We start from the raw sequence: 144,179 nt of genomic DNA on the forward strand, positions 1-144,179 counted from the left end.
GTTTTTGTGGTGTTCTTAAAGTACTAATAAAATGAATTGAAATAACTTTAAATAACGATATATTATATTATAAAAAATGATATATTAGTGAAAAAAAATTAATAAATGTTATATTATTAATATTTTAAAAACATAAAATAATATTAGACATACAAATATTATATAAAAGAGAAATGAAGATAATCTTATTGTGCTTCTTTCCCTTGTACACAACAACTTCCAGAGTCCACAACTTGTGCATCATGCACAATATGAGTAACTTGTTCATGTGTAGGTTGGTGCCCCCATAGTGCTTAACGTGCCTCCGTCCATGTGTGTTTGAATTTCCAATGACTATAATTATTTTATTTTTATAAAAAAAGTGTATAATTATTATTATATGTTGGATTTTATACTATATTAAGTTATAAATTTTTATAACCTTTAATAATTTGAGCATATTGGTCTATACTATTTTTTTGGATATTTAAATATGGTTTATAAAATACCTGACAAAAAAAGGTATTTTATGTCTGTTAGTAGAAAAATCATGTCATTTAATTTGAGATGGATGGAGCAGTACAAATTTCAAACAAACAATTATACTCCTTCCGTCCCAAATTGAGTGACACAATTGACTATATTGCATTATTCACAGATATTATTTTGACCATATTTTTCTACTAATAAATAAAAATAAATATTAACATATAAGATGTTGTTGGATTTGTTTCTATGAGTATTTGCAAAATATCAAATTTTTATAATTTTTACTATAATATAATTAAAAATATTAATCGTCAAAATTACGCATCGACATACGTAAAACAGTCAACTGTGTGAGTTAATTTGGGACGGAGGGAGTATCAAATTCTAAACTCACTTTTATACATGAATGTATTCAAAAACAAATAATTTCAGACTCAATCATTGTTAATCATAATTTATTCAAAAATCAACAGACACTAGTGTTTGGAAAGCATCAACAAAATCAAAATGAAAAACTATTGGACTAGAAACGACATAGGAGCTTATAAATTAGATGATTTCTCACCCGACCCCCGTATTTCTTTTCTATCCCCTGAATTTCCATTTTTGCTCTTGGGGGTACTGCGATTTATTTACAAACCGAAGTTTTTTGTCATTCTAAAAAAATTCAGTTTATATGAACCAAAATATTGTGTTCCAAATTTTTTTTCAAGATTTCCTGCATAAATTCTGCATGAGACCCTCAACTTCCACAATTTATTTGAAATAATAAACGATATCTGATTTGAGTAAACGACCACTCGTTTGAAAGCTTAGGGTGTCAAGAATACAAATATAATTTTTGTTTTGAGGGTTAACTATCCAATTGGTTCAGTTTGACCAAATAATGAGTACTGGTACAAAAACAGAGCATAAATTTTTCTCAAACTTGCAGGTAGATTTTCTCATACTGTACTTAATGAAATTTAACAAATCCGGTGTCAATCTTGTTATAACTTTTGTTTTCTTTACACTAAATTAAAAATCATTAGCATAAGAGTTATATTCAGAGAGATATAATAAATTTACCACATGTATCTCTACAACATTTTGCAGAAACGTTTCTCAAACTTGTAAGTAGATTTTTGCATACTATACTTAATGAAATTTAACAATTCCGGTGTCAATCTTGTAGTAAATTTTGTCTCCTTTACACTAGATTAAAAATCATTAGCATACTACTTATATTCAGAGAGCTATGATAAATTTACCACAGTATCTCTACAACATTTTGCAGAAACTTTTCTCAAACTTGTAGGTAGATTTTCTCATACTACACCTAATGAAATTTAACAATTTCGGTGTCAATATTGTATTAAATTTTGTCTTCTTTATACTAGATTAAAAATCATTAGCATACGACATATATTCAGAGAGCTGTGATAAATTTACCACAAGTATCTCTACAACATTTTGCGAAAACTTTTTTCAAACTTATAGGTAGATTTTATCATACTATACTTAATGAAATTTGACAATTCCGGTGTCAATCTTGTAGTAAATTTTGTCTTCTTTACACTAGATTAAAATTTATTAGCATACGAATTATATTCGGAGAGATATGCTAAATCTACCACAGGTAGCTCTACACGAATTTTCACATAAATTTTTCTTCTTTTTGGGGGTATATGTTATTTCAGTTTATATAAACCGAATTTTTTTTCAATGTTTAAAAACTTCGGTTCATAAAAACCGAAGTTTGTTGGCAAAAATTTTTCAAACCGCAAGAGGCAAAATGAGATTTTTGAGGGTATAAAAAAAAGGCGGGGGGTCGGAAGAGAAATGATCTCTAAATTATATCACAGGTATTAAAATTCACTAACAGTGGCGGATTCCAGCCGCTGAACTAAACATGTTAAATTGTTCGTGAAATTATTGTAGAAAATTTATTTGAAATATTAATATTAATGTAGAAAATTTATTTGAAATTAAATATTTAATTTTATTTTATATAATATTGTTAAAATATAAGTGAAATTATTGTGTTAATTATTTCTTGTAAATTTATTTATTCAATTTTTTATGTTCTAGTGACAAATAATGGTCCCTGTATATTTTTAATCAAAAATTAGAAATTTTATTAGGAATATTTAGAGTAATTTAGTAAGTTTGATATCAATTAAGTTTATGATATTATTATATTTTTATGTATAGATTGTTATGTTTTGTTCCTAGCTATAATCTATTTTGTTTCAATTTTTAAGCATATCATCTTTCTATATTTTTTTTTTATAAATTTATTTTAGTGAAATTACAATGAAGGATATAAAACTTGCAACGTGGTTAAAAGTAATAAGGATAAATTAGGAACCTTGGTGGTAATCGATTTTAATATATTAGTAATAAATATCATATTTTCTCTAACTTTTACCCTCATTATCTTAATTGAAAAAGTTTAAATATTAATTGAACATATATATTTTTTTATCATAATTTAACATCTAATTTTACTAAACACTTCAAATTCAATCGGATAACGGGAAAAGATATGGTGCATAAGCCAGCATGCATAAATAACCCAGATTGCTTAGCGTCCCGCAAATTGCTTAGCGCACCCCCATATTTTTTTTTAAAAAATTGATTAATTGAATTTTAGTTTATTGATTAGGGATAATTTTCAGAGTATTATGCATGGTTAAATGTTTTGGTAGTTAGTTTTTAAACTAAAATTATGCCAAAACCATTTCGCTGTGGAATGGTTTCAGAGACCTGTATTCCAAAATCATTTTGTTGTGGAATGGTTTCAGAGGTATATACTCTAAAATCATTAGATATACTTAATCATGCCAAAACCATTTTGCTGTGGAATGGTTTCAGAGGGTTGCACTCCAAAATCATTAAATGTACTTAATAGTTTTTATGTTAATTGTGATAAATTAAACCATAATTAATGTACAAATTTTAGTATGTAATTTTAAATTAAAATATGGCTATATAATCATCCGACACTATTAATTTAAAATGGGTTCTTATAGTATGTACTTCAAAGAAACAAAAATAATTATTTAGGGCGCGCTAGAAATCTGGGAGAGGAAAAAAACATTGGGGGCGCGCTAGAAAAAAAACACTGGGGGCGCGCTAGAAAAAAAACTTTGTGGTGGGGGGGGGGGGCGACTATGCATATGGGGGCGCTAAGTAATCTGAGGTCACGTTAAGCAATTTTCGTTATTTATGCATGATGCATAAGGAAAAAGTTTATGCACCATAATCATTCACATTTACATGTCTTTTGATAGCCAAGTAAAGTAACATAAATTTCAACAAGTCATTGTAGAGTGATTCTTTCTCGACAATTAAATGATTAAAGATGGTGTGCATGTTTCAAATGTTTTTCATCATTTGTTGTCTTGAATGATTAAAACAAAATTTTCTTTTTAGTTACTAAACTACTTTAAGTCTGAACCGTAGTCTGATCTTAATCAAATGGTTAGAATATTTAACCCCACTGCATACAGTCTAGGTCCCACAAACCAATCTACGTCCCACAAACCAATCTCAACTTTGTTCGTCTATGAATTAGTTGACTTTTAAAAGTTTTAAAAATAGGACTAGGACTGACGGTTATCTCAAAAAAAAAAAAATAGGACTGACAGTTATCTTTTTTTATGGACTAACTAGTAGCCTTTTAAATGCACCACCATGGGAGTAATGGAAACCTATACCTACAAATATTTATGGTGGGTAGAATAATTACCGGAGATGGATTGTCTCCGGTGAGAATATCTCGCTCACAAATTCTAATGGGTGTAGGTGTAATTATGAGATACATCAGTCTCCCACCATGCCTTGCATACTTACACGTTTATTTGTTTATTTTATAATATTAAAAAATAAAATTGGTATAAACTTATGACTTGTTGATCCAATTACTTTAGTCTAAAACATTAAACAATAATTAAGCTCTAAGCATGACAACACTAGAGAAGCATTACCAAAACAAACAGAAAGAATAAGCTAAGGTAGAAAATGATACCCTTTTTTCCAAAAAGTAGGGTGTAAATCCAGTTTGAGATATACCATACCATTTCCATGTTTGTCATCATTCAAAACTTGAGTTCATTGTAAGCAAACTAATAACTATAAAAACTTCCATTTGTCATAGCAATTTTAGACTTTTGTCAATCATCACTAAAATAAAACTAGAGATAAGAAAATTTGATTGTTTATCAGAAGACGGCTTTGAGGGACTATATTGACTAGCCTTACAACTTGAAAGACGCTTATTTACTATAACATTCATATAGCAATATAATATAGGATTGTCTACTTTTTTACCTTCTACAACCTCAAAAAGCATTGGCAAACGTCACGTTAGACGGAGCTAATAACATACCACCATAAAAACTTGAAGAACTGATGCTATGTCACTAAAAGTAAAAAGCCATTATGAAGGGTGAACACTCGAAATACAGTAATACATCCATGTAACATAATCCTCACATGTATCGAAAAAATGCAAGCACCACGATACATGAGGGCATGACAGATGGTGTGAACAAAGTCTACAAGGAAATAGATTATTAGTACCAGGCACATCAAATTTATGAGAATTTGAGTCAATATCTAAGAAAGAGGATAGGTAATAGTACATGAGCTAAAGACAGTGCACTATCTCTGGCCCTAAACCTCAGTCACATTCACTCCTCTTCTTCAGCCTCTTCCAGCCAATTAACAAAGGGTTCCAGTGCCTTCACAAAGGTTTGCCTGTACCAGTTCCAAAAAAAGCAACTGTGAGTAACTAACATTAAAATGAGATTTTTTTTTATTAAGCAGAAGCAATGTTCACAAAAATTGCATACCTTCCTTTGGGGTTTGTTCCTTTACGGAACCAATGAAGAATGGTATCTTCAGCCAGCACATCTTGGTCATAGAGAGATCTAATAATCTCAGGGAACAGTTTCATCAGTTTAGCATCCTCATAGCATTGCATCTGTACTTTGTACATCAGTTCCAGCTCAAGTTTTCCACTGGTGCAGAAAGTATTCAACAGTTCTGCCCAAGTTTTTACCTTTATCATAAACAAAGTGATGTCATCAACAACTTCTATTGAGAAAAATATCAAACATATCGGCAAGAAAACTGGGTGCTTTTCTTGATAAGCAATCGGATGGAAAATCCATAAGTTAACATAATCATATTCAAACTGCCCTTAACACCGTTTAAGAACACATTCACCCACCCATAATATGTTACGTTAAGCCCCTCCACAATCAGCAAAACAAAGTACAAACCAATGAACATATTACAGTCAAGGATAATTACGGTTAAGGACGTCATATAGATTGACTCAAGGTTAAATGGAAAACCAATGTACGCAAGGTTAAGGATAGCAAAGGCGTAATTCTAAGAGATACCTTGCGCAGGGCAGCATTTGCATTCTGTTGCTGATTTTTACCAGACCACTGAACAGCATCCATTAAAACATCCCATAAGATCCGCACAATCTCAGTTTCTGGCAACTTAGCATCTCTAACCCGAAGCTTCACAGTCTCAATAACTTCAGATATATCAGCCTCCTCTGTTATCTGTGTTGTTAAAACAGACTTCATTTCCTTCAGTGTCACCTCAAATATTTTCTTTTCATTATACTCTACCAAGGCAGTGAGTCCTTCCTTGCTAAAAAGTTGACAAAGAGGCTGATATAAGTTTCATCAAAATTAACAGAGCAATAAGAAATTATAAAACATTCTACCAGTCTAGTTAAATATTCAGCTGTAAAAAATATAGAATAGCAATTCAATGCTAAAAAGTTGACAAAGAATAGGTAGATACCAGTCTAGTTAAATATTCAACTGTAAAAAAGGACTAATAGAATAGCAATTCAATGACACAAAGTCTTTTATATCAATCACTGCTAGAAATTTCAAGCAGGTAAAAAACAAAAATACTTTGTTGACAAATTAGCAAATGTTTAATCTAAGAAAATGTGATACAGCGCATCCAGAAAATTCTAAACTGTATGATAAAAATAGTACAAAACCACTGGCATTTATAAGGTATATATAACATTGTGATGCAGATCCGGTCTTGTGCAGTTCATTCAGCTCTACTTTGGCAATGGCAGAAAAGAAAAATTGGTTATATGCAGGGATTAAAAACGTCCAACACATCCCCATTCCCCAGAATATTAATTTAGACTTGAATGTCTGCCCTTCTAAAAGGATGCTACACTTAAAATTGCACAGATTCAAGTACCCAAATATTACATTAAAATTAGTCTCAAGTTATCCTACAGAAATGAAGTGTTCACAAAGTGAGTTCATCAAGGCTGCTGGAATTGCCAAATGCGAAATAAACAGAAGAGCCATTGGCCTAGACAAATAAAATAATAAAAAAAAAAACATTTTGAAGCATTATTTGTAAAGATGAAAGATGAATCCATGTCACTAACAAGATTTACCTGAAATGCTCAGAAAAAGACTGGTTAGTTCTTTTTGCAGGGGGGAAAAAGACCAAAAGATTGTCCTCTATTTTCCCACGTTTCAGGATTGAAATAAGATCATCGAGGCTGTTGTCATTCAAATACACCTTAAAGAAGTCCGTTATAAATGTCAGAACTAGCCCTTTGGCAACAAGGTTATCTTTAAGAAGTGGTTGGAACACAGTCTCTGGTGGGAGACCAGATAACTTCTGGGAAAAAGCAAGTGCTGTGAAAATTGCCAACTTTTTCCTCTCATTTTCCTCAAAAAGCTCCAAGGACTGTAGGAATCTTCGCATGACATTTTCAAGGTTCTTGATGAGAAATGGCCTTCTACGCAAAACTTTCTGTATGTAGATCACAGATGGTAAAATGACCTCACGTTTTGCCTCATACTCTATTATGGAATAAGGATGGCGTTCCCCCTCATCAGGCTTGGTAGTTCCAGGTTGTGTGCGGCCCCCAGTGAAAATAACCTACAGTAATGCAACACCAAACAGATAATCAGCTGGCAGTAGAAGATCACAAGGCATTGAGAACATTGAAATTAGATGATGATCTATAATCGATGTTTTAGTACATGGAGTAAGAAAATTGAAGTGTATTCCATGTCCTATTTTTTCCAAAATCTAAGACTATCATAATTGGTCTTATATAATAGGTAAAAAAACCAGCATTAAGGAAAAAAAATGGCCACGATGCTGAATAACATGAAGACTAGCTCCACATCCTCTAGGAGAATGGTATACAAGCAGTGGAGAAATTCTTGTTTTTTCAAAAAAGCCAATATAAAATATAAGTACATGGATTTCAGGCTATGACAGTGCCTAGCAGGTGCTTTAAAAGGAACATATCCTATTAGTGAACAACCCTACTGAAGAGAGAGAGAGAGAGAGAGAGAGAGAGAGGGAGAGAGATAGAGAGAGAGAGAGAGAGAGAGAGAGAGAAGAGAATAGAGGGGGGGCGGAGGAGGAGGAGAGAGTATACGTTACACACAGATCCAGGTTTTCAAATAGCAGAAAACATTTAAGCACCAAACTATAATAGTTATAGTATTAAATTAAATATTACTATATTAGTATTAGTATAGATAGATAGGTAATCAAAGCTTGTATGTCCAAATAACATGAAATATGCATCTAATACTCCTAAAATCAAACATTTCCGAAATGAAACCTATAATTCTGAAATGAACCAAGAAACAAAACACTTTCTACTGGTTTAGGAAGCTTGCCTCAAAAAATGTGTCGCCGTATCTTGAGAAGTTGAGGTCAGAAGATTCAATGCTTTTTGCAATAAGTTCCTATTAACATAAATTACTCAAATCAGTTTTGCAAGTCAATCAAAGCATGACAAATACTATACAAATACCAATATTCGACAAATAAAAAGGATGTAAAATGCAATGATAATATACCAAATCACCAGCATTATCCAAGTAAATCTGGACCACTGCATCAGCAAATGCTGCAGGGTCCAGAGGCGCCGCAATGTTCCGTTTGCGGGTCTTAATCCGCGTGCCACTGGTGGTTAAAAAAAATAAATAATAAGAACCTCAACAGATTATACAGAAATAAAAAATAACACAAAAATAAGCTGCATGGAATAACTATATATCTATATATATGTATACAGACAGGTTGACTGAGAAATTGCATACAATTGAATACACTTTGCATAACATGGTGCAAATAACTTAAGCCATACTCGCAAAGAAAAAAATAATTAAGTGAATTAAGTAAACTATGAGTGCAAAAATGTCATCTTTCGAATTTAATCGACAGAAAGTCCAATACAAATAGTTCATAAATACTACTATTGAGGTTTTTAAATTAAGGAAAAGAGGACAATTGATAAAAAAAGTCTTACCCGAGAGTGGGTTTCTCCTTGGAGCTGCAAGAAAAACAATCAACATAAGGCTTTGTTAAATTAAACATATTTCAGTAAATAACAATAAAATTGAACAGAAATATTTCATGAACTGATATGATATGTAAATCGATTGAAACCAATTGTAATCAGAACTTATAAATCATTAAAAAGCAGTTGAAAGAACATCAAAATATTACTTTTTTTAAAATCAATAGGAATTAGGGTAACCGAGAGGAAACCGATTTTGGATCTAAGAAAACCTAATTGACGATAACCCTATAGATCTAAGAAAACCATGATTGAAAATAATGAAAAAAAAAATCGTTTTTTTCCCGTAAAAATGAATCGGGAATTGTGAAAAAGATCGCATAGCCATGGCCTAGATCGGAAAAATAAGAAATAAAAAAAAAAAAAAAAAAAAAATAATAATAATAATAATAGGAGTGGGAACAAGAAGAAAAAATAGGAAACCTCATAAACTAAGACGAATTGGGATCGGAAGATCGGCGAGGCTTTACTCGGCGGTGGTTGTTGGCGGGGAGAAGATGTAGTAGAGAGAGAAAAGGAGAGAAGAACGAGAAAAAGAAAAAAGAACAGAACTGAGTTCGGTTACGAACACACACAGATATTTATCATCATCAGTGTATATAAATAGTACTTTTTTTTTTACAAAATATTTAATTTTAATTTATTAATGTAATTTTTTTTTCTAACCAATATATTCTCTAGGGCAATTGTCTGGTTATTCAAAATCGCTAAAAACAGTCATTGAACTCAAGTGGTTAATGAGTTTCACTAAAAATGACGGATTTCGGAAGAATCGGAGTTCGATTTCTGTGTGGAACAATTTCTTTGCCAGACTTTCCTTACCTCGCGGCCGAACTTTATATTACTAGAGGGTTATAAATCAAACAAAAAAAAATCGCCAAAAAAAAAATTATAAATCTGCTAACAAACTCACACAATCCATGTTGATAGTATAAAACGGCGTATTGCATAAGCATATATATATTTGACTATATTGAAGTGTCTGAAATATCTCACTGGATTAAACTTAATCCTACACCGCACCAAAGATTAATTGTTGTTGTCCATAAGTTATAATGTTAGACCATTTTAAGTCGAGGTTCAAAATCGAAATCTTTTTAGTAATATTTATCTTTTTTTTGTATAAAAATAATAATTAACTCGTCTGTTAATCAAATGTCTAATTGATATTTTTTGTTTGGAATACCGTCTAATTGATATCAATTTAAAGGATTATTATCCTCCTTTAACTTGTATTACATTATTTTCACATAAGTGTAACATTGATATCAGTTTTCCCTAATTCATGATTATATTTTATATATATGATTTTAACTTTTATGCAAAAAAAAAAATCGTGTTATAAAGTTTTCATCGTTGTTTATTGTTCGTTAATTTTTGTTGAAAATTTGTGGGACACGAAGTTGGTTCTCTCATTACATCCAAAGTTAGAGATATAACTCCTCACTAGTTACTTAAGGGTTCAAGATTCTTACCACCTAAACAGTTTAATGTTGGTAATTTTAATACACTTTAATTGTCGGTAAACCTTTTAAAGAAAATTATGGTAAACCACAATTGTTTATATGTGTGGTTAAAAAATTTAGTTGTCATTAGTTAAACAATTATTTTTTTACCAATAAAAAAAATAAACAATACTTGTCTCATCTTATAAGAGTAGTTCAAGAGTCAAACCACTATGCTTCTAGGCCAACAAAAAAAAAGTTAGGGTGATGCTAATGTTAATGTTAAGGTTAATATTTCTTTAAATGGTATACTAACAAATGCCTCATGGGCACGAGTTAGCTTTTTCCGAAAAGATTCGTAAAAAAAAAAAAAAAAGCTTTTGCCAAAAAGTTGTATGTTGTGAAAATGAGATAGTCTTTCAAAGAAAAGAAAAAGAAAATGAGTTAAGGGTTAAACAAGTTAAGGAGTAAAAAAGATCAATTTTATATTTTTTTACAAAAAAGGATTAGGGTTTAAGTCCTAGTGAAAGAAAAAAATACTAACATTAATAACGAGTTATCATGTTCATGTGTTCGCACGAGTCAATAGTTGTACATCAATTACAGTATATTACATATCTCTTTGGCTAATAAACAAAGCAATTCATATATGTAAAAACAAAAAATACTTAGACAATTATATTATTGACATTGTCTAACATTTTTACACCAACTTATATAAACATGAAAGTACAAACAAACCTACAAATTTCGGAAAATTTATTTATAAACTGCATTTGAAGTGATATTTGTAAGGTTGTCGTCATCATCAACGACTAAAATCTTCAAACCATTTTCGATGTGACTCTTGACACAACAACGTATAACTGACCTTGTGAAAATAATGATTGCGGAAGATACACTCCAACATTTTTCAGTGATTGCCTCCGACTCTTGTTAATAGTCATGACAAATGAAACATCGATAGGAAACTGTCGACGTTGAAATTTGAAAAGAATTCTGACGTCAGATAGCGTTAAGGATAATATAGGAATAAAAACTTTATCACTTATATTGTTTCATGATATTACATTTCCTCATAGAAATAAATAAATATGAGTCTTCATACAAATATATTAGAGTTATGTTATTTGTTACTATAAAGTTGATATAAAGTTGATCATCCCTCCCAAGCACATCAGAAAGAAGTTTAATCATGTCACCGACAACAATTCTCCCCGTCGCCACCATTCTTTTCCATTCCCCACCAATCTTAAATATGGAAAATAACCATATATGAGAATACAATTCCATATGTTCTCACAGTCATCAATAATCTTAATTATAGTATTTTTTTTCTCAAAAGTCTTCTAAATAAACTCTTCATACGGTAGCATCTACGGAATTAATAACACAAAATTTGTGTCAGTAAATACATATATGTAACACAGTTGTATCATAAAATACTCTACTTGTAATAAAACTTACGAAAAACTCTATTGTAACGTCATAAGGAGTTAATTTTTTCTCAAAACTGATGTCATCAAAACCAATTTCACGAGTATATATACGACATGATCAATATCTTCTGGGAGGCCAGATACAAAGACAGACCCAACACATTATTTGGTAAGTTCAATAAGTTAGCTTATAGCTTGTTGAGATTATCCCATAACAAAACAACTAAACAATTACCTAGGAGAAAATATAAAAACAATTGGGGGTTTGCATAACAATTTGGTGTGACACTTTCGAAAGTAAAAGTGAGATTAAATCAATAAAGGTAAAAACGATTAGATCTCTTTGAATCTTCTAATTAAAGTTGCTTGGAAGTACGGTCTATTTTAATTAATTATTCGATTAGTATAACGATGAATTAACAAAATGGTCATGACCAATCTCTTGGCTCATAACCCTCTTCCTCGGTTATGATCCCCTCGTCTCTTAGACGAATTCATAATCGATGAAGGTTTGATTGAGCGTTAATTCCTAAAATCACAACCAACAATTCAATATCTCTAAAGTAATTAAGGGTTGAATAATCATGCTAAATCAAATATCAAACCCTAGTGTCATTGGTGAATTTCTATCTAAAATCATTTAATGTGTGATAAACATGAAAAACATTAAGAACAAGCATGATTAAATGATACTAACTTCGTAATTAATCAAAACAGTACTCAAACACTACACTCAAATATTGCATGGAGTCGAGCAACATTAATTAAATTTATCTAAAAGACATAATCTATGAGTTTAGCAACACATAATATTCAAAGAAATAAACATATAAAAGAAGAAGAAACTAAAACCTCGGAATGAGACAATCTTCCATGGTCTCGTGGCCAAAAAAAGACATTTGGTCAACCAACCAAAACTTGACAACTCATATTAGGTGAGAGAAAATGGCCAATGAAAAGCAAAGAGAAAGAACGCATACAGTTCCATTTTCTCTGTGTTTGTTTTTATTCACAGCTTCCATCTTCTTCAACCTCTTTTTTTGTTTTTTTGTTTTTTAATGGAATTCTTCAACCAATTGAATATGAAGCATTAGCAATGTAAGAAAATAGAAAGTAACACATTGTACTGTACTTCAAAACTATATAATAATTTGTTTAACACCAATATAATAAGTGATAAACCAATTCTATTTGATGGAAAAAACATGACAAACAGTTCAATTTGAGTATGGAAACCATTAGTCCACTCAAAGGTGAAAAACTTTTTATCACTTCTTGCAAAAGTTTCTAAGAATTTCTAAGAACCAAGCTCTATTTAATCATGAAGGAAAAACAACGTTTTGTCTTTATGATTTGCAAGAAAAAATTGTCACAGCTAGAAATATCTTCAGATCAGAAAAAGATAGTGCAGACAGTGATTTTGGAAAGTGTTGTTGTGTTTCCGTCGGGACGGTGGATCTAGGTTGCAGTTGATCTGGATTTGACGAGAACCATCTTTGTCTCTTTCAAGTAAATAAAGATTTTTTTTAAAAAAAAAAAATATATAGACTTGAACATGTTATTCTATGGGTGGATTCTACGGTGAGGGCTCAACTAAATCCTTCACCGGTGTACTACTCATTTTAACCATTGGATTAAATATTCCCATTAGCCATCATCACACGGGATCTAATCTCTCCTCTTTGCATTAACTTTATTTCTCTCCCCTTCAACTTCTGCATTTAAGCAAAGGATGTCTCCATCTCTTATCTAAATCCAAGCTTCTGATACCAATCCAACCTTAAAAAAAAAAATCAGTATTGTTTGGTTTTCTCAATTTCTGTTTCAATTTGATCTCAACTATGGATGATTTTTGTTTGGACTTCTATGGATTTTTTTTTCCTTCAAAATTAAAAATGGAATCTGAATTTCGAAGAATTCCTTACAAAGTCTATTTATCAATTTATCTTAATTCAATAATATTATTAAGGATTAACGTTGCCGAGGAATTCAACTGCTCTAGAATGCAAACCGAAGTCAGTGTTGACTTTTTATGTTGAAGCATTTATGGGTGTTTGAATTGGGACAAAATGAAAGATAAAATTTAGATCTGAAGGCAAAATGAAAAGAATTTGTACGGTTTAACGTGAACTTAAAATTAATTATGTGTAGTGGTGGTGGAATAATCGGAATCAGAGTTCCATCATGGTGCTTGTGCAAGCAAACACAAAGTGAGATTTGGTAGGGGAGAGAAAGAACAGAACGTGGTTGAAGAGAGAATGGATAACATGATCCTGTGTGGTAATGACTAGTGAGAACATGTGGTCTAATTTAATCCAACGATCAAATATAATGGTACACCGGTGAGGGACTTAATTGATCCCTCACCCTAGAAGCCACCTATTCTATGTGTACCTTTTTAATTGGTTGGGACCAAAAATGATGTGTTGGTCCAATGACCACACAAGAATATCTCCCAAAGAATAGTGCCAGCGTCAGTTTTTAGCTTTGATCCATTCCTTAATTTGTTTGTTCCATGAAGCAGAGCTATGGTTCCGTTCCCTTCTTCCTCCGCAGCTTCTGTTTTCGTCTCAATTCCTCCCGTTTCCGGCGTGCTACAGTGCAGCTCCTTTCATTGTTAAAACCAAAGAAACCCAAGTGTGTGCTTTTCTTGTTGGGCCACCACAATCATAAGTCCACGTTCCCTTTTCTTGGGCTACCATTGGCAAAGTCTTTCTCTCTTCTTTACTATTCACAGCCCAACATATTAATATACTCCCTCTTTGTTCATCACTTCACACACTGGACAATGTCTTAGAAAAAGATATAATTGACTCAGTAAACTAAAAATTGAAATTTATTTAAATTAAAATTTATTAAAAAGACTCTGAAAATAGTTACTAATGAGAACTCATCAATAGCCACAAAATTTACATGTTGTATGCCTAGGTATAGCTCTCAGGCTAGTCCAACGCCAAAAAACATTGTAATCGTAGGCTATAGAGACGGCAAATTGCCGTGGATACAGCGAAATAAAGTAGACAGAACAAAACACCCATGGGTATAGGTTTTACAGCCAATACCCACGGATTTTGGACTTTTACCAATAGAATTTTGCAGTAACTATATATCAAGTTTATAGATTTTGTAATTTTCAAATATCATAACGATATTGATTAAATTTGAAAAATTCACATAAATTCACTAAAATCTTCGTCCAATACAATTTTAGAGTTTCTATTCATAATGACATTGCAAAGCCTACTATTGTTGTTGAACCAAACGTTTTTGTTACGGTTCCATTTAAGACGATCTCAGGGAATACACAAGCCTTCAATACCAAATGATTTTGTCGTGTATCTTCAGGAACACGAGTTTGATCTCCATGGTGATGATGATGATCCTACTACTTTTATTGAAGTCACTTCTTGTTCTCATGCTCATCAGCTCATGATTGGATAAATGTCATGCACGACAAATTGTCTTCTATATCATATAATAATATTTGGGATCTCATGGAGCTACTGCTTGTGCTTGGTTGCAAATGGCTTTTGAAAACCAAAATGATCCAAATGGTAAAATTGAAAGGTTCAAGGTCAGACTCGTAGCAAAAGGCTACATCCGGAGAGAAGGGATTGATTATAAAAATAATAGGCTTAAAGACAATTTAGGTTTCACAATGGTCCCTTGAAGAAAAAAAAATCCGGATTGATTCCTTAAAGAAAAAAATGTCTGGATTGGTCTCTTAAAGACATATATGTTTGCCATATTGGTCTTTCCGTTAAATTTTAACTCCAAATATAACAAAAATTCCAATGGTTAAAATTTTAAAAATTAATAAGGTTTTTGGTGGACCACTTACACTTAATGACATCCACAATTCAGTCGACTAAAACTAACATTTTTTTGTAAAAAAATTGACGGAAAGTACCAATTGTCTTTAAGGGACCAATCAAGACCTTTTTTTCTTTAAGGAACCATTGTGAAACTTAAAATGTCTTTAAGGGACCAATAGACTAATTAAGCCAAATAATTATGAATAATCTATATAATATTTAATTTTAATCTAGTCTAATGATCAATTTTGTGAAATTCGTATTCGTTATAATAATATCAATGACTTATGCACCGTAAACTTGAAGGACTTGTGCACGGTAGAGACCGCCATTAGCCAAATACTCATTTAAGCGATCACCAAACATCAAATCCCAAACAACAAACTGCGGAATTTGATGAGCATGATCCAAACTCGAGTAATAAAAAACACTAGTGATGCATAGTATTAGTCAATCTAAAATAGAAAACTATCCTTAAAATTGGAACCCCAAAGAATATATGATGAGCCGATTCGTTCTCACCATAATGAGTCTCAAAGGTAACTTACCCGTAAAAAAACCTCCAATTGCATAGAGGAAATTTTTTATTTTTTCTTATCAAAAGTAGCCAAAATTTCATCTTAAATGAATAAGTGAGATGATCGGGGTTCGAATCAGACCCTACATATATAATGCAAATCAGTTTAGGTGGGAATTTTTTCACATAGCTTTATTAAAAATAATTAGAAATTTGTCAACCATGAGAATCGAACCCGGATCACTTACTTATAATAAAGTTTTTCAACCACTAATGGTGTGTTTGGTTTGAGAGAAAGAAAATTGGAAGAGAGAAAAATACAGATTCCAATGGATGAATTTGGACTAAAGCTAGTCCAAATTGTGCTTCAAATTATGTCATTAAAGTGTTAAACATCTAACAATATTATAATTTGGAACAATTTTTTGATTCACATCTTTGACTCACGTTAATGGTTATAATGTGGTTGCATATTTCTTGCATAATCAATTATCATCGATCAAATTAAAAAAAAAAATTCATAGGACAATTAAGTCTTTGGGCAGAATCAATTTGTTCATAGTGGAATATCAAGTATATATATATTATTCCTCATCCACCACTCATACTAACACCTTTCATAATATTGAAAACTATAAAAAAAAAATTAAAAAAGGGAAATAAAAAATTGTTTGATTGTTTGTACTTTCATGTTTATGTAAGTTTGTGAAAATAAATTAGACAATAAATAATTTTGATTTCTATATGAATTACTTTGTTTTATTAGTCCAAAAAAATAGGATATAATTAATATATAATTTTTGACTCGTGCGAACGCACAAACATGGTGACTAGTAATATAAACTTTTGTTGGTAACCTAATTTGTTTTAAAAATTAAGCAATAAATGGATCAACAAAAAACACAAACCAAATCTATCCTCATTTTCCACGAGATCCAATTTACAATTATAAGGCATTCTTTAATATAGACAAATAAAATTTGTTTTTATTTTTAACTAGCGGTATTCCGCCCTGTCTGTGTGATGTATATTTTTTATTATGTAAAAGAAAAATGTCTTATGTTATGGTGAATTTGTTAATAAAATATTTTTACTGCTCAAATAAAAAAAAATCTTATGTCATGGGTTCGACCCGGAGCATTCCCCGACCCTTCTTCAAGGCTGGTGTCCCGTGTTCGAATAAATCGCTAAATGCGATTAGTTTGTTAATAAAAAATTTTGCTGCTAAAAAAAAGTCAAAAATATTGTTAGTATTATGAAAAGTCAAAGTTTTTTTTATATATATATATATATGGATAGATTAAGCAAGAAAAGGGTCAAAATCAGAAAGCAAGTCAATCCTCAATTTGTCTTAAAAAAAGAAATCTTCAATTTATCGTAAAAAAAAAAAATTAAAAAAAATAAATCCTCATTTTCCACGAGCACATAGGACAGGACTGATCTACTAGTCAATCAATACTCGAGAGTCCTTCTATTTAATTTTTTTTGTAATTTGATTTTTTATTTATTTTTTTAACACTTTGTTCATTTATTTTTTTTCTGTAACACTATGGTCATTTATTATTTTTTATTTGTAATATTTAAGTTATTTATTTTTTATAAATAAATAAGATAAGAACCAAAGTGTTACAAAAAAATGACTAAGGTGCTATAAATAAAAAAAGATAAATGATCAAAGTGTTATAAATAAAAGATAAAAGATTAAAATGTTACAAAAAAAAATAAATGATCAAAGTGTTACCAAATAAAAAATAAGATAAATGACCTGCAGTGTAATTTTGCCTATAATAAATATGTTTGATGCTTAAAAAAAATAAATATGTTTGCTTACAAAGTTACAAGTTACGAGTACTTGTTTTTTTACACAATTACAAAGTATTTAAAAGCATAATAAACATTTGCAAGTTTTTGTTAAAAAAACTTACAAGTATGGGTCTTTCCAAGTATAGTCGGTATTTACAAATATAATAAACCATTACAAGGAGAGTTTTCGTAGAGTTGTCAAATGGGCTAGCCCGACCCAGCCCGACTTGATCCGGTGGGCTATATTATATATATGGATCAGCCTGGTTCGGAAAAATTATTCTTGGACTACATATAGGGTTGGGAACAGGCCAGGCCAGGCCTTGACAGGCCTAAGCCTGGCCTATGAATTTTTTTCAAGCCTGAGCCTGGCCTGCGGCCTATTAAATGTTTTTTTTTTTGGCCTGTCCTGAGCCTTTTAAAGGTCTGGCCTGGCCCTGTAGCCTGTTTAAAAGCCTGTGTTACATTAAAGCTTCTCTATATAGTTTTTTTAAATAGGCTAAACAGGCCTTAAAAAGTTCACATTTAAATTTTTATAATTTCTACAACATTAAGAAAAAACTAATAATATGATTAACACAATAATTAAAAACTAATAAAATAACAACTACGATTATGAAAAATAATAATTATTATAAATAATATTTGTTTATAAGATATAAATAATAATATTATATAAATAATAATTATTATAAACAGGCCGGCCTATCAGGCTTCGTAGGCCTTTTTAGAAGCCTAAGCCTGGCCTATTTATGTAAACAGACCATTTTCAAAGCCTAAGCCTGACATTTTTAATAACCAGGCCAGGCCAGGCCATGCTTATACAGGCCAGGCCGAAGGCCCCTGTAGGCCGCCTGACCTATTCCCAACCCTAACTACATATTTAAGAGTTCGGCCCACATGGGCCATGTGGGCTAATGGGCCAGCCCGCCCCATTTCATTTTTCTCCGTTTATTCAATATTTTTTATGTCACTTTGATGTATTAGTTCTTCACAATTATAAATTTTATTGAGATATAATTGTAGGCAAGTGTAAATAATTTGTATATTATCACTAAATATCAATTAAACTAGAGAGTTTGATTCCTAAAACAAATTAAATCAAATTAATAAATCATAAATTTAATTTTTTTTAAAAAAAAGTTTAGGTAAATATAACCTATTTTATTAAGCTTACATAATTAACTATATTTTTTATAATAACTTTTTAATTAGATGATAATTTTTTATGTTTAATTGATATTATTTTTACAAAAATGCCATTTTTTTTATAAGAACAGTGCTACGGTCACACACTCGGTCACACTCCTTCAAAGACACCCTCTAATAACAAGACACGTCATTATTTTCATTATAATGAGAAACAGGCAACCGTTTGCAAATTCAAACACACATCTGATGACGCAAATCCTCAACTCCGCTGACAAAGCATGAAACATCTCATCCCCATCTAACAATCACTCATTCACTGAATCATATAGTTTTGAATTATGGTCCTGTTCGCGGTTTTTTGTAGTATGAGCGGTGGTCGGAAAAGGTCTTGCAAAAAACAGCGAAGATGACGGAGACCATTGTCAGACCAAACACAACACAATAGAACAATGAAATCTTAAAGCTCGTGGAGGAGGACTCGGACTAGTTGAGGCGGTCTGAAATCTAGAGAGAAGTGAAAGTTTTTAGATAGAGAAAAGTGATCCTCTAAAACTCTTATTATTATTAAGATTTTGATTTTTCTTCTTCACAAACCTTTCAATTTCAACCATGTGATTGCCTCAACCTTCTTCATGTTCTGCAAATTCTTCTCTGTTAAAAAGAATATTATTTACCAAATTTAACAAACACTTATACCAGGTTACATAGAGACCATTGAAAAATAATTAGATCTGAAAAAACACAATGAAAAGTAAATACGGAACCCGTAAATATTTCTGAAACGATTTCAAGGGGCTAACAGTGCATAAGACAAATCTGGGCATGGAGACCGTGTGCAGCAACGTTGAAACATGTAATAGTGTTAGAGTTTTTTTCTATTTTTTTTTTGTTGACAAAAATGTTGTTTCTCAACCGGTTGTACCTAAATGAATAAAAAGAGTGAATGAGGTGGCTATTTTTTATTGGAGTGTGTTGAATGGTGTGACACTATCATCATTCTTTTTTACAATAGGTCAGCCCGGCCCAACCCGATTTTCAAATGGGCTACATGGGTTTGGGCCAAAAAGGCCCAATTGCATTTGGGCCATGTTTTATTGAAGCATGATATGTCCAAGCCCGTGAGCTAATGAGACTGCCCATTAGCCCGACCCTATTTTGACAGCTATAATTACAAGTTCGACCCATTAGCCCGACCCAATTTTGACAGCTCTAACGGCGGTGTAAGTGTACAAATAAAAATAAAGCTTCCGTTTGAGGGGAAGGATAGTGAATTAATGACTCACACTTGAGGGGGAGAATGAGAGATTATTGTGTCAAGTGTGAGGTGAATTAAGTCTCATATTGCTTAGAAAAGTGGAGGTTGAACACTTTATAAGTGATAAACCCATAAACCTAATACTTTAATGCTATGGGTAAATATGTGGTGTCAAACTCACTTTTATAGTTGCTCTGAGCCTAATGTGGACGATCCTCCAACTGCCCCCTCGTAATCCAACATGGTTTTAGGAAGGTTATAGAGTTTAAAATCGCGTTATTGGGTAATTGGTGCCGACGTTTTTAAAATGAAAGGGAATTGGAGACTGTTGGGGTTGATTGCAACGTAAGTCCCACTTTGCTAATAAAGAAAAAAAGGTCAATAAACTTATAGTGGAGAAGTCCCACATCGCTTAGAGAAGTGAAGCAAGGGGGAGCTCAAGGCTATATATAGAGACCTCAAGTTCCTTGTTTCAATGCACCAAACAGTAGCACTTGTAAACACTTTAAATTTATATTTGTGTCTTTTTTCTTTTCTCTTGTGCTCTTGTTTAAGAGTATTTGAGATGTAGTTCAAATATTTACTTTAGAGAGTGTGAGTGTACTGGGTCATGGGGGTTGTTGAGAGTGTAGTCTATGTGTTGTAACAATTTTCACATAGTGTTTATTCTCTGGTTGTCGGTTTTGACAATGGCCGTAGTTTTTCTCCGGTTTTGGAGTTCTACGTTATATTCTCATGTTGTTGATTGCATTCTTTTATTTTCTATATGTCTGTTTTCCCAACAGAGACATGTCTTAGTGCATAAGTATGAGGAGTGCAGATGTGAGATTGAAGTTGGGGTCGGAAGGCTTCAACTTGGTGGAAAGATATAGTTGGTGTTAAAACATAGTCTTAGAATGAGATAGGAAATTGGTTCGACAATTTTCTATTTAGATACGTATGCAATGAGGAGGAGCCTTTTGTTTTGGGATGATCCTTGGTTGGAAGAGGGTATTATTCTTAGGAAACATTTATATTTTTAGAGCCGGGAATTACGATGGGAGAGTTATGTTGTAGAGGATGGGGAGTTGGAGGGAGAGAGGGGGGCGGGGTGGTGGACTTGGAGAAAGTCGTTGTTTGCATGAGAGGAAGAATTGTTAGTTGATTGTTGTACTTTGTTACATAAAGATGTTTTGCAAAATAATGTTTCTGATAGGTGTTATGGAGGACGACTCATTTTGAGTTTTTTTTCTATCAAGCTAGCCTATACGACATTGACTAGACGCGTCCCGTTGAAAGTTTTGGTATTCGTGTGGCACTCTTGGCGAATCGGTTATCAACTAAGAATAATATTGCCAGGAGAGTGCATAATGTTTTTTTTTTCTTCTTTATAACTAATGTCCCTGAGAATATCTTGTAACTTGCTCATTCACTTAAACTCATATTTTGCACTACGTTTTTCTTTATGAAAAATGCTAAACAATACTCCGAGGACATTAATTAAATATAAGCAAATGCTAAATAGTGCCCTCAGACACTTTTTAAGCCCTTAAATAGTAAGTTTTTTATAGAATTTTTATCGGAATGCGTAAAGTCAACGCATTGGAAATTGTAGTGTTTAACTTTTTGAATAAAAAGTTCCTTTAAATTGAATGCTTAAAGAGTGCCCCGGGGGCACTCGTTAGCAAGACCCTTAAATATATTATTATAATTTCTTTATCTTTGAACTTGTATATTTAATACCTTAAAGATTTAAACAACTAGACGATTACTATGCACGGGTCTTATGCGTTGTTTTATACTATAACGTCAAAAAATTATTTGTATAGGTAGTAAATTGATTATTAGCAAAAACATTAACTATTTTGAACCAGAAATAATAAAATACACAAAATAATAAAATGAAAAAAAAATATGAATAGTAACTCAAAATAATAATAATAATAATAATAACAATAACAATTAGTATCACTCATTAAATTAATTAATATAAGTGGGTGAAGTGACTAAATGAAATGTTTTCATTGGTTTAAGTGAGTGATGTGGATTAGGGTTTAGATAGTCAATTGGACAACTATCTAGGATTTATATATATATATATAAATATAGATAGATTAACTTCATAATATTAATTTTATTTTTTATTTTCTTTTGTAGTATGTTTAACTAGTATTCAAGAACACTTTTTTTTTGTCTAAAAAAACAAGAAAAAAAAGTTTTTCTAAATGAATTTTTTTGAACAAAAAAAAAAGTTTTTCTAAATGAATAAAAATGTGTATATTTATTTAATGTGTCATAGACCTACTAGTGCCCTTAGGATACTACTTAGAACTAATTGAAGTGAGTTTTTTTTTATTTTTATTTTTTATTTTTTATTTTTTTATATTAAAAACAACACATTTTATACTTTTTTAAGAGTTTGACTATATAAATTACAAGATAGTTTTACTATATTTGTTTTCTTAAATATTAAATATAAAAATTTCAATTTTTTTAATTTTTAATAAATAAAATTTATTTGTGTCAATTTTTTTTATTAATTAATATATTTAACTAGTTGTGCTTAGTTGAATATGTAGAGGAACAAATTGAACTCTTAGGTTTTTTTAATTAATTAGTTAAATATATTAAAAATTATTTAAATATAAAAATAATTAATTAATATATTTTACAACTAGTTCCGAATAGTAATTGCTTAGCATTTCAGTGACTTAGGGCTTGTTTGGCCCAATTTTTTTTAGAGCTTATGTAAATAGCTTATGCAATTTTTATATACTATTATAAGTTTGTCAAGGTAGTTTATGATAAAATAGTTTATAAAATTACAATATTTACTAGTGTAAACTTAATAAAATCTAATTTATATTACAGAAGCTGTTTGTACAAACCTTAAAAAAATCTGGGCCAAATGTACCCTAAATTTAATTTTGATTAATAAAAAAATGTTTGTCATAATTAGACTGGTAGTACAAAAAAGTTAGCTGCACATTGGATTATTATTATTAGGAAAATGGCACAATCCTCGATCGTCGCAACTCTTAGCCGGCAAGTGTTTAAAAGGAACATTACCTCTATACTCTTCGCTCACTCTTCTTCATCAGTCAGATCTTCTTCTTCTCTTTTCTTCAACCGTAAAATCCATCTCTCTGCTTCTCTCTCTTCTCAAACCACCGCCATGGGTGATACTCCCGTCGCCGTTGATGCTGGTATGGACGCCGTCCAGCGCCGTCTCATGTTCGATGACGAGTACGTTTCTCTTTCCTTCTATATATTGTTGTTGTTTATGTGTCTCTCGATTTCGTTCTATATGTTTGTTGTTTATGTGTCTCATCATCACTCTCGTCTATCTATGTATGTTGAATATGTTGAAGAACAAATTGAACTCTTAGGTTTTTTAATTTGATTAGAGTTGGATTTTAATTGGAAGCAGCTTTTGATTTAGGATTAGTTTTACTGAATTGAAAGATAAAATCTGCAATAATATCTTAAAGTGTAGTATCTCAGCTAATAATAGGTACAAATTAATTGCTCGGCTAACGTAAGCTTGTTTGTGAACTGCACGAGTAAGTATGTAATCATAATTTATTTATTTTAAAATAAATACATCAGGATCCTAACGTAATAGTAAAATTCAAGGGTTGACATTTCCTTCTTGTCGACTTCACAAACAATTTTGTGTTTTTTCCTTCAATTTTCCAGATCTGTTTACATTAGATATTCCTGACTTCCATTTTTACTAGTGCATTATATGTTTCTTCATCTTGCATGGAGTTGGTAATTTTTTTTTTAACTTTCACAGATGCATTTTAGTGGATGAGAATGACCGTGCGGTTGGTCACGAGTCCAAATACAATTGTAAGTCGATCTTCCATTTTGAAATCTTGTTTAGTTTGCAATTGCAAGGATTGGTATTGTTTGTCGGTATTTTTACGTCCGTACTTTGATACCTTGTAATTCACATTGTATTGAAAGAATATACTTATTTTATTTGTTGTGTTTGTATAAGTTGATGTTATGATATAGCTGGGGTGGGTGTATTATCGATTTTTTTTAATTGACAAATGTTATGATATAGCTGTTATTTTGTTGAGGTGGGATTGGATTCTCTCCCTTATCACTACACTACATAAATCTCCTACCCCAACCATCAAACCGACTTTATAAGCAAACTCTAATATGATGATTTGATAAATATGATTAAATAATAAATATATTAGCATTGCTGTTCATAATGTCCATTATTAAAAAAAATACTGGGTACAATTAAAAGGAGTGAAATCTTAACTTATATATTATGTAGATCAGTGAGATCAGTTTGTAATTAGTGATTGTGTTTATTAACTTTAATTTTTGGATTAAACTATCAACTGTGCAGTATATTTCGCATGTTGTGTAGTTCACTCTAATCGCCTTATAAATCTTTGATAATTTTGAATTGTGTTTTCTTGATACAATACTCATAAGTCATACACTCAAACTCATAGCCATGCCTATATAACACAGTATTCAGATAATGCATTTTACGTGTTTGTAAAGTTATCAGCAATTTTTGGTGAACAAATTTTGATGAGAAGAGTAATTAGATTAATAATTATATAGTCTAGAATTTGCGACTGATTTTAATGCAAACAGGCTGCTACTCAGGCCTAAAAGAACTGAAACTTCTAAATTTTATTTATTTAGGGTGTGTTTGGTAACACAAATAAGCTAGCTTATAGCTTATTATATGAGCTTATAAGCTTGTTTCAAAAAATTAGAGGTGTTTGGTAACAAGCTTTTTATACTAGCTTATAACTTTTTTTCAGATGCTATTTCAAGTAGCGTTTGAGCTTTTAGCTTATAGCTTTTTACACTTTATTCCATTTTTACCCTTTAATTTAATAACTACCCACTCTAAAAAAAAAAACTACCCACTATCAATTATGTAATTTTATATTTAATAACCACTTTAAAAGCTAATTTTACCAAACACTTTAATTTCAATAAGCTAGCTTTTCAGCTATCAGCTATAAGCTAGCTTTTCAGCTATCAGCTAGCTTATCAGCTATCAGCTAGCTTATAGCTTATTTTTACCAAACAGACCCTTAGTAGTAGCTTTTGAGTAAATTGATTGTGGGAACCTAAAATGCTAAAATTAAAATGTAAATTTCCGATGCATATGTGGATTTGGACTTCCTGAAGTAAAAATACTGCTCTTGGGAAATATAGAATGTTGGAATTAGATATAATTATTTTTCTTTTGTTAGTGTTGCTCCTACTCTGCCTATAGACCTGGTTCATTCGTTATTTTGACCTTCAACAATTTTATAGGCCACTTGTGGGAAAAGATTGAATCTGAAAATTGGCTGCACAGAGCTTTCAGTGTATTCCTGTTCAACTCAAAGTATGAGTTGCTTCTTCAGGTATGTATCTAGTTTTTAATATGATGTTAACTAGTTTTAATGTAAAGCTATTAATTTCCAAAGCATCATGCAGACTTGTGTTATGTACTGGATTCAGATCACAACAGGAAAGTAAAAGAAAAAAAAAAGAAGATAATTTTTATTGAATAACCATATTGGTACTCTGGGTTAGTGGAATTAGAGAAATGACTAATGAGAGTCCAAATCCTTGCAAAGATGATCCAGGATTTGAGAGTTTGGTCTCTCCTACCCTAAACAAATTGACCGACCAATTTTCGTCCCTTACATTCTGTATCTCTTTTTATAGAGGGTTAAGTTCTAACTAATTACCTAATCTATCAGCTTTCCTAAGTCATAACAACACCTAACTAATGGGAGTTGCTTTCTTAACCCAACTGATGTAAGACTTCCTAATTGGGCCTGTTTCTAACGTATTGGAACCTCATTTGTTGTATCATATCTTTATCCCTATGCCCCAAATTTCATGGCATCACTAGTTTTCATGCATATCTTTATTTCATATTTTTGTTTTAGTGTTTGGTAGACACTGATTAAAGAGTTTTTAGTTTTACATCTGCATTCAAACCACTAGGTGGGATAAAGACCCAGTGCCTAATATTTAAAGGGGAAACAGCTATTTGCAGTTAACTACTTCAGTGCAGCCCTTTTACAATGTAGTTGGTCTCATTTTTTGAAGGTTATGCAAACAAATAATTGAGAGACAATTACATACTAACATCATTTTGTGACTAGTTATTTCAACACTTCCTATTCTGATAACAATTTCATTATTACTTGCACATTGAACTATGTTAATATGATGTACGAACAACTGTAATATTTGATTGCCTCTTTTCCAAATTGTTGTTTTTGTCGTTGAATTTAGATTTAGCTATTACTTTTCTTATTTCCCCCCTTCTGAATGACTATCTGGTGAAAAATTCTCTATGATGATGCATGCCTGTTTTCATGTCTTAGAATCTTGGTTATAATTCTTTTTACTGAGTTAGATTCTTTGTATGTGGTGAAGCAACGATCTGCAACAAAGGTAACATTCCCTCTTGTGTGGACAAACACCTGCTGCAGCCATCCACTGTACCGAGAATCTGAGCTTATTGAAGAGAATGCCCTTGGTACTGTGTGCATATATAGAAAAGACTATGATGTACTTTTTGTTGCAGCTTTTTGTTATTCATTTTTACTCTTTGTATTACCAGGAGTAAGAAATGCAGCTCAGAGGAAGCTTTTGGATGAGCTCGGTATTCCTGCTCAAGATGTACCAGTTGACCAGTTCACCCCATTAGGTCGCATACTGTATAAGGCACCTTCTGATGGCAAATGGGGAGAGCATGAATGTAAGCAAATTTAAATGGTTCAAAGTTTTACTGCAAGCTGATTTTGTTCTTTAAGTATCCAAACTAGTTTTTTTTTTTGTTTTTGTTTTTGGTTTCAATGAGCTGGGGATCGAACCCAAGACCTATAGTGTACTACCTAAACCCCTCACCACTAGACCAAACCTAGTGGCTTAGTATCCAAACTAGGTTTAATGCACAGTAAATTAGGTTTCTTGAGTTTATGGCTGTGGAAGCGACGATTCCTTCAGATAGTGTTGACTTAACTTTTCCCCCTCCTTGATTGCAGTGGATTATTTGCTGTTTATTGTCCGGGATGTTAATGTTAATCCAAATCCTGATGAAGTGGCTGATATCAAATATGTAAACCGTGATCAGTTGAAGGAGCTGTTAAGGAAAGCCGACGCAGGCGAGGAGGGTTTGAAGCTGTCCCCTTGGTTCAGACTAGTTGTGGACAATTTCTTATTTAAATGGTGGGATCATCTTGAGCAAGGGACCCTTGGGGAGGTCATTGACATGAAGACAATTCACAAGTTGACATAAAAGCAGAGATCTTGCAGCATGCTATTAAGGATTGATATTTTCTGAGCAAATGAAATAAAATTGATCCTTTCTGTTGTTTGATAATATAGCCAGAACATGCGCCTGGGTGTATCTTATAATTAGCAGAAAGTTTTGTTGTTAAGTTTAGGATTTTGAGATGTGTGCAAATGTTTAATAATGAACTATTTAAATTGTTCTCTTGATATTAAAGGTGTTACGTGACTTGAATCGTAAGTTTATTATCCTGGCGAACTGTCTGTTGGTGGATTTTTTTTCTTAATATTTTTTTTAATAAACAAAGTACTACCTCCATTTCTAAAATAAATTACTCACTTTGAAGGCTTGAACTACCACAAAGGCTTGAACTACCACCGTTTCTTGGCATGTTCACACTAGATCACACCTAAAGAGCATATGACGAGGATTGAGCAGAGAATGCTTTATAATTTTTTTTCTACCATCTAAAATATTGTTCGTTTCTATTTTTTTCTTTAGAGAGTATTCTTATCTTATCTCCGCAGGTCCCCGTAGTTTCCGTGGGAATCTATTAATATTTTAAAAGATATCAAATTTTTGTTATTTTTAATCAAACTAATTGTACAAACAAATAAAGTTTAATAATAAAATATATATAAAAATTAAGATATTATTGTGAGTCTTGTGACAATAATAAATAACACACATAATTTTTTTATATATTTTTATTTATAATAAATGTTATTTTAATAAAGTGTAAGCGGATAAACTATTCGTGGGGTGGAGGATAAAATCTCGTCTCTATCCTGAAACCTCCATCGGAGGAACTTCTTCTGCCATCTCCATTCCGGCGGGAAAAATTCCCGGCCTTCGGGTATTCAAATAGGACAATCTACATGGAGATCTCGTTTATAGATCAAATTGACACCCTGCTAATGGGATTTGTATTAATTTATTTTGGTCCATATTTTGGTGTATAAATATTTTAAATTTTGTTTTTAGTTATTATTCTAAAAAATTTAATCAAGTTTTAATCTCCAAATATTTTTTCTCATGAATTGTGGTCTCTAGTTTTAAATAAACTCATGCGTGATGTGTATCCTTCAAAATTTTCAATTATTTTTCATTGTCATATTTAATACATTATTAAAACATCTCTTTATAAAAAGTTATATTTTTTTTCTTGACGAAAAATTTAGAATTTGTTAACAAATGATGAATCTAATATGAATTTTTAAGTTTTTGACGCTTAAAAATTCATATTTAATTCATATTTTCTTACAAATTTCCAAATTTTTTATGGGAGAGATTCTTATTTTTTTAAATATTATAAATATGAATATAAAAATTTATTAAGAAAAAGAGTACAAGACTGAAAAGCGGAAACTAAAATCCGCAACGAAAAATATTTGATAACTAAATTTTGCTATGAAATTTATTAGATGGAATAAAATTGAAATTTAGAATTGTACCAAAAAAATAAATTGAAATTTAGAATATATTTATAGTAGTAGAGATTAATGATATATTTCCACATCATTTAATTGATGTGACACATCATGTATTCTTAAATATCATACATGATGTGTTGATATATTAATAGACGCATGTGTAAAATAACTTTACACCGACGTTGTATATAAATTAAATTCTTTATGTGTATGTCAACAAATTACTTTAACCAACAATGAATTGGTCCAAGTCGTAAGAGTTTTGGTCCCCTTAAGCATGTGGTTAAAGATTCTATTCCCGACTCATGTGTATGAAAAAAATTCGGTTGGGAGAAAAGAACTCATCTTGTGTGCCCTAGAGGCGGTGGCGGAACCGGGATTTTTATTTTGGGGGGCCACTAAAAAATATAGTATATAAATTAAATACGAAAATTATATGTATACAAAAAATTGATCATCAATAAATCAAGTTTCATTCAGTCAAAAAATAAATCAAGTTTCATATTTTAAAATAATACTCTATGTGTGTGCCAAGTGACTTGAAATAATCAATAATTGACTTTAAACTAATACTCGCACAATTTGATCATTAAAAACTCGTATGTTTAAGTAAAAAGAAAGTCCATATTTTTAATTGAAAATAATTGTATGTTTTTATAGAAAAAAATAAATAGAAATTGTGCATTTTTTGCATTGATATATACATATAAAATTTAACTTTTTTTAGGAAAAGATTCTTGCTAATGAATTGAGACAATATTTTGTACCAAAGGATTGATTTTCTTTTAAAAAAATAAAAAAGAAACAGAAAAAGCCTCCACCAACTAAGAGGCTGCTGCATTTATCAACTCAGACCAGCAACCACAACTAATATTATTACTCCAAAATAAATATAGGGTCCGTTTGGTGCGCAGGATAGTGAGAGATGATATGATAACATTATCCTATCCCGTTTAAATCGATCGTTTGGTGCACTAATAAGAATAAGAAATGATAACTTTAAGCTATTTGTAATCCTATCATGTTGACCTTTTGTTATTTTTATCCTTAATTTAGGTTGGGTTAGCAACCTGATAGGATTTGGGAAAGCTTTTACGTGTTGTATTCTTTTATTCACGCAATCAACTCCTATTCTCCGACTACGTGCCTCCTGCTCCGACAAACCTCTCTCTCCCATCCCTTCCCCTTTCTTTCTTACGACCTTCTTTCTCCCACAAATTAGTTATTTGCTTTCTTGTATTGATATAATCCCTTGATTTGTTCCCAATTTCATGTATCGATCTGTTCTCTTGTGTTCTCAATTCCCCCCTTTTTTTTTGTTTGATTGTTAATTCCCTACTCAAATTAGTTTGTTTGTTTAATTCCCCATTTTTTTTTATCAGTTTTTCATGTATAGATATGAATTCTCTATTCCTATTTTTCATTTTCAATTCATTCTTTTGATTTAGTTATTCTCTCTACCAACTCTAATTTGAGTAGTTGCATTTGTTTTCTAATGTTAACAGAGCCATCTCTTTGCTTGTCTGCAATTTGCGTTTTTTATCTCCATTTTGTTCCCAAATATTTTCTCAATTTGTGTTCTTTTAATGGGAAATGATTAAAAAAAAAGTTTGTTATTTAAATATAATATGTGTTGCTTAAAAAATTATATATATGTCAGAAATCGCGTACCAATTGTCTATAAAAAAATTGTGAACCAAACACATGACATTATAAAATAATGCTATCCTATTTTTTATCATTTGTGTACCAAACACTTGATATGATAAATGTAATCCTGTAATTATCCTATCCTATCACTATCCAACTTTTTATCATATCCTATCTTTTTCCTATCCAGCACACCAAACGGGTCCTATGGGTATACTAGTATAACTTATATTTGTAATTTTATAAAAATATAAAGGGTATACTAGTAATTTATCATTTTTCGGGGGTGGCCGTGGCCATCCACAGCTACACCCTAGTTCTGCCACTGCCTAGAGGTTACCCGACGGAGATTAGTTATCACTAACGACGGTGAAAACTTAGTATTTAAAAAAATAATAGTGTAATTATACAGTAAAAAAAAACTGTAATAAAAAAATGAAGGGTAAATAGTGTTATACCCCTGTAAAATAGGCGAGTTTTGCGTTACCCCTCGCAAAATATTTTTTTTGAGATTACCCCAATGCAATGTCAAGATTCCTTGCGTTACCCCCCTGACTCAACAAGTGGGCATATGACATGGAAGAATCTTGACGTGGCATGACACGTAGAAATTAATTTATTTTTTATTTATTTTGAATTGCCAACTCAGTAATTATTTATTTTTTAATTAAAAAAAAATGAAAAAAAACTTTTTTCTTTTAAAGAAACTTTTTTTTTACGAACCTAGGTAAAAGAAAGTTGTAATTTTTTTTACAGGGGGTAATGCAAAACTCGCGTATTTTGCAGGGGGGTAACGTAAAACGCAATTTTGCCCAAATTGAAAACTTTCTTCGTTTTTGCCTCAATCCCCTTGGTTTGATAAAAAATTCGGCAACATAAGGCTTAATTTATAAGGTCTTCCTTACTTGACAAGATAATAAAATCAGAATAAAGTGCATAATGTACACTTGGTAACTACTGCACTTAAAGTGCATCATTCATTAGATAGTAATAAGCACATCTAGTGCTTAAGTCATTACAACACCAAAATAAGCACATATAGTGCATACTAATTCATAACACCACCAAAATAAGCACATATAGTGCATAAGTCATAATAAGCACATATAGTGCATAAGTCATTGCAATCTCAAAATAAGCACATATAGTGCATAATGTACACAAAATAAGCACATATAGTCATACGACATTACACAAGTAAGCACTAATTTTTGTTAATATTTTTCCAAGATTTCATGGCTCTATAACAAGTTCCAAGCTTTGTTGAATCTTCTTGTGTTAATATCCCTTCATGCGGCTCTTTAATCACTATAGGTTAGGCAATACTTGAACCAACTCCAACAATTGGTTTTGCTAAAACTTGCTGCATGATCCTTTCACTACTTCTTTTCCTTTTCCCATGATACAATTTCCTCTTCATAGATTTCTGCTTCACAGCCTTGCCCTTCACAACATTGTCTTTGTCATGGTCTGCGTTGTCCTTATTAGCTTCAGCAATGTCTTCAACAGTTACTTCAGGAATTGTTGCCATAACTTCATCAGAGATCTCTTCAAATAGTGACTGACTTGTTGTTGTCTTCCTTTACAAATTGACCTCCATGGTGAAAAACCACACTAAAGGTATCATCAATTTTACTGTGAAACATAAAAATGCAATTTTTTAGTAAGACAATGTCATTATCCCCATTTTTTAACCCCACACGTAAAAACAAAGTATACAAGGGTAACCTACAAACACCACACAACAATACACAATAAACAGAGAATACTCAAAGCTTTGTGAGAATCTGACCCTACCACAAACGGATTTGGATTCAGTGAATTCACTTTGGCTGTGCAGTCACTGCAGTCAAATAAATTTAGACCCTTCACATCATCCAATGCTTTATATACTGCCACGACATCTAATTTACAACTTACAAGGGTAAAACAACATAGTTTGAAAAGTTGAATTTTCATATTAGCATATCATTGTTATAGAGTCCAATAGCTTTAGGTGTTACTTCAATGGATTGCCTTTTTGTTTAAGACGAGGACAATACATCATCTGTGATGTTAAAATCTCCATATTTCTATTCTCTCCATCTGATATGCTTAATTGCAAAAATTATCTAGAAAAGCACTAATTTTGCAGGGTCCAAATTCATTGATTGCAGTGACTGCATAGCCAAAGTGAATTCACTGAATCCAAATCCTACCACAAACACAACAAATCTACTATGTGATTAAAGCTTACAAGACTCAATTTTCAAAAATCGAAACTTACCTCCTCACGGACTCAGTTTTGTTCTTCTTCATCTTCACAGTTTCGTTCTTCTTCTTCGTGGTTTCTTTCTTCGAGTTCGCCGTTTCCTTCTTCTTGGTGTTCGTCGGTTTCATCTTCGTTTTCGTTCCGTTCATATGTAGCGATTGTTCTTCGTTTTCAATTTGGGGGTTAGGGCAAAGCGATTGTTCTTGCGTTACTATGTGATTGCAGTTTTTTTTTTTTGGTTACTCTATTATTATTATTAGTTATTATTATTATTATTAGTTTTTTGGTTACTATTATTATTATTAGTTTTGTTTTCATCTTCGTTTTTTTTTTGTTACTCTATTATTAGTTATTATATATATATATGAGAATTTTTCTTTTTATATATAATAACAACTTTTAGTAAAAAAAAAAAAAATTTTCTTTTAAGTAAGTTCATAAAAATATAACAACTTTTAAGTTTTTTTTTTTTTCATTTTTTTAATTAAAAACCCACATTAATTAATGAGTTGGCAAATAAAAATAAATTAATTTCCACGTGTCATGCCACGTCAAGATTCTTCCCCCACTTGTTGAGTCAGAGGGGGGTAACGCAAAGAATCTTGACATTGCAGGGGGTAATCTCAAAAAAATATTTTGCACTGGTAACCCAAAACTCGCCTATTTTGCAGGGGTATAACACTATTTACCCAAAAATGAATTGTTACTTTCTTTCTTCTCTTCTCTTCAAGTGGGAGGTAGACATTTGTGCTGCTGTTGAATGTTGATAACGTGACTGATCTCTCTCTCTCTCTCTCTTTTTTTCTCTGAAGACAGTGTCAAAATCTATTCGCAGTGTCAACTTTGCAATCCAACCCATTTCCATTCAAATTTACAGATCCATTTTCCATCCTCATCGGTACATACTTCTCTTCATTTTCCGATTCCCATCACCTACAAATTATCTCATAGATCTCGATCGCATCATTTACGATTTCCTTTTTCTTTTCTTCTATATTCATTCACCGTTTCTTTCATTTTCGATTTTGATTACTATACTTCATGTTATCGGCTATTATCTTTATGAACTTTGATGCTTTAGTTCATATAAATTTTATCTTATTATATACTTTTGTAGTTTCCTATATGCAAATGCAAGTTAGTTGTTATACCATATATAGATATGTTTGTATCTGAGTTTGGATTTGCTTTTCACTTACAAAAGTTTTATTAATCTAATCCATCTACCGCCTGTTTGGATTGGTGGATTAATTGAACTTCTCTAATGACATGTGATTTGTGAGACTGTTTGGGAGAACTTACCAAAACAGCTTATTTCAATTTTTATAAGTTTTTTCAATTTATTTTAATAATTTCTCCAATATAAATTATGAAAATAGCTAGTAGTATATGTAAAAACATTTTATCGTTGTTTTATATTTTGCTATAAAAATAGCTTATGTATACATAATAAGCACTTATATCATGATAAGTGCTTGTGGTATAAGCTGTTTATCCTAACAGGCCTTGAGTCTATTATTCTTTGTTTATGAATATGACTTTATATGTTTTCAGTTGTGTATGAAAAAAAAATTGTTTTCCCTATTCAGTTTCTATTTTCAAGGACTTGTTTTTAGTTGAGTCTATTAGTTGTGTATGAAAATCAAGGACCTGTTTGGTTTGAAAAAAATTGTTTTCCCTATTCAGTTTATATTTTCACTTTTAATTGCAAAAGTGTCTATTTTTTCATTTCATTTCTTGTTTTCGAAGATTTATACATGAAACAACAAAAACAAGTTATTTTTCTTCTTGTTTTTGGTGCTTCATGTGCTAATATATGAAAATTGAAAACTAGAAAGAAAATGAGAACAGGATTACTATTTTTGTAATTAAATGAGGGAGCTTATAAAAATTTACGATGCAGTGTAGTTTCAATTTATATGATAAGCTATTGTATTTCAGGATTGTTTTAGTATTTTTTTACTATAAGTGTTTGTGGATTTATTTTTCTTTTCTAAACTAGATCATAATCTTCAATTTGATTTGGGAATCTGAAGTCTGGTTTCTGTTTGTCCTGTTGCAGGTTTCTTGAAATAAATGGCCTTGGTCACCACTGCTGAAGTGTGTGATGCAAACCCACAGTTAATTTTGAGTGGGGAGCTTCGTGCCCTTCAGCCAATTTTTCAGATTTATGGTCGAAGACAGGTCTTTTCCGGACCTATAGTTACCTTGAAGGTGTTTGAAGACAATGTCTTAGTGCGTGAGTTCCTTGAAGAGAAAGGCAACGGAAGAGTGCTTGTTGTGGATGGTGGTGCCAGTTTGCGCTGTGCAATATTGGGTGGCAACCCTGTTGTGCAAGCACAGAACAATGGATGGGCAGGTATTATTGTGAATGGATGTATAAGAGATGTGGATGAGATCAATGGTTGTGATATTGGTGTGAGAGCTCTTGGTTCTCATCCTATGAAAGCCAATAAGAAAGGTATGGGAGAAAAGCATGTTCCCATAACTATTTCTGGGACAAGGATCTGTGATGGGGAATGGCTTTACGCAGACACCGATGGAATTCTTATCTCTCGAACGGAGCTTTCTGTTTGATTGCAATTCATGTGTAAGGCCTGTATTTATTACTGGCAGGAAAGGCATGTCATAGTGTAGTGCTTTCTGTATTTGTGTTCTTGATCCTTGTTTCTTATCTTTCCACAAAATTGTAACGCTATTGGTCCCCATGATAATGAAAGTAGGTTGGAATGTTTGTCCATTTTACACCAACTTTATCTCTGTTTTGAATTGCTGTCATCAGAATTTGCTTTTTTTTTTCTTCTACTTCTCCATAATTCAGTTAGTCGTTGCAACTTGCATCAGTTACTAAGTTTGGGGAGATCTAGATGCAAAATATATACACGGCCAAATTTTGATAAACGATGGTATTTTCTTTTGTTTGCTATAGATGATGTTGCTGTCCAGAAATCTAAAGAGGGAAAGATCGTATCAGTGTGTTATAAATTTGGTATGGCGCATCTCTCCTTGTCTCTTATTTCCAGATAGCAGTATCCTAAGGATTACTGATGGGACATTGGCCAAATTGGCCTGATTAAATGTTATACTGATGAACTTACCCCCAAAATTTGCCATTTTAAATTGTCAAGCCATTGGGAGTAAGTTAGAGGCGAGACATTTGTGTTGTTTGCATGAGGTTACAGTCGTAGGTTTCAGCTTCATTTCGAAATTTTATGCATGACTTTGTATACAATATTACTAATTTTATTGGTATATAAAAATTATACTCCTTTGTAAAGCTATCTTCTTGAAGTAGGGGAGATTTGGCCATATGGTAACGAATGAGGCAACGTGATTCTGCCTCTAACTACTTTGAGCATATAAGAGCATTCACAATGGAGCACTCCATTTTTGAGTACTTAAATGGTCCCACATAAACACATCATCAATTTATTATTTTTTTAATAATAGTACCTAATAGGTACTCAACCCCTCCAATGGAGCATTTCTTAAAAAGTTCTAAAATGGGTCCCATCAATAATTCCACATCATTAAAATTTGAAATTTAATTTAAAATAATATTGTTAAATTTTAAGAATTACATAATTAAAAAATAATTTAAAATAATTAATAAAATGGTAATTTTGAGAGGAGTAGAATCCTTCAATTTGGTTTTGATTTATATGATAGGAGTATTCATTTTTTTTTCAATGGTAAAAAGAAACATACAATGACTACCAACGTGTATATATGGTTGACATTAAATTTTTATGCCAATTTAAAAATTGTGATTTTTTTATTTTTTGAATATATTAAATAAAGTGGGTCCCATAAAAAGAAAAGAGAGAGAGTTCTTATATTAGAAGTGGTACCTATTAGGTACTAAAATGTGTTGTGCTCCGATGGTAGTACCTAATAAGTACTATGAGTACCTAATAGGTACTACACCATTGAAGATGGTCTAATAGAAAAGGTATCAGGTGGGACCTGGATTTGCTACAGTCCAAGAAGTACGCGGTGATGCTATGCATTGTGTTTCTATGCCTATTAAATGTCTGTCCTATTGTACCCATTACGATTTACAGGGTAGAAAGTGAGTCACTCTAACCATTTTTTATTCACCCTCACTATTTGAAGGGTTGCCATTCCTTGTCGGTTGTGCAGCTGTAAAACTCCTAAACAACTCTCGTGCCTGATTCTCAAACTGTACTATTTTTTTTGTAATATATATGGGACAAGTGATCACTTGATCAATCTTCTTTCAAGTTATCCATACATAAGAAATATAAGAAACGAGGCGTCACAATCATATTGAAGGTAGTACAAAAACTAATTGTGTGCTGAGAGTGACTTGATTAACGCTTCTTCTAACAAACAATCATGTCGTGCCATCACGTGCTTCATGTTATCTTTTTTTTTTTTTTTTTTGAATTTACGTGCTTCATGTTATCAAATATCAAGTAATGTGAGACTCTTTGAGCTCTCAGTTGTGTGACTTAGGCACCACTTTTATAAAGTATCGTACTATTTGGATCTTATACGAGCTCTCTGATTTTATTCTTTTTTACTTTTTTTTTTGGTTTTTCACCACCAGTTGAATCTGGTTTGGGGGTCAGTTCTGACATCAAGTGGTTCCAGACTCTTACCAATCGTAGTTGCGGGGGATCGAACCGTGGTCCTCACTACCAAGTTCAGCGTCAATCACCACTGAACCAACCAACGATTATCTGGTTTTATTCTTAAGTTACAATTAAAAAACATCCCAATGGTGTACTGGAATACAGTGTGTTCAATAAAATGCCTGTTAAATTTGCAGTCCAGAACTCAATCACCGGATGTTGCTGTGATGAAAATGCATGCAAGATATGATGGAATTGTTGATAAGGATTGATTCAGTTTATTGGGCATCCGTGATTGATGCTAATGCTCTGGTTAATATGTCACATACTCTCTTTAAGCTAATGACAATGATTAGAATGTTCAAATTCAAGAGCTATTTCTTGAAACAGGCATGGTTAATTGCGGCCATTTGGGCGAATATTGTGTTGTGTGGCTAGAAATTGTAGCATAGTACTAAGGTAACAGAAAGAGAAATCATTGAAACTACTAGCAATCTTTCCTTCACTGATTTGGAATCTCAATCATCTAAAGTTATGCCATTACTAAATATGTATTGGTAACTCATTCCTTTGGTTGGAATCACTGACATAGGTAAATGCTGATTATGTTCTTCTTTTCAAATATATTGTAACCATGGAATCCAATTTATTTTTTTGTTGGGAGATTCTATGGTGCAGTCCCACAATTGACTTCTTTGATGAAGTTGCTGATGTGGTTCAATAAGGAAGTAATGTTGACTTAATCAGTGCCAGATAATATTATACAATGCACATTATTTGCTGTGTATCTCTATGTACCCTCATAGATCAAGTGACACGTGGCATAAAACTAGAAGAGATTAGAACATCAAAATAATTATTTATTCAATAAAAAGGAAATAACAGAATATTAAAAAAAAATTGTACAACAATTTCATAGTCTCCTTCCTCTCATTATCTTTCCCACCACCGCTGCTCCTCCCTCTTTCTCTCATCGTCGCCGCCGATGCCACCTCCCGTCCGCTTCTGCAACTGGGTGTGATGGTTTTTTAACGAATAATTCTTTGTTTCTAAAATCCAGGTTATCAACACAAGTTTGATTATAATGAAGGCTAGTAACTTACATCTGAGTTTTATTTATTTATTTATTGGGTCTACAACTTCCTCGTTTATCTTAAAACCAAGAATCTATTTAACTCCAAAACCCATTTTTTGCCTCATAGTTGAAAAATTGACAAATACATTTTTCAGATTTATTAGTCCAAATACATTCATTATTCAATGAATCTAAAAAGTGAATTTTTGCTTATATTTATGTCCTGAGGGAGTATTTATTTTTAAATTATACTTTATTTATATATCTTTTAAGTCATTAACTTCAACCGAAGTATAGTTTTGAATCAATGATCAGTGTTAAAAGTGCTTCAGTTGAACTGAAGTATAATTTTCATTCAAATACTATATTTAATAGTGTTTCAGTTGAACCGGAGTATAATTTTAAATAAAATTAAACTTTTTTTTATAATTTTTAAATTATTAATTTCAACCGGAGTATAACTATCAGTAAAAGACTAAAGTTAATAGTAATTCAGTTTGATCCGTACTATAATTTTAAGTAAAATTATACTTTATTTATATAATTTTTAAGTCATTAATTTCAATTAGAGGATAATCTTAAGTTAAAGATTAGTATTAATAGTGCTTCAGTTGAATCGCAGTATACTATTTAATTTTAAATCTTACTTTATTTTTGTTTACACTGAAATTTGGTAAACAACCGCTAGTTTAAGTATTTAAACTCGAGAGATCAATTAGTAAATCTCAGGACAATTTTGTGTTTTGTTTGCTTAAGAAAATGTTTGAATGTTCGTCAAAAAGTTCAACAAACACTTAAGAATTAAATCTTGTGCAAATAATAAAGGAAAATGCTAATTCGAATCGCCTCGAAACAGCAGTTTCATGAAAAAAATATCAAGTAAAGCTAAGTAACATTGCTGGAAAGTAAATTGTGTTGGAACAAAATTGATTTAAAAATGTTTGCCCCTAAATCTATTAAGGTTTTGATGATAACAAAGTATTAATATAGAATTGGAAGGACTAAAAATTTATTTTAAGTGTGCAGAACCTAGCTTCAGATAAGCTCTGAAGAAAGCTCAGAAGACAAGGTTTCAGAAGATAATGGTCCTCAGTAGTTACGAGCATCAGAAGATGAAGTCATCAGAACTTCTTAAAGTCTGAGCTTCATCAAACTCTGAAGATCTTCTTGAAGTCTGTGAAGATTCTCATTTGAAGGTCAACTCTCCTACCAATGAAGAAAAGGACCCTTCAACCTTGATCAGAACAGCTAATCTCTTTTTGTCTGTCCACTCTTGAGAACGTGGGATATCAGACTTATTAGCTGAATAAGGAAAGTCTTCTCTGCACATGGTCAAAGTGTCTGAAACTCTTACTCTATTTTGGAAACGACCAAACTGCATCAGACAAGTTGCTTGAAGACAAAGGATATCTTCATCAACGGTCATCTTTGCAACGACTCTTTCTCAGTCCTATATATACTAGAAGAATCAAGTTGCAAAGTAATCAACAATCTTACACGCGCTCGAACAAACTCTGAATTTGTGAATACAAGCTCTGAACCTCTGAACTAGTGTTTTTCACTCTTAGTCCAAATACTTTGTATTCATTGTATTTGCTCATTAAGGTTCTCTTAAGAGCAGTTGTATTCTTTCAACAACTTTATTATCTCTGTTATTTGAGAAGTCTTAAGCTTGTGTGCTTAAGTGAGAAGTCTTAAGCTTGTGTGCTTAAGCATTGTTGTGAAGTCTCTTGCTTGTGTGCTTGAGCATTTGTAATCTTGTGTGATTATAGTGAAATCCCTTGGAAGTGCAAGGGGACTGGACTACTCTCGTTTTGTGAGAGGAACCAGTATAAATTGCTTGTGTGATCTCTCTCTCTCTCCCTTATCTCGTTTTATTGTGTTACTTATCCGCTGCTGTTGTAGTTAAGTTAAGAACTTTGAAAAAGTTTTAACTTGGCTAAAACAGAATTCAACCCCCCCTTCTTGTGTTTTCACACCTTCAATTGGTATATAGAGCACTGGTCTGTTACTTTCACTTAACAGTGAGACAGTAAAGATCTTGTGAGAACACTATGTCTGGAGAAGACGATAGTACTAGAACAACTGGTGAGGCCAGCGGTGCTGGTGGTGGTCCTAGAAATGCTTTTGGTTTTGATTACTTAAGTAATGAATCACATGAACATAGTGGCAATAGAAAAGCCCCTATATTCAATGGTGATGCATCATTATTTGAGTGGTGGAAGGAAAGACTGTATAGCAATATTACTGCTATTGATCATGAGTTGTGGGATTTGGTTGAGTTGGGAGTAGCTTTTGAAAACTTAAATGAACATGGAAGATTGTCCATTGAGCACAGAAAGTTACTCTCACCAGCTAACCTAAAAACGTATACCAAGCATCACAGAGTAAAGGACATTGTTGTTGGTGCTATTAGACATGAAGATTATGTCAGAATAGAAAACAAGTCCACTGCTAAATCTATCTTTGACTCTGTGTGTGCTACCTATGATGGTAATGAAAAGGTTCAAGAGGCTAAGGCTAGTTTCTTGATAAGGCAATATGAACTATTCACCATGCAACAAGATGAAAGCATTGAGACTATGTTTACAAGGTTTCAAATCCTTGTATCTGGTCTTAAAGCTCTTAAGAGGAGTTACTCCACCTATGTCCATGTCCAGAAGATTATGAGGAGTCTTCCTATTGCATGGAGACCTAAGGTCACTGCAATAGAGGAAGCTCAAAATCTCAAGACTCTGAGTCTTGAGGCTCTGATAAGCAATCTCAGAAGCCATGAGATGGTTCTGAATGTTGATTCAGAAGCTAAGAAGAAGTCCAAGTCTGTGGCTTTACAGTCAACTAGGACTCCTTCTAAGGCTCTTAGGACTCAGCTTCTTGACATTGAGGAGGAATCTTCTGCAGATGGTCAAGAGGAGGAAATGGGTGAAGAAGAGTTTGCCTTATTCACTAAGTTTCAGCAATGGAACAGATTTAACAAAAGAAACTTCAGAAGAAATAGCTCAAGAAATTTTGTCAGTAAAAAGGATGATCAGAAGAACTGCTTCAACTGTAAGAAGCCAGGACACTTTATTGCTGACTGTCCAGAAATGTCTGCCAAAGACAAAAGCAAAAGATACAGCTCAAAGAAGCAACAATTTAAGAGCAAGTTGAAAAAGAGTCTGATGGCTACTTTTGAGGAGCTATCATCTGAGGAAGAAGTTGAGGAAGAGGAAGAGGCAAATCTAGCCCTAATGGCTTCAACTGACTCAGATGCAGACCCAGAGGATGAATCATAATCAGATTCAGAAGTTACAGATGACGTATTTTCTGACTGTTCTAAATCTCAACTTATAACTGCTCTTAACAAGGTCATTGAGAAACACCTCAGAGTGTTAAGTAAACAAAAAACTTTACAAGAAAAGCTTAACACTCTGACTGAACAGGAAGGTCATTTTCAAGGTCTATACCAAGAAACTCTGAACAGAGTAAATGATCTTGAAAAGGGCTGTGCTGTGTGTCACAAACCTATTGATGAGCAGGAAATAGCTCTTCAACAGTTTGTGCATCTCAACCTTGGGAAGAGCAAAGCTGCAAATTGAATTTATAATGTCATGAGACATAGAGGAGAAGGACTTGGCTATGAATATGGTAGAACATATTCAAAGCTAAAGACCTTTGCCAAAAAGGTTGGAAAATCTTGGGTTTATTATGTTGTTCCACCAAGTGAAGAGGGAAAGAATTCTGGTACTCTGGGAAATGAGGATGATGATCTGAGAAAATTAGAAGCTGACAGCTCAGAGGAACCAAGTTCCTCAGGATCTGGGAAGAAAAGTTCAGAAGATAGAAGTTATTCAGAACCTGAGAATATTAGTTCAGATGTTCTGAAAACTTCAAAATCTGAGACTTCAACTTCTGGAACCAAAGGAACTTCAGTACCTGAGACAAGTCAATCTAAAAGCTCAGAAGTTTTTAAAAGAAAAAATTCAAACTCCAAACCTCAGAGACAATACAGGACTCAGATTATTTATGATTCTAGAGTCAGTAGATATAACCAATCAGAACAAAGGATTGGTGATAAATACAAATTCTGGAATCATAAACAATCCAAATCCTGGAATAATAACAACTCTCAAACAAAGAAAAAGTTCCAAATGAGTTATTATTCCAAACCAAAATCTTTCTCTAACACTCAACAACATAGTAAGCATTTGTGGACTATCAAGCGTGGACCCAGAAGATGGGTACCAAAAGCTGAAATAATGTACCATTCAGATTTACCAACTAGGAAAAGATATGTCTTGCCTAAAGCATGGAAACAAGTCCAATGCAAAGGAAGAAGGGCTTATGTCCTAGACAAATGGCTGACAGGTTCTCAAGTTACCAATTAGAACTTGAGAAATGAAGAGGAAGAATACTGGGATGACTTTATCATTAACTGTGATGAAGAATTCTACCGCAATGATTAAAGTTGTTTCTCATACAGCCTACCACTCAAGGAAGTATCATGAATCACTCATGGTATCTGGATAGTGGATGTTCAAGGCATATGACTGGTGACAAACAACTATTTTCTAAGTTGACTCTGAAAGAGGGAGGCTCTGTTGGCTTTGGAGGTAACCAAAAAGGAAAGATAATAGGTACAGGTACAGTAGGTAACTCTTCCCTATCTATTAATGATGTTTGGTTAGTAGATGGACTCAAACATAACCTATTGAGCATAAGTCAATTTTGCGACAATGGTTATGTAGTTGTCTTTAATAAGGAATCATGTACTGTAACTAAACAATCTGACAACTCCATTGTATTCAAAGGTCTGAGAAAGAACAATGTTTATAAAATAAATCTTTCTGATTTGAATGAACAAAAAGTGGTGTGTCTTTTGACCTTGAGTGAAGAAAAATGGATCTGGCATAAGAGGTTAGGCCATGCTAACTGGAGGTTAATCTCTAAGCTTAGCAAGCTTGACCTTGTCAGAGGTTTACCAAAAATTAAATATCACTCAAACACACTTTGTGGTTCTTGTCAAAAAGGAAAGATTACAAAATCTTCTTTTAAACCCAAAAACATTGTTTCTACCTCAAGACCATTGGAACTTCTGCACATTGATTTGTTTGGGCCAGTTAACACTGCCTCTATCAATGGAAAGAAGTATGGTTTAGTAATTGTTGATGATTACAGTAGATGGACTTGGGTAAAATTCCTAAGAACAAAAGATGAAGCTTATGATGAGTTTAGCATCTTCTGCAAACAAATTCAAAATGAAAAAGGCTACACTATTTTAAAAGTTAGAAGTGATCATGGTGGAGAATTTGAAAATGAACCTTTTGAAAACTTTTGTGAAAAATATGGCATTTTGCATGAATTCTCTTCTCCTAGAACTCCTCAACAAAATGGGGTTGTAGAAAGAAAAAATAGAACTCTACAAGAAATGGCCAGAACCATGATGCATGAAACTAATGTAGCAAAGTTTTTATGGGCAGAAGCTGTAAACACATCATGTTATGTTCAAAATAGAATCTATATCAGATCTAAATTGAACAAAACTGCTTATGAACTGTTCAAAGGAAGAAAACCTGACATTTCTTATTTTCATCAGTTTGGATGTACTTGTTACATTTTAAACAACAAAGTCCATCTAAAGAAATTTGATGCTAGAGGTTATAAGGGTATCTTTATAGGATATTCTGAACGCTCAAAAGCATACAGACTGTATATTTCTGAAACACATACTGTGGAAGAAACTATGCATGTCAAGTTTGATGACAAAGAGCCTGACCAAGTGTCAGAGCTTGTGGAAGGTTTGTCTAGATTTCAGGTATCAGAGGATCAGTATTCAGATATTCCAAACTATTCAGAACATCCATTCTCTGAAGAACCTTTGAACATGATAATTCCTACAGACTCTGAACATCAAAGGAATGAAGCAGCTGCTGAACCTGCTGTTGATGAGTCTGAAGATGATGAACCCCCTAGAAACACTTTCAAATACAAATCATCACATCCAGAGGAACTGATCTTAGGCAATAAAGATAGTCCAAGAAAGACAAGATCTCAACTAAGAAATGAGGAATCCTTAGTTGGTCTTATTTCAATGATGGAACCTTCAAAAGTTGATGAAGCTCTGAAAGATGATGCTTGGATAGTAGCAATGCAAGAAGAGCTGAATCAATTTCAAAGGAATGATGTATGGACTCTAGTGCCCAAACCTTCACACAAGAACATTATTGGAACAAAATGGGTATTCAGAAACAAGCTGAATGAACAAGGTGAAGTGGTAAGAAACAAGGCTAGATTGGTTGCACAAGGTTATAGTCAGCAAGAGGGGATTGACTATACTGAAACCTTTGCACCAGTAGCTAGACTTGAAGCTATCAGGTTACTTCTATCTTATGCTGTTAATCATGGAATAACTTTGTATCAGATGGATGTTAAAAGTGCCTTCTTAAATGGTTTCATTTCTGAAGAAGTGTATGTTAAGCAACCTCTTGGTTTTGAAGATGTCTCAAACCCAGAACATGTTTTCAGATTGAAGAAATCACTGTATGGTCTGAAACAAGCTCCAAGAGCTTGGTATGATAGACTCAGTAATTTCCTTCTTGAAAAGGGTTTTGAGAAAGGGAAGGTTGACTGCACACTCTTTAGAAAAACAACCAAAGAAGATATTTTAATCATTCAAATATATGTTGATGATATTATTTTTAGTTCAACTAATGCTTCCTTGTGCAAGAATTTCTCTAAGATAATGCAGGATGAATTTGAAATGAGCATGATGGGAGAATTGAAGTTCTTCCTTGGAATTCAAATTAATCAGAAGAAGGAAGGAACTTATGTTCATCAATCAAAATACACCAAAGAACTTCTGAAGAAGTTCAACCTAGATGACTGCAAGATAATGAACACTCCCATGCATTCAACTACCAACATGAGCAAGACAGAAGATGAAGGAAAAGTAGACCAAAAGGTCTACAGAGGTATGATTGGTTCCTTACTCTATCTGACAGCCTCTAGGCCAGATATTTTATTCAGTGTTTGCTTATGTGCAAGATTCCAGTCAGATCCAAGAGAATCTCATCGTACTGCTGTAAAGAGAATCTTTAGGTATCTGAAAGGAACAACTAATCTTGGACTTCTCTATAAGAAATCCAATGATTATGTGCTAAATGGATTTTGTGGTGCTGACTATGCCGGAGATAAAATTGAAAGAAAATCCACAAGTGGCAATTGTCAATTTGTTGGTGAAAACCTTATCTCCTGGGCTAGTAAGAGACAAACTACTATAGCTTTGTCTACAGCAGAAGCAAAATACATTTCAGCAGCTAAGTGTTGCACACAACTACTCTGGTTAAAATATCAGCTAGAAGATTATCAAGTAAACAGTCACAATATTCCTTTATATTGTGATAATACTGCAGCCATTCATCTTTCTAAAATCCTATCCTTCACTCTAGAGCCAAACATATTGAAATTAAACATCATTTCATCAGAGATTATGTTCAGAGAGGCATTATAGATATTAAGTTTGTTGATACTGAAAATCAATGGGCTGACATATTTACTAAAGCCTTACCTGTTGAAAGATTTGATTTTATAAAGAAACATCTGAACATGTTTTCAATCTCTGAATAAATTTTTTTTTTGGCTTCTAAGGTGTAAGAGGTTATGTATCTCAGAACTTCTGGTTCAGAACATCTGAACACATAAGATCTGAAGTACTTAACTCTGATAGAATCTTTTCAACTCAGAGGCTCTGACCTTTCTAAGTGGAAAACGTTCAGTATTCTCTACTGAACAGTTATTCACTAAGTTGGCAGTTACCGAGTAATCTTTTGCACGTGGCTCATGTGTGTCAGGTAGTGGGTGGTTAATGATGACTTTTAGCACTACTACAAAAATGAGTTTTAATAGCGCCCTTTTAATAGCGCTTATTTAAAACACGCTATTAAAACACAAACTGTAGCTTTTATAATAGCGCTTTTAGGAAAACCGCTATTAAAGCCTTCGACCAATGAACTCTATAATATCGCTTTGTAGAGAAACCGCTATTAAAACCCGAAACGCATAGCATTATAATAACGCTTTTAAAAAAATGCTATTAAAGCTTATAACCTGCGCTGGAAAATTAATAAAAAAGTGTGGTGGGTGGGTGTCGAACCCATGACCCCTTGAACCCTTTTTTTTTTTTTTTTAAAAAAAAATATTAAAAATTAAAACAGAAATTATAGAAAAACAAAATCAAAACTGAGATCAAAACTTCAGCGCACTAAAATCAGTTCTTCCACAAAAATCTTGAGCACACGATCTCATCTATAAACCCTAATATCCAAAGGTAACAAAATCATCTTCTTCAATCGAATTCCTTCAAACCCTAAGAATCGAACTCATCTTCCTGCAATCGAATTCTGCAATCGAATCCCTAACCCATAACCCATAAATTATCTTCTCTCCACCATATACGCATCAATTAATCTTTCACAATTCGTACTCGTTTGTCACCGTGCTCGTCACAACGTTCGCGTTGCGCTGTCACAACTCAAACCATCGTTATTAAGGTATGCTTACATTTTAGATGTCTGAGAAAATTTAATTTGCAAAATTGATTCAAGTTAGAAGACATTGTTTTTGTTGGCTGGCTATTTAACTATGACTTTTTCAACTAATATTATATTGGGTGCAATTTTTCTCCCAATTTTGTATCTATCATGTTCTGTTTGTGTTGGGTTCTTGTTTTTGGTGTATCTTAGATTGGTTGGTTTAGGTGTTTTTGTGTTATTTAGCTGCTATATGGAATAGATTTATGTGCTATTTGGCTGGTTGTTTAGGCGTGTTGTGTGTAATTAGGCGATATAATGTTCAAGAATTAACAAGGTTCTAAAACAAAGAGAGATTTGGCAGAGAAGCATGTCGAGGCCATCACCGTAGTAGCACGACAGATTGAGGTTGGAGAAGCTATTGAAAAGGTAACGGAGGAAACAAACTGTTGGATTACATATAGTGAGTAAGAATTGAAGACAATTGGTGATGGATAGAAATTGTTGTTTGTGAAGAAGAAGATTTGAGAGAGTTTATTGTTCTCTTCCTTCTCATTGTGAATACATGAATGAGATGAGTGCCGTCAGCGGTTGTTGTCAAAGCAGGGGTTAAGTACTTACTTAGGTTCACAATCTTTAATAGTATGTGCCCCTGTATTTTTTTCACTTGTTGGTAGAGTTTAGAATTGTTGGTTCAGTGTGTGTGTTTTGTGTGTGATTATTCATTATTTTTGTGGATCCTAGTATTATACTTAGTTTCTTATTCATGGATTTTACAATCTTTTCGATTTCGTGTTAATTATACCAAGTGATTACTGCAAACTTATAAATGGTATTATTTGGAAAAGGTAATTTCTTATTCGTTTGGTAATTTTGATGGATAAGATAGAAATTTGTGACAATAGGCTGAGTCCACCCTTTGAGTTCCCAATCACATCTAGCCCCTCGTTGCAAAAATAATGATAAATAGTTAACTATATGGCTTGGTGTTACTTAAAATTTAGAGTAAAACTAAAATATCTTATCTAAGTTTTTGTTTTGTGGTAAGCAACTGATAACGATGGGTTTAAATTTTTGGCCGTCCTTGAATTTTGCACTGTTCAATAGTAAAAGGGAATTTGTGATTTATCGAAGCTGTTTCTCATTCTTTTGTGTGGTAGAAGCAAAAATATTGTTATATGTCCTATACTTGTCTCATAGACAAAATGAAGTGTGAGAAAGATGAAAGCGAGAGTGTGACAGAAGAGAGAGTGGAAGACATATACCTTTAATTTCCAATTTGGCACACTATAAGGTTTTGTGTTCATGGTTGAGATGTTATGAACTGATTTTTCCTACAAATCTAATTTGGTAATTAGTAAGTAAAGCCATGTAAATGATTTCAAGATAGTTTTGCAGGTTTTGCTTTCTTAGGTGTGGTTTTGTGCATTCATTTTTCAATATGGTGTAACACCCTAACCCATACTACCCTTAAAAACGTAATTTTAAAAACTTTTTAACAAGTGTAAAGGCAGAGTGCCACGCGGTAATTAAAACACAACCATACACATACATATTCATCATGGAATCAAACTAGTGATTAACACATACAAAGTGATGATGAAAAACATCAGACTCACATACAAAAGCTTATCAAAAGTCTAAAAGAAATTGAGTGGGAGAGTTCGGGAACGGAGACATAGACAATCTCCCCCCTCCTTGTCACTCAAGAATCATGAATTCTAATCTCTTACCTTAAGCAAAGATGATGATCCAAGCCTTCTCTTGCTCAAGCTTTCTCTTAGCCAAAACCCTAGCTCTTGCTCTATGGTTTTGCTCTTGCTCTACTCACTCAAAACTCAAGAAATGAAGTTATGAAACTATTCATAAGTTGGACTTGCTACTTATACTCTTTCCCATGGTCATGAACCAAGCCCATTTGGCTTAGGCCCATGCCTCTCACGCCCTTCAAGCCCAAAACCAAGGTTCTCGCGTCTAATAACTTACGTTCGGCTAAATAATTATTCGCCGCTCACTAAAATAATAAAAGCCAATTAATAAATAAAATACATTTAATAAAATATACGAATACGAAAAATGGGTCGTTACAATCCTACCCCCCTTAAAAGAATTTCGCCCTCGAAATTACCTAGAAACAGATCGGGATAAGAATCTCTCATCTTGCTTTCCAACTCCCACGTCGCATTCTCACCAGCCGGTCCTCCCCACACGACTTTCACGGATGCAATCTCTTTGTTTCTCAATCTCTTCACTTCTCTTCCTTCGATTCTCAAAGGCACAGTCTCAATGGTCAAGTCATCCCTCACTTGAACATCGTCCGATTCAATCACGTGTGTCGGATCAGACACATACTTGCGCAACTGTGATACATGAAAAACATCGTGCAAATTCGCCAATGATGGCGGTAATGCAATCCTATACGCAACTTTCCCAACTCGCTTCAAAATCTCAAACGACCCAATAAATCTCGACGTCAACTTTCGCGACTTCAACGCACGTCCTACTCCAGTAGTCGATTTAACTCGTAAGAATACATGATCCCCTTCTTGGAATTCAATGTCCTTCCTCCTCTTATCATGATAACTCTTCTGTCGACTCTGAGATGCTTTCATCTTCTCACGAATCATCCGAATCTTATCTGTTGTTTCTTGTACAATCTCTGGTCCAAGAATTGCACCTTCTCCAGTTTCATACCAACACAGAGGTGTCCTACACCTTCTCCCATACAAAGCCTCAAACGGTGCCATTCCGATACTAGAATGGTAACTGTTGTTGTATGTAAACTCTACCAACGGCAAACAAGAATCCCAATTCACGTTTTGCTCCAAAACACAAGCTCTCAACAAATCCTCTAAGGATTGTATCGTCCTCTCCGACTGACCATCTGTCTGAGGATGATACGCTGAACTCAACCTCAACTTCGTTCCTAAAGCTTCTTGCAAGCTTTCCCAAAATCTAGAAGTAAATCTCGGATCTCTATCCGAAATAATACTTGTTGGAATACCATGTAGCTTCACAATCTGCTCCACATAAATCTCGGCCAACTTAGGCACCAAAGTACCTTTCCTGATAGCAATGAAGTGAGCACACTTCGTCAGACGATCTACCACGATTCCTCCACTTGAAATTATATGCCCTAGGAAACTCACCTCTTTCATCCAAAATTCACACTTAGACAACTTGGCATACAACTTCTTCTCCTTCAAGACTTGTAAAACAATCCTCAAGTGCTCTTCGTGCTCTTCCTCGGATTTTGAGTAAATCAAAATGTCGTCGATGAACACCACCACGAATCTATCCAAAAATGAATGGAAAATTCGGTTCATATACTCCATGAAAACTCCAGGTGCATTGGTCACACCAAACGGCATAACTGAATACTCGTAGTGCCCATACCTCGTCCTAAACGCAGTCTTAGGTATGTCTTCCGTCTTCACTCTAATCTGATGGTATCCAGATCTCAAATCGATCTTACTAAACACACAAGCTCCAACTAGTTGATCCATCAAATCATCTATCCTCGGAAGTGGATATTTATTCTTGATCGTCACTTTGTTCAACTGACGATAGTCTATACATAATCTCATGCTTCCATCTTTCTTCTTCACAAGCAACACCGGCGCTCCCCATGGCGAAACACTCGGTCGAACAAACCTCTTCTCAAGCAGCTCTTCAAGTTGCTTCTTCAACTCATTCAACTCTGACGCTGACATTCGATACGGCGCCATCGATATCGGACTAGTTCCAGGTACTAGGTCGATAGAAAACTCTACCTCTCGCTTTGGAGGCACGTCAGATATATCATCCGGAAACACATCTGGGAATTCACAAACGATCGGTAACTCTTCTATCTTAACTCCTCCTTCGAGTTTCAATGATGCAAACATCATGAACATCTCGGCATGTTCTTTCCACGCTTCCGATACTTCCTTTCCACTCATCAAATGCAAGTTCTCCTCCGGCTTCGGAAAAACAACGGCCTTCTCACGACAGTTGATATGAATTCGATTAAAGATTAACCAATTCATACCAAAAATCACATCCATACCACTAAGTGGAATACACACTAAATCCATACCAAAGTGCCTATCAAAAATGGTTACGGGGCAGTTACGACATACTTGTCGGGTAATCACTGAACCATTAGCAGGAGTTTCTATTTCCATCCTACCCAACATATCCGTTAAAGGAATACTAAGACGCTTCGCACAATCCAAAGAAATAAAAGAATGCGTCGCTCCCGTATCTATAATCGCAATTAAAGGAGTGTCATAGATGAAACACGTACCTCTAATGAGATTGTCCTCAAGGCTAGCATCCTCTCCACTCAAAGCAAACACCTTCCCCATTACCTTCTTCGGCTTCTTGCAGGTTATACTCTTGTGGCCCTCCTCACCACAGTTGAAACAAAACACTCTTGTCCTACACACTTCAGCTTTGTGGCCTAACTTCCCACAATTCAAACACTTGTCCAATTTCTTCAGGCAATCATACGACATATGACCCCTCTCTCCACATTTGTAACAATTCCCATTATTCGGTTTCCTACTTCCACTTGTATTACCCCTACCGCGGTTATCATAAGGTTTTCCGCGCTCTTGTCCTTTCCCTTTTCGGTCATTCGCAGCTTTGTAGTAGTTCACCTTCGCCATACCATCTTCATCACAGATCCTACTCTTGTTCACAAGGGTCGCAAAATCCCTTATCTGCGAAAATCCAATCATATGCTTAATGTCCGGACGCAGACCACTTTCAAACTTCACACACTTGTCGTTCTCCGCTTCCAAAGTGTTGTAATGCGGGCTAAACGCACACAAAGTCTCAAACTTGACGGCATAGTCAGCTACCGTCATATTTCCCTGTTTCAACTCCATGAATTCCACCACCTTCTTATTCTTCACATCCACAGGAAAATACTTAACCAAAAATTCTCTCTTAAACATTGCCCATGGTATAGCCATACCACCGGGTCCTAGCCTCAACTTGGCATTCTTCCACCACACATTCGCTTCCTCACGCAACACATATGTTCCAAGGGTTGTCTTCCCTTCCTCGGAACAATCCATTGCTTCAAAAATTATCTCAAGTTCCTCCAGCCACTTGTAAGCTCCATCCGGGTTGTAACCTCCGGTAAATGTTGGCGGTTTCTGCTTCATGAACCTTTCCAACCTCATCTCTACCTCTCTTCCAGGTTGATGATCTCTAACCACAATGTTGGTAAGTGCGGCCAAAGCTTCCGCAATCTGAGCATTCGTTCTCGCAGCAGCCATGATTCCTGAACGAATCACAACTAGACGTTAGAAAGTACTAACAGTGTTCCCTACACATGCTCATACGGGGAAAAGAAAAGTCCTAATTGGTTCACATGAACCGACCTGCTCTGATACCACTATTGTAACACCCTAACCCATACTACCCTTAAAAACGTAATTTTAAAAACTTTTTAACAAGTGTAAAGGCAGAGTGCCACGCGGTAATTAAAACACAACCATACACATACATATTCATCATGGAATCAAACTAGTGATTAACACATACAAAGTGATGATGAAAAACATCAGACTCACATACAAAAGCTTATCAAAAGTCTAAAAGAAATTGAGTGGGAGAGTTCGGGAACGGAGACATAGACAATCTCCCCCCTCCTTGTCACTCAAGAATCATGAATTCTAATCTCTTACCTTAAGCAAAGATGATGATCCAAGCCTTCTCTTGCTCAAGCTTTCTCTTAGCCAAAACCCTAGCTCTTGCTCTATGGTTTTGCTCTTGCTCTACTCACTCAAAACTCAAGAAATGAAGTTATGAAACTATTCATAAGTTGGACTTGCTACTTATACTCTTTCCCATGGTCATGAACCAAGCCCATTTGGCTTAGGCCCATGCCTCTCACGCCCTTCAAGCCCAAAACCAAGGTTCTCGCGTCTAATAACTTACGTTCGGCTAAATAATTATTCGCCGCTCACTAAAATAATAAAAGCCAATTAATAAATAAAATACATTTAATAAAATATACGAATACGAAAAATGGGTCGTTACATATGGTACATAACTTATCAACACTGCACATCAAGAGTACTACTAGTACAACTATGTGAGGTGATTCATTATACATAATCTCAAGGTAATTTCAATTTTTCTCTGTAATTTAATTTATTGATTTTTTTGACAAACTGTAATTTAATTTTTAAGATTCAACTTTTTGGGTTTTTTTTTTTGTTTTGTTTTTTGTAATGGGTTTGTGTAGGAAGAGGGTTTATTGAAGGACCTCAATTCACAAGGTGACAATGAAGATGTAAAGAGTTACGGTCAGACTTTATAATATGCAGATATTTATAATTATAATTTATAAGTTATCATTAAGGGTTAATTTGTTTGGCAGGGTGGAGGGTAGGATTGAATTTTTCTGCTTTAGGCTGCTCATACATATTAGAGCATAACTTTGGCTTAATTTAATTTATTTGAGATCATTTGGCAAATGTAAAGTACTTTTCTAAAATCTTTTTTGGGAGCTCGAGATTCATTGAGTTTCTCACTTAGAGATGTTTCTGACATTATTTATTGATCACACTTTAATCAGAACAGATGGATTATTCATCGCTTGTACTTTGTTTATTTGATATTTTAGGTGTTGGGGACTTTCATCACTGAATGGGATGAGTGAAAGGCTAATTGTGATATACTGCTTTCAACAAAGGAGTCTGCACGAATGTATGTAGAATGTCTGGCAGAGCTTGCTGTTCATTTAGGCTTCGATGGGTGGCTAGTATATATTTCGTCATCTCTGTGCTTATAAAGTTTCTATTCTTATCTATTTGAAATTTCTATTAATAATCTGTGTATCATTTTCATTGTGGCAGGCTTTAAGAATAGAGCCATAAGATACATGTGTTAAAAGATTGACTAGTTCTATATCACAATATATGGTTTGGTACTTCTTTCTACAATTGATATCTTTTGTACATATGCTCCAGGTCTTGATCTGTCATTCCAGTGGAATAATTGATTAAATTAATAAGAAATTATTAAGTGTAATTATTACTTGTTTTGATCATTTTGGTTTTGTAGATTTGGCTCCAAAGCATATGAATCTTTTGAGTATATTGTTTCAAAAGTGCCCAGTCTAAGGCTTCATGAGCAATCAACGTACACCCAACAAAATGGAGTTCAAGCCAGGTATATGTATTTCCTTTCTAATTTTTGTCCGCATTTCATTAATTTTAGTTTAAACTTTGAACAATTGAAATATATTTTTGAGCAAAAAAGAAGACAATGAATAGGTGTTTATGTATGTCCTACGATGTTTTCTCTCTAGGCCTCTCATGTATCTTTTATACCCCCAAATATTCCAATTTTGCCCTTGCTAAAAACTTCGGTTCGCAAAAACCGAAGTTTTTTCTAGTTCAAATTCAGGGAAAATTCGGTTAACAGAAACCAATTTTTTTTTCAAGGCCAAAAAAATTCGGTTCGTAGCAACCGAAGTTTTTATTGAAGGGCAAAAAAGTAAAATCCAGGGGGGAAGAACCATGGGGGCCTAAAGAGAAAACATTATGTCCTACTGGTGTTTGCTTATTTCTGGTTTTTAACATGTTCAAAATCTGCCTCTGCTGCCTTGTTTCTAGTTTTTTAGTTGACAGTTTTTGCCCTCGACGTTGGATCGCTTATAAGTTGCCTGTCTTGGTGTTTTCTGGTGGTGTTGCGGCTGCTTTTGTCCTCTTGCTATGTGCAGCGACATTGCATTTTTGCTGCTAGTTTTTTATTTTTATTTTGTTGTAATGTCCTATATTGTTTATGAGATTTGTAACTAGTTTTTGGATCAATATATGTTTTGGCCATTTAGTCTTTTATGATTCTAGTGTTATAGTCCAGTCAATATGGAGTCTTTGTTTGTATATGTTTTGGCCACTTAGTCTTATGTGATTCTAGTGTCAATATTAGTGACTAGATTGTGTTGTAACAAATGGATTGTGACTATGTATTTGATTATGATTAATGAAAATCAAAGGTATTTATTTTTTAAATTCCAGAGAATGTCGAAAGCAAAAAAAAATAAAAAATGATGACATACGATAGCGCTTTTTGCACAGACGCTATTAAAAGTTTACCCAGATTATTTTTTAAAAAAGGACATATAATAGCGCATTTGTGACACGGGCGCTCTTAAATATGTACCTATGACAGCGTTTATAGAACAAAGCGCTATTAAAGCTCCGTTTCAAAAGATATCATGGGCAGTGTTAAACAGCATACTATAGCGCGTTTTACTAAAAGCGCTGTTAAAAATGCACATTTGATATCATTTTAAAACGCTATTGTAAGCATCCAGACTTATAATAGCGGTATCAGTAATAGCGCTTTAAAACGCTATTAAAAGTCAAAACAAGTGCTATTAAAGGGGCTTTTTTGTAGTAGTGTAGTATTCAATTTTTTGTCAATAAGCGTAACTTCCCAAATTTGCCATTTTTGTGTTAACTGTACGCATTTAAATAAACTTACACAATACACTTGCACACTTTTCACTCTCACAACCTACACTTTTATTTCTCTCTAAACCTCCAACAAAAATCTTCTTTCTCTCTCGTTAGTTCCTACCCTAACCCTAAACTTCATCATGGCCACTTCTTCTTCAACTCCATCAACTAAGATTCCTCCGTTCATGTTCAAGAATCTTCAAATCGTTGGAAACGAGATGGAATTCCCTGAATCTCAACTCACTCTACTTCCTGAGAAGATGACCGACTTCGAAAGTCTTAAGGCAAATGGATTTGATGTAAAGCCTTACTTTTCTGCTCAAGGTTGGGATAGATACTTTGAGATGCTTAATGGTCCTATCTATCCAAATCTTTTGAAGAAATTCTGGATGAAAGCAAGAGTTTTTACTAGGGCTGAAGCTAAGCAAGAAGAACTTGCAGCTATTGAAAGGGATCCCAGCTTGAAGGGTAAAACCAGAAAAGAAATGGGTTTATTGGAGTTTACTGGTACACAGATTAGGTCAAACGTCTGTGGTATCAATCTCACATTCTCTAAGATTCATTTCAACGCTCTTCTGGGTTTGGAAAACTCTGGGTTGGTCTTAGACAAGTATGAGAAGGATACAAGGTTTAGAGAAGATCTTCTGCATAGGATTTGTGTGGATATGACGCTGAAGGGAAAAGTTAAAGGTTTAACGGATGAGTGCAGAGTTTTATTCAAGATCATTTTGTCCTCTATCAGTCCAAGAGTAGGTGGCACTGATACTATCTCCTGGACTCATCGACATCTGATCTACGTTCTTCTGACTGAAAGGAAAGTAAATCTGGGCGACTATTTCTTTGAGAGGATTTGTGAAGCCATCTTCTTAAGCAAATCTCAGAGGAAAACAACTATTGTTTATCCTAGACTGCTTTCAGATCTTCTCTTTCAAGGTCGCATTGTAGGAAGTCTGAAGAAGTTCTACCCAGAACTTGTGGCTTGCAAGATTACTCCAGAAGTCATGACTGGTAGTTTTCTGACAAAGATGCATCTGATCAACACCAAAGTGGTTCAACCGGCTCAAGAATTTTCAGTTCGTCTTGAAGATAGGTTGTATGTGGATGGTTATCCTCTAATCTCTGAATTGGATGCTGAGCACATCATTCAGGATTATCTGAAGGATCTAAAGGCTGAAGGATTTGATGTCACTAGGGAGATGATTCCAAAGGCTCCAGTGAACATGTACAATCCTAAGAGGAAATCCAAGAGGAAAGCTGATACTCAAGAAGATCAAGTTAAGCTAGATCTTCTTGCTCAGAAGAAAGTTAAGGTTGAGCAATCTATGGCTGAACAGAGAACTAAGAGGAAACACGAAGATGCTGCTGACAAGGTTGCTGAAGCATCATCTAAAAACACAATCATTCTTGATGAGGAGGAAAATGAATCAGATGAGACTCAATCTGATGATGAGACTGAGTCTGATGAAGAAACTCTTGGTGCCAAGCTGCAAAAGAAACAAGTTCCTGACTCCAAAGGTAAGACTCCTAAGTATATCTTTAATGAAGCTGAAATTGGAATAGGTTTTACCAAACCTCTTAGAACTATCCATCCCAAACCCATCAATATTTCATCTTCTGATAACCCCCTATCTGAACTAGAAAAACACCTTAGCCCTGACCCCTTAAATAACCATCCTTTTACTCATGAAACCAACAAATCATTATCACCTCCCAAACCAAAATCACCACCAAATCTACCATCATCTGAACCTCAACCAAATATCTCTCCTGCACCCATTAACTCTCCCACCAAACAAACCTCTCTCAACACATCTCCTGAACCAACCTCTGAACCCAAATCTCCTGAACCAACCTCTGAACCCAAATCTCCTGAACCAACCTCTGAACCAAACTCTCCTGAACCAACTTCTGAACCTAACCCTAACGCAAGTGCTGAACATGTTTCTCCTGAACGTGTTCACACTTGTGCTCCAGGACCTTCAGAGGCAGATGTTGTTATCATTGACAACCCTGCTTCCGAATCACCAAAACACTCTACCATTCCCTATATCTCTCCCACACCCTCTGACCTTTTCGGTAACCTTTCCAATCAGCTTTATAATGATCTTCTTAGGTTGTCCGAGATTAAAAACAGGTTCTTGGTATGTCCCTCTGATGTGGATGCTGAAGTTTCTTCTATCAAGGCCAAGGTCTGTCATGATCTGGATTTGGTTGGCGAAGATATTAAGGCTGTGGTTAATAAGAGGGATCTGGAGGTGGTGAATTTGATGAGAGAAGGTCTTGCACGGGTCAGTCGAAAGAGGTTAACCATGTTTAATCATGAGGAAACTGAGCGTGCCCGGATTGCTGCTGTGACTGCTAGAGAAACTGCTGATGAGGTGCTTCTGAATGTGTTTAAGAATTGCTGGGTGGATTCAAAGCTGTTTAAGAGTTTAGAAGCTCAGATGACTGAATCTGAACGACTTGCTCAAGTCACTGAGGAGATTGCTCAAGAGGCTGCAACTTTGCATCAGGAAGATGTTCTTATGCTTGAGGCTGGTGAATCTTCCTCTGGTATAGCACAGGCTCCAGTGGATGCAGATCAACTACGGGTTTTACAAGAAGCTATTGAGCAACAAAGGGCTGATCATCAGAATCTGGAATCCAAGGTGGACACGCTAGATTCTAAGGTGGACACTCTCAATGACAAATTCGACATCATCATAGCCCTCCTCAAGAAACCCTAGGATTCTAAGCACTTATTATATGTTGTTTAAGTTATTTTTGTTTGTTTTCTTTCTCAACTTCTGAACATTTGGTTTTAACTTGTTTGATTTTAATCTTGGTTTTGTTTATTATGTTCTTGTCTTTATTGTGTGTTTATGCTTTGATTTTATTATCTTTTCATAATTTTGTTACACCTTCTTAATAGACAGAAACACAAGAACAAGAAAAGTTTAAAGAATTTTTTTTATTAATAACTGCATATGCTTGAATACATTGGCAAAAGAAAAACAAAAAGACGACCTAATCCTAGTCAGATGGATAGTACTCAGAAGAAATCTCAGATTTCTCCTCAGCATCATCTGATGATATCTCTATAGGATCTGGGTTCTGCTCTTCTTCTTCTTCTTCTTCTTGTTCCTCTTCAGGAACATACCCAGCCAAGAATTCAGCATAATTCAGCATACTCAGAGTCTGACGAGATGATGATGATCTCAGCTTCTTGTGGCTTCTTCTGGTCTTCTTTATCTTTTTCTTCTCTTTTTCGTTCTTCATCTTTCTTTCTGCGAAACTCAGCGATCCGAACACTAAACCTCTTCATTCTTCTTGATTTTCTTTCTCTGAATATTGTTTGCGTTTTGTTGTGAAGAATGTTTGTCTAACTTGTTCACTATTTATAGCGTTTTTGGCGCTTTGTTTTTTGTTTTGAAATTAATTCACCTTTGTAACAACCAATTTCTATCTTTGACTATCTTGGTTTTCTAACCTTTTTGCTTTTTGATAATGACAAAAGGAGGAGTAGTTACCCATTAATTGATAAGTTGATGAGTTTCAAAAAGCTGAAACCACACTATTGTTTGTTGTGTTATTAAAGTTGTTTTTACAAATACTTATTTTAATGCGGAGACTAAGTATTTTAAAACTGAAAATAAATTCCATAAGTAAGAATAAGTTAAAAGTGCAATTTTAACTTAATCTTATGAGACTTAGGGGGAGAGCTTGCAAACCTCTCGCTCTGAAGAAAAACATGAAATTTGTTTTTATTCTAAACTACTTAAATCTTATACTAAATTAAAATATCATGGATAAAACTTAAAGCTTAGGCTTTATGGAGTATCAATCTTAGGGGGAGCTTGCAAACCTCATAAACCTAAGAGAAACATGATAAGTTAATTTAACAACAATTGTCAATTAATACTTATGTTTGTCATCATCAAAAAGGGGGAGATTGTTGGAACAAAATTGATTTAAAAATGTTTGCCCCTAAATCTATTAAGGTTTTGATGATAACAAAGTATTAATATACAATTGGAAGGACTAAAAATTTATTTTAAGTGTGCAGAACCTAGCTTCAGATAAGCTCTGAAGAAAGCTCAGATGACAAGGTTTCAGAAGATAATGGTCCTCAGTAGTTACGAGCATCAGAAGATGAAGTCATCAGAACTTCTTAAAGTCTGAGCTTCATCAAACTCTGAAGATCTTCTTGAAGTCTGTGAAGATTCTCATTTGAAGGTCAACTCTCCTACCAATGAAGAAAAGGACCCTTCAACCTTGATCAGAACAGCTAATCTCTTTTTGTCTGTCCACTCTTGAGAACGTGGGATATCAGACTTATTAGCTGAATAAGGAAAGTATTCTCTGCACATGGTCAAAGTGTCTGAAACTCTTACTCTATTTTGGAAACGACCAAACTGCATCAGACAAGTTGCTTGAAGACAAAGGATATCTTCATCAACGGTCATCTTTGCAACGACTCTTTCTCAGTCCTATATATACTAGAAGAATCAAGTTGCAAAGTAATCAACAATCTTACACGCGCTCGAACAAACTCTGAATTTGTGAATACAAGCTCTGAACCTCTGAACTAGTGTTTTTCACTCTTAGTCCAAATACTTTGTATTCATTGTATTTGCTCATTAAGGTTCTCTTAAGAGCAGTTGTATTCTTTCAACAACTTTATTATCTCTGTTATTTGAGAAGTCTTAAGCTTGTGTGCTTAAGTGAGAAGTCTTAAGCTTGTGTGCTTGAGCATTGTTGTGAAGTCTCTTGCTTGTGTGCTTGAGCATTTGTAATCTTGTGTGATTATAGTGAAATCCCTTGGAAGTGCAAGGGGACTGGACTACTCTCGTTTTGTAAGAGGAACCAGTATAAATTGCTTGTGTGATCTCTCTCTCTCCCTTATCTCGTTTTATTGTGTTACTTATCCGCTGCTATTGTAGTTAAGTTAAGAACTTTGAAAAAGTTTTAACTTGGCTAAAACACAATTCAACCCCCCCTTCTTGTGTTTTCACACCTTCAAATTGCATTGAATTAAAAGCAATTACAAAGTAAATGGTTCACAAAACATACATCTTCTCTTCAGAATTCCGTTCGTTCGATCGCTGAGTACTTAGAATTTTCAGAGAAAGTTTTGTATAATATTTTGTGACCCCGATTCCTAGCGAAAAACTACTATAAATACTATGGCAAATTGATAACTGCTCCTCGATCATCTGAACGCTCCTCGCTTTGCCACGTATACCCACGTTCTCCACGTTCGAATCTCCTTTCTTCGGCGCGCGCCAATTCTCTATTAGGCCGTTGTTGGTTCTTTTGGGCCTGGATCAACTGACCCTTCGATCTGTTTCACCTTTTCGACGCGCCTCTTGGCGCATTGCCACTCAGGAACCATGCTTCGACGCCTTCGAAACTCCTTTCCGCTTGGACACGCTTGAAGCTTCAAAAAATATTTAAAGGCTTATTTTGACAATATAACCTCAAATAAATATTGGACCCACCAATTGTATTTAATTAATGAATACCAAATTTATGCCCAACAAATTCCCCCCAAAAATGTCATTTTCGATTGTGTCTTTCGAAAGAGAAAGTGGCATTTTTGAAAGTGCAAAGAGATATCTTCTCTTTGTCGTTTCTTTTCTTCTATCTCTTAGGCTGATATCAGAAATTTTGAGATTGGCTCCAATATTTACTCTCTTTTCCACTTTTAAAGGGAACAGGACACTTGTCAACGTAGGAAGTTGAAAGAGTAGTTATTTTTTCTTTTTGGATTCTTTTAATTCCAAAAACAGCGCGCCTCTATATATAGACACTCTCCTTCTTCATTGTTCTTTTTTCAAACCTTTTAACTGTTCATCTTCTTTCTCAACTTTGGCGATTTTTGCTGAGTTTTGCGTTTTCAAACATCTTCAACTTTGAATCGCTACTTTACTTCACTCCATCGTTCCATCTTTTCAAACGATTTCCGTTGAAACTATTCTGCAATCTCGCAATTCCCAATTTCAACCCTAATCACCAACTCTGTAAAACTCTGAACTTCATCAATGGCGTCAAGTTCAAACACTAAGAAGATGATTCCTTATGCTGGAAAGTGGAACACCATCACGCTCTCTACTTATGAAGAGGGTATAGTTCCAGAACCATCACTTAGACTTGATTTGTAGAAGATCTGGGAAAGTCAGGTAATCTTCCCATATTCTATTAATAACCTGATGCATGCTTTTGGTGGGCCTAAACCAGATGAGAAAAACAAAAACCCAAACACCATGTCTATTTTTCCTGTTTACAAACCTTGTGCTCCTAGGGTTTTTATTAGTGAACCTTATAACTTCACTTACATCAAGGCACCTAACAGGGTATTTCGATCAGCCCCCTCTTTAAATGACCAATATATTATTTGGTTAGATAGGGTACAAAACGACAATGCTGATGTTTGGCAAGCTTGTGGTATTTAAGACCTTATTCAACTTTCTAGGACAGGCCTAAAATACCAGCAAGAGATGATTATTGCTGTTTTACACTTCTTTGAGTCTTCTACCAACACTTTTCATTTTGAATGTGGTATGATGACCCCCACCTTGTTTGATGTTGCTGCTATCACTGGCTTGCTACCAATTGGGGATACATATGACCCTTTTAAGGCCTCCGACAACATCAAATTTGACTTCCACAACAAATGTTACTCCAAATACATCCTAGAAAACCAAAAGGATGATGATGAAGTGAGCACTGAAGAGCATGTTGCCTTTTTAACACTTTGGTTATCCTAACATGTGTTCTGCACCCAATCCCTCATTTGAATACATCATCGTTCTTGAGTTTTAGCAGTGGAGAGAACGGTTGAGCCTTACCACTTAGGTTCGAAATAAACCTCCTCAAAAAATTGATTTTACCCAGCAAGGATTCAGCTAAGTACCTAGCAATGTGCTCAACAGTTGACTCACTAGTATCCCCAGCAAACTTAGTATACTTTGGGACTTTCCAACCCCTTGGTAACTCTGTTTGTAACACATACTCAGTTAATACAGAGACAAAATTAGGCCTTCGACATCCTGTGTTCAGGCCATTTTGGGCCAGAATTGTCTCAACTAGATTAGTCAAGTTATTTTGGCCAAGTAGATTATTATTCTGAACCACTCGAACCACCTCATCAGCATCTTGGTTTCTCCTAACCATGACCACTGGAGGGTTTTGATTAACCATTGGAGGATTTTGATTAACCATTGGAGGATTTTGATTAACCTCATATGGGTAATGAGTTTCCTCTTGCACAATTGGTGCTGGTGCTGGGTTTGGTACTGTTTCATTGGCCACATAAGTTGGCCTCTGTTGCACCGGAGTTGCAAACATTGCAGGCAATATTACTTGTGGAGTAAACTGATTTACTCTTGGTGGTGGAGGGGGTGTACAAAAAAAATCAGCAATTCGACTCATTTGAAATGCTAGCATTTGGTAACTTTCACTAGTATTTTGAATTAATGGGTTAAACACAGTGCCAATTTGCTGCGTCAAAAGGTTAACCATTTCATGGTTACTCTCATCCATTTGATGTCTTAAAGACAACACAAAGGCAGTAGTTAATGGTTGGGCAGTTACTCTAGGAGAAGTATACCTATCAGGCTCGAACACTGGCGTACCTTGAAAGCCAGGTGTAGGGGGAGGCCCATACATAGGATTAAGCACTGAAGACACTTTTGGACGTCCATAACCGGCAGTTACAGACGGGAATGCCATAGTTGTTATTGGCATAGTTGGAATGACATCATGAACATTCGAGACTGCAGGACTAGAAACCACCGAAGCAGTAATTGAACTAGTCGTGCTCGAACTCTGTGCGGATGGATCAAATCCTCCACTTGAACTTGCTTCACTACTCATTGCGCTAGAACTTTGGTTCTTATTAGAATTATATATTAGAGTAGTTCTAACCATAACCTAACGACGGTTACGAAAAGAAATCAAGGACTACGGTTAACGGTACTTCAATTGAACAAAAGTATAATTTTAAGTCAAATTATACTTTATTTTAAAATTTTACTTTATTTATTATCAATTTTTTTTTACTTCATTTATATATTTTGTAACTTTTTAAATTTAATCGGAGTATAATCTTAAGTCAAATTATATTATATTTTTAAATTTTACTTTATTTATGAATAAAAATATGAACAAACCAAAAACAATAAAAATATTATAGAAAGTGTAGTTAATAAAAAATATTATAGCAAAAATATAGAAAGATAGGAAAAAGATACACATAAAGATAGGAAAAAAATTTAAATTATTTGTCATCATCAATTTCAATAATATTTTATATTTTCTACCTTTAAATATAATTTAGTAATATGTCATCATTAATTTTAATAATATTTCATAATTTCATATTTCTACCTTTAAATGTAATTTTTATTTCTTGAAAAAATATAGACTTAAAAGTATGAACCACACAATTTAATAACATCAAAGAAGTTGACCAAATCTATGCATAAAGGTGGAATCGCGGTTCGAATCCTGAATACGTAATTTTTTCACCTTGAAAAAGGTAAAATTCCAGTCACCACTAGGTTACTTGACCCAAAATAATAATATAATTTATTTAAAAGTATACACATAACTTAACCACTTGGCAATGATAATTTTCGGTTAAAAATTACACTCTGTGATGATATATGTTATTTCATCCGACCTTAATAATTTTCATTTTATTATATAAATTAAAATTAAGTGCTTACTTTCTATGCAATTTAATTATTCTGAATTAAATGTTCAACTTAAGATTATGCTCCTGATCAACTAAACACACAATTAACCCTAGTCTTTGCCTTAAGGTTATACTCTGATTCAACTGAAGCACTATTAACTCTGGACTATACTCTGGTTGAAGTTATTGGCTTAAAAATTAATTTAGTTAATAATTTTGATAAAGTAAAAATTTAAATTTAGTTAATTAATTAAAATATAATTTTGATATTTTAAAAACTTTAAAATTAAAAGTCGAACCTGAGTATAATTTTTAAATCATTTTATTTTGAGAAAAAAGAATATGCACTGACAGTGTAAAATAATTTTACATTATCAACCAATACCAACCATGTTTTCTGCCACATCACCCCACTTTACCTCATTTTTTTGATATTGGATGACAAAATAATAGTTGTTTATTAGACGATCGTGTAAAAATATTTTACACCGTCAATGCATATCCATTAAACTCTCTTATTTTACATAATATTATATGAGTTTAAAGAGTACGCACCGTCAGTGTAAATTAATTTTACACTGACAACCAATAAGAATGAAGCATTCTTCCACATCATATTAAGAAAGTAGGATTTAGTGGGGTGATGTGGTGGAAAATATGATTGATATTGGTTGACGGTGTAAAATTATTTTACACTGTCAATGCATATTCTTTTTTCTCATATTATATTTAAATTTAAATATATATTGCATTATTAATTTAATTATTCATAGATTAGTGATTTTATTATTTAAACTTTTTTCTTAAAAAAAAAACTTCATTTTTCGTCCTTTAAAGAGTTTGACTAAGACCAAGTGCAATGGGTCTGTTGAAAATGAATTCAACACATAAAATCTGTGCAATGGTGTGTTGAATGTAGTGTTGAAGGTGAGTTGGAGGGGAGAGGTGATGAATTGATTCAACACAGTTGAACATCAACAAGGGGGACCACGCGGCAACTTGTTTGTGGCTCACAGCAGGCGCGTGTACCACACGCGCGCAAGGTGAGACTGGCCATTGGGCTGGATGCGAAGAGAGTGTTATTTGATAAGATTCAGCCACGTGGCTGACTGTGATTGGTTGCCTGGATTTTTATCCATTTAATACTTTGAACTCAATTATTTCGTTGCAAATTAATTTTTTATTTTTTATTTTTTTCACCAAAATTCATGATTTTTTTTTTGTCTATAAATAGAGACTCGGTTCATTTAATTTGAACACAGGAAAAAAATTGATTTTTTCACTATATTAATCTTATTATTATCTTTCTATTAGTGTTAATCTTGAAATATTAGTCTTTTTTTTTGTGAAATGGATCCCAATAACCATTTCAACAGCCAAAATTATTACGTTGCTTGTGTGTTGCATTGCATTTTAAATTATTTGTATCGTACTAATTATGTTGTTTGTGTGTTGCATTGCATTTTAAATTATTTGTATCGCACTAATTACGTTACTTGTGTGTTGTATTATAAATTAAGATGATTTGTATCGTATAAATTATTTAAATAAATTTTGTTTTTATTACAAAAAACTAAAAAATAAATCGCTAAGTGTTAATTATTTTAATTTAATTTTAATCGATAATTGTAATTTTATTTAATCATAAAAACAAAAATATAAATTTAAATAAGAATATGAAATAAAATGTGGTGGGGTAGAGAAAGTGGTGGGGTAGAGTGTTAAATGAAAAAACTATTGGAGAGGATAAAAGTTGAATGTGCGTTGAATGATTAGGTGGAAGAAAGAAAAAATGATGTGGAGTGTTGGGAAGTGAAAAAATGGTGTTGAGAGTTGATAACCATTGTACATGGTCTAAGGAAGGAAATTTGTTTGTTATGGTCCATACAATCCGAAATCAGTTTAAACAAGCAATTGCCTGGTTATGCCTGCCTTGTACGTGATGTTTTGCCCAGGAAAACCTGGGTTTGGACTGTACAATCCGAACGTCCTTATTTTTAACGGTTTTGGAGTATGGAAGCCGAAACTTGTTTGATATGGACCATACAATCCGAAACCAGTTTAAACAAGCCATTGGCTGGCTATGCCTGACTTGTACATCGTTGATGATTTGCCCAAGAAAACTTGATTTTGGACGGTACAATCCGAAATGCTTTGATTTTTAAAATTTTGCATCATTTCGGATTCTACCAACCGGAAACGCTCATATTCGGTGTGTAGGATCCGAATAGAGTCTATATAGCCTATATTTCAGAAGTTGCACTTTCATAACCACTTGGACACTCAATTGGGAGCTTTGGAGCTAGGGCGATTTTTTTTGGCGTATCAGAGACTTGAAAGCAACGTTTATTCACTCAAAGAGGGGCACAATACTCAATCGGAGTCATACAAGAGGTAATAAGCACTTTAAACCGTTAATTTTTTCAATTTTCATGGTTTTATGATCGCAGTCGCGTTTGGCTCATACAATCCGAACTCATTTCGGATCCCACATGCCAAACTGGACAGCTTTTTAAAATTTTAAAATTTATTGTGATAGGTAGGGTTTGTGATGGTCGAACCTCCGTTTGAAATGAAACCGAACATCGATGAACCCGACATTGCACAACCTAATGTAGTTGAACCCGCAAATATTTTGGTTAACACTGGCAATTATTTTTTTAAGTGTGAAAAGTATAAGGTCCAAGATGAGATGATCGAATGGTGCAAAAAAGAGGCTATAAAAGCTGGATTTACTATGGTGATTGTGAAATCAGATATGGGGCATATCCTTGCAACGGCCTACAACCGCGTTGTAGTTTTATTAACTAAACACGAGATTGGTTATTGTGAAACCTATTTTCCACTGCGCGGTCGTCCACCGTTGGATCCATCTGCACGCATTATGTGTGTTGGTATGGTTCCAAACCATTTTGTGTATGTTAAATTGAAGGTTGGGTGTCCACTGCCTCCAACTTGTAAGGAATGGAAAAATCATAGGGCGCCAGAGGCTGAGACTTGGGAGGATACATTTATGGATCGGATGGTTGAGTTTGACGAACTCATGAAGAATGAAAAAGGTGACATGAAGATGGAAACAAATGAAGATGATCCTGTAGTTGTGAGAGACAAATGAAGATGGAGCCAAATGAAGACGAACTCATTTTGCTTGAATTGTTTTTAAGTTTGAAGTTGTAATTTACGTTTTAGAGTTTGAAGTTGTGATTTATTTGATTATGTTTGAAGTTATCGTATGTAATGACAATGGTTATTTTTAACTTTTAATTTAGTGCAAAAGAGCAAATTCTGAACATGCATAATGTTGGCCTGCAAAACTGTAAAAAAAATTCTGCAGAAAACTTGATTTTGGACTGTACACTCCAAACATGTAATTTTAGTGACCATTTCGGTTCGCAGGATCCAAACCTGTGATTTTCATGACCATTTCGGTTCGCAGGATCCAAACCTGTGATTTTCGTGACCATTTCGGTTCGCAGAATCCGAACATAATTGGTTTTGGATTGTAGACTCCAAACCAACGTATAAGCACAATTTTCGCCCCCCCCCCCCCCCAAAAAAACATGTTCCCATCTATAATTGGCTTGTTTCGGATCCCACGAACCACACATAATATATTTCGAATCCTATGATCCATAGCTTCCTAAACCCCCCAAATTCAAGGTTATTTTGGGGGTTTAAGAGGAACATGGGGGGCGAAAAAAGCAATTTTCGGAAATTAATGTTAAACAAATAAAGAAGGGAAATTAATGGACTTTTAGAGCCCAATTCCAACTTCTTCTCTAACCTAGAGAAAGAGAGATGGTGTTGTTAGTTTGGAGGTTGTTTTTAAACAGTGCCGAGAAAAAAATTGAGAATTGCAAAATTATTGCTATGAAGGAAATTGGTTGTAACTCTGTAGAAAAATTAACATGAAGTCACTCATTCATGGGAGTTTAGGGGAAATATATTTTTGTCAACAAAAATCAAATTCCAACGCCGCAAACATCAAAGAAATTGGTGCTGAACTCGTGTTTGACATAAAAAAACGCAGAAGCAAACAGATGCTTCATCAAACAAGGACTCTAGGAAAAAAAACCCATAGTTTCATCATCTTCATTATCATCATGAAACAAAGCATCCAGAAAATCAGATCTAAAAAAATAACGTTCTCTCTCGTTGGACTCACTTAAGATTTTTTTTTTGCTTCAAAAAAAATTCGCCGGTGGCAGTGGCGGAGAGTGAAGGCGGTGGCAATGGCGACAGCGGTGAGAGAAAGATGAAGAGGTGAGGGTGAAAGTCTATTTGTTATATTAGAGAAAGATGAAAAAGCTCCGTTTTATTTTTTAATAATTAAACAAAAACTATTGTAACTTTTTAATTCCCTACCATTGGATTTAACTTTGCCACATGTTACACATCTATAAAATAAAAGTAAAGTTGCACTTATAACACTGAATCAGACTTTTTCAATGCAGTCAAAAAGGCGACTGCATCATAAAATTCTCCTTTTTTGTTTTTTTTTGTTTATGAAGGGCTTTTACCAGAAAAGCCCAAAACTCAAAATTGAAGCCCAGAGAAAATGTCTACTTTACATAGAAAGATCATCCAAGTCTCAACATGTTTATTTATCTTTCTCATGCAAATTGCCACGGCATCTTGGACTTGTTCTCATGCACAAGACACGTGTTGTGTGCTGCCACAGCATGCAACAACACTGCATCTGTGTCTCATGCCTCTTCTTTCTCCCTCTCAAGTCATATCTATCCTTTTAACTATCTTATCTATGAAATTTCACTATCCATTTCCATGGAAGAAAACCAAAAAGACTCATTTGTTTTGCCTACACCAGCAGACTTAATCTACAACAACATGGTCTCTGTCTTTTCCCCTTTACTCTCTCTTTTGACAGTGACATCTGAATCCTACCGCCATGGTGACGAAACCAAAGACAACGCTCCTTCACAAATAGCTTATGGTAGCATAGTATTGCTGAAGAAACTGGGGCTTTGTCTTCTGAGTGCAGCATATGTTTGCATGATTCTGTTTTTGGTTTTGATTCTTGCTTCTGTGGTGGGTGTTGGGTTGGTTCGGTTTTGGGTTGAGGAACCTGTGATTGTTCATGAAAGTTTGTATTTTGATTACACTGATGCTCACCCTACCGCTGTTTTTTCATTTAATGGCGGAGTTGGTGCTTCTGGGGGATACATTAAGAAAAAACATACACGTGTTCCAGTTGGTCATGCATTTTCTGTTTCTTTGTCCCTCTTGATGCCTGAATCTGACTTCAATAGGGAGCTTGGGGTGTTTCAGGTATGCCTTTTTGTTTCTAAAATTTGTTTGAATTACACATATGAATTGTGTGATATGGTTTTTTAATTTGTTCAATTTAATGCCAACAACTATTAGGGAAGATGTGATTTTTTCTAATTAACCCTTACATAAATAGGAGATTCTATGGTACATTCCCTTTTTGGACTGTTTTGGTGCAGTCCTTTTTTTTAACCAATAGAATTCATTTTAATTCTTACATCAGCGCAAGTCTATGGTAAGTCCTTTTTTTTAACAAACTTTTATTTATTGCATATGAGTCCCCCATCAAGTAAATAATCATTTACAAATTAAAAACAAATTTTATTTGAATTAATAGTTTTAAAAAAAAAAACACAAATCTACTCATAATTTATAATGTTTTTTATTTGAACAAATTAAAAATAAAATTGAAAGTAACAAGATCTTAAACCAACACTCCTGCATCTTCTCAAACTTGTTCTTCTTTTCCAACACTCATGCCATTCTCAAACCCTTCCATCAATCTAGGTGCAAACTCTGTTATTATAGAACAAAATATGATTTGCTTGTTGATCGATTTAGGCAGAAACAGATTGGATAATACCGATGGCCAACCTCCAATTGGTAATCCTGATTCTGATGGGCGCTGCGGCGGTTTTCACGGTAGTTGAGTGGCGACTCCAATCAAGCTTGTTGATTCTGATACGGAAAACTCAAAAAACGAATAGAGGAAGACAAATTAAAAACACGATGATTGGATCAATCTCGGTTTCCTTCGTTGCGGCGGTGTTTCTACTGTCGTTTTAGCAGCAGCAGCAACCAACATGACACATGATTCCTGCGAGATAGTGATAGCTCGACAGGGAGAGTCGCGGCGGAGAGCTGAGAAACAGCGGTGAAGTCTCAATTCAAAATTATTGACAGTTAGCTACTTTTGAATTGGTTCAATCTAGCAAAAAGTCACAGAACATAGAAATCTCAAAAAAAAAAAAAAAAAAACCCTAATTTCCAAATTGAAATCAAATTGATTCTTAATAAATAATTACACATAAATAAATATAACAAACATTCCAGTTTCGTATTTAGCTTAGCAATTGTCTTTTCGATAGACCACACACAAACTTCTTTTCCAATCTCGCCATCGAATGGAGTTCCGTTCGCGAAAACAATGATGAAGCAGATGATGAACAAGGAAGTTTCAATTTTAGTGATGATGAGCGCAGGTGATGAACTGAGAATTTTCAATTTTAGTGATTATGAGACTTAGAGATGAAAGGAGGTGATGATGAAGAGAGGTTTCAATTTCTTGTCTGAAATTTTTTTGATATCGTAGAAACTGACTTTGTTTTTTTTTTTTTTTTTCAATCACAATTAAAATAAAAAATAATTTAAATATTGGGGTAGTTTTATAACTTTTAATATGATAGGGACTTAGTTGAAATATTATTTGATATGAAGATACATGGTAGGTACCATATAAGTGGTTTGTACCATATAATTTAAAATTAGTGAATACTTTATCCTCATTGGTCAGATTAAGACTGCACCAATACAGTCCAAATAAGGGGCTGCACCATAGAATTTTCCTACATAAATTGCACACATGACACCAATTAAATTCAGTCATATCTGTCCAAGTCAAACATAAATAATTTTTTACCAAAAATAATTTTGACTATTTTAATTTTCAAATAATTATATTTAATTTTCAAATAATTATATTTTACATTACTACTTTACATTAATCATATTCTTATCATTTACTAAAAAACACTTTTCACAAATCCTATTCATCTTTCTTACGGATTCATTTTTTCATCTTCTGTAAGATCACATTTTGTCGACAAGCGGCCGCTTCGCTTGTCGCCGCCGCTTCGATTGTCGCCGCCGCTTCGCTTGTCGCCGCCGCTTCGCTTGTCGCCGCCGCTTCGCTTGTGATCTTGAAGAAGATCAGCCTCTTCACGATTGTCTTTCAGAATTTTGTTTCGGCTACGTTTGTTCCAGAATCGGTTCATCTAGGTAACATTGATTTTATTTTTTATTCTCTTGTATGTTTTAATCACTATTTGTCAATTTAACAATTCAAATGACAATTACAAATCCCTCAAAGAGTTAAATCGACAAAGAGTGATTAAAACATTCAAGAGAATAAAAAATAAAATCAATGTTAATTACCTAGATGAACCGATTATGGAACAAACGTTTCAGAAACAAAATTCTGAAAGTCAATTGTGAAGAGGCTGATGATGGAGAAGTGATTCCGGAGCCTAAGGAAGTGAAGCATCGACGGCGACAAGCGAAGCGCCGGCGAAATTTTTTGATCGTATGGAGAAAGAAAAGATGAACAAGATTTGTGAAAAGTGTTTTTTAGTAAACGATAAGAATATGTGTAACCTAAAATATAATTAATGAAAAATAGTAACCTAAAATATAATTATTTGAAAATTAAAGTAATCAAAATTACTTTTTGGTTAAAAATTATTTATGTTTGACTTGGACACGTATATGGCTGAATTTGATTGGTGTCATGTTAGCATATGGCATATACCTTCAATTTATGTGAGGGTAGAGAAGTAGCCACCTTTTGTTATATATATATATATTGAACATAGATGCTTTCATGCCATTAATTACATAATCATTACTTATCATTAATTGCTAGGTCTTGAATGCTGATAATTATCCTAGCCTAGCCCTCATGAGTAATGTGTCAAGGACACTATCTTAGATTCTTATACTAGGATTTTAGTTGCTCAAAAAAGCGGAACTAAACATACACTTAGTGCTCACTTGCTCAATTGGGATATAAGTATTTTACAATTTGTTTCAAATTTTGTCAAGGAGGAGAATATGGAAGATAAACATATTTGCTTGATAAGACTGTATTTTATGTGATTCGTGATTACCTCAAATTAACATGCATAAACTTGATCCAGGTTAATTTTCTTCCAAGAGTTAATTAATAAGATTTGTTTTGCAGTTGACAGCAAAACTCCTGTCAGTAAAAGGAAATGTGATAGCAAATTCAAGCCAGCCATGCATGTTACGGTTTAGAAGCTCACCGATTCGACTGGCAAGAACAGTTATGATGGGTGTGCCTTTGGTACTCGGAATCTCAGCCGAGACACAAAAAATCAACTTAGAAATATTAAGACACAAGGAACAGAATCAAAGGACCAATGCTATAAGAGTAACCCTGCATCCAAGAGCAGGAACTTCATCTCTTCCACAACTATATGAAGCTGAAATTGTTATAAACTCTCACTTACCTTGGGCTAAAGAGTTAATTCGAAATTGGAAATGGACTTTCTATGTTTGGGTCTCTTTGTATGTGTACATTCTGCTACTTATACTTCTATTATGTTGCTATAGGCCACTCATCTTTCTAGTCACACCAGAGTCTTTCAATGATCAAAGGGTAAGTGAAGAACATAAAGAGTTGCAAGCTGGAGAATTATTAGGAGACGATGAGAGTGATGTTTCAGAGTTGTTGAGGAAATGGAGACATAGCAGAAGCAAGAGAAAGACTATCCTGACACATGGTGTGCCAGAAACAACTCGCTCATCAGCTTCAAGCATTAGCATGACTACTACCAGAGAAGATGTAACTAGTGTTGCCGTGGAAGATGATGTGGAGGACTCTGAATCAGTGTGCACAGGTTAAAGTGTATATTTTAGTTACTAAGAAAATGGTTGATAAATATAATATGTATGGTCAATGGTCAATATAATTAGGAGTTTGTACGAACTCTTTCTTTTTACAAAACCAACTTTTCTTGATCAATTACTGTTTAATATAAGGAGGAATAAACTCAATACTTCAGTGACTAGATCAAAGCCAAAGCCTCTCTCTCTCTCTCTCTCTCTCTCTCTCTCTCTCTCTCTCTCTCTCTCTCTCTCTCTCTCTGCACTGTACCTGTACTAGCACTGTAATGTCGCTGATATCTTTTATGATGCACATTGAATCGTTGTTCCCACATATTAAATGGCAACAACCCGACTGGATTAATTACATGCTTTAAGATTAATTTGCAATAATATGGAATTAAAAAGCAGATCAAATGAAAGGCTAGGATCCTGCAGCAGGCGCCGTAGCAGAGGCTGCCGCTGCTGAGGATCCAAATCGGAGAAATTGCCACTCCTCCCGCAGCCGCGGGCAAATCGATACGAACAAACACCCTTGTTGCCGGTGAACTTTTTTTTTTTTTATTTATGTCTGAAATAAAACTTTGTATTGATTTATTGTTAAAGTTAGATTTGGGAATTGAAAATAATAAGGGAGGGACGAAACAAAACTTGAGAAAGAGAGGAGGTACGAGAGTCAAAGAGAAAGTGGAGTTTGCGAGAGGAGAGAGAATTTGTTTTTAAAATATGGAAGCATATGCGTGAGTTTAGTTAGAGATGACAACGGGCGCCCATGGGTGCGGGTTTGACACTTACCAAACCCACACTCGAAACATCACACAAACCCAAACCCAAAGACTATTCGGGTGGCAAAACAACACTCACACCCATTGGGTTCGGGTTTTTTCCACCCAAACCCAAACCCACAACACATTTAAAAATAATTTGCAAATTTAAGAAATTAAATTCCAACATAGATTTTGAATTAGATTACAACTAAAATTAAGGTCTTCCAAAGAAATTCAAACATAGACTTTCAAGAAATTACAACATATACTTTCAAGAAATTAAATTACAACTAAAATTTAAGGTCTTCCAAGGAAATTGAGGGAGACTATGGGGGTAATTAGGTGATTATAAAATATTTCGGGTGGGTGTATAGGTTTCGGGTGTGGGTTTGACTGATACCAAACCCACACCCATATTATCGGGTGTCACCCGAACCCAAACCCAAACCCAGTCAAATCAGGTTTCGCCCGCTGACTTGGGTTTGGGTTCGGGTGGGTCTCTCGGGTTTGAGTTTTTTTGTCATCCCTGAGTTTAGTATTTATAGGTTCTGGATCCAGTGCATCACAGAACTCCCATGACAGGCCATTGATCTTCATCCGACGGCCATGAACGTTTACCCTCCAGATCTCATCAAGACCGTCCGATATATCCGACGACTCAGATCGCTCCTCTGTTTTTTTATCCTGCGTTTTGGGCCCCTCTCTGAGCTGGGCCTTGTGCTTATACTATTTGCATCCCATTCTTACTTCTGCACCCCCATGTGAATATTATTTATTTTATTTTATTTATTTATTTAATTTGCTGAATTCAAACCAAAAAATAATAGAAAACATATATAAATAAATGAATGAAAAAGGAGTGGACTGCCGTTTGGCTTTCCCATTTCCCGATTATTTGGATTCCTGCCGTTTGGCTTGCAGTTCAGATAATCGTCATCTTCCTAAAATTAATAAAATCAATCTCTACCCACAAACATTATTTTCACGCTCGTGCGTGTTCAATTACTTTTTCTCAAACGGATATCATCGCCCAAGTGCGAATCCGTCTCTTTAATAAAGCAAACTTTTTTGCCCAAGCGCGACCAAAATTTTTGTCATAAATAAAATCAACCAGCTAACAATCATTTTCTACCAGAACTATGTGAAGCTTTGAATATTTCCCATCGCACCATGGAATACGTAGCAGCAAGATCCAACATCTTGTCAAGCACACTAATAAAAAACCAACTTTTTCGCCCTCTTGTAAATAACTCCGATAATTAATAAAAAGCAAGCAAATAAATTAAAACACTCTTTTTAACCCTAAAATTAACGAGAGTGCTGATGTTTAAGTTTCAATTTCCCATCTTGGCTGATTGCTAGTTAACTATGTGTTGGTAATCATTATCATAGTATTTTAAAGAGATTTATTCAATTATCATACTTGAGTACTACTGCTAATTGATTTATGCTACTCAGCCACGTCCTTTTGTTTTTTCATCATACTTGAGTATTGTGTGTTTGTGTTTATTATTCCGTTTATAATTTTTACTTCCTTTACTTGCTCCTTGCTTTGATTATCCAACTGGGTTACTTTCTAAAATACAATTAGGTTTGGTTTTCAAAAGTAAGTTGTCTTACAGCAATAAGTTGGATATTATATATAGGGAGCTTTTGTAACATTACTCTTGTGCTTCCAGAGACTGGTTTATGAATGACTTTTGGGGATTTGAGATTTTGATTAGGCTTGTTTTGTTGTCTGTTTTAGATCATCAAACACTGCTACAAATGTCATTCAGACACCTTCACAAGCTAAGTGAGTTTGATTCTAATAAATCTTCGACACGATCACATCAGTCACAATTATTTATTCAATGCCTTTCACTTCTCTTCACTTTTTTACAATCTCTCCCTTCTTTCATGATATATTTAACTATGTAGGCAATATAGAACTATTGTAAAGAGACAAATGAGGGGAATGAATGCTTCTGAGCTAGACAAAAAAGTACATAGAGTATTCGTTCTTTGGTTCGCCAATCATGTGAGTGTTTCTACATGTTCTTTTCAGATCAAGTCACTAATTTCAATAGCAATGTGAATAACTATTGTCATTTTCTTATTCAGATTGGAAACAATCTTGATAGTCATAGCGGACCAGATGAAGATGTTCTTAATAGTCTTGCACAAGGTCCTTGGTCAAGCTAGAAGGTTTGTGCTTCTTAATCTTTTTTTATTTTAATTTGTCTTTTAATCCAAATAATATAGCTTCAATTGTGTTGTTTTCTCATGTAGGATCATTTTCTGTGTGTGCAAGACTGCAAGAGCACTTAAAATTTAATTCTTACAAGCTATTTATTCCTTTTTACATGAGTTGGCTGTGCATTTGATGTGATTCTGGTTGGTTTTGTTTAGGCACTGCTTGCAAACCTGGATTCCATGTATGCTGATATCTAGGAAATGTTAAACAATTTGGGTGACCTATTATGTACCATAGCTGGATTTGACTTCTCTTGACAGGTATGTCTAAACTGCCAATCATTGTACTGTTAAAATATTTTGCACATATGAAACATATTCATAAATATGAAGTGGATTTGAAAACAAGAAGATTAGAGAGGTTAGACTATGTGTTGGTTTAAAATAATACTGAATGTTGTATTGAAAAGTGTGGATGTGTTGATTATTTCAATTGAGTATTATTCAAATTCCTTGACAGCTTTGTGATATTGGTTGTTGTCATTTCTAGGCTTTATTTTCTCTAAGTTGTCAACTTTATTATGCTTCTATGTTGAGCTGAGTTTATCTTTTTTTTTTTCCTTTTCAGAATTAAAAGGTCTGAGGACATCCCTGTGGAAATATGGAGAGGATTGATTCTGTAACACCCAAACCCGTTATTTAATTAACTCTGCCTTTATAAAATCTTTTTCGAAAATACGCAGCGGAAAAATTGAAAATTTGATTTATAAAGCGCTGGTTTGAATATCACAAACTTCATTCAAAATAATACTAATACATTTATCTAGTAGAATATTCGAATGAACTAAAAACAAAACCTCGCATCGAACGATACGTTATTAGTTATACAAAACGGATACTTTTCAAATGAAAGCTTAAGACCAACAGAGTATACTAAGAGGACTACATGCATATACATATAAAAACCCATTTTTCCCGTGTCTCAATCAGAGCAGAGCTTCACCATTGCACTCGGACGAGGCTAACACATAACCTGTCAACCTGGACCCCCAAAGGTCCAGCAATTAACACAAAGCAGAGAGTTAGAAAACATAAACATAAATATAAGTGTGAGTAGTATACTACACACTTCACACGCTATCATACATTTCTAACTCACACACATACATCGTCGAATACGACTACCAATTAATCATTCATTTACAAACACACCAATCATATAGTTTCACGTCTTCTCAGACACTACCAAAGTGTACATTTTATAGTCATGACGGACTCTACACTTGTTCATTTTATAGTCATGACGGACTCTACTCATATACCAAGACATGGCAACAATCACAGTATTAAACAATTAGTAAATACCAAAGCTTAACACATACGGAAAACACATTACAATCCAATCAGATAATGTCACATAACAATTATCAAATACATGTGCATTTACCCTAATGCATCTAATGCCAATTAATTCACTGTCATGCCATCCCTAGACATAACTAAATGCATGTGGTACCAAGATGTCTCACCAACGGTGGACCAAGAACAGTTTTATATCATGCTGGATATGTCGGAACTTACCGAACCATCTTATCTCCCTTGGATAAGCCAACACAGTTTTATATCCTGTTGGATAGCAACTCCGGACTCATGGATTCATCTAATCCGATCCTCGGCTTCATTATGGACACATAATCCATTTTCGTTATTGGAACCCAAGTTTCCAATGTTCACATACAATCATGAATGCATGATTACTTTTAAACACATCAAATACATGACGCTATCTAGCTCGAAGCTATTCATTCACTGATGCGGAAACACAATTCCAACATCTAACACATTAGGATAACACAATATCCTATCACTCAAATCATAATTATTCACATGATAATTATCTGCATAACCATTTTTATACACATAAAGTTTCATTTACACTTATGTCATAAAACACACATCATTTCCTTAACATTGCAAATTAATGCTAAAACATAAACATAGTCACTTGAACTACAAGTCATTGCATACGCGTGCGAATCATATAACGATTAACAATAAGCATTAACAACATCAACATGTATCAACAAACATGTAAGGATACCCTTAAACCATGTTACAAGTGCCTAATTGCACTTAAAACAATTATCAAAAAGTTGCTGTCACAGTGCTGTTCGCTAAGCGAATCCGTAGCGAACCCGTAGCGAATCCGTAGCGAACCCGTAGCGAACCCGTAGCGAACTACATCAGAGGGTTACAGGTACATGGCGAACAGGTAGCGAACTTATTCACTAAGCGAAGCCGTAGCGAACAGGTAGCGAACTTATTCGCTAAGCGAAGCCGTAGCGAACCCGTAGCGAACTACACCAGAAATATCTGTTCTTGAGTTTCTAAGGCGGTTTAACCTTGAATCCACTCAAAAATCCATCTAGACATGTTATAAATTCTTATAAACAGCTAATTCAAGCATATATGGTATCAAGGAACATTAATCATCCCTTCCAAACATCCAAATACATCAAACAATCAAAATCATGCCAATTTCTTGCAAAATAAGCAAAGTTGCATAAACATGCAAATCATTGATCAAACATCTACATATTCCCATTTTCAACTCCCCAAAGTTGTTTACCTCATCTACCATGAGTTCACTACACATGTTAGGATCAAAAGAATCCATTTTCCATTAAGAAAATCACCCACAAAACCCACAAGAAAATAGAGTGGAAAGAGTTTGGGAATGGAGGAATCGACATCCTCCCCTCTTCCGAATCACTCACGAATATGTAATCTAACTCTCGTACCTTAGCTCGACGAATCCACAAGCTTGCTCTTCTCTTTCTCTCCCACGAGCTCTCCCTCTCCCTCATGAGCTCCTCCTCTTGCTCTTTCTCAAGAATTGCAACTTATGAGACTATTCATTGGTTTGACTTGCTACTTATAGCTCTCTCTATTCTCATGGATCAAAGCCCAATTGGCTTAGGCCCAATGCCTATTCCACGCCCAAAGGCCCAAACAACATAACTTCTCGCTCATTAACTTACGTTCTCGCTAAATGATTATTCGCCGCTTAATAATTTAATTATAAATCACGCCCTCGCGTAATAAAATAATTAAATAACGAATACTAAATTTTGGGTCGTTACAACTCTACCCCCCTTAAAAGATTTTCGCCCTCGAAAATTACCCGACTAAAACACAACCCCGGATAAACTCCCTCATCCGACTTTCTAATTCCCAACTTGCATTCTAACCAACGGGTTTTCTAGTCATAATACCTTAACCGATACGGTCTCTTACACAAACTCCGATTCAAAATCATACTTCTTCCGAATTCATACCAACAACACATACAAACTCCAAACCAAACCAAGTTTGACAAAATCAGTCAATCCCAATCGACACAATCTCGTCTACTCATCAACAATAGATCAAGGACAGCTAATCCCTTGATTTGTCGATAGATAGTCAACAATCGTGATGATGGCATAAACCATTCTCATCAAACTACTTAAAATTTCAACTTAACATCTTATGGTACTCGCAGCACTACTCCAAAACAAAACCACTCCACTCGAAATACTCCGAAAGACCCTTCCGTTGCATACTTCACAACTTTCCAAATTCCATAAGTTCTCAACTGCGTCGAATCTCACTCCAACCATTCATTCGGTAGCACAACCTCTACACTCATTTGTTGTCCAACTTCTCAAGGTTCTTAACACATTCCAAAATTATATTTTCTCCAACCGTCAAATTCTTTTCCTTCGCAACTCCCAAATCGTTGCGTCGAACCCCTTCATAACTGTTTTATTTTCCAAACAATCTCTTATCCAAATTTCTAGGTTCCTTAACACGACATTTCCAATGTCACTTTCCGTCGAGGTACTTCTATCCAAAATATTACCTTAAGTCACTCGTCGACTAACTATCCTTTCATCGTCCATGATGAAAATATCCAAAATATTTTATTTCCTTACCACATAATATTACTATACTACTCCAACATATACGATGTTCCCAACATCACTTAGTCTCCACCGACTTTTTTTTTTTTTTTTTTTTTTTTTTTTCCATTCCATAAATAATTTTCCAATTGCTACAAAACATCTCTGATACTTACTTCAAGCATCACTTCCAAATTCTCAACACACATTTTCCAAACACAACAATCACTTATGTGTGAGATAGTCCTTTCCGCAAATTCTTACTTGACATAAGTCACTTTCTTACGTCTCTCTAATACTCGTGCTCGACACGTTTTCAAAGGCTAACTTTCTTATCCCCAAACATCTAAAGGTAACACTTCGCACTTAGCTTCTCAAATCCTTCCAAGAAATGACTACTCGGTTCAAACATACTCAACCTTTATAAATCCTTCCTAGGCTCTTCTTGATCACCTAGTAATTCTGTATTTAAATCTCAGCTACTATCAAAAGTTGATTTCCAAACAACCATGATCTCCGTCTTGTTGATTCCAACACAACTCTCATCAGATTCCTCTGAAAACTTTTCATCAACAAAGCTTCTATCTTTATCACTCTTCCTCCTCTTTGAGGATGAACCATCAAGTGAAAGACAACCAATCAAGGGAACATTCTTGCTACGAGTTCCGCTAGAAACACCACCAGTCCCACTTATTGTAATCGGGTTTTCTTACCCTCGACGCACACGTCTTCTCCGTTTCCCAGCAACGGTGTTCACTTAACATTCAATCTGCTCCATCGTTCCCCAATGGCCACATTCTCCCTACGGCTAAACAACTTCATTCCGACTCACTCCGAAATGATCATCTGATACTTCCTCCAAAATATTCTCCAAATAAGAATTCCACTTCGAACAATGCTACTCAATCTTAAACAATCCACTTCAAGAACATCTCTATTCGTCCTTACTTCTCGCGTTCGAAACATCTTGGAGAGACAAAATCTTCTCCCCCACTTATCTCAAACCCACCTTTACACTTCCACTAGAACATCCGGTGTAAGCACCTAACCGTCCTATCGATTCCAAATATATTCCTCTCAAGAGAAATCTAATACCGACAGCATTCACATGCATGTCGTATGCAAAGGGTAAACATAAGGTAAGATATCTAAGCATCTACTCAAAACCCCGGTGCAGTCCTCTTGACATACACACCACTGCAAAATACATAAACACACTATTCCCATCTATGCTAATGTAACAACCTACGTAACAACTAGCATACATAAACACAACAACATGTCAATACATATATTTATAACTAAAATATATGTAAGACAACAAAACATCCATGTACACAAGACATCGAGTCAAGTACATGCATTACATTTCATTTGCCCGCATACTTACAACATCTACTCAAACATGTATAAAACATAGCATGTTCTAAAATAAGTTCTCATCATGAGAATACATTCACATAGTTCAATTAAAGAACCACACTAAGTACTAGAAATCAATCTACCACATGTTATAAACAAACATATAACAACACACATTAGGATCTACTTACATCCTACTCCTTTCTCACTCTAGTGAAAAATTCATTTTCACTTACTCAAAAGAAAATAATCTTATGTTTTCAACAAAATCTTCATCACATGCAGTTTTACATCATGCTGGATCATCAACAATTAGCAATAAGCATCTACAAACCAAAAGTTCAAACCACACAAATTTCTAAAACTTTAAGCATAGAAATACACAACCACTACTTGACTTGATAACTTATAACAATGATAAGTATCAATCGTATCAAGTACACACAACAAGAAAAGACAGACACAACTGGCACACACGCTCACTCGATCTGACTGCACAGAACGGCTCTGATTGACACATAACCTCACAGTCCGAAGACGACCTGCTCTGATACCACTTTGTAACACCCAAACCCGTTATTTAATTAACTCTGCCTTTATAAAATCTTTTTCGAAAATACGCAGCGGAAAAATTGAAAATCTGATTTATAAAGCGCTGGTTTGAATATCACAAACTTCATTCAAAATAATACTAATACATTTATCTAGTAGAATATTCGAATGAACTAAAAACAAAACCTCGCATCGAACGATACGTTATTAGTTATACAAAACGGATACTTTTCAAATGAAAGCTTAAGACCAACAGAGTATACTAAGAGGACTACATGCATATACATATAAAAACCCCTTTTTCCCGTGTCTCAATCAGAGCAGAGCTTCACCATTGCACTCGGACGAGGCTAACACATAACCTGTCAACCTGGACCCCCAAAGGTCCAGCAATTAACACAAAGCAGAGAGTTAGAAAACATAAACATAAATATAAGTGTGAGTAGTATACTACACACTTCACACGCTATCATACATTTCTAACTCACACACATACATCGTCGAATACGACTACCAATTAATCATTCATTTACAAACACACCAATCATATAGTTTCACGTCTTCTCAGACACTACCAAAGTGTACATTTTATAGTCATGACGGACTCTACACTTGTTCATTTTATAGTCATGACGGACTCTACTCATATACCAAGACATGGCAACAATCACAGTATTAAACAATTAGTAAATACCAAAGCTTAACACATACGGAAAACACATTACAATCCAATCAGATAATGTCACATAACAATTATCAAATACATGTGCATTTACCCTAATGCATCTAATGCCAATTAATTCACTGTCATGCCATCCCTAGACATAACTAAATGCATGTGGTACCAAGATGTCTCACCAACGGTGGACCAAGAACAGTTTTATATCATGCTGGATATGTCGGAACTTACCGAACCATCTTATCTCCCTTGGATAAGCCAACACAGTTTTATATCCTGTTGGATAGCAACTCCGGACTCATGGATTCATCTAATCCGATCCTCGGCTTCATTATGGACACATAATCCATTTTCGTTATTGGAACCCAAGTTTCCAATGTTCACATACAATCATGAATGCATGATTACTTTTAAACACATCAAATACATGACGCTATCTAGCTCGAAGCTATTCATTCACTGATGCGGAAACACAATTCCAACATCTAACACATTAGGATAACACAATATCCTATCACTCAAATCATAATTATTCACATGATAATTATCTGCATAACCATTTTTATACACATAAAGTTTCATTTACACTTATGTCATAAAACACACATCATTTCCTTAACATTGCAAATTAATGCTAAAACATAAACATAGTCACTTGAACTACAAGTCATTGCATACGCGTGCGAATCATATAACGATTAACAATAAGCATTAACAACATCAACATGTATCAACAAACATGTAAGGATACCCTTAAACCATGTTACAAGTGCCTAATTGCACTTAAAACAATTATCAAAAAGTTGCTGTCACAGTGCTGTTCGCTAAGCGAATCCGTAGCGAACCCGTAGCGAATCCGTAGCGAACCCGTAGCGAACCCGTAGCGAACTACATCAGAGGGTTACAGGTACATGGCGAACAGGTAGCGAACTTATTCGCTAAGCGAAGCCGTAGCGAACAGGTAGCGAACTTATTCGCTAAGCGAAGCCGTAGCGAACCCGTAGCGAACTACACCAGAAATATCTGTTCTTGAGTTTCTAAGGCGGTTTAACCTTGAATCCACTCAAAAATCCATCTAGACATGTTATAAATTCTTATAAACAGCTAATTCAAGCATATATGGTATCAAGGAACATTAATCATCCCTTCCGAACATCCAAATACATCAAACAATCAAAATCATGCCAATTTCTTGCAAAATAAGCAAAGTTGCATAAACATGCAAATCATTGATCAAACATCTACATATTCCCATTTTCAACTCCCCAAAGTTGTTTACCTCATCTACCATGAGTTCACTACACATGTTAGGATCAAAAGAATCCATTTTCCATTAAGAAAATCACCCACAAAACCCACAAGAAAATAGAGTGGAAAGAGTTTGGGAATGGAGGAATCGACATCCTCCCCTCTTCCGAATCACTCACGAATATGTAATCTAACTCTCGTACCTTAGCTCGACGAATCCACAAGTTTGCTCTTCTCTTTCTCTCCCACGAGCTCTCCCTCTCCCTCATGAGCTCCTCCTCTTGCTCTTTCTCAAGAATTGCAACTTATGAGACTATTCATTGGTTTGACTTGCTACTTATAGCTCTCTCTATTCTCATGGATCAAAGCCCAATTGGCTTAGGCCCAATGCCTATTCCACGCCCAAAGGCCCAAACAACATAACTTCTCGCTCATTAACTTACGTTCTCGCTAAATGATTATTCGCCGCTTAATAATTTAATTATAAATCACGCCCTCGCGTAATAAAATAATTAAATAACGAATACTAAATTTTGGGTCGTTACAGATTCAACCTAGCGATTTTAAGAATGGTCTCCCGAAATCAACTTATGAGTTAACTATTAAAGGAGGAGACAAAGTTAAGCATACAAATAGAAGGAATCGAGGTTACAACTATAAATTTGTAACTTTATGGTTTATAATTGATGATTCTAGCTATATGATATTAACTCTACTATTATGGAATGATTTTAGTATATATAAGTATAATTTATGCTATTAGGTGTATGGTACTCTATTATTATAGTATGATGATTTTAGTGTAGAAGTATAATTTTGTAACTTTATGTTATTAATGGATGATATTGGATTTTTGGATTAAATAAATTTTGGTGTATGGTACTCGAACTGATGAATTTAAATGGATGTAGACCTTTTTGTTGAGATTCTATATATATGAGAAATAGATGTTTATGTTAAGAATTGATGAATATATATATTTAAAAAAAAAACAAAAAAAAAACGTCAGCTTTTAGTAGACGCTATGTAATTCAAAAATTAATATATAGCATCCATCAAGGGCAGACTCTACAGTTAGAGTCTGCCAAAGTGGACTCTACCAGTGACGTTTTATAATGCAAATATATATCTGTAGCGTCTATCACAAGTCGATGCTAGTAGCGTCTGCCTTATGTACATGTTAGTAGTGTCCCCTTGGCGTCTAACGTGACAGATGCTAAATAGCGTCTACTGGACGCAACTGTCTAGCTTCAGGCATTTAAGCGTCTATCACGACACAGACGCTAAGTAGACGCTAAGAACTACGTAGCGTCCATTTTTGGCCATTTAGCATCTTATTTAGGCCGATGCTAAAAAGCAGTTTTGTTGTAGTGCTCAGGACCAAATGGTTAAGAGATCCAAATATCTACCACATGTGTAACACTATATTGGTAATGAAAAAACTTGGCTAAATTGGACAATTGGTCCCTTAACTTATTTACTGGTTTCATATGGGTACCTTAACGAATTAACGTTACAAAATATCCTTTAACTAATTAACGTTACAAATTGATCTCTTATTTTGCACAACCCTTGGGAATTGCCTTTTCTTATTATGTTGAGCTTTATGGTGCTACGAAGGCAATTCACTACAAGAAAACATCAATTTATTGACGGATTCAATAAATATTTATTGACGGTTTAAGCCCTCTATAAGTTTCTGGCGGCATAAGCCGCCAATAAACGAGAAAAAACCCTCAAAACAATAAAAAATATTATCTTTTGAATTAACTTGTAACTTATTGGCGGTCTAAGCCGCCTTAAATTTAGTGACGGCCTAAACCGTCTATATTTATACTGGCGAGCTAACATACCGACGGCTCAAACCGCCAAAAGCAAAAAGAACTAAAAAAACAAAATTATTAATTCTCTTGTGAGTTGTGTTGTGAACTTGTGAAGTTGCGATAGAAGACCCACGTGACTTGTGCAAGTGTAAGCAATAATACCATAATACCAATACCAAAACCAATACCAAAGCAGGTGATACCTCTCATTTCTCTCTCAAAACTTTCTCAAAAACAAAAGCTCTAATATCTCTCTCCTCTCAAACATTTTCACTTTCCAAATCCTTACCACCACCACCACCAAATCCACACCGCCCTAACCCCTCCAAATCCACACCACCACCACCACTCCACCTTACTTACTCTCTCTTTTTTCACCTTCTTCACTGTTAAATAATTTTCTGGAGCAGTTTGAAATCACCACAAGTCCAACTACGATCTATGTTTTTAGATCTGTGTTTTTTAAGATCTGAGAGTACCATGTTCGTTTTCCTTGAGCTCACTCTACGATCTGTGTATCTTTGAGTACCATATTCGTTTTTCTAGATCTATGCTTTTTAGATCTGTGTGTTTATTCTTTCTTTTTTTTTTTTTGAAAAGGAACAATTATATAAAACGTACTAAATAGACGTTACAAAACACAACTCTTTTTCGAGAAAAGGCAAAATACAAGAGATCGATTATGGACTGTACTTTCTGATCTGCGTTTTTTCTGTGACCTTAATCTAAAAAAAAGTAATTTATATATATATATATATATTTTGTGGCGCCCAGAGCCGCCGGTAAGTTTGAAAGACCAGTTCTTGAATTGTGGTGGTCTTGGCCGCCAGTAAATTTCGTCAATCTCTTTTCTGAGGGTTTTGGCCGCCATAAAAGTTATTGACGCCCAATTTATTGGCGTTGTCAGGCCGCCAGTAAATTTCAATTTTTTGGCGATTTTAGCCACTTTTAAAGGGCTTTTTTCCGCCAGTAACTTGCTGTTTTCTTGTAGTGATTGAAATAGCTCATCAAAATTGGAATAATATTTTGATCGAGACAGATTCAGTTTTAAGTGGTGTTAGCTCTTAAAAATAATTGCTCAAATAAATATTTGTAAAAAAAAAAAACTCAAATAAATAACGACCAAACAATAAAAATGACTGCTTTAACTATGTTCACCTTTCAAATGTAATAAGGCGATTTAAAATGTAACTTGTGTTTCTTTCAAATCTATTTGCTCACAATTCATTTTGGTCCTATAATGTTAGGGACTTTTATTTTAACCCCCGGTAAAAAAAATTAATTAATTCCCTCATTTTTGACATGATGAAAAAACATTGACGGATTAAAGCATGACGTGGCAAGCACTATGTATTTTCTTTATTTTTTTATTTGTTTTTTTTTTTTGACGCAAATTTATTTGTTTTTTAATATCACATTATTAAACAATGTAAACATGTTAATATTTTTAATAAAAAAAATTGAAAATGAAAGGGCATCCTCACTCAGTCACATCATTTTCTTCCTTAACCAATGTCTCTAAGAAAAGGAATAAAGAAATTCATGAATGGCAAAGTTGTGTGTTTCATTCACACTGAGAAGCTTTATTTATACAGCATATGTACAAACTAACATTACCAAAAAATCAGCAGCTAGTTATGTAAATGAGATATTCTAGGAGCTAAATATGTACAGGAAATATTCTAGAGGAAAATATGATATTCTAGAAGATTTTAAGCAATCACATGCTGATATGTAGCTAATTATCCCAATACTCCCCCTCAAGTTGGAGCATGAAGATTCCGAATGCCCAACTTGCGAAGAAGAAATTGAAATTGTTGCTTCCCGAGGGCCTTTGTGAAGATATCTGCCAGCTGCTCATGTGTGCGAACGTGAAAGGTGACAATGTTTCCTGCTTGAATTTGATCTCGCACAAAGTGACAATCAATCTCTATATGTTTGGTACGTTCATGATATACAGGATTTGCTGCAATATGGAGAGCTGCTTGACTGTCACAGAACAAACGCATAGACATTGAATGATGAACACCTAGAGACTTTAACAAGGATTTGAGCCAAATGAGCTCACAACTGGTAGTAGCCATAGATCGATATTCGGCCTCAGCTGACGACCGAGAAACAGTAGGCTGCTTCTTAGTCTTCCAAGAAATCGGAGAGGACCCTAACATAATAAAGTAGCCAGTAATAGAGCGACGAGTCAAAGGACAAGTTGCCCAATCTGAATCACAATAAGCAGTAAGGCGTAAAGCACTGTCCTTAGAAAGAACAAGGCCTTGTCCAGGATGGCCTTTTAAGTAGCGAAGGACACGAAGTGCAGCATTCCAATGGTCTTCTTTAGGGATTTGCATAAATTGGGCAAGAGTGTGAACAACATAACAAAGTTCTGGTCGAGTAATAGTGAGATAAATCAAGCGACCAACTAGTCATCTGTAACGATCCGGGTGAGCACAAACTGGACCTGTAGCAAGAGCTAGCTGGTGGTTTTGTTCCATAGGAAAGTCACAAGGTTTTGCTCCAAGTAAACCGGATTCAGAGATAATATCAAGCGCATATTTACGCTGAGAAAGAAACAAACCTTCAGATCCTCGTGCTACCTCAATACCAAGGAAATACTTTAACACACCAAGGTCTTTCATGTGAAAGCAAGTACTTAGATAAGCCTTGAAATTAGAAATTGCATTAGAGTCATTTCCTACAATGATCAAGTCATCAACATATACAAGAATATGAAGAGTGTGATTGTCTTTTTCATAGGAGAATAATGAATAATCAGCGTAAGACTGAACAAATCCAAAGGACTTCAAGGCAGAAGTAAGTTTAGAAAACCAGTTACGAGGGGCCTGGCGAAGACCATAAAGTGATTTCCGAAGACGACATACTCTTCCATGAGAAGCACCAGAAAACCCAGGAGGAAGAGACATGTATACCTCCTCGTCCAGATCACCGTGTAGAAAAGCATTGTGAACATCCATTTGATGGAGTTCCCATCCACGGACAACAGCTACTGCAAGGAAAACTCGAACAGATACCATCTTAGCGACAGGAGCAAAAGTCTCATTGAAATCAATACCTTTAACTTGATTGTTACCAAGAACAACAAGGCGTGCTTTGTGACGTTCTATTGTGCCATCAGAGTTGTACTTGATTTTATACACCCACTTAGAACCAATAGCCTTCTTCTCAGGTGGTAAATCTTCGATGGTCCATGTACCATTATTTTCAAGTGCTTCTATCTCTTTGCGCATGGCATCACGCCATTGAGGATCACGGATAGCTTCAGAAAAACATCTTGGCTCATGTCCTACAGTTACAGCAGCTAGAAAACGAGCATGGGAAGCAGAAAAATGTTTGTAAGTGACATAATTAGCTATAGGATAAGGTGTACCTGAGGACGAGGATTGAGCCGATGAAGCAGAGGGGGGGTCTAAGCAGTGTGCCGTATAACAAACATGATCTCGCAATCGCACTGATTGTTGGCGTTCTCGTGAACTATGCCGTATGTTATTTTCACATGGTGCAATAGGACATGTGGTATCATCAACAATGACATTAGCCGGTGCTTCCGATGTAATAGGGTCACTCCCCCTTTCTTTGATAGGTCCAGTAGCTAACAACTCATTTGTCCCACTACATGTTGGTTCACCAAGTGATGTGGAAGTTACATAATCCATATCATAAACAGCAGGGTGTGTAGATTCAGTAGCATTAGGATTAGAAGTAGAAGGTTGACTATAGGGAAAATTATTCTCATAAAAAACAACATCACGAGAAATAAAGAAATCCTGAGTTTCAATGTCATATAATCTCCATCCCTTCTTCCCGTGAGGGTACCCAACAAAGATACACTTTCGGCTACGAGCGGCAAACTTGTTTCGGTCACGGGGAATCTTGGAAGCAAAGCACATACATCCAAAAGTTTTAATGTGATTATAGATAGGAGGATGACTAAAAATAATTTCATATGGGGTTTTACCTTGAAGTATTGGGGTAGGGGTACGGTTGATAAGATAACCAGCCGTAAGAACACATTCACCCCAAAACTCAATAGGTAAGTTGGCTTGAAATCGGAGTGCACGAGCAACATTGAGAATATGTCGGTGTTTCCGTTCAACTCGTCCATTTTGTTGCGGGGTTCCAACACAAGATGTCTCAAATAGAATACCATGTTCAGCCAAATAATGTCGGAGGGATGTGAATTCTGTCCCATTATCACTTCGAATACATTTTACCTTCTTACTAAATTGGGTTTGAGTCATTGCACAAAAATTCTTAATTAAGTTTGCAACTTCTGACTTATTAGCCATCAAGTAAATCCAAACACCTCTAGAACAATCATCAACAATAGTTAAAAAATAAGAAGCACCACATGAAGAGGAAACACTATATGGACCCCATACATCACAATGAATCAACTCAAATAATTCAATTTTATTACTTGAACTAACAGGAAAAGATACACGAGTTTGTTTTGCTTTAAAGCAAATATCACAAGGCTCATCTTTATTTTTTCGACAATCACTAATGCTAACTAAAGGAAGTAAACCAATTATTTGTGGAGATGGATGACCAAGTCGTCGATGCCACACTTGATAAGAATCAACTTCAGCTGCATGACATAGGTGAGTATTCGGCACCACCGAACGAAACAAATAGACCCCATCCCTTTCTTCACCCACTCCAATCACCATCCTCGAAGTGCGGTCCTGTATCACACACAGCTTGTCAGTTAAAGTGACTACACAATTTAAATCTTTGATCAATTGTGCAAAAGATATTAAATTGCAAGTCAGACGAGGAACATATAAAACATGGTTAATTGTCATATTTTCACCAAGAACTATTGTCCCTTCTTGTACAGCATTTGTATGTGTTCCATCAGGCAACACAACAGGAGAGGGAAAAATATTTGATAGATTTTGGAACAATCTCTTGTCACCAGTCATATGGTAAGAAGCTCCTGTATCCAAAATCCATGGAGAAAAAGACTTACCCGTCAGCTTTTCATTTGAAGTGTTGTTATTATTGTTATTTAAACTTTTGAACATATTCAAAATGGTTTCCCATTGATCATCTGTCAAAGCTGGACCCACTGCATTTCTGTCGTGGTGTGTCAAGGCAGGTTGAGTGGTGACAGAATTTGGTGCAAATTGAGCAGTATTGGCGAAACCAATAGGAGCTTTGCCGCGCCCTCGGCTTGTGCCAGAATCAATACCTTTGCCTTTGAAGTTACCTTTACTACTTCCCCGCCCATTATTCCACCACTCCGGATAACCAATGATCTTGAAGCAAGAAGATACATCATGGTTTGATTTCCCACAATTTGAGCAGTTAGATTTATCACTTACTTTCATTCCACTATGAGAAGAAGAACCGCCATGGACAGCAAAAGCAACCGCCTCAGTTCGTGCATCACGCCCTTTCATCATATGCTTGTGGCGTTCCTCCTATACCACCAACGCATACACACGATTCAGTGAAGGAAGCGGATCTTGAGCGATGATGTTGGAACGAAGCGTCCCGTACATTTCATCGTCCAATCCCATAAGGAACTGGTGAACTTGCTCATCCTGACGTTCCTTGCTCAGATCAGCAGCCCATTTGCAAGTACACTTCCCACAAGAGCAAGCTCTTATTGTTGTATATGTAGACAACTCATCCCAAATCTTCTTTAGGTGTCCATAGTATGCAGCAATACTCTGACCATTTTGGTTACAGCGAGCCAGATCTGACCTCAATTGAAGGATTCGAGGCCCGTTGCCAACAGAAAATCGTTGATGTAGATCATCCCACAACTCTTTCACTGTATCATAATAGGTAATAGTAGAGCGAAGGGAGGATTCAATAGATTGAATAATCCAACCTACAAGCATGGAGTTAACACTCCACCAATCTTCGATCTCGCTCGCATCGGCATTTGGTTGTGTCACAGTACCGTTCAAGAAACCCAGTTTGCGTTTTGCACGGAAGGCATTGCGCATACTGCTCTCCCACTCATGATAGTTATTTCCCTTCAATGTCACAGGGCAGATATTCATGCCAGGATGATCAGAAGGGTGCAAATAGAATGGTGAGGTTGGATCGACACCAACATGTTTCTTTGCGTTCGAACCCCCACTTATATGCTTCAATTCATTCTCTGCATCATTGATGTTGTTCTTCTCGTTGTCGCCGTCGTGATTATTTCCAGCCATGGTATGTTGTTCAATACCGGCAGGAAAAGAATAGCAGCGGAAAGAAAAAATAAAATTAAATTGGGGTTTTTGCAACCCGCTCTGATGCCATAAGAAAAGGAATAAAGAAATTCATGAATGGCAAAGTTGTGTGTTTCATTCATACTGAGAAGCTTTATTTATACAGCATATGTACAAACTAACATTACCAAAAAATCAGCAGCTAGTTATGTAAATGAGATATTCTAGGAGCTAAATATGTACAGGAAATATTCTAGAGGAAAATATGATATTCTAGAAGATTTTAAGCAATCACATGCTGATATGTAGCTAATTATCCCAATAGTCTCATACTCACGAAACGCAACTTAGGATCCCTAGCTAGCAAGAACCACAACACCATCATCCCATCCCTTATTTTCGATGCGGCGACGAACATTATTATCGGCAGGGGCGGATCCATGTTGAATTGAGAGTGTGCACTTGCACACCCTGATTTTCTTAAATTTGGTTCAATTTTTTAATATTTTGTTAATTTACACACCCTGAGATTTGTGATTTGCACCGCTACTGCACCACCTGACCAACACGCACGCAACTAATTATGCAAGAACTTTAATTGCTATTCCTCACAAATGCTTCATGAAGGATCCACTAAACCAAAGAACCAATCAATCATCATGATATATCCCTTAGCAAGTGCCCCAACTATTAAATATGTAAACTACACATTTGGTCCCTTACGTTTATTTTAGGTTTTAATTTGGTCTCTTACGTTTAAAAAGTATCAATTTGGTCCCTTATGTTTATTAATGTGTATATATTAAATTTGTACATTATATTTTGTATATATTAAATTATTTTGTATTATTGTTCATGTGAGCATAGTTCAGCTGGTAGTAACATTGCATTTAAAATGTAGGGATTGAGATTCGAACTCTGATACTCCAACTCTTTCACTTTAAAAGTGAAATTCTAGTCACTAGACTACTTGAAGAAAAAAACTATTTTGTATTATTAAATACAAATTTCTAATTTTAGATATTTTATACATGTGCGCTTAGAGCACATGTGAACATGATCTTTATATATTTTTTAATGAGAAGAAATTTAGTCTTTTTATTTTGACACGCGTATATTTTTACGGTATTTTACACTTACATAAATTTGCACCCCCAGCTGGTACAGGGTCCTGGATCCGCCACTGATTATCAGAAATTGTTAAATTTGGGAGAAGCACTGAAGCATCAAGGTGAGATTGAGAATGAATACAATGTTGAAGATATGAAACAATACTAATGATCATATCATGTTTTATGATAAATATAAAATCATTCCACGGAATTGGAATTGAATGATATATTTTCTATGTAACAAAAATACCTACCAATAACTCGTAACAAATATTGGTACCATACTTTGTTTGATTGTTTCAATAAATACACAAGAAATTTCAAACAACAACAATGAGATATATGACAAAAGAAACTTATACCTACCAAGAACTAGTTACAAAATGTTGGTATGAAATTTGTATAATAATACTATAGTTTGTTCCCAATGAGCATTAAGAAAAACTGAACAAAATACCTTCCAAAACTAATTTCTTTTCCAATAGAAACTCTTTTTGCTAACAACCGTAAAAATGAGATTATGAAGGGAAATTTTGCATGACACTTTGATAAATCAATGTTGATGGTGGAGTGAGTGAGGCACTTGTATGATCAATGTCATTCATATTTTGACCTGAAAGGTAAGACTGGATAGAATTTAATGGTTTTGCATAGTTAAAAATATTTCCAGATAGAGAAAATATTTCAGACGAGGGAAGATTCAATGGTAGCGGCATTGGAAACCTTGTACCAATAGGTCCGGCTTGAGGTGCGACACCATAAGGTATGATACTATTCAAGGAAGGATACTTCCTTTGGAACATGGAAGTTGATGGTCCAAACTTCATATCATTACTGAAACTTCCGATCAAACTTGGTCTCATAAACTCATTGCTAAAATATGGTTTTCTATCAAAAGGTGCAAGAGTTTCAAACTTTGAGATATTGGAGACACCACAAGAAGGCAAAGCAATGTCATTTGAGCTTATCTGATTGTTATTTCTTGAAGTGGGAACCTCATGGTTATGTTTTCCCTCATAAGTAGTAATAACATATTTGAGATCATGTGAAGCCCTTTCCACATGTTTCCTTACATTACATCCATCACTTGTGCATTTGTAGTAGCTCCTAGAAGAGATAGATAAGAAAATATTAATTATATTTCATACTAGCTTTTAAGCTCAAATCTCGTAATATATATATATATATATAGTTACATGCATTGCCAATCAATGTTGTCAATTGCAGATTATAGAAAATAGATCAGCTTATAAAGTCTCACTATTTCACAATATTTTGTACTAAATAACATATCACGAAAAATATGAAAAAGATCAATGCGAATGAAAATTAAACAAAATGATTTGAAACTCTTGAACATATTTTGTGTTGTTAGATGCAAGTGAGAATAGAGAAAAACAGTATCACTACCTGGGGTTTGGGTTCCCTTTGACAACCTTTTGTCCATACTTTCTCCAGCGATAACCATCATCTAGTATGTCCACTTCACTCTCAATTTGGACTACTACTCGTGGCTCACGAGCAGCCCTAGATGGCACCATTGTTTCACCAGGATAGCTCTCCTTCTTTCTGCAAAAGAAAAATTAAAGAAACAACATAGATATAATTAGTCATGTTAATTTCTATTTGTATTAATGGAAGTGACAACACGAGGATTAATATTTCGGAAAGAGTACAATACCTTCTTTTTAATTTTGATTCAGCATCTTCAATGTCATCTTCAAGTTGTAAAACTGCTTGAGTGGCTCCACCTTTATCACCATTGTGATTAGCAAGTGTGGAATAATGCTCTCGAGCTTCGTCTGATTCATACTTACCTAGAGATCTAAATCTCTTTGTAGGATTTGAAAGTTCGGTCCTAGAAGAAGGCGGAGATGTCCTTTCTTGACCATCAAGCTTCCAGTCCGGATGATGTTTTGCATCTTTTTCTTGCGATTGAATATTTTCCCATATTGAATCAGCATCAGATCTATCGCATGTTTCATTGGTTTCAGAAATATCCGACATTTCATCATTTGAAGGTACTGATCCTCGACGACTAGAATGTGGTATTGCATGGTTGTGATGTCCCCTGTAAATAATTTCTGTTATTTGGCCGTCGTGCGATCTTTCCACCTTTTTCTTGACTTGACAATTAGACTGAGTACATTTATAGTAGCTTCTTGGATATTCACTACCTCTTACCTGTTTTTGTCCATATTTTCTCCAATTATAACCATCCTCTGAGGTTTTTCCTCTTGTTGCATGAGACATTTCTTTCTGTTCTTCTTCTAAAAGAAGTTGTCGAATATCCTCATCATGGATCAAATTTTCTGGCAATGTGCTTATATCGCTACCTTCTTCGGTACGAGATATTGGCATGTCAACATTACTAGCATCAATGAACATATCATCTACCATTTTCACATCATTGTCGAAATGCACTCCATTATTTTTAGCTAAATAGTTGTTTGCAAAATCTCTTGGGACTGAAAAATCTATCATTTGTTGACCTTGAACAAGCATTTTGATGTCTTCATGTGCTTCATTCATCATGCGGCATTTACTAGAAACCTGGTGAATTCACGGTAGTCAAGTTGAAGTTAGACAAATCAAGTGATTGGCTTTTTGGATGTTCATATTTGTTTAAAATTGGTATTATCACCATCAATATGTTTAAATGGCATTAATAAATATTTCAAGTTAGATTGTTGGCTCTGTCTAGTGTTAACAAAATACGCCTATGTTTTGTTTTGTATCATGTACGGTGGGTATGTCGGAATCTGGTGACCCACCATAATTTTGCAGCAAAAACTATAAGTAGTTTCTGCAAAATTATGACGAGTCACCGTGATTATGCTATACTCACCATAATACCAACATAAATTATGCCTATAAACTTACCACATATCTACAATTTCTAATATACTTAACTGACCAGTAATGAAACATGTGTTTGGTTATGTGATTGTGAAGAAGGGTTTTGAATATATTAATTTTTGTTGTAAATAAGTACTTGAGTGCGTAGTGATTTATGTTCAAATAAATTTACAAATTTTTTTTTATCAATTATGGTTTGAAATTATAGATAAAAAATACTTTTAAGAGTGTGTGGAAATCACTGTAATTTAAGAGGGAAGAAATTCAGGCTTCTATTCGCTCCACGATAACATGGTGCAGTAACACCATGGGAACAAATAGAAGCGTGACAAATTTGAGAATGGATTTTATGTCACTACAAAAACTAGAAACCTAAGTGTGTGTTTGGCAAATGTGTTTTACAAAGTATGGTCACATGTTAACCATGAACTCCCCTCCCTATGCAACATGCGTCAAGAGGTATTGCACCGTAGAATAAAAAGTGTGCTAAGCTTTTGGGTTTAATAGATTTTTGGGTTGGAAGGTCAAACTCAAACCACATTTGAAAAACCCAAACATGATTAATCCTTAGGTGTCTTGTTTGGAACTAAACATAGCTCAAACATTGAAATAAATAGGCATATAAATGATGCAAATAATGTCAAACATCAAAAACTTGATGACAATTTGATAAAAATTAAAAACACAATACAACAAATAACAATTAAAATACATTAACAGTACCTCGTTTAAAGAAGCATGATAGGGAGATAAAGAATTAGGACTCAAATTGACTTGAGGGAGCATTGATCCGTCATCAATTAGAGGTGGAAGCATGGCAAAACTCCCGGTGGTGGGAGATGGCATGGCCTATATAATACATAAAAAATAAAAAATAAAAAATATTAACTTGGATGAATCATCATTTTTATATACAAAAATTGTAAGAGTCTGACAATTTGGTCTCTATGTTTACATTATCGATCATAAATTGATCATGAACTTTAACGATCTTCAATCAATTTATTTGAACCAATTTAATCAATTCTAATAAATTTGAATTGCAAAACAGAGATCAACGATAACTACTTCAACAAAATCTGGAAACATATGTGACCTAAGCGATGTGTTCCACGATATGCTATTTAGTACAATACAAAACATTGTCAAGTAACGGTTACGGTTATATAGTGTAGCGGAATTTGATCAACTCCTATATATTTTTCTCTGATCGGTGATTGACAACACTGCAACTAATAATGACTTCCAACTTCAAGAACTAATTTGCAAATTACATAAGTTTAAGCGACTAGATTAAACGGATAAAACAATTTCGATAACAAAAATGACCGATGATTGATTCACTAGTAATGATAGCCAAACCTGAGAATTAGGAAGCATGATCGGGGAATCAAGCAATGCAGTTGGACTAATTCCAGACGGTATTGTGAGACATGGCGATCTAGCTGTAGGAGAAATCAAAGACTTTGTTGCACCAAAACCATCAAAACGAAAACGTGTTGTGTTAATCTTGAAACCCCTTCTTTCAGCTATGCTTCTTTTGGGTGAAAAATCAAAAAAGTCTTCTCCTTTTGAATCAGATACATATATTTCATCAACCCCATTTATGTTTTCATTGTTGTTGTTGTTACTTTTGTTGATGTTCTTGTTTTCCTGTTCCATTTTTGTTTGTGGGTTGTTGTTATATGAAAAAAAACAAGAGAAGAATGAATTAGAATTGAAAAATAATGTTGTAATTTCAATGTTTGGTTTCAGTTATATAGCTTCTAAGGAGTGAAGCTTAAAACCATAAAAGTGATTTCTACAAAGTCTTAATATGAGGGAGTATTGTTAGTATTAGTAGTATAATTTATAATTTATAGAAGTGTTAATATGAGAGAGAATGAGGCAAAAGTGTTGACATATTTATTTAACAAAAATACAACAAATATATTTTTTTTGATTTTTTTTGCATACCTAGTTTTGTGTGTTTGTGAGCTATGAAGTAGGGATGACAAAAAAACCCAAACCCGAGAGACCCACCCGAACCCAAACCCAAGTCAACGGGCGAAACCCGATTTGACTGGGTTTGGGTTTGGGTGACACCCGATAATATGGGTGTGGGTTTGGTATCAGTCAAACCCACACCTGAAACCCATACACCCACCCGAAATATTTTATAATTACCTAATTACCCCCATAGTCTCTCTCAATTTCCTTGAAAGACCTTAAATTTTAGTTGTAATTTAATTTCTTGAAAGTCTATGTTGTAATTTCTTGAAAATCTATGTTTGAATTTCCTTGGAAGACCTTAATTTTAGTTGTAATTTAATTCAAAGTCTATGTTGAAATTTAATTTCTTAAATTTGCAAATTATTTTCAAATGTGCTGCGGGTTTGGGTTTGGGTGGAAAAAACTCGAACCCAATGGGTGTGGGCGTGGGTGTAGTTTTGCCACCCGAACAACCTTTGGGTTTGGGTGATGATTTCGGGTGTGGGTTTGGTAAGTGTCAAACTCGCACCCATGGGCGCCTGTTGCCATCCCTACTATGAAGCACGGACATAGACACGGACACCCGACACAACACAGACACTGACACGACACCGATAAAAATTTGGAAAAATGACATAATTTAGTATAATTATAAGTATCGGACACAGATACCGACACATGTCCGATACGGACACGCCTAATCAGAGGACTGTCGGTGCTTCCTAGCTTATGTGTGGAAAGAGAGTTGTGTTAATTTTATGTCTCAAAATTTGTATTTGAATAAAAGACATCTAAAATCAATGAAGAATTGTTACGGAATATATGACATGTGAAAAATTACAAACACATGTTGCTAACCTCAAAACAACTCTTTACATGCAATGCAACGATAAAATATTTAAGTAATTGGGCTTAACTGTTTAATAAATTTCTACCTAGACCAATCGTTTGAGAGAATTTGAATTTAATTTTTGATTAAAATAATAATAATTAATCGGACTTTACTTACATCACTTTTGAACTCTGAAAATTAGTATAGAAAATAAAATATTTATTTAAATTTGATCCCGTCAATCTAAATCACTCAATTAGTAGAGATATTACGGAGGTAGTGTTCAAACCTGATATTTAAAATTGAAATACTGATCACTAACTAAGACTACTAAGCTCCAAAAAAAATTATTTTAATTCTATATAAAGAAACAATTTTGATATTCATTCATCGTATTCTGCTCATTTTTCTAAATTAGGCAAGAACTAACAACTTACTATATTTATAAATAAATTATTTTAACAATTATATGAAAAAATATTATCAACTTGTCAAAAATAGAAATTTCTATGTATAAAATACAAAATTAAAATTCACGCATCTTTTAAAACTATTTTCTTAATTTTTATTTTTTTTACAGGAAACTATTTTCTTAAATTATTATTGGATCAAAAAGTAAAATAACAATGCGATGATTCAAAACAAATACGATGATTAAGCCACTAGGTTTGATCTAGTGGTGGGGGATTTAAGTAGTATGCAGGAGGTCCTAAGTTCGATTGTAACCAAAAAAACAAATATGATGATTCAGAAAAAGTTTAGAATGGATTTAAGTAAATATAAATGAAAAATAAATAAATTAAATTCTATATATAAATATGAATTTAATATTCACCATTTTCTGCTCATTTTTTAATAAGGAAACAATGAAAATTACTATATAATCATAAATAAATAAATAAATAAAAACTAAAAAGTAAATTTTGGGTGTGTTTTGTAAGTCCAATAAGTTAGCTTATAGCTTATTGGACTAGCTTATAAGCTTGTTAAAAAAAATAAATGTGTTTGGTAAAAAACTTTTTTAATTAGCTTATAGATTTTTTTATATGCAATTTCAAGTAGCGTTGGAACTTATATAGCTTATAACTTTTTACAATTTTTTTCATTTCTAACCTTTAATTTTATTATTTTTAATAAAATAAAAAACTACTCACTATGCATGTCCTTTTTTTTTTTTTTTGAAGAAGCCAAAATGATATAATATTAACACAAACAGTCCTTTTATGTGTGTGTTTGGTTCTGCGGTGGATAAAATTGATTTTGACAGAATTGAGTTTGACAGAATTGATTTTGACAAAATTGAGTCTGACAGAATTGATTTATGTTTGGATACAACAATGTAAAAGTGATTCTCAAAATTTGATATTGTTTGGATGATTTGAATCAAAATTACTTTTGTATCTATAATTATCAAATAGTATGTTTTTTCATAAAACATAAAACAAATAATACTAAATATTAATTAATTAAATATAATATTTAAATAATGGCATACACTTAGAAAATGTTAAATTAGCATAATAATTAAATAAAAACATGTATTTTTTTTAAAAAAATAAAGGCAAAGAGAAATTAAAATAAAGGCATAATAATTAAATAAAAAGAAATTAAATTGGCATGAGGCGTGTAAACTAAAAAGTTTGATACAATGCAAGTAGTTTGCCATTTAGGCAACTCTTGAAGCAGTAGCAGTAGAAAACAAGACACACATTCTTAAGCATGCTGGTAGCACAATTTCAAGGTGAGCATAAATTAAGTTGACTGAAAAATCCTTAAGTGCAACACTATCATAAATTAATTATTTAACCTAGACTCTATAATTTGATTACGAATTAAGTCTCGAGCATGATCCATCTCTGACAAAGAAGCTACGTTGAAAATTTGTGAGGGATCCAAGTTATTTGATCTATGATTCTCATCATCGTGAATGATTGTGTTTTCATCTTCATAAAGATTGAAATCAGCATCCACTTCAGCAGTCCTTCTGATAAAGTTGTGTATTGCCATTGTTGCGACTACTATTTGAACTTGTGTTTCATATTTGAACTTCGGCATGCGACGTAGGATTGCAAATATGTTTTTCCATACCCCAAAAGTTCTTTCTATTGTGCATCTTAAACTTGAGTAGTAATAATTGAATACTTCATTATGATTATCAAATCCACTTGAACGCCTAAACTCATGAAGATGGTAGCGTTCACATCTATAGGGACCAATGTATCCTACTGGTGTTGGATACCCAGAATCTACCAAATAATACTTACCTAAAAAATAAAGTAATTATAATTATTAAAATGTGATGATACATCATTATTAGAATGTGCAAAAATATTATCAATATAACAAATCATTTCTAGTAACATAAAAGAACATATATACCTGGAGGAGGATGTGGAAAATTAAGGTCTATATTTGTAAGAGCTTGATCAAAAACACGAGCATCATGGACAGTACCTTCCCAACCAGCTAATACAAAAGTGAAACACATATTCCAATCACATACAACCATAATATTTTGTGTTGGATATCCCTTTCTTCCAATAAACCTAGTTTGATCACTAGCACTAACTACACATGACACATGTGTACCATCAATCGCTCCTATAGCATTCTTAAAAAATGGCCAATAACGTTTGTCATTTTTTACTTTGGCATGACAATGACAAAACATAGGATCTTCGGGTTTGATATATTTGAAAGACAACTTAAGGCATGCATGAAGAACTCGATGAAAATGTCTACTTACCGTTTCACCCGAGTGTTGAAATCTTTCTTGAATCATTCTATTGCCTACCCCATGACCTACAATGACTAGAAACATTGCAACCATTTCTTCAATTGTCATACGTTTAGAAGACTTTAAACCATGTTCCACTAATTCATTACATAATTTGTTAAAAATATGTTTTTCCATTCGAAGCATCTCATAACAACGAGTAGGATTCCCTTGAACCCATGAATGACCCGTTAGTTCACTAGTTCTACACGGCTCTTTGCATAAATTATTTATTGCATACTGACCGACTAGTGCCGCCAAAAGAGAAGCTTCTTCAAAAATAGCATCATCATCATCATCATCATCTTGTGTATTTTGTTCCAAGTGTTCCTTCCAACCATTCATTTTAAATAGAGTGCAACCTGTCACAAGAGAGCAACATATTCATAAGAACCAAACAACAAAACAAAAGAGAAGTATAAGCACTAAACCACCTACTAGGCTGCCATTACAACTAAAACCAAGAACATATAAACAGCAAAACAGACAACAAAACAGAACAGGCAAATAAATTGAAATAAATTGAACAGCAAAACAGGAAATCTACTTCATTCATTGTTAACCAAAATACAGAATAGATATAAATAAGACTTAAACTAGAGATAAGCAAATCCTAACACATTAGTAAGTCCTAATACATAAGTAAGACTTAAGCTAGACACATCATAATCCTAACACATTAGTAAGTCCTAATACATAAGTAAGACTTAAGCTAGACACATCATAATCCAAACACAAGCAAGTGCTAACACATAAACTGTTGGCGCGGATGGCTGAAAAAATAATAACCGGAGGCGTGTAATCACTGAACTAAGGAATTATCCGCAAGATATTGCGCAACTCCCCCAGAATACAACCGGTTCTTCTCGGTGATAAGCGTACCAAGGCTATCAAGAAACAAGAATATTAACAAGGTTGGTAACTCAGACACTTTATAGAAAATATAATTTATTTGTTAAAGCTCAAACAATATTATACTAGTGCATGTAATGTATACATATATAGTTTTCTTTTTTTTTTTCTCGTTAAAACTCATGACCTTATATATTATTCACCAAGTCAAAAAAGCAAGTAAAATAATCAATCCTATTAATTAGGATTTTTCTAACCGTTAATAAAAAATAAGTGGCAAGTTTAATTCTATACTTAATTCCCTATATTAAAGCAAAACATGTAACCATTTGATATTAGTGCTACAATAAAATATATATAGGGAATCCCATGTGAAAAGATCAAGTCACTTATTAGATCATAATATCAAATAAATATAGTAGAAAATAAATAAGTTACATTCCATTAAAATTATATTTTATATTTCTCACTTAAAATTATTAGACACGTATAATTAAAACTCTGAAATAGCCAAAATATCCAACAATCCCCCACATATTTCAAAGGTTTAAATTAAAGAATAATAAATTAGAATTGTTTTAAAAACATTGTCTGAGTCACTTTTGAGTGTGACGCATCAAACTGGTGTAGCAAGCTATATGAACCAGTGCTAGAATGATAGACTTAACACACAGTGAAATTGGTGTAGCAAGCTATATGAACCAAAGACACTTGACGTGTGTTAGCGGTCTACCACCCGCATCACACCCCCACAATTCTCGTGTTACGCGGTGTTGCGCATTTAGGCCGTGCGCGTGTTTGATTTTCATGAGTGCTCTAGAGACCCGCCACAGTCTCATGCAAGTGGCCCCACTTGACACTCATATAGGTGATTCCATCTAGTGTATGCTACAACTATACACCACCCATAAGGGCTTATGGTGATCATTAAAAGCCTTTAAAGCTTACCCATCAAATTTATTTTTAATTTAGCACTTCTCATAGCCATTATCATAACACATAGGAAATAGACAAAATTTTAGTGCTAACATAACTAACAAGTAACTTGTTTTTACCCATATGAACCTTCTTCATGGGATCTTCAATCACAAAGGTTGGGTTCCCATTACTTGTCGTTTTTCAGTGGCATGGTCCATTCCTATCAATTTTCTTCCCAGGGGTTTAGTATCCGGATCCGCTAAATTCACAAATATTGACTAAGACGTCTCAAAGTCAATTAATCTCATATTTTCTTGAGTCTAAAAAGTAAACTCAATTTTCACAATAAGTTTATACAAGTCTACTTAGATGGCCACTAAGCGACAACTTATTCATCAACAAAATAAATCTACTTATAGATTTATCTCATTGGCTAATATCCAATTATAAATTTGTTATACAAGTCTACTTAAAATATTTCCAAGCGACAAACCTTCACATCGAATAAATATAACTCTATGCAGAGATTTATCACACAAGTCTACTTGGATAATATTCAAGTGACCACACTCTACATTGGATAAATTAAATCAACTTAAATATTTAATTTCATATAACCAAATTTATAAAACATCATTGTATTATTTTAATACAATGGTTAATTCACAATATACCATATAATATTTTATGATATCTCTCAAATATCTTTACTCGAGTATAGCATTATGATCATAAGGGATACTCAATATTTTAATCCCAAAATATTTAAATTTCCTAAGAAGATTCTCGAGTATTATACCATATATCACACTTAATTCTCTTATACTATATTTTCGGCTGCAGGGACGGTTAAACCATTTTTAATGATATGAAATTTCATTTTCAATTTGACATCTATGCTTACATGATCCAAAGATACTTCAATATGAATCCAATATAAATCCATCAAGATGGTTAATGGACATACCTCATTTTCATAGCCACAAAATAATATAACAAATCTTTATCATATCAAAGTTTACTTCAGAGCAAAATTAACAAATCCAACAATAACTCATTATAGTTTTGGAAGATGTAAACAAACACATTTAATCATAATTGTTAGTCCATACTCAAAATGGATAAAATAATCCAACGATAGCGGTGACAAAATACTATAGGTATATATCTCAGTGAAAGAAACATATATAATCAACTTAACCTTTATCACAATAGAACAGTGGCCAACAAAATATTCAACTTTGATTCAATTATGTCAGTAGCACAAAGTCTCGTGATTAAATAAAGAAGTATCAAGACAAAACTTTATTATAAAGAAATTATAGTATAACAACTCCAGATATCTTAAAATAATAATTTGACATTGAAATACTGTCATTGTAAAATGATTTTCTGATATTCAACTATATAATTATAAATAAAAAAAACTATATAATTATAATTATTATTTCGACAACAGCAATCATCCAAATTCATTAAATTTTCATATTCAACTACATCATATAATCAATATGTCTAGGCAAATTCAACACGGTCAAAGAGTCACACATTCAACACAAAATTAAGAACTTGTGAGGTTAGAACTTAGAATATGTACCTGACACCTTGTGGATGATTTCAAGAGGAATAATAATATTATGCTTACAATTGTACATGCTTCGGTTCCTTTCGCTGGCAAAGAGGACAAACCCCCACATTTTGACGTCAACCAAAATAGAGAGAAAATAATCCAACACCGTCAGAGTGTCGTTAAATGCAGAACGGGAGGCCATCAACCTCAACCTTGTTGCCATTCTCATAACCATATTCAGCCGTAATTCCTTAGATTGTTGGAGCGGATGGCTGGAAAACTAATAACCAGAGGCGTGTAATCACTGAACTAAGGAATTATCCGCAAGATATTGCGCAACTCCCCCAGAATACAACCGGTTCTTCTCGGTGATAAGCGTACCGAGGCTATCAAGACACAAGAATATTAACAAGGTTGGTAACTCAGACACTTTATAGAAAATATAATTTATTTGTTAAAGCTCAAACAATATTATACTAGTGCATGTAATGTATACATATATAGTTTTCTTTTTTTTTTCTCGTTAAAACTCATGACCTTATATATTATTCACCAAGTCAAAAAAGCAAGTAAAATAATCAATCCTATTAATTAGGATTTTTCTAACCGTTAATAAAAAATAAGTGGCAAGTTTAATTCTATACTTAATTCCCTATATTAAAGCAAAACATGTAACCATTTGATATTAGTGCTACAATAAAATATATATAGGGAATCCCATGTGAAAAGACCAAGTCACTTAGATCAAAATATCAAATAAATATAGTAGAAAATAAATAAGTTACATTCCATTAAAATTATATTTTATATTTCTCACTTAAAATTATTAGACACGTATAATTAAAACTTTGAAATAGCCAAAATATCCAACATAAACAAGTCCTAATATAAGTTATTTCTTAAGCCCGTTAAGTTACATCTTCATAAATGGCATATGGTTAAATACTGCAAACTTAAGCCAAATCATCCTTCTCTCCTCAGACCCTCGCAATGATACATACATCTCCCTCGCTGGCTTAAACATCATTAGTTGACAACACATTGTATGAAATTCTAGATCACCCACAACTTCATCCATGGATTGAATTTCAGCCATCACTTCACTAATAGAAGCATTGGATGTGGCATCATTTCGTGACTTGCAAGTCTCCGCAATCTCTTTAACAGCCTCGGCTATTTCGACCGAGGGAGTGAATTTTTTCTTGCCTTTCTTTTCAACACTACTAGCTCTCTTTCTCTTTTGTCCACTAACTTGGCTAGCAGCTCCTTGTGAAGTATTCAAATTAATATTTCCAAATTCGGTTGTTGCTCCAACACTTGCATCTTCACTATCACCCGAGCCTTCCTCCACATCCAAACCAAGATTCTTTAGGCATGGGCGATACACATCATCATCATCATCGTTACCCAAGTGCCCATTAGGTGGTAATACGCCACTTGATGGTGCCCAAGCAAACTCTCCATTAGCCACTACATCCTTGAAAAGTGTGGTTAGTTCGTTAGCAAATGGAAGTCCCTTGTCTCTAAATTTTCCATATAGAGGATTTTCCTGCATGTTCATAACCACCATCAAATAAGAAACACAATAAATCTAAAACTATTACTATACAACATATTTTTATACACATACCAATACTTTGTTCTCCCACCACTCATCCGGTGCATCAACGGTATTCTTCTCACTATTCCACCCTAATCTGGTGACTTTTCCAAATAAGGTATACCATACTCTCCATTCCTTTCTCAAATTATCATACCTATTCTTCAATTTATTCTTGTCATAATTCCTTCCGGTTAAAGCATTGAATTGGGAAACAATGCCTTTCCACCCTTTCTTAGTAAAACAAGTACCGACGCATTCACCCTTGGTAATTTGATCAAAGCATGTTTTGATGAAGATTTCGGTTGTTTTAAGATCCATCCAATTAGCTTTGTCATTAGTTGAAGGGGGAACCGCCAAAACTTTCTTCTTATGTGTATCCATACTATATACACAAATTAGCATAGAAAATAAAAAAAACTTTTACTTAATAAAAACTTATAATGCAGTATATATATTATAGACCAAAGCAACATATGTGCAATAATAGTAACCTTTTATTTCTCAAAAGCAAAATACAGGATATAATGCCATTTAAACTAACAAGAACCAAAAGCTAAACAAATCAGAACTTAGAAACACATAATCTTTTTAACACATAATCTGGATGATTAGACTATAAGGCTGAAACCATGATCATTATTTTGCCTTTTGCATCAATAATTTATTTGTCTAAAATCGTGTCTATCTGCTCTCTTTTTGTTAATAATAACAGAGTTTGGAAACATAAATTAGAGACTTATTAACAAAGCAAGACCAACAAATTGTTTTCTTCTTAGAGATTATTTATCAAACACATATTATGCATTATTTAATAAAACAGAGTGTAGAGTGTATAACATGTAATAAGAACTTTAAAACAGAATAATGAACACTACAACTGCAGCAAGCCATCACAACAACAAAAAAATCAATAAAATTTCTACTCACCTTCAGACTTGGATGAACAATGAAAGGAAGTATGTCACAAATAATTCACACACATCATATATATATAGAGAAGAAACAATATGCAATAAATTCATTCAACCAACACTAATCTAACATGAGTAATGACAGAAATAAATAAATGAGATATGCAAATCTGAAAACAAATGGAAAGAAATCTTTCTCAGAAAAAAAAAAATTGAAGTTGAGTTGATGTGTAATAATGAAGAAGGAAGAAGAAGCGTATAATATTTGCAGTAGTAATTGTTGTATTGAAAATTTGAGAATACTTTATGGGTAGTAATGAAAAGAATACCTACCACAAAAAAAGGTAGAATCGCGTTTATGAGACGCAAAAGCTAGGAATCCTGGCTTCTAGGAGACTCACGTATGGTTGCTAAATCACGTTGAAGAGAATCGCGTTTCCTTTGACCCAAACAACCCAGAAATTGTGACAATCGCGTTTTGAGGTTGGAGACTCGCGTTTGAGCTTCTCAGAAGCCAAACCAAACAGACACTATGTCTTTTTATCTATCAATCATTTTGAAAGCTAATTTTACCAAACACTTTAATTTCAATCACCTTTTTAGCTATCAACTAGTTTATCAACTAGTATAAGCTAGGTTATATGCTTTAAATAAAAAAATGAATTAAACAAAATACTTGTGAAAAAAAATTAATATAACTAATAATAAGGTTGAATATTTCACTAGTTAAAAGAAATAAAAAACTTATGGACATAAAACTTAACCCAGTTTCCGTCAACAAAAAAAATAACTCAGTCAAACCACACAAAGTGTAGGTCAAACTTCAAAGGAAATGCAAACATTTAAAATACAAAGTGTCTAGCCTCTAATTATGCCTAATATTAATCAGATGTATTATAACTGGTAAATGAACTGATTGTCAATACGGAATGAGACCAAGAAACAACAATTCCCTGCAACATCAGGTAATGACTCTTTAGAGCCAGCCAATCTTTGATCAATCCAGAGAATGGTGACGATAATAAAAATAGTTGGAATCAATTTTATTTTTTATTTTTTTTATAAGATGATGTAAAAAAAAAGTTGAAATATGGAAATAAAAAGAAAAGGAGATTTTTTGTGTTCTATTTTGAACAATTGCGTTACCATTTTTTTTTTTAAATAAAACAATTCTGATGAAGGCATTGGTAGGTAGCATTTGGATCCTCGGCAGCGGTGATGCCTACTGCCATTTCTGCTGCAGTTTGTGCACCGTTGGATTATGGCATCTTTCTTTCAATAGCGCATCTAACCAACCGTAGGTTGTGCTAGTGTGTTTTTTTTTTTTAAAAGTTATTTTAGGTAGTGTACAACATGTTCAATATTATATTTTTATATTAATTATAAATTCATTTTTAGTATCTCATTTGATAGTAATTTTTTGGACTAAATTAACAAAGTGTATTTTTGCACATTATCTTCCTAGTATACCCTAATTTTAATCCACCAATAAATTCTTATTTTTATGCACACACTTTCTTTTTCAAATAAATTTAATATATTATGTACAGGAAAAAAAAAATGTTATGTACTAAAAAAAATTTAAAAAAAAACTTTAGTTTTTCAAATATATAACATTAACTAGTTTTATTGAAAAAAATAAGAGTAATTGACAATGGCTATAATCGACAAATCGTACCCTTAAAATATCAAAACGACAATTAAATAGAAACGATAAATTCGACGTAAAATAACACTTTAAGAAAAACGGAGGGAGTAAATTTTTAGGGACCAAAATAATGGTTTATCTTTTGTTAGTCAATTATTTTTTTAAAATAAATAATAATATTAAACATGTTGTATAGAAGAAATAATTTTTTTGGGTCTTAGTATAGTAAAAACATTTAACTTATACGTATAGAACCACACACACTAGTACAATACATAAAGAATAAAAATAGCACACTAGCAATAGCACAACCTATATTATGTGCGCTTTGGATGGAGCATGCCACAATCCAACGTTCCACAAACTGCAACACAAATGGCAGCAGGCATCACCGCCGCAGAGGATTCAGATCGATAAACATTTCTCTCATTTGAAACCTCCTCTATATATATAATTGCATCTACACTTATTTTTATCATTAGTTAATAATTTCAAAGTAATCGTACATTATTATAAATATAATGCTAAATAGATTTATGTTCTCGAAATTTTTTATCTATGTCGCATGCCCACTTTGGCCATATGACAAGTATTGCTATGCAGTTGTTGCGGGTTCGATCCTCGACAACCATCAATGATTCATGTTTTCAATGAGACAAACAACCCTATCGATTTCCTAGCTAAAAATTTGGCCATTTCTTAAAGAATTCGTTCAAAATCTTTAATTTGTTTTTTAATTGTGTATCATCTCTCTCGTTCGTTGGCAAACTCTACTCCTATCTAATTCTCGAGGGATTTTTTTTTTGTTGGTTGCTTAGAGCTTTTCATTTTAAAAAAAGAAAAATTAAATATTTAGTCATTATTATTACGTATTATTTTTTGGATATAGTCATTATTATTTTTTTAAAGTAAATAATCATAATAAAATATATTTAGTCATTATATTTTTTCTATAGTTACTTAGGAATAGGGGGTATGTCCTTATCTCTTATCCCTGTCCCTTCCCCTATTAATAAATAATAACCAAGTTTATCGCTCTCAGCCCCCAAATACCTTTTCTTTCTTGTTCTTGGTTAGGGTTTTCTTTTTCTCCACCCTTTAGGGTTAGGGTTACTTTCCCCTTTTCCACCGCCAAATCAAATTCCAAACCATAAATCTCTCTCTTTTCAATTAATCACACAACAAAACAGAGAAAACCAATCGCAGCCTGAGAAGATGACGGGAAAAGCGAAGCCAAAGAAGCATACGGCGAAGGAGATCCAAGCAAAGGTGGACGCAGCGTTGACCAATCGCGGCGGCGGAAAAGCCGGTTTGCTTGATCGGATCGGTGTTGAAAAAGGAGGACACGCAAAGTGGGAGTGCCCTCACTGCAAAATTACAGCGCCTGATGTGAAATCGATGCAGATTCATCACGATGCTCGTCATCCAAAGATCCCTTTTGAGGAAGAAAAGCTCGTGAATCGTCATGCATCAACTGTTCCTGAATCTTCTAAGCCTCGCCCTGGTGTTCGTGGTAGCCTCAAAAAATGATCACAATCATCATCGCTGCTTTTAATCGGCCCTTCATTCATGGCTTTTACTATATGTTCTATTTTGTATTTTTTTTTGTTGTCTTTTTTAAGGGATTATTGAATAATTTGTGTCATGGGTATGCTTAGTTACTTTTTATGTTTTTTTTTTTAAAAAATTTCCAGATGATGATGCTGTGTATGATGAAGTGGTTTCAGAGAAGGGTTTTTGATGAGAATGGGATTGATATTATTTGGCCCTTCTTAAACCTTGAATGTACTATATTGTTCCCTTGATGACAATTAATATGATTGGGCTATTACTTATTACTATATCTTGTTCTGTGTTTTGATGATTTTTTGCTCAAATAATTTGTTCTGTGATGTGATAATAAGATTGTTTTGGTTGTTATTTTGTGATCATCAATATCTGTGGAGATGATGTTTGGTAAAATCTCTATGGGGATGTCTTTTATTGAAGTTTAAGTTATAGGTTGTGGGTGGCAAAATCTTGCGCCACAACGCGGTCAGCCACACCGTTGGTAAAACATCTACGGGACGTCTTTTATTAAAGTTAAGGGTTTATTATATAGGTTGTGGGTGGCAAAATCTCGTGCACAATGCAGTCAGCCACATCGATGGTCATTGCGTCTTCATTAGACATTCAAATTTGAAGTTAGGTATTTTGTTTTCAAATAAAAATCTTGCTGGTACTTATTAATAGAAGTTGTTCTGTGTTCAAATAATTTGTTCTGTGTTCTGATAATAAGATTTGTTTCAGTTGTTATTTTCTGCTCCAGTTTCATTTTCTCTATCGGGATGTCTTGTATTAAAGTTAAGGGTTGTTATATGGCTGCCATGATCTCGTGTCACAACATGGCAGCTGCAGGTTGTGGGCTGCCATGATCTCGCGCCACAATGCGGCCAGCCACAGCGTTAATCATTGGGTCTAGAACAGAGTAGTTCAAATATTAAATTTGGTGTTTTGTTTTCAAACCAACATCTTCATTGGAATCTGAACGGTTCAATTTTAATAATATAACAACCACCGATATACCTGATCTTGTGATTCCACATATTTGTGACTGCACACAATATCATCTATTTCATTTTTGTGATGAATCTGTTGAAATGAGGTTTGGTAAAATTTCTATGGGTTTGGTTATAGGTCGACCAAAGCTCAGCTTTGGCCCTCGTAGAAGACTCCACAGCTGGATTGCTAAACAGGCAGGCGGAGAGGTTGGCTGGCACAATCTTGCACAACAACACGGTCGGCCACATCTTTGGCCATTTTGTTTAGATTAGCCATTCAAATTTGAAGTTCAGTATTTAGTTTTCAAAATCATTCAAATTTGAAGTTCAGTATTTAGTTTTCAAAATCATTCAAATTTGAAGTTTAGTATTTAGTTTTCAAATCAACATCTTCATTGGAATCTAGACCGTCCAATTTTAATAATAATACAATAATGACCACCGAAATAATGACCACCGATATCGCTGATCTTGTGACTGAACATATTGTAACAGCAAGCAATCCAAGTAAGTTGGTTTTCTTGTGAATGGGTGATGCAACTTTTTTCCTGCATTTGGTTAAGACTATATTAGTTCATAAGGATAACCAGGGTACATGGCAGTGATACAATTTAGAAACACAAGAGAGTTGTTATTGCCAATAACTTATTGGTAGTATATTTTACCTGCTGGGCTGTGTGATAATTTTAGCTCTTAATACTATAATCTGAATCTCTATTCTAGAGAAATTTAGCCATTTAAGCATTGAGTCATCCTTGGTTATTTTCCTCTCAAATATATGTGAAAATGGGTATCCTAAATATCGTTGTATAAGACAATCTCTATCTAGTTTGTTATAGAATAAGATTTGCATCAATAAATGTAAGAGGAGGTATCTTTGTCGTTTTGACAGAGTTTTTGTTTTTTCTTTGTGTGTTAAGAAGTGTAGATTCTCAAGGCAATACAAACATTTGATTCGAGAGAATTCTTTCCTATTGGATTGTTATAAGATGCTTCGGTCATTTCACAACACCGTAATTCCAAGTTGAACGAATATAAATGACTGGACTAGATTCTCAATTTCTTTTTTGGTTGTACAACTTCTCAAAAGTTTCTAAAGGAGACTTTTTTTTTTAACCAAACAAACTTAAGTAATATCATTAACTAATAAATGTTCAATACATGAGGGAATAATCTCAAATCTATGGAAACTAGCCCAAACATTGGCCGCCCTAGCAAGAGTATGAGCAACCAAATTCGCTTGTCTCCTAACAAACTTAACCTCAAAGTTTACAGATGAAGATGACATAAGAAGAATAATGTCGTTAACAATTAAACTAAATTCTGAATTGCCCCGTTTTCTCGAATGGATGGCGTCAACCAACAACTTTGAGTCACTTTCAAATTGGACTCGCTCAAATCCACGATGGATAGCCTCTTTCATAGCATGTAATAGGGTCATTGTTTCGCCTTCCACTATGGAATAAAAATGCTGCTGCCATTGAGTCAAGCTAGCCACAAAATGCCCATTGGTATCACGAAAGCAAAGACCCAAAGAAGTAACGTCAGACCCAACTACAAAGGCAGCATCAACATTACACTTTATCCATCCCGCTCATGGTTTTTTTTTTGAAAACTTGGTATCCGGCCTTGGACCGACTAATCCAAGGGGACCAATCCCACCGCCCACTTGTGAGGGCCCCATTTAAAGTCAGAGTTTTTTTGCTCTGTATGGACTTAGCCCACCGAAATTGGCACCAGTGGAAATCGAACCTGAGACCTTGAGAGGAGCATACTCCAAGGGCTCAAGCCAACACCACTCGACCAACCCCAAGTGGGTTTCCCGCTCATGGTTTTAAGTAGACTTATTAACCAATTGATTGAATTCAATTTGAGTTTAAAATTGAGTTGCATTTAAAATTCAAGGGCCATTTTTTTGGGGGTTTACATGATGTTGGTATGAAGTTTCTTCCACCGTCATTAGCGATGACTAATATTTATCGGGGAACCTGTGAGGCACACAAAGTGAATTATCCCCTCCTAACCGATTTTTTTTAATATGCATGGGGGGCTATATTACTTTACTCTAAAAAATATCATTAATGTACCGTAGGAGACATGATAGATTGATGCACCCTACCCTTGGCCGAATTATTTAAAACATCATTATTCCGGATTAAAATTTTCTTCATTTTTGTTATGAATAATATGTAATGAATGTCCATTATTGTGTAGGTTTTTTTGTCCCCTAATTGTGTCCTATAAATAGGACCCCTTTGTTACAATGTAATACACACTTGTGAATAGAATAATAACAATGATCTATTCCTTTCTCTTCTCTCTTTCTCTTCTCCTTCTATATTCTTGCTATTCTTTAGAAATAGTTCATAACACGTTATCAGCACGATAGTCTCTCCCCTTTCAAGAAAGGTATAGCAACAAAGGGAAGTGACAATTTTATTTTATGTATGATTTTTTTTATTCTATTCTTTCAGATAATTTTTTGTCTTCTTGTTTTTTTATATTGATTCACAAACCTTCGATCCAGAAGTATCGTGGTGAAATTTTTGAAATATGAATCCTGAAGATTCATAGTGTGATAAAATTTTAAAATATGAATCCTGAAGATTCATATTATGATGAAATTTTAAAATATGAATCCTGAAGATTCATGGTGTGATAAATTTTAAAATATGAATCCTGAAGATTCATAGTATGATGAAATTTTAAAATATGAATCCTGAAGATTCATAGATATAAGTAAAATGAACATCAATCCCTGAAGGATTGGATAAATAACTGATTGAATATATATTTGATCCGTTATACATGTTCTTAAACAATTTTAAAATCAATTTGTATTACCCACGAATTCCTGAAGAATTCATTACGGATACATCTTTGAAGGATTGTACAATTAGATATATTATAATATAACGAAGAATATGGATTATTCTTATGAGGATTGCATAAAAGATTATTCTTACATTATAACAATATTATATAGTTCCTGAAGAACTTAAAAGAAAAATCAAATTATTTCTTAAGAATTCCAGAAGAATTCAATATACATATGCATCCCTAAAGGATAGTTTTACCAATTTTTATAAAATTTTGGCAATTAACAATTTTCAATGGATTTATTTATTTATTTCTATATTGTACAAAACATAAAAAATGTATATCATATGCCAATTTTCTTATCAATACGTTATATGCCAATTTATTTTTATTTTTTCAATAAGTTACTAATTAATCTTATTCATAACATAGGTTACATTATAATTATTATTAAGTTACTATTTAATTTGCATTATAAATTTTCAGTATGTTACATTACATTAGTATTAATAAAAAATAATTGGAATTAATTTTTTTATTTGACTATGTTTATTATGCTTATCTAAGTATTTGCTTAATTTTATTATTTGATGATAGTATATATCAATAATAAATGAATGAAAAATCATTCCCAGAAGTGAATGAAGTCCAACCCATTGATGTTACTCCATTCCCAGAAGTGAATGTAGCAACACACGATTACCATGGACAAAAATTGTGGCCATCGTTGAGGTAATAGTCATGGCCGTGTTAATTTTAAAAGCTCGGCTTCTCGCTAGAATTGAAAGAAAAAAAAGGAAAAGTAGACAAATTAGCAAAACTGATGAAAATATATGTGATATTAGCTAGTTCCCGAAGAACTAATTAAAGAATAAAAAGGGAAAACCTTGATATTGAAGCATCTTTGAATGATTGCTCAAAGAATAAAATTTTCTTGAAGAAATTATGAAGATTATTATGATCATTATATGAAGATCACTTGTGATATAGTTCTTGAAAAGCTAAAGCTTTAATTTGGCGCATCTTTGATGGATTGCTCAAAGAATATGAATTTTCTTAACCAATATTATGAAAGATTGTAAAATTGTGTTTTTCTCTAGCCATTCTGAATAGAGATTTGTTGTTGAGTTCCTGAAGAACTAATTTTTGTTTACAACATGATTAAAGTCCATATGATCTATTTGATCTTAGTATAAATTGGACCAAAATTAAAAGAACAATTATGTATGTCTCTTGAATATGCTCCTGAAGTAGCAAACTTATGAAAAAAATTTCAAAAAATATTTGATTAATCATATTTTAGATTGGTACAATTTCAATAATTATCAATTGAAATGTGAAAGTTTTTACATGATAATTCGACTTTATTTCTCGATGTACAACTTAGTAAGATCTCTATCTATCTATTTTATATTTTACTATGAGGTAGACGATTATTATTCCCTATGAAATATATGCCTAAGAAAAAAGTTACATTTAGCTTTTTATACATTAAACTTTGAATTTATTTTATGGTGATTATGTTTTCTTAAGCTTTGAATACAATTATTTTCTTAATTACTTATAATTATAATTCGGTTACAGTTTGTAAATATAAACTGATTTTAATTATTCCGGTTACATATTTAAATCAATTGATTGATTTTAATTTTAAAATCTTTTAATTGTTACTATATTTTAATTTCTAATTCTACTGAAATCCACATAAAAAAAAAAAAAAATTATACTTTATTTTTACTCTTTTAATTCTCATACAAATAAATTATTACTATTTTTTTTATTGTGTTCCACCGAAAAGATTTTTTTGTAGAAACATATTTGTTTAGCTTGAAAATATTCATCGATACTACTATTCATGAAAAATTAAATTTTATATTTGGTAGTACGAAAATTATTGAAGACTCCAGAAGAGTCAATGCATTGTTATATCGAGAAACAAAGTTGCACTTTGCTAATGTATTTTATATTTTAAGTCTTAAAGAAATTTGTTACCGAATGATATTCACATAAATGAATATCATATTGAAACAAGAAACGACAGAGATATTTTATCTCTATATTACGAGACATATTATCAACTTTTATCTCTAGTTTGTGGTGTACTTATGATATTAGTGCAACTTAAGCACATGTTTAAGTAAATCAGAAGTTTACAATTTAAAATATATTAAGTTTGTAATTGGCAAGATCGGATGGGTCATCCCGAATCTATTATGATGTGAAATATAAAATAATTTTATATGAATTGAAGGGCCTGAAGTTTCTTCAATTTAATAATTTTTATGTGTTACTAGTTCCCGAAGGAAGTTGATAAATTAAGTAAATAAGCATATTTTATTTTTTAGAATATATATAAGGTGATATTTGTAAATCAATACACCGATCATGTGGACCGATTAGATTCCTAAAATTTTAATTGATGCATCAACTAAATGGTCACATGTATGTTTGTTATAAACTCACAACCAGAAGTTTGTGAGATTATTTTTAAGAGATCGTTTTATATATATTATTCTAGAAAATATTTGATAAATATCATATGTTAATTGAAATTTATACCAAACATCTTGTGAAATATGTTCATACAAACAAAATAATGGACCTGAAGATTCATTCTAAGTTATAGTTGGGAACACTCAAACATGTATGTTGAGATATTGAATAGCATCATGCCAACAAATTATTATATACATAAGCTCTCCCCTAATTTATTTGAATTTTAGTTTATAAACCTATTTTCCCATATAAACATTTTTGGATGTGTTGGGTACGTCTCAATTGCTCCAATATAATGCATTTAAATGGGTAGTAAAAGAATATTGGGAAAATAATTTTTATATGAATCTCCAAAGTGAGCCAATAATTGGAGATTTTTTTACAGCTTTATGGGCTGATTATCAATTGGTGAATTAGTTTTCCCAATATTAGGGGGAGATAATAAGCAGCTAAAAATATGAACTAGAAGTTCAATTGAAATGTTTTGAAATAAATTAATAATTGTTATTTTGATCCTCTTAGAAATCAATATGAACCAGAAGTTCAAAAGATAACTCATTTGCAAAGTTTATGAAATCAATCAACAGCTGCTAATGCTCTAATAAAAATGAATGTCCCTGTTGGACAATCTAATATTGCAAATGATTCCTAACCACGCGTGAAGCATGGTAAGCAAATCGGTTCCAAAGATAAAAATCCTCCTAATATTGAAAAGGAGCTAAAAACAAAGATGACCCGAGTGAGGATATGAAAATAGTATTTGACATAATTAATTTTCCAGTTCCAGAAGAACTTATCAGGTACCTGTAATTTACGAAAATATAGAGATCTCGACAAACTATGTCATGAATGGAATACGATGGAACCGAGATGAAGTCAACGTTGACAATATTTTTGCACATAATAAAGCGCTATATATGTGATAAATGACAATGAGGATCATAAATCAAAGTCTATTAAGGATTATAGACAATGAAATGATTGACTAAATAAGATAGACGCAATTGATACAAAATTAAACTAGCTTTCCAAAGCGAAATGTTTTTGGACCAGTAGTCCATTTCATCTGCAGATGGAGATAAATCGATATGAATAAGTTTTCAAGAGAAAAATAATAAAAACAAAATGTTTAGAATTTGAATTGTTATTCAAGTATATTGATAAATGTCAATCATTGATTTTCAAGAAGCATATTCACCTGAAGTGAATTCAAAAATTAATTAAGTTGAGTAGCATCTGAAATACTCAATTCATGTGAAATATGTGTTTTAACGTATTTTACTGGCTCACTTGATAATGATGATCCCTGAAGGATTTAGTTATATTTGACAATGAATTATTTATATCCGAGGCTTATATTAATGATAAAATATCATCTAGACTCCCGAAGAGCTTATGAGATATTCTCATTTAAATTTATAATTTAAATAAGATTATATAGCAAAAGTGTTAAAACAGTTTGACATTGACAAATCTAATTTGTTGTATACTAAAAATGGTTGCAATGTCATTTGATGTGTCATGCCTCAAGAAAATGATGAACAATTTGAATTGGTCCTGAAGTACCATATCTTAATTCAATTAAGCTCACTAATATATTTGCTATAATTTCGTAGTATTTTATTTTTGCCTATTCATCCAACCCAAATATTGAAGTAAAGCAAAACATAGAATTATTTATACTTTAAAGAAACAACAATATCATCCAATCATGTGAAGATTTTAGCACTACATCAAGCAAGCTGAGAAGATATTTTTGTTGAGGATTGTAATTCAACACATACAAGAAATTCGTTGTTTTATTACAAAATGATGGTTCCTGCAACAACTCAACATGAAGATAATATCAGACGCAGTGCTAATTTAGAGAAGAGTATAATAAAGAAGATATGACAGATTTTTCTACAGAGTCAACTTTTAGTAAAACCTTGGAGCAGCTAGTACAGAAGATTATTTGATTTTTCATCTAATAATTGTCTTTATGAGGGGGAGATATAAATATGTTCTGCACTCTTTTTCCCTTCACCGTGGTTTTATCCCACTGGGTTTTCCTGGTAAGGTTTTTAATGAGGCAGTTCACACACAAATGATGATGTACTCTTTTTCCTTCACTAGGGTTTTTTTTTTTTTTTAGAGAAAGAATATCCTTCATGGACATTCAAGGGGGAGTGTTATGAATAATATGTAATGAATGTCCATTATTGTGTAGGTTTTTTTGTCCCCTAATTGTGTCCTATAAATAGGACCCCTTTGTTACAATGTAATACACACTTGTGAATAGAATAATAACAATGATCTATTCCTTTCTCTTCTCTCTTTCTCTTCTCCTTCTATATTCTTGCTATTCTTTAGAAATAGTTCATAACAATTTTCTATTTTTTCTATTTTCTTCATTACTACATAATTTTGGAAATATAAATACAAAAATATGATATTACGTGAATTTAAAACTCCTTGATACACTTTATAAAAAAAACTCATTTATACGCTCTAAAATATTTCAAAAAAATTAATAATTGAAAAAAATAAAAATAATAGAAAATATAGAGATTTTCATTTTGTATCTTTATTGAAATGGTTTTGCAAATAACTGATATTGTGCCTTATATTTCTGGGAAATGGTTTTGCAAATAACTGATATGGTGTAGCTTTAGTCACACCGGGTTTTTTGATTTTTTTTTTATACACATGTATATAAATATATATTGTGTTAAATATTGTCTTCACATACTAGTTAACAGGGGCGTCGCCACGTTGTAGTGAGGGGGTTCAACTGAACCCCCTGAACTTAAGAAAATTGTACTTAAATTCTATGTATTTTTGCACTTTGAATCCCCTAAAATTTTACTTTTGCACCACTAAAGAGAAGAAAAGAACTCATGAGAAGGGAAATAAAGAAGATACACATTTAATAAGAAGATGTGACGAAGAAAAAAGAAGAATCAATGTTCTATAAAGCTGATGGAATGAAAAAGAAATGAAAACGGCGGCCATGGCAGTTTTTATTAAGAAGAAGAAGATGATACAATTATCTAGGGTTTTATCTGACCCATTGGGCTTCTTACTATGTGGGATGTGAGCCAATTGTTATGTTTGTGGGATGTGGGCCAATTGCAATGGAAAATAAACAAAAAATGCATCCAGTAGAAAAATGACTAGTAGTACTAGATGTTTTCTCTCCCGACCCCCCTGATTTCTTTTATACCCTTAAAAATCCAATTTTGCCCCTTGCGGTTTGAAACATTTTTGCCAAAAAACTTCGGTTTATATTCACCGAAGTCAAATATTAGACCATTTCGGTAACTGCGAACCGAACATTAGCGTTTTCGGTACACATAAAACGAACGTCAGCTTGTTCGGTACCTGCGAACTGAAATGTCATAGATTTCGGTAAGTTGGTCGCTGGAATTAGGTCATTTTCGGTAGCAGTTTACCGAAATAATTGTTTTGGTACCTGCAAACCGAAATGTCCCAAATTTCAGTAAGTGGTTACCGAAATTTATCAGCATGTCATATTATTTCGGTTCGTATAAACCGCAGTACCCCCCAAAGAAAAAAACGAAAATTCAGGGAGTAGAAAAGAATTGAGGGGGTTGGGAGAGAAAACATCGTAGTACTATGCTAAGTAAGTATTGACGACATATGTATATAATTTTTTTTAATATTCACATATATGGTATTTTCTAATCCAAATCAAAGAATATATCTATACAATATGCACAAGTAAATAACTTTTACACTGATCTTAAAAAAAAACTTTTACATTTTTTATATATAAAAAATATTGTTTTAGACCGTGCATAAGTTTTTATTTATTTTTATAATTGGTTCAATATGATTCATCACGTGTCATTTGATTTAATGATAAAAGTGACTATACAGTTAATTAATCCCGTAAAAAAATTATAAAGTTAACTAACTGGTTTTTTGTTTTGCAAGGTACTAGCACAAACTATTAATTTTGGTAGAACATTTTTCTAGATGGATTTACCTCAAGAATTTATTTTGTGTGTAAATTTTTCCTATTTTTATTCTTTAAATTTGTGTTAAGTTTAAGTGCTTTTAAATAAAAATTGCTCGTTAAAAAAAATGCCAACTAGATAAAAGTTTTTTTAAAAGTTAAAGCAAAATATTTTTAAAGGTACAATGGTCTACACCCCCTGCTTGAGGTTCCTGGATACGCCACTGCTAGTTAAATATATTAATAAGAAAATTTTATCTTGTATTTTGTGCGCATAATACTTTAAAAATATACTACTCAAAAGTTATCTTTTCAATTTTATCTTTGATTTCCCCTTTTAGTTTGCTTAACAAGTGTCCCGAAGCATTGTTTAGCATGACTCATAAAAAAAATGCTAAATTGGACAATTGGTCCCTTAACTTATTTATGAGTTTCATATTGGTCCATTAACTAATTAACGTTACAAATTGGGTCCCTTATATCATCATCAATGGTGTAGTACCTATTAGGTATTTATGGTACTTATTAGGTACTACCATTGGAGTATCACTCATTTGAGTACCTATTAGGTACTACTTCTAAAATAAGAACTCTCTTTCCTCTTGGACCCACCTTATTTTTCATTAAAATATTCTTTTAATGAGACCCAATTTATTTTATATATTCAATTTGAATTAATGGATATTTACACAAAAACACAATTGTTTTTTTGGTACATCACAAAAGCGCAATTTTTGAATTGGCATGCCTGTAAAAAAAATTAATGCCAATCATAGAGACTTTGGTGCTCTGTTTGTTTTTCTTTTACCGTTAAAAAAAATAAGCACATAAAATTTGACAATATTATTTTAAATTAAATTTCGAATTTTAATTATTTTTTCGAATTATAAAAAAATAGTACATACTAATTTTGTAATTTTATCATTAAATCAATTTATATTATAAAACAGATAATTAAATAATAACTTATTGTAATGATGTGAAGTTATTGATGTGACCTATTTTAAAACTTTTTAAGAAGTGCTCCATTGAAGGGTTGAGTACCTATTAGGTACTATTATTAAAAAATAATAAATTAGTGATGTGTCCATGTGGGACCCTTTTAAATACTCAAACTTGGAGTGCTCCATTGTGAATGCTCTTAACTGATTAAAGTTACAAATTGATCCCTTAACTTTAATTATGTTTGGCATATTGGTCATTTCCTTTAATTTTACTCAAAAAAAACGTTAACTTTGCCTTCGGTCTAAGAAAGATGTCTGAACTCGTAATCATATTTCTTAGCACGCCTAACAAAATTACTCATAAATAAATCATTTATAGCTACATATAACGAATAACAAAAAAACAAAGTTAATTTTTTTTGAGAAAAACTAACGAAAATGACAAACAAATTAAAGTTAAAGGGTTAATTTGTAACGTTAATTAGTTAAAAGACCAATATGAAACCCACTTGGGGTTGGTCGAGTGGTGTTGGCTTGGGTCATTGGAGTATGCTCCTCTCAAGGTCTCAGGTTCGATTCCCACTGGTGTCAATTTCGGTGGGCTAAGTCCATACAGAGCAAAAAAAACTCTGGCTTTAAATGGGGCCCCCGCAAGTGAGCGGTAGGATTGATCCCCTTGGATTAGTCGGTCCTAAGGCCAGATATCAAGTTTTCCAAAAAAAGACCAATATGAAACCAATAAATAAGTTAAAGGACCAATTGTCCAATTTAGCCACAAAAAAAAAAATAAACAGAATTGTATTCAATTGAAGTAGTAAACACAAAACACGTAAGTTTCTCTCCCTCTTCATCAATCAACTTCATCGCCCACCCTCCCCATAGCCACCACCCACCAAATTTGAGTCCCTCATTGTCATTTGGGGTTTTAGATGTGAAAAAATTATTGAGAATGGTTGAACTTTATCCAAGTGATTTTGTAGATGAGCCAAAAATGGTAGTGCGACATAACAGTTAGGGATTTTTCGTTTACCACCCTATGCGAATTTGTTTTCTATTTACACCCCTGCAAAATTAGGGATTTTTCGTTTACCCCCTATGCGAATTTGTTTTCTGTTTACCCCCTGCAATGTAAAGATTTTCTCATTTTTCCCCTAGATGGACAAGTGAGCATCTGACTGTGCATCTTTGCTTACGTGGCATGCACACGAGGAAATACATTAAATTTATATTTATTTTTTAAAATCCACGTCAGTTAATAAATTATTTAAAAATATATATATATTGTCAAAAAAAATAATACAAATTTCTTTTTAAAAAAATTTTCTTAAAACTTTATTATTATTTTTTTAATAATTGTTTTACTGTCAAAAACAATAATACTTTTTTATTCAAAAAATAATAATTTTTTTATATTAAAAAAAACTCTTAAAACTTTATTATTATGTTTTTTTACTATAAAAAAGAAATTATTTATAAAAAAACTTTTAAAACTTTATTATCTTAATTTAAAAATTACTCGAATTAAAAATAATTAAATATAAAATCTCAAGAGTCGAAAACTCCAGGAATCAAATCGTCTATTTTTTTTATCTATAAAATTAAGGGTAAATGCCTATTTACCCCCCCTGCAAAATTAGGTTTTTTCGTTTGCCCCTTAGGTGGACAACAAGGCATCTGACTGTGCATCTTTGCTGACATGGCATGCACACATGGAAATACATTTAATTTATATTTATTTTAAAAATAATCCACGTTAGTTAATATTCTTTTAAAAAAATAATAAAAAAATTCTTAAAACTTTATTATTATTATTATTACTGCCAAAAAAAGAAATCCAAAAAATAATAATTTAAAAAAAAAAACAAAATTCTTAAAACTTTATTATTCTTTTTTAATAATTTTTTTAAGAATTTTTAAAAATAATAAAAATTAAATTTAAAAAGATTTTTAACAAATAAATTTAAAAAATAATAAACTTATTTTTAAATTTATTTTGTTATTTTTACAAATTCATAAAGCTTTAGTATTATTTTTTTTAACAGTCAAAAAACAAATTATAAAAACATAATAATAAAGTTTTAAGAGTTTTTTTTAATATCAAAAAATTATTATTTTTTGAAAAAAAAAAGTATTATTGTTTTTTACAGTAAAACAATTATTAGAAAAATAATAATAAAGTTTTAAGAAAAAAAATTTAAAAAGAATTTTTTATTATTTTTTTGACAAAATATATATTTTTTTAAATAATTTATTAACTTACGTGAATTTTTAAAAATAAATATAAATTTAATGTATTTCCACATGTGCATGCCACATAAGCAAAAATGCACAGTCAGATGTCCACTTGTCCATCTAAGGGGCAAAATGAGAAAATATTTACATTGCAGGGGGTAAACAGAAAACAAATTCGCATAGGAGTGTAAACGAAAAATCCCTAATTTTGCAGGGGTGTAAATAGCCATTTACCCTAAAATTAAACTATTATGTTACTCAATTATCAAAAAATTATTATGTAAGTCAACCTAACAAAACAATTATAACGTTAAATAAAATCTTTTACTAGTAAAAGGAAGGTTGAGTTGCTCATAGGCAAGCATTGTGATGATGTGGCATGCTTTAGAGAGCTTCTCATATCTATTTAAAATTTGTCCCACAATTTATTTTGTGTGTCCATTCATCCTCCAAAGTAATTATCTATATGTTACAATAATAATAATAGCTCCCAATAATAATGAAAGAAAGAAAAGAAAAAAAAAGATTAAATTACAAAAGAACAATGAATAGATATATGTTCTTTCATATTTTACACTATCAAACATAAAATATAAATCATACAACTTTGTCACACCAACTTTTATTGTTTATTAATTAATTATATTGTGCTATTATTTAAAAAAAAAAATTAACTTTGTCACACCAACTTTTAAACTACCATTCTTTCATATTCCTTTACTCTTATTCCTTAACTATGACAAATAAATTTATCATACAATCCTTTAAACCTTCATCTTTTTCCATCCCTAACCATTGTGTGTATAAATATATGATTTTGTGCACAAATGCTAAATGTTAATTTGTAGTGCAAATTTGAGTTTTTATCATCACTTTTCCCTAATCAACTATTGGATGGCAGCTCTTCAATAGGTTTTTCATCTCTTCACAATTTATTAGTTTCTATATATATAGCAACTTATTAATTATGTTACTCTTACATATTGTGTGAAAATTTTAGACATCCTTATTTTTATTGATATAATGTTTGTTTTCTAACTTTTTTCTTATTTTTTATTTCTTAACATAGATATGACAATTTTTTCATGTGAATTAAGATAAAAGAATAAAAGAGAGACTTCTATTTTTGCCTTTGTTGCATCTTTGATGCTCAAGAAAGTCGATGAAAAGCGACAATTTATGTGAGTATATATCTTTGAGTGCATTTCCACTATGTTATGTTATTATTCATAATACCATTTTTTTTGGTACATTTCATAATACCGTATTTATATGTACTAAATTTTATTTTTTTTACAAACTATTTTTTTTTTGTTATTCAGTATCAAACAAGTTTGAAGACAATTTTTACTTACTACCCTACAACAATATCACTTATTTTTTCAAGGAAAATATCACTAAAATAATTAAAACAACAAAACCATTATTTTAATTGTAACAAAAAAAAAACCATTTTAATTTTGATATTACCTATTCTTTGTGATAGAGCAGTTATTCATTTATATTCAATTAAATTTGTCTTTTGAAGTAACCGTGAAAATAAAACCACAAATCCACCTTAATTCATTTGTAAATTAGTTACAATAAGAAAAATGAATGTATGAGAAGATCAAGTTTCTTATAACGATAATAAATCATTTTTGGTAAAAATTACTCTATAAGTATAAATTACTCTACCAACTCTTAACATTTTATACTAATTATATATGTATTTCTTTTTATTTTGTGTGCTCATTCTCCATTGTTAAATATAACGATTTATATATTAGTTATTGATGGTTATTATTGATTTGCACTAACAATGGTGATGTTGATTGATGAAATATATATATTTCTTGGTAATTTGATGATTATTATTGAATTACACTAACAAATTTCTTCGTAATTATTTAAACAATCCACACTTCAATTACATAAACAAAATTGGACGGAGGTAAACCCCGCAAAGAAAAAAAAACTAAAAAAAAAAAGAATTAAGCAATTAAAAAAAGGTAAACTGGACAATAAATTAAAAAATCCTCACAAATAAAAGTTGAGAGAAAATTTCACCAAGTAAAAGTTTGAGAGGAAAAAAGGTTAATATATCAACACAAAAATTGTATTATTGTTAAATATAAGTTATGTTTAATTACATAGAATAGAATAGAATAAGCGGCTATGTTATTTGGTACATACTTTCAAAGAATGTGATCAAATGATGAAAAAGGAAAAACTAATATCTATGAATCACATTATATTCTATAATTGAAACTTATTTCAATCTTTCTCACGAGCAATATTGTTAGCAAACCGCCTCTAACTCTTTTTGAAAATAATAAGAAATACACCGTAGTAAAAAAGCAAAGCAACTTACGACTGCTCCACTACGATCCATAAAAAGAAAATGTGATGCATCTCTTCAAACTTATGAGATATATTAGTTTTTCCTTTTATTTATTATTTTATACGAACACACTTATATTTTTAATTTTATTTTATACGATTACACTATTAGAATAAAATATGACACATCTCTTCAAACTTATGAGATATTATAAGAGACTCGCTAAAAATTATATTCATTGTGTCCTTAATCTACAATATAAAATCTCATTTTCCTAAACAACTTTCTTATTTTTAATATAACAGAATTACAACTAAATCATGCTACTATAATTTAAATATATATGTCATTATACTTATCATAATTATTATTTTTGATTTGTAATAATATATTTTAAGTATGTTCTAATCAAACCTGCATACATTCATTTGCAATTTCTTTGGTAGTTAAAATAAACTCCACCAAGTGAAAGTTTGACGTAAAATTTTAAAAGAAGTCAATATATCAGCACAAGAATTTTATTTTCATAAAATATAAAAAAACATAAATTGGATGGAAGATAATAAGTCGTTTTGCTATTTTATACATAATTTCATAGAATATATAAGCAAAAGATGAAAAAGACAAAACTATCATATATATATATATATATATCACATTCTATAAGTTGTGTTTGGTTTTTTCTTTCTCATAAACAATATTTTTAGTAAGGATGACTGCTGCTATAATTCTTATTGAAAAGAATAAAAAATATACCAAAATAAAAAAACAAAACAACTTGCGAGTGCACTAATGAGACCCATAAAAAAATTAAATTAAAATTACACAATTAAGATACAATATAATACATCTTTTCACACTTATAAATAATATAAGAGATCATTTTTTTTGACGGAATATTATAAGAGATCATTAAAAACTATATTAATTGTCTTTAAAATATATTTTTGAGCAAAAATATATATATAAAAATAAAAAATCAATTATATAAACCAATACAAAATTTCATATTTCTAAATAACCCTCTTATTTTTAATATAAATTAATATTAAACCTATCTATTTCACTATATTTTAAAATATTATTAATCATTTAATTATATATAATGATACTTATCATAATTATTATTTTTCATTTATCAAAAATATTTTAAATGTGTATTTTAATCGAGCCCGTGCAACGCACGGGTTTACTTCTAGTGAACAAGAGAGAAAAAAAGAAAAAGCAAAATAAGATTATATGAAAAATTTGTATAGTACACGTAAAGAAAATGTGTATAAATTTTTTCAATCAAATGAAAATGTGTTATATGCTATGAAGCACGGACTTCGACACAGACACTGCGACACGACACGGACACTACGACACCGCTAATGTAAAAAATATAGGACACCGACACCGCTACATATTTATAAAACATATAAATTGATAATCAAAATACATACATGTAAATCTAATTTGAGCAAATTAATTTTTAAAAAAAGTTTTAAAACAGAATATGATAGTATTTTACCTTTATTTATCCATCTACGATCGAAAAAACTAAAAATATTGTGATCAAAATATAATGTCTTCAATATCTCATTGATCAATATTGTTGTTTCTACACATCTTTAACTCTTGTAGATATGTCTAATATGTGCCTAAAAAATTGGTTATTTATCAAATTTGATTTTAAACCGGATATTTCTTAAATTCAATTTTAAATATGATTACTTTTCATTTTAAAAAGAATCATTTTTAAAATAAATCATATTTTCTTGAAATAAAAAACTTAATTCTATGTACTAAAAAAATACTTATATTTATTTAAAAAATAAAAACATTAAAAAAATCAGTTTTTTATAAAATTATTGATTTTTTAAAAATAAAATAAAAAAAATAATAACACTAAAAAATAGTTTTTAGTGTTACAGCCTTATAGGAAAAAAACAAAAAGAAAATACTGAATTATTATTTTCAAAATAAAAACATTTTTAAATCAGTTTTTTTTTAATTAACTGGTTTTTTGGTTTTGGATGTGGTTGTGGATTTTAACTATAATCGGTTATTTTGTGCACCCCTATCCAAAACTGAGAACATTAGAAGAAAACGAGCAAACATTATGGTTTAAATTGATAGGCCATTATGGCTATTGTATTGAAACTTAAAAAGCAATGTCAACTTTCCAAAAGATACCAAGATCTATTTTACTTTCACACAATCATGAAATTATTATCTAGAAAGGCCTGAGAATATAGAACAGTTCCCCATTATAAATATTCAAAGCACCTGAGAAAAACTACATGTAAAATGTACCAACATGACAAGATCTAGAAAAGAATAGCTTAATATTACCAAAACATTGTCAGGTGCTTCAATCGTTTTTGCAGCCTTTTGTAAAACTCCATCTACTTTTGTTGTCTGCACATTACATGCATCAAAAATGATATCATAGCTTTAATTACAAGCAAGATGTTACTTACCACTGCCTGAACAGGTCTCTTTCCACTAAGCATACTTGCAGCTAACCTTTTACAAGGTGCACCTTCAGAGAAGTCTGTAAAAATCAAGGAATAATGAATGTTTGTCTCCAAAGAAACATTTCAAACTTGTGTAAATTTAAACAATAAAAACATGTTTATTTGCTATCTTTAAAATGTTTCACATTCCTGTACCACTGACTAGTATTTGTTTCCCCTAGCACTGTTAACAGCAAAGTCTCGTGATACATTTTATTTATGGTTACCAAGAACTTTAAAGCACCATATTGCAAAACCAACATCTTGCATTCAGTCACAAAATAATGAGTTAAAAATAATCACCAGGTACAAACTAAAGTATACACCCACCTCTGCAGAAGATGCACCTGCACGTGTATTTCGCACAGAAACTGAAAGACCATTATCAAATGTCAGCAAAAAATTGCAACCAGGACTTTAAGTTTGGAGGCAAATAATCAAATTACAAATAAAAAACAAACAAATTAAACAATCAATTGAATTAGGAAGCTTAAAACAAAATCCAGCCACATGAGATTTAGTGAAAAAAATCTTGTACCACAGGTTTTTTATTAAAAAAAAAATCCTGCATATATGCAGAATATACAGCTGCACACTATCATTATATTACTTTGTATATGTCAACCAGTGTTTTAAATATAACCATGTACCACGAATTAATATAGAGTAATAACCTAAAACATAAACATATAATTAATGTCACACCAAATTAATATAGAGTAGTTTGAGCAAATTGAACCTTACAAAATCATCTATTACAAAATGAGAGATGCTATTTCTTACGAAGGATTCAAGAGAAGAAATGCAAGAATCAACACATGGCAATATCTTAAAAGATGATGTCACTTTATCTCCTTTTCCCTTACAAAACACATAGTGTAGTGTAATAAAATTGAACGCTGACTAAATTCACCAACTGCTTGAACTTGAGAGAAATTAATTCTCTTGCACAAATCCTCACGGGCTATCAAAAGTTTAAGAATAAGATATTTAAATTTCTTGAATTATGATCTTCAAAAATAGATGCAAACCCATAAATCATTAATAGATATTACTTGCAAGTTGAGTCGTTGAATCCCTCACAGCCCACTTTATCAGAAACACCAAAGTAATCCTCTTCAGACCCAATCTAGAACAGTCCCAAATAACACTAGTAAAAGACCGGAAATTAAAATAATTACTCAGCCTATGGATGAAGAAAGCATACCAATTTGCTAGTTGCTTCAGCACTCTCATTTGAACTTCGAGCCGTAACAAGTGTCAACTCCCACCCGGTGGTTCCATTTGCATGATTTGAAACATCATGAGGTTGTTGATGAGCTGAAGCCACCATTAACAATACATCGTATCAATTGAGGCCAAGTGCAGAAAAAGAAAAATGATGCTGAAGTATATAGTTCATTTCAAGTTATCATCCATAATAATGAGTTTTATTTGGGAGCGGCATATTATTATTACGGACCCAAAGTGAGAAAGATTTGAAGAAAATCTCTTCAGCTGAATTCATCCTATGTCCTCAGTTTCTGGATTATACATGAATATGATGAAAAAAAAAAAAATAAGGATATAGATAACCAGCTAGCAAGAGGGAACTAATTCATTTGTTAGAAATAATCCCAGAACACACAAAATGAACTACATGGGTGAACTCCACAAAAAATAATCGATCAACAACCCCACCACTGCTAAGCAAATGATGCAAAACCTGGACCGAAATAATACCAGAACTTGGGATTACTACATTAACTTTGAGACTGAAGTATAACGAACAAGGAAATTGAGAGGTGACCAAAGTGCCTAGAATAAATCAAGAACGCCCGCAGACCCCAACATACCACCCAAGCCAAATTAACAACCCCCTTGAGGATAAACAAAACAGGATTATTAACTATTGCAAATTTTACATCAATTACCTCATTTTCACCAGTTGATCAAGCAATAAGAGCTTCCTTGGCTTCTACAGATTCCAGAGCTTCCTTAGCACTAGTTTTCATGAATTAATCCACGACTCGATAAATGCAATGAAATACTTGGGAGAAAACATACACTTGGCCTATGCTCGGCAATTTTCCGCAGCATACTCTTCTTCACCAGAGACCTCGACTGAAAGAAGTATAGTTAAATAAAACACTAAGTTATACAAATCATGTCATTAAACAAAGATTGAGAATGTGAGTAAGTAAGATGTATTCAAATATGGATGAAAAATAATTTAAATTTCTAATTCACAACCACAATTCAATAAACCATAAGTTAGGCAAAATCTAATGGTAGCCTGGTAGGTTTACAAAATATTCTATTAAAATACTTTAATTTCATTAATGCAATGAGTAGTCATCACTAATTTGATCAGTATCAGACATAGACATTAGTCATGTTTTGAAGGTATAGGCACTAACATATCAATTGCATAAAAGCAGGAACAAACAAATACTAACATAAAATTGATAGGAAATAGAGGACTCGCATAGTATCAGAATATATTGTTGGTAATGGGGTCACCAAAGAATTCTTTATTTTGTTAATTAGTGCTTTCATATTTTGTACAAACAAAAGACAGCTAAAAGGTCACTGATTTCATGTTGCAAGAACTTCATAATCTATGTCTCAAATAAAATATTGTACCCTTTCATAAGATTTTTTACAAATAACTTTTCATTAATAAAATGTAGTGAACTTGATATCTTAAATAGTAGCTTACAATTGCTTCAAAGGTTGATTTGTGAGCATCCTTTTCATACACACAGCTTACTTACAAATATTATGTTATAATAACTTATGTTAATTTGTAATCTACAAATACTATAAAATAGGAGAAAGGAAAAAGGTTATGATTGTGAATCCTAGCAGATCTTGTGAGAACAAAACTGACCAATTTGACTTACCCAAAGACCAAATATCTGACTTAGATCCATGGGGTATATCAGCAAGAAGGTCCAAGCACATATAACTTTTAGTCGCCACAGACTTGGTGCAAGCAAGAACCTGGTAAGGCAATAAGTAAAAATGATCAGAAGAATACGTTATCAATGAAACTTACCGAAAAACCAAGATCACCACTTGTCAACGTTTTAAGAAGACCAAAGTAACATGTGTCCATACATAGCATAAGAATTTAGAAAGCCATTACCTGGATGAATATTTTGATTGATCTTCTGCAAACACTGAAACCAATATGGATAAAGCATCAATATGAAGTGAGGATAAAATATATCTTTTGTCAATAATACATTTCAGATATTCAGCTACACAATATCTTCACTGTTTGAATTTACAGAAATCATTCACGTTAATGATATTTTTAAGATTGCAGCAAGGTTTCCATAGAATCAAGCAAATGAAGCTACTAGACAGAAATAACATAATCAAATCTAGGATATTAATATTAGTTAAATTAATCACTAATTCATTTAGAATCTTTAGTTTGAACCCTAGCTGTGCAAATTTGATTACTATTAAAAATGACTTATTTCTAAGGTAAACTGTCCTATTTTTTACAAGGAAACTATATGCACTATACAAATTCTAGAATAACATAAGGAAATGGCAACAACAAAAAAAATTAAATAGCTACAAAAACATAACAAAAAGAATAAATGGGAGAGAAGAAAGAGACCTTGAGTCTCTACGCAAGCGATTCAACAAAGCTATCCGAGACGGAGTTGTTAGAGCGGATTCGGCGAACCTGCAAATGGAAAATTGAACATGTGTCTCACATTGCAGTTTGTTTCAGTGAAGGGATAAAAGAAGAGAAGCGTGATACCTAGTTTGACGATTTGGATTTGGGAAGGCGTAGCTAGGGTTTGTTAAGCGAACAACTTCAATTAAGTGAAACACCTGATCATGATAGGAAACAGGATTTTGATTCAGCAAAGAGAATTCGAGAATTGGGATTTTGACGATTTGGGAAGGCGTGGCTAGGGTTTGTTCAGCGAACAACTTCATTTAAGTGAAACACCTGATCGAGATTTTGAAACGGGATTTTGATTCGGCAAAGAAGATTCGAGATTTGGGATTTTGGAAACGTGGTCGAGATTTTGAAGAGCGTCGAATTCTGAAATTGAACCTGGTAATGCTATTTGGAGAGGAAGAAATGCTGAAGCTTAGAGCATCTCCGATGGTGAGTACTTATTTTTTAAGTACCAGTACTTAATAGGTACTATCATTGGAGCAAAACATAAATGAGTACTTATTAGGTACTAGTTCTACAATAAGAAGTAGTACTTATATAATTTTTGTGGGACCCATTTATAATGATGTAAAGTTATTGGAGAAATGTGTTATTAGTGGGACCAATTTAGAACTTTTTAAGATGTGTTGGGTTGGAGAGATTGAGTACCTATTAAGTACTATTAATAAAAAATTATAAATAAGTGATGTGTACATGTGGGGCCCAGTTAAGTACTCAAAGATGAGTTGCTCCATTGTGAATGCTCTTATATTCTGCAAGTCTAACACTATTTGGATATTAATAGGAAAGAGAGAAATAAGATGGAAGTTTGGTGTATATTCTATATTGTTTGAATGAATAGACATAGAGAGAAATTAATAAAAAAGAAAAGGTTTAAATGCAGTTTTATTCTCCTGTTTTGAAAAATGCGGAATTTTACCTCGTTATTTTAAAATGCGGAATTTTACCCCTCTATTTTATAATTTTTTGGATTTTGTCCCCCACCAAAATTCTGCACAAAATCTGTTTCTGAGCCTCAAGTTTAAAGCTTCGCACAGAACTCAATTTGGATCAATAATTCACAAAACTGATACCGAAACGACCGTGGTCGAGTTAGCTTTCCACATAATCAAATCAGACTAAATTTGGAGTTATGGAGAGAGATTAATTACCGTTTTAGTGAAGGTCTGTCCAATTACTAATTCTGCAGAAATCTACTTGTGACCTTCAAATTTAACATCGTCTACCGAACGCATCGTAACTCCAAATTCGACGAAATTGAAATGCCAACAAGGATAATTTCGTTATCTTTCCATACATGTAAATAGTATTCAAACATGAGCTACAGGGTGAGAGGCATGACGAAAATACCAGTAGTAGTTTCATACGATAATTAATTTGAACATACCTTCACTAAAACGGTAATTAATCTCTCTCTGTAACTCCAAATTTAGTGGAGTTTGATTCTGCGGAAAACTAACTCGATTGTGGTCGTTTAGGTACCAGTTTGGTGAATTATTGATCCAAATTGATTTCTGAACTTGAGGCTCAGAAGCAGATTTTGTGCAGAATTTTGGTGGGGGGCAAAATCCAACAAATTATAAAACAGGGTGGGTAAAATTCCGCATTTTAAAATAGGGGGTAAAATTTCGCATTTTTCAAAACAGAGGGGGTAAAACTGCATTTAAGCCAAAAAAAAAGACTAATTTATCCTTCATATTTTAAAAAAATAAAAATAAGGAGAAGCACATTGTGGGAAACTACATCTTTCCACTCCTTCAACCCACCTAAAAAAAATTCTCTCTTCTTATTTCTCTCTTCATCCAAACTAAAGAAATACTTTATTTCTTTGTCATTTCTCTCTTCTTTATTTCTCTCTCATAAATCTATCAAAACAAATATAGTGTAAGAGAGGGTAGGGTTTGAGAGAGTTTTTCAAAAAAAATTCTGAAGTGTTTGATAAAAGTTTTTTTTGACATATAGGAGAAAGAGAAACTCTTCTATAGTCACCTACATAACACATCAATTTTGGGCTCCACAAATAAGAATATGACACCTGGCTAATATATATATATATATATATATATATATATATAAGTAAATATTTGTAGCTCAATTACCAACACCCTATTCTCTCTCACGGTTACCAACTCCTCCCAAACTCACTTCCATTGCCACTCTGCTTGAATCTCAACAAATTTGAAAATAAAACCTTCATATAAGGCCATTTCCATTCATTTCTAGGAAAATTATCATGACAAAACACTGACCGTAAACTTTGTTAGCAGACTATTATAAAGGTTGATTTAATTTAGTAAATAATTTAAAATTCTAACACCAAAGTTCCAAAGATCCACCACATAACTAGTCACCCAAGCTTGAAGACCATCGTAACTCCACAAAGACCACAACGCAAACTTGCCTTCTAAACCGAGCACCCGAAGGCTTGGATATTGGTGAAGTTCAATACCAGATCCGATCGACTTTGCAAGTTTTGTTAATGTTCTTAGAGGGAGGAATAAACCGGAACTTCGGCGCACCAACACGACCATCAATCACAGAGCAAGAGCTTTGTGTAGTGGCAACTGCAAAGAACCATCACAGTGGAATATGGAGGAGCGCTCGCCGGAAACGATTGAAAGAGAGAAACTGGCTCATTATTCTTTTTCTCTTTTTTTTTTTATAATTGAAATGACACGTGTCCTATTTTTATTTGTTGTGCCTATAATTGATGTGATGTATGTATGCCTCTCTCATATGAGAGCTGCTAGCGGGATTCATATTTTATTGATCACTAACTAGGGGTAAACCCGTGCGTTGCACGGGTTCGATTAAATATATAATTAAAATATTTTTATAAATGAAAAATAATAATTGTTATAAATATAATAATATCATATAGTTAAATGATAGATATTAAAATAGTATATTTAACTCCTCTTCGATGTATTATTGGTCAAAAAAGAATAAGAAAATATGAGACATAAGAGCAATTTAAAGTTCGCTTATAGATATGTCGTAAAATAAATTATAACCTTTAACTTCTAAACTTTTGCATAGGTCATATACATTCAAATTATTTCAAATGTAGTTGAGGAGTGCAGCTTTGCTCCATTTCTATAAGCTCCTTTTATTCCTTTTGATTGCACTGATAAGGGACATGTGGCAAAAACAAAATCAAAGGCTGAGATTAATCAAGTATTTTGTTTAATAAAACACAAAATAACAAAGCAACATGCGCCTCCTTCTTCTTGATTCATTGTTTCATCTCTGCCTCTGCCTCTCCCTCTCGCCTCCGCCCGTCCCTCACCGACCGAAGAGTTCTCTCTGTCTGGCTGCGTTCTCTCCGTCCATTGTAACGGCAGCGTTCTCGCCGTCTTTCCGCTTCTTCTCTTTAGTTTATCTGATACATATTTTCATCTTCTTCACTTATGGTGTCTCATTCTTTTAATAAAACATTTTTAAGAATAAGAAAAATTGAAGATGCTTGAATAATTGTTAAAAATTATGAGTCCAAGGCTACCAAAACTAAAATTGTTGTTCTGTTTTTCATTTTTTCAGCAAAATTTCTTAAACCAATAAGAATATAATATTTCAAACAAATATTATAGAAAACGTGAGAATAAGAGAGGAAGGGATTAGATGGCACATATTATAACAATTTATTAGTGTTGCTTGTCTATCAATTTGATGCGATTTAGGAATGATGCCGACGCGGCGAAGCGGCAAGATGAAGAGACAGTGAGATAGCGAGGAAATGTATGGAGCAGAAGGGAAAAAAGAAAGAATGCCGCCGCCGTTAGGATGGATGTAGAGGGAAGCAGCGGCGGTGCGATGAGTGGAGAAGATGGAACATTGTTATTGTTCAGAGAAAAAAGTGGACGACAAGTGTTTCTTAAAATAATTAATTAGTTCTAAGCTTTAATCTCAACCCTTTGATTTGTTTTCGCCACATGTCCCTTATCAGTGCAATCAAAAGGAATAAAAGGAGCTTATAGAAATGGAGCAAAGCTGCACTCGTAGTTGAGACATACATTTTTTTTTTTTTACAAAACATACCAAATCCATGGTTTAAATAGAAGGAAAACTTCCGATCAAATGGACGTGCTCCACAATCATCACACTGCAATGACCACATTTATTGCATAAAGCAATCTTTAAACTTCAGTCCTTAAAAAGATGAAAAATGGATATTGAAAATAGAATAACATTCATATATATAGACATAATTTGCTAAAATATCTATACATAGAAAACATACAAAATAATTTAAATACAAAAAATGAGAGAGCATGACTAAACAAAAAGTATGTGATACATGTGAATAGATATTAGTTATATAAGGATCATGGTTACATTGAGAAGCATTCCAACAGTCATAAGATTTAATTGTAATGAGTGTTTAGTTATCATTGCATTATATTTTTACAAATTAACTATGCAAATGTTAATTTATAGCATAAGAAATTAGATATCTTTATGCAAAAACCACAATAACACATGAAGTTTAATTCTTTTCATTTTAGTGTGCTGTTTCTTTTGCAGATAATCAAAAGTCACACTATTAATTGGTGTTTCCAATTATTTGCAATTAAGCATAAAATAAATCTCATAACTGATTTCAATTATTCTTTCTTCTATGGACCAATAATAAACAAGTTATTGTTCTCGTATTTATCAATTCTCTTTTCTAAAAAGTCTGGTATCAAATATAAAATTATATTCATAGTTATACAATAACTTTAGTAAAATTGCATATTATTAAAAAAAAATCTAAAGAAGTTTTTTTTTTTTATCAGAGAATTTTTTAGTAAAGTTGGACGCAAAAATGTCAATATGGCGCAATTCAGTTTTTTCTCAATTACATTATATACTATCATTTATCATTATAAGTCAAAATTTAGTAGAAAGTTGAGACAAATAATATAAGAATACATCATTGTTTGTTGATATATCTTCTTGTGAGAATTTCATTTTAGAATTCCAACAATCATGAGAATTTGATGGTCATAGTATCATTTATGTCTCTCTCTAAACCATAACCGAGATATAAATTTGCAGGTCTTATAATATTAGTTGGTCACTTTTAATTAAATTTTTCATTTTTCATTATTGATATATTCTTTTGTAAGAAATTCTCTTAGAGGTGCCACATCATCACAAAGAAGACCTAAAAGCAATTCAAGCTTCCTTTTAATAAAAGATAAAAGATGTTATGTCAATTTTCAAGATATAATTTGGCCGATCAATATAATAGATATCCAACCATAAAAAATATGGATTAACATATATGAATAATATGAAATACAAAATGGATAAATAATAAAAGGGTGAAATTGAATATACAATAGATGATAAGATATTCTTATATGAGTGACTATTTGTTTTACAAATTTCTCGTAAGGATGCATGAAAATCAATAGATATTTTAGTCAATATTCTGCCATAGAAATCAATAAATTAGTGAAGGCATACATGAAAAGTAAGAAAAGAACATAAGACATTATTAAAAGTTGAAGAATACGTACCTAAGAGTTATTTTGGAGAAAGTAAATGATGACTCAAACAAAAAATTTATAAATTAGTAAATACCTTTTTCTTCCTCTGGTTCTATCACATGGATCTGAAGTAAGTAGACTAAAATAATATAACGTTCTATGTTCTCGATAACAAATGAACAACCAATATCAATAAATAAATGAGAAAAATAAGATTGTTTACTTACAATCATTGTTATGATAAAAAATATATTTTAAAGATAACTTTTAAATGAACAATATAATTTGATAAGAGTAATTGAGTATACCGGCCTTTTCATCCATTAACATTCTATTGTAGTGAAAAATTATTTCTTTCAACCTACACATTGTCATACCCTAATTTTGTCCTACCCTCTTTTTACAATTATTTTTTTTATTTTTCAATTATTTTTCTATTTTTCACTTATTTTCTATTATTATTATTATTATAATCAAAAATTTAAAAAAAAGAAGAGAAAAACAACAACAAGACTGTTGTTGCTGCTATGCGCCTCCTCCATCCCTTATTTTCAGTTTCTTCTTTTCATGATTTTTTCCCAAAATAAGTCCAGTCTTCCCCATGAATACACTCAAAGCAAAAGTGCAGTCACTCCATTCCCTTTTGATCCCTGCCAAAACCACATTTTGTGCCAAAACAATAGAAAATCCAAACTCCATTTTATCCACTGGACATGAGATCTCAGCAACACTCTCTATAAATTGAGAGCAGAATTAAGAACAAAAGGAGGCGATTTTAGAGGGAAGAACGGAGAAGGAAAAAACCAAAAAAAAACTCCTCTTTTCATCACTTTTCCAAAATCCGAAATTGACTCAAACACCTTCCAAACTTCAATCTTCTTCACCCAAAAGCCTCTAAACACTTCCAGTAGCTTGAAACAACAATAAAAACGAAGGAAAACCGTCAAGAGGAGCTTACTCAAAGTTCAAAATAGCAAAGAAAAGAGTAGGTGTTAACCCACCTAAACAAGCCTCAAAACAAGTAGGTTTCTAACGTTTTTTACTCATGAACACCTACTGAAGCTTTTCCAACCATTTATTTTGTTTAATTCGTAGAAATGTGAATTTTAAAGTTTTTTTGGGTTTTAAAGTTTCGAACTTTTTTTGCGATACAAACACCTTTTCAAAAATCTAAGTTTGTAATCATGATCTACGCAATATTTCGGTCGAAACGGTATATAAGTTTGTAATTTTTGATGAAGTTTTGGCCAAGTTGTTGTTGTTGGCCGTGAGCTTCAAAGCTCTTTCATGGCTTCCCTTTTGTTGTTCTTCATCGTAAAGAAGGTGAAGGAGGTTGAAGACGATGACGTGGCGACACGTCATTGGCTCCCTCCATTTTAAAACGCGTCCGTTAGATTAATCCAAGGACCGAGATCTGTTATGTGAGTTTTAAGCTACAGCTGTCTGATTTAATCAAAGGCTCAGATCCATGACGTTTACTGTGCGTCACTGTTCTCATGCCACACTGGATCCTCTCCGGTTTATATTTTTTGTTTGGACGAAATTTAGTCTGGGCTGGGCCTGGTGTTGCAGATTGCTATTGCTTCACCCCCAGAACCCATTTTTGCACCCCTAGTTACGTTTTTGCTTATTTTTTAGTGCTTATTTATATAAGTGCTTATCATTTGGAAATGATTATTTGAGTTGTTGATTAATTAGTCAATTAATTAAACACTTGATTAAGTGAGTAACCATTTTAGTTGTTTGATTAAAAGTGCTTAAGTTACTAAGTGCTTAAATGGTTAAACACTTAAATAAGTGATTATTAGTTAAGTTATTAATTAATCAAAACCTCTCAAGCTTATTTTAATAAGTTCATATTTAATGTTTGGATTATTTACTTGATTTGATACTTTCATTTGAAGTTTGTTTTCTCAAAAACACTCCTTTACTTGAAAAAACCTCCACAATTAAAATAAATGGAATGAAAAAGGGTTAGTCTGACGTATGGCTTTCTTCCCCGAATAATTCGAGACCCTGACGTATGGCTCGTGACTCGAATTATTCTCATTCTTATTTTTTTCTAAACAATCACGATTAAGCAAAATTGACCGGTTGACAAAAGCTTCAGTCCATGCATATGTCTATTGTTATATTATGTCTGCTTGGCTTGTTTTTTGTTTATCTTGCTTAAACTTATCAAATCAAATCATAATTGGAATGAAAAAGGGTTAGTCTGACGTATGGCTTTCTCTCCCCGAATGATTCGAGACCCTGACGTATGGCTCGTGACTTGAATCATTCCCATTCCCCAACGCTAAAAAACATTAAAACACTTCATCATCCGCTTTATCTTTCCTTTTGATTTTCTTAAATCAAATAAAAGAACTTAAGCATAATTAGAGTGAAAAGGGGTTAGTCTGACGTATGGCTTTCTTCCCCGGATAATTCGAGGCCCTGACGTATGGCTCGTGACTCGGATTATCCTCATTCTTGGACGTTTTCATTAAAACTCCTAAAATTAACTCAACACACTCAAACCTTTTCTCTGCCCTCGCGCGCAGTAAAAGTAAAACTCTTTTCATAAAACGGGTGACGTTTTCATCCTTTCTCCGTAACACAAACCACGCTTAAGCCTCCAAAGTGCGAGCATACAAGCAGCGTTTAAATACGAGAATGCGACTTAGACGTCATGCGTCTAAAAGCAACCAACCCACAAACATTTTTTACCCTGAACTACGAAACCCTGATTTTCCCATTGCACCTGGGAATACGTAGGAGCAGGATTCAACATCTTGTCGGGCACAATAATAAAAAACAAAACCTTTTTCCCCGCATATATAATCACATAAATAATAATAAAAACAAACTTTTTCTATCGATGAAGCAAGAAACAAATAATCAAGCAAACATTAAAAAACACATTCAAGCAAACAAACAATTTCCCTCTAAAGGTTCCCGTTGAGTACAACGGATGTGAGGGGTGCTAATACCTTCCCCTCGCATAACCAACTCCCGAACCCTTTTTCTCTACCCCTCAAGGTTTTGTCGATATTTTCCTTTCCCTTATTTGGGATAAATAAAATTCGGTGGCGACTCTGTTTCTTTTCGAGTGTTTACACTCGAGGGTATTTTTCGCGCCGCGACAGCTGGCGACTCTGCTGGGGAAAATCTAACCTTTTGAGAGTTAATCCTAATTTAGAGGGTTTTTCGTTTGTTTGCCTTAATGTGTATGTTATTTACATATTTGCTTTTTGTTTTACTGCTTTTAATATTTTATTGCATACTTGCTTTGATATTATTTGTTGTATCTGCTCCTTCTGCTTCATCTCCTTTCTTTTTCCTTTTGCCCACTTGGGCCGGTTACCGGTTACTGAGTGAAAAGTCCTACACCCGGACTTGAGGAAAACTTAGGACATAACGGTGGATCATTGTTGACCTTCCTGACGTATGGCTCGTAAGGTTGGCATGATACCCCACCTAGAGTAGATTCCCTTGACGATGTCGGTTCTCCTGACGTATGGCTCGTAGGACCGATGTTTTCTTGTGGGGTCCGTGACTCTAGGGACCTTTTTAGTTAACCTAGAATCCCAAAACGTGTTACTAGGAACCTTTGTATATGAGATTCATTCTTAGGGGATGTTTGTTATGAGCTGTTGCAACACGAACATCGTCTCCTAAGATTTATCTATGATTCTAGAACCCGTGTCAAACCTAGAACAAACATGTGAGAATGGGATGGGTTGCAGGTAACTCTGAGCCGTTGGCCTTCAAAACTTACACCAAATATGTCCTAATTCGCCCGATCTGCTGCATGACATACTATTTTCATCGATGCATCCATAACAATAATCATGCATGTATATTTTGGTTTTCAAGGAACTAAACAGACACTAGTTACATAAGCATAAAATTTTAAATCATGGGAAGAAATAGTTTGAATTTTTCTTGTATCCCGAAATGCTTATGATAACCATGTGTCTATGGTTCCCTTAAACCAAAATGACCCAAAAAGAAAAGAATTTCGCATGCATTTTCATTCATAAGTTGCATCTCATTCCATTCGTTCCTATAACCAGTCATATTCCCGACGCCGGTATTGGACAAGAAACGTCACCAAGCAAATCATGGAAAATTGGCAAGAACAACTTGACGCCCTAAGGAGTGATATGGACCAAATGGCCGTCAAATTGGACAGTGTCTTGGAGGTGTTAGCCAATCTCAACTTGCTTCCACAACATGTGTTGGGACTGAATGCTGCAGCAGTAAGGGCAAACTCATCAATGGATCTTTCTTCGTCAAATGTGATAGGGCCTCCGGTCGGTTTACTAGTTGGGTGCACTTCTTCAAGATACATGTATTTGTCTAATGATGGGCCTGTCGCCGCCCAAGTCATCCAAGCGCCAATGAGTACCAATACTGATTTCTTTGCTAGTCAGCCAAGAGCTCATCAAGTTTTACCGAGGGTTGTCATACCTCAAAAGAGTCAAGAAAATCCAAAGATTGTTTACCAGAATTCAGGAATGCCAAGTGTTGATCCTGGGGCAAACATTGCTAATGCCCATATTGGGGAAACCCATCAGAAGCTCAGGGAAATAATGGACAAGCTAAGCAATGTCAGCAAAGTTCAATTTTGCTCATCAATGCCTGTTCATACCCCCTACTCCCAGCAACCTCAAGGGTACTATTTTCCGAAGACAATGCAAGTGCCTATGAATCCCACACCGCAGCGGACTCTGAAGCAAGCTAGAAAGGTCTTCGATCTAATTCCTGTGCCATATAGTCAGCTTTTTCCATATCTAGTGCACACCGGAATGGTAACTCCTAGGGCTCTGAAACCGATGACCCCGCCGTTCCCAGCTTGGTATGATGTTAAGGCTAAATGTGAATTCCATGCCGGTACCAAAGGTCATTCCACTGACAACTGCCGAGAATTCAAAAAGAAAGTGCAAGAGCTTATTGATAAACAATTGTTGACCTTCAAGCAAGACAGGCTAGATGTGAAAGATAGTCCATTGCCGGATTACTCTAAGGCCGTCTAAGAGTTTAAAGGTTATCGACTAGTCAAACAAGAATCAAGCTCAAGGACCGATTATCTTTAGACTGTTTTCATTTTTGTAATTTTCCTATTTGCAAAGTTTGATTTGTGCTTAAACTTGTTTATTCGCAATAGTAATCATAATAAAATGTGTATGCATGTTTCAAATTAATCTTTTCATGTCCATTCACTTTTCTCTCTTCTCACGAAAGCAAAAAAATATATTTCACTCATTTCATTTCTTTCATTATCAAATCTGTTTGAACAAAGATTGGAGAGGGAATGACGAAAAACGAAATAACCAAAATTGCTAGAGTATGCTTTCGGATAAAACTTTGCTGATGATGTAAGGCATTGTTTCAATCCTCAAACACCGGAGAAATAAGGAAGATAATCCGTAGTCACCCCTGTTGAGCCTAGAAGTTGGTGTTTCTTTTCTATACGAAAAAACCCGCATTTTTAACCCGGGGCAGGGTAGTGTTCAGTTAATTCGACCATGCGTTCGAGTTTCAAGAGAAGAACATCTCATTCGAGGATCAATCACATTTCCTTCCTTGAACACATCACACAATCTCAAGGAAATAAAAGAGAGTCAAAAAGAGAATTTGTTTTCATCGACCTTTATCAAGGCAGTCACAATTCTCCAACAAAAAGAAGAAAGAAAAGGCCGCTAAGTCAAAACTCAAAATGACTTAGGCAAAAATTAGGGCATCCCGGTGGACTAAAAACTCAAAAATAGTTCAGGCAAAAATTAGGGATTACAAACAAAAAAGAGTGTCACCAATGAAATCAAAGTTATATGACCAAAACAAAAAGTAAGTGACTGTCACGTCAAAAGACATCATTGACCTCTAAGCCATCATATCCTCACCATCGCATTTCCAAAATCGCTTGGAACTTGAGAGCATAGGTTGGATTAATTGAACGTAGGACTGAAGAACATCAAGGAGAATTGGTTGGGTTTAAAATACAATTTTGAGCCTTATATCCTTTTATTCAGAAACTGTGAACCAGACCACGTTACAACCCTCAAAAGACCTAATTGAAGCAAGATTTATGTTGAAAGCATACAATAGCAATGTTGAGTTAACCTGACTCCCAAGATATTTTGTTAATCATCAGTGTTGATATCATGCTCTCACACCATCTTCCACAAATATTCATCCACTATACATCAATTTCATCTCAATATTGATTTCAAAACTAGCATGCACATTGCATTAGAATTACTATTTTGAATAAACAGGTTTATCTGCAAATCAGCACTT

General features: G+C 33.3%; 9 protein-coding genes, 2 long non-coding RNA genes and 1 pseudogene across 28 annotated transcripts; 7 read left to right on the top strand and 5 right to left on the bottom strand.

The window, feature by feature from the left end:
• Positions 1-4,867: 4,867 nt before the first annotated feature.
• Positions 4,868-9,423, bottom strand: LOC123893144 (basic leucine zipper and W2 domain-containing protein 2-like). Its single transcript, XM_045943068.1, has 8 exons — positions 9,269-9,423; positions 8,795-8,818; positions 8,343-8,448; positions 8,160-8,228; positions 6,908-7,401; positions 5,862-6,123; positions 5,307-5,515; positions 4,868-5,211 (listed from the first exon to the last, which is right to left on the bottom strand). Exons 1-8 carry the CDS (start codon positions 9,271-9,273, stop codon positions 5,145-5,147), a joined length of 1,236 nt encoding a protein of 411 aa, XP_045799024.1. The 5' UTR covers positions 9,274-9,423; the 3' UTR covers positions 4,868-5,144.
• Positions 9,424-23,220: 13,797 nt separating this feature from the next.
• LOC123889768 (isopentenyl-diphosphate Delta-isomerase I) lies at positions 23,221-27,750 on the top strand. Its single transcript, XM_045939259.1, has 6 exons — positions 23,221-23,496; positions 24,050-24,105; positions 25,561-25,652; positions 26,683-26,785; positions 26,870-27,007; positions 27,294-27,750. The coding sequence occupies exons 1-6, from the start codon at positions 23,261-23,263 to the stop codon at positions 27,545-27,547; spliced, it is 879 nt and encodes a 292-aa protein (XP_045795215.1). The 5' UTR covers positions 23,221-23,260; the 3' UTR covers positions 27,548-27,750.
• Positions 27,751-33,602: 5,852 nt separating this feature from the next.
• On the top strand, positions 33,603-35,626 carry LOC123892873 (putative 4-hydroxy-4-methyl-2-oxoglutarate aldolase 2). The gene is made up of 2 exons (XM_045942753.1): positions 33,603-33,773; positions 34,938-35,626. Exon 2 carries the CDS (start codon positions 34,952-34,954, stop codon positions 35,450-35,452), a length of 501 nt encoding a protein of 166 aa, XP_045798709.1. The 5' UTR covers positions 33,603-33,773; positions 34,938-34,951; the 3' UTR covers positions 35,453-35,626.
• Positions 35,627-53,330: 17,704 nt separating this feature from the next.
• Positions 53,331-55,080, top strand: LOC123893132. Of its 4 annotated transcripts, none has more exons than XR_006803359.1 (3): positions 53,331-53,360; positions 53,681-54,228; positions 54,675-55,080. It is a non-coding gene; the product is annotated as an uncharacterized LOC123893132 (long non-coding RNA). The 4 variants fall into 4 exon arrangements; XR_006803361.1 differs by having other exon boundaries at positions 53,334-53,354; XR_006803362.1 differs by lacking the exon at positions 53,331-53,360 and adding an exon at positions 53,370-53,532.
• A 583-nt stretch (positions 55,081-55,663) lies between these two features.
• On the top strand, positions 55,664-58,249 carry LOC123892318. Its single transcript, XM_045942109.1, has 3 exons — positions 55,664-56,797; positions 56,858-57,038; positions 57,498-58,249. The coding sequence occupies exons 1-3, from the start codon at positions 55,664-55,666 to the stop codon at positions 58,247-58,249; spliced, it is 2,067 nt and encodes a 688-aa protein (XP_045798065.1).
• Positions 58,250-68,979: 10,730 nt separating this feature from the next.
• On the top strand, positions 68,980-73,135 carry LOC123892701 (seipin-1). The gene is made up of 2 exons (XM_045942555.1): positions 68,980-69,492; positions 72,452-73,135. Exons 1-2 carry the CDS (start codon positions 68,989-68,991, stop codon positions 73,133-73,135), a joined length of 1,188 nt encoding a protein of 395 aa, XP_045798511.1. The 5' UTR covers positions 68,980-68,988.
• Positions 73,136-75,202: 2,067 nt separating this feature from the next.
• Positions 75,203-76,714, top strand: LOC123889795. 2 transcript variants are annotated; one of them, XR_006802643.1, is made up of 6 exons: positions 75,241-75,259; positions 75,631-75,678; positions 75,804-75,903; positions 75,987-76,070; positions 76,275-76,379; positions 76,687-76,714. It is a non-coding gene; the product is annotated as an uncharacterized LOC123889795 (long non-coding RNA). The 2 variants fall into 2 exon arrangements; XR_006802642.1 differs by having other exon boundaries at positions 75,203-75,678.
• Positions 76,715-93,487: 16,773 nt separating this feature from the next.
• Positions 93,488-97,490, bottom strand: LOC123892459 (annotated as a pseudogene).
• Positions 97,491-100,270: 2,780 nt separating this feature from the next.
• Positions 100,271-101,575, bottom strand: LOC123891270. Its single transcript, XM_045941108.1, has 2 exons — positions 101,011-101,575; positions 100,271-100,895 (listed from the first exon to the last, which is right to left on the bottom strand). The coding sequence occupies exons 1-2, from the start codon at positions 101,552-101,554 to the stop codon at positions 100,426-100,428; spliced, it is 1,014 nt and encodes a 337-aa protein (XP_045797064.1). The 5' UTR covers positions 101,555-101,575; the 3' UTR covers positions 100,271-100,425.
• A 351-nt stretch (positions 101,576-101,926) lies between these two features.
• LOC123890461 (L10-interacting MYB domain-containing protein-like) lies at positions 101,927-107,483 on the bottom strand. The gene is made up of 3 exons (XM_045940067.1): positions 106,378-107,483; positions 105,624-106,296; positions 101,927-102,164 (listed from the first exon to the last, which is right to left on the bottom strand). Exons 1-2 carry the CDS (start codon positions 106,750-106,752, stop codon positions 105,661-105,663), a joined length of 1,011 nt encoding a protein of 336 aa, XP_045796023.1. The 5' UTR covers positions 106,753-107,483; the 3' UTR covers positions 101,927-102,164; positions 105,624-105,660.
• A 2,383-nt stretch (positions 107,484-109,866) lies between these two features.
• Positions 109,867-110,750, top strand: LOC123889691 (protein METHYLENE BLUE SENSITIVITY 1-like). Its single transcript, XM_045939142.1, has one exon. The coding sequence runs from the start codon at positions 110,125-110,127 to the stop codon at positions 110,437-110,439; it is 315 nt and encodes a 104-aa protein (XP_045795098.1). The 5' UTR covers positions 109,867-110,124; the 3' UTR covers positions 110,440-110,750.
• A 17,662-nt stretch (positions 110,751-128,412) lies between these two features.
• Positions 128,413-132,848, bottom strand: LOC123889692. 14 transcript variants are annotated; one of them, XR_006802601.1, is made up of 9 exons: positions 132,490-132,831; positions 132,343-132,411; positions 131,857-131,890; positions 131,612-131,711; positions 130,640-130,829; positions 129,934-130,046; positions 129,510-129,855; positions 129,057-129,097; positions 128,413-128,764 (listed from the first exon to the last, which is right to left on the bottom strand). XR_006802601.1 is itself a non-coding variant. In XM_045939147.1 (8 exons), the coding sequence occupies exons 1-5, from the start codon at positions 132,669-132,671 to the stop codon at positions 130,780-130,782; spliced, it is 435 nt and encodes a 144-aa protein (XP_045795103.1). In that variant the 5' UTR covers positions 132,672-132,848; the 3' UTR covers positions 128,413-128,764; positions 129,057-129,097; positions 129,934-130,046; positions 130,640-130,779. The 14 variants fall into 14 exon arrangements, 8 of the variants coding, with proteins under 8 accessions (XP_045795103.1, XP_045795107.1, XP_045795106.1 ...); XR_006802599.1 differs by having other exon boundaries at positions 129,057-129,855; positions 130,640-130,683; positions 130,773-130,829; positions 132,490-132,817; XR_006802603.1 differs by having other exon boundaries at positions 129,782-129,855; positions 132,490-132,817.
• Positions 132,849-144,179: the final 11,331 nt, after the last annotated feature.

Source organism: Trifolium pratense, linkage group LG6 (genome assembly GCF_020283565.1).
Source record: "Trifolium pratense cultivar HEN17-A07 linkage group LG6, ARS_RC_1.1, whole genome shotgun sequence".
Classification (NCBI taxonomy): Eukaryota; Viridiplantae; Streptophyta; class Magnoliopsida; order Fabales; family Fabaceae; genus Trifolium; species Trifolium pratense.

Excerpts from the sequence above, each read along its gene's own strand:
- LOC123890461 (XM_045940067.1), bottom strand. The coding sequence starts at position 106,752 with ATGCTAATTTGTGTATATAGTATGGATACACATAAGAAGAAAGTTTTG. Across the intron at positions 106,297-106,377 it reads GGTGGGAGAACAAAGTATTG|GAAAATCCTCTATATGGAAA; the intron begins GTATGTGTATAA and ends ATGAACATGCAG.
- LOC123892701 (XM_045942555.1), top strand. The coding sequence starts at position 68,989 with ATGGAAGAAAACCAAAAAGACTCATTTGTTTTGCCTACACCAGCAGAC. Across the intron at positions 69,493-72,451 it reads GGGAGCTTGGGGTGTTTCAG|TTGACAGCAAAACTCCTGTC; the intron begins GTATGCCTTTTT and ends TTTGTTTTGCAG.
- LOC123892873 (XM_045942753.1), top strand. The coding sequence starts at position 34,952 with ATGGCCTTGGTCACCACTGCTGAAGTGTGTGATGCAAACCCACAGTTA.
- LOC123889691 (XM_045939142.1), top strand. The coding sequence starts at position 110,125 with ATGACGGGAAAAGCGAAGCCAAAGAAGCATACGGCGAAGGAGATCCAA.
- LOC123892318 (XM_045942109.1), top strand. The coding sequence starts at position 55,664 with ATGGCCACTTCTTCTTCAACTCCATCAACTAAGATTCCTCCGTTCATG. Across the intron at positions 56,798-56,857 it reads CTGATACTCAAGAAGATCAA|AGAACTAAGAGGAAACACGA; the intron begins GTTAAGCTAGAT and ends ATGGCTGAACAG. Across the intron at positions 57,039-57,497 it reads ACAAGTTCCTGACTCCAAAG|GACCTTCAGAGGCAGATGTT; the intron begins GTAAGACTCCTA and ends CTTGTGCTCCAG.
- LOC123889768 (XM_045939259.1), top strand. The coding sequence starts at position 23,261 with ATGGCACAATCCTCGATCGTCGCAACTCTTAGCCGGCAAGTGTTTAAA. Across the intron at positions 23,497-24,049 it reads CGTCTCATGTTCGATGACGA|ATGCATTTTAGTGGATGAGA; the intron begins GTACGTTTCTCT and ends TAACTTTCACAG. Across the intron at positions 26,786-26,869 it reads TATTGAAGAGAATGCCCTTG|GAGTAAGAAATGCAGCTCAG; the intron begins GTACTGTGTGCA and ends TTGTATTACCAG.
- LOC123889692 (XM_045939143.1), bottom strand. The coding sequence starts at position 132,671 with ATGAAGTTGTTCGCTGAACAAACCCTAGCCACGCCTTCCCAAATCGTC. Across the intron at positions 131,891-132,342 it reads CGCTTGCGTAGAGACTCAAG|TGTTTGCAGAAGATCAATCA; the intron begins GTCTCTTTCTTC and ends TATTGGTTTCAG. Across the intron at positions 130,432-130,639 it reads GATCAACTGGTGAAAATGAG|GTTTTGCATCATTTGCTTAG; the intron begins GTAATTGATGTA and ends ATTTCGGTCCAG.
- LOC123891270 (XM_045941108.1), bottom strand. The coding sequence starts at position 101,554 with ATGCTTCGAATGGAAAAACATATTTTTAACAAATTATGTAATGAATTA. Across the intron at positions 100,896-101,010 it reads TTTTCCACATCCTCCTCCAG|GTAAGTATTATTTGGTAGAT; the intron begins GTATATATGTTC and ends TTTATTTTTTAG.
- LOC123893144 (XM_045943068.1), bottom strand. Across the intron at positions 8,449-8,794 it reads AAGGAGAAACCCACTCTCGG|TGGCACGCGGATTAAGACCC; the intron begins GTAAGACTTTTT and ends TTTAACCACCAG. Across the intron at positions 5,516-5,861 it reads CAAATGCTGCCCTGCGCAAG|GTAAAAACTTGGGCAGAACT; the intron begins GTATCTCTTAGA and ends TTTATGATAAAG.